This window comes from Coregonus lavaretus (genome assembly GCF_964263955.1).
Source record: "Coregonus lavaretus genome assembly, chromosome: 16".
NCBI lineage: Eukaryota > Metazoa > Chordata > Actinopteri > Salmoniformes > Salmonidae > Coregonus > Coregonus lavaretus.
This window is the reverse complement of record NC_140003.1, coordinates 43,553,494-43,680,869: the sequence shown is the minus strand read 5'-3', so window position 1 is coordinate 43,680,869 and position 127,376 is coordinate 43,553,494. Positions and strand designations below refer to the sequence as shown.

General features: G+C 42.7%; 1 protein-coding gene across 1 annotated transcript; it reads right to left on the bottom strand.

Annotated features, from left to right (window-relative positions):
* Positions 1 to 13,880: 13,880 nt before the first annotated feature.
* On the bottom strand, positions 13,881 to 88,326 carry LOC311143707 (rho GTPase-activating protein 6-like; the record flags this gene model as incomplete). Its single annotated transcript, XM_084179575.1, has 13 exons — positions 13,881 to 14,500; positions 14,618 to 14,692; positions 14,807 to 15,063; positions 15,996 to 16,093; positions 23,075 to 23,254; positions 25,763 to 25,911; positions 28,194 to 28,344; positions 28,470 to 28,525; positions 28,774 to 28,969; positions 29,640 to 29,902; positions 31,924 to 31,995; positions 33,098 to 33,257; positions 87,838 to 88,326. 13 exons carry the CDS (start codon positions 88,324 to 88,326, stop codon positions 13,881 to 13,883), a joined length of 2,766 nt encoding a protein of 921 aa, XP_084035701.1.
* Between the last annotated feature and the right edge of the window lie 39,050 nt (positions 88,327 to 127,376).

The window sequence follows — 127,376 nt, the reverse complement described above, 5'->3', positions numbered from 1 at the left end:
ATGACGGGAAAAAAATACAAACATCACAATTATATGGGAGGTTTTCTACATAGGACCACAATGGAGACCAGATTTTCCTAAATGTGTCAGACTTCTGGTGTAAATAAAAGGTACGTTTCTCTAGGGGTAGAATAGCAGAAGCTTGAGAAAGCCACATTCTCGCAGATGTTACTTTAGGTATGGACCATAATAACAATAGGAATGTTTTGGCTAAGTAAACAAGGGTATTGAACAGACGTTCAGAGTCAGGGTCAAACACAACGTTACAATCAAAGTAGAGCAAATATAAATTCAGTGAAAAAGCAAATTGTCTACCCAAGATCTTCTGGATGTGTAAATGAATATAATTCCAATAAGACTGGATTCTGCTACAGTACCAAAAAACGCGCATGAAGGTGCCAGTATCCTGTTTACATTTGAAACATAAATGTGATGCATTGGAAAACATTATGTGAAGGCGGATAGGTATAAAGTAGGTTCTATGAAAATAATTGAGATGTAGTTATTTTATGCTTATGGAGGTGCATTTTGGGTAGACCCTTTCGCAGATAGAAGTCCATTCTTCCTCACCGAATGCATGTCCAATGTCTCTCTCCCAAACATGCCTCAACGCGTCACAGGATGAGGCACTTCTGTTCAATAAAATAGAATACAAATCGGAGATGAAACCTTTCCGGATTTTTTAAATAGTTTTTCAACTTCAGTCATTTGAAAACGTAGTTTATTGACTTTCTTTCGACCCTCTATGAAGTGTCTAATTTGTAGATACTTCAAAAAACCTTTGTTGGGTCAAACTCATTTTTTATCTGTAGGAACGATTTAAGAGCATCCTGAGTAAATAAAGGCGGAAGGTCAGAAGGTCAGAAGGTCAGATACCCTTCGTCTTCCAGTCCAGAAGTCCAATACTCCTTGTAATCAGGATTAAGGGCAATCGGTGACCAGAGTGGTATATGGTCTATCCAAGCTAAGAGTGTATAATGGACTGTCAAATTGTCAGATAAAGCCTGGATCCTTTCAAAGCTATTAATAAAATGGTAAGGAAGCTAATGCTCTTGGATGACATGCTATTGATTCCATCCCAACCCAAAGTGAGAGGCGTTCTGTCTAGGCACCAACCAATCACGTGCTTGATCTGAGCAGACCGGTAATATAGCTGAAGATTTGGCCCCAGAGACCCCTCCTAAGTCCTTAGGCTTAATTCGTTTGGTACATTTGGTTCTAGGTTTCTTATTATTCCAGATATATGTAGAGATATTGGCATTCATTTTCTGAAAAAAGGACTGAGATAGATGGCAGGGGATATTTTGGAAAATATAATTCAGCCGAGGAAGGATATTTATCCTGACGACATTAATCCTGCCAAAAAGAGAGTTTGGTAGGGCAGACCAGTTAACCAGGTCCTGTTTCATCTTTGAGCACAAAGGCATATCATTTGAAGTGAACAGGTCTTTAAGATTTGGAGTAACATAAACTCAGCAAAAAAAGAAATGTCCCTTTTTCAGGACCCTGTCTTTCAAAGATAATTTGTGAAAATCCAAATAACTTCACAGATCTTCATTGTAAAGGGTTTAGACACTGTTTCCCATGCTTGTTCAATGAACCATAAACAATTAATGAACATGCACCTGTGGAACGGTCGTTAAGTCACTAACAGTTTACAGATGGTAGGCAATTAAGGTCACAGTTATGAAAGCTTAGGACACTAAAGAGGCCTTTCTACTGACTCTGAAAAACACAAAAAGAAAGATGCCCAGGGTCCCTGCTCATCTGCGTGAATGTGCCTTAGGCATGCTGCAAGGAGGCATGAGGACTGCAGATGTGGCCAGGGCAATAAATTGCAATGTCCGTACTGTGAAACGCCTAAGACAGAGCTACAGGGAGACAGGACAGACAGCTGATCGTCCTCGCAGTGGCAGACCATGTGTAACAACACCTGCACAGGATCGGTACATCCGAACATCACACCTGCGGGACAGGTACAGGATGGCAAAAACAACTGCCCGAGTTACACCAGAAACGCACAATCCCTCCATCAGTGCTCAGACTGTCCGCAATAGGCTGAGAGAGGCTGGACTGAGGGCTTGTAGGCCTGTCGTAAGGCAGGTCCTCACCAGACATCACTGGCAACAACGTTGCCTATGGGCACAAACCCACCGTCGCTGGACCAGACAGGACTGCCAAAAAGTGTTCTTCACTGACGAGTCGTGGTTTTGTCTCACCAGGGGTGATGGTCGGATTCGCGTTTATCGTCGAAAGGAACGAGCGTTACACCGAGGCCTGTACTCTGGATCGGGATCGATTTGGAGGTGGAGGGTCCGTATTGGTCTGGGGCGGTGTGTCACAGGATCATCAGACTGAGCTTGTTGTCATTGCAGGCAATCTCAATGCTGTGCATTACAGGGAAGACATCCTCAACCCTCATGTGGTACCCTCCTGCAGGCTCATCCTGACATGACCCTCCAAAATGACAATGCCATCAGCCATACTGCTCGTTCTGTGCGTGATTTCTTGCAAGACAGGAATATCAGTGTTCTGCCATGGCCAGTGAAGAGCCCGGATCTCATTCCCATTGAGCACATCTGGGACCTGTTGGATCAGAGGGTGAGGGCTAGGGCCATTCCCCCCAGAAATATCCGGGAACTTGCAGGTGCCTTGGTGGAAGAGTGGAGGAATATCTCACAGCAAGAACTGGCAAATCTGGTGCAGTCAATGAGGAGGAGATGCACTGCAGTACTTCATGCAGCTGGTGGCCACACCAGATACTGACTGTTACTTTTGATTTTGACCCCCCCCCCCCCTTTGTTCAGGGACACATTATTCAATTTCTGTTAGACAAATATCTGTGGAACCTGTTCAGTTTATGTCTCAGTTGTTGAATCTTGTTATGTTCATACAAATATTTACACATGTTAAGTTTGCTGAAAATAAACGCAGTTGACAGTGAGAGGACGTTTCTTTTTTTGCTGAGTTTATATGCCTATGTATTTTAAGCCTGTTTCAGTCAATTGAAATGGAGATATCGTTTCTAAGTTGATTGTAGAGGGGATATTCAAAGGTAAAGCCATGGATTTATCCACGTTAATTTTATACCCTGACAGGTTACCATATTCAGATATGATGTCCGTTACTGCAGTGACAGAGGTCTCTGGTTTAGACATCTATAAAAGCACCTCATCAGCAAATAATGGAATTCTATGCTCTTCCTCCCCCATGGAGATGCCCCTGATGTTTATAGTAGACATTATTCAATGACTAACGAGAACAGAGCAGGACAGCCTTGATGACAGTCCCTACCGATAGGAAATATTTCTGATAATTTACCATTTGTGTTAACTGTCGCTGATGGGGTCAGAATAAAATAATTTTACTAAATTAATAAAATCGTCACCCAGATTCACTTTTTCTAATACAGCACTGAAGAATTTCCACTCAACTCTATCGAAGGCCTTTTCGGCATCGAGAGAGACAATGAGTGCAGGGTCTTTAATTCTGCCAATGTGGTTTATGATATTCAAAGCACGTCTCACATTGTCCGTTCCAAATCTGGACTTGAGAAAGCCAGTCTGATCAGGTTTAATGAGGTCTGAAAGTAGCACCGCCAACCTGCGAGCAAGTGTCTTAGCGAATATTTTAACATTAACTCCTAGCAAACTGATAGGTCTAAACGAATAGCAGTTTAATGGGTTTTTGTCAGTTTTTAGTATCCGGCTAATGGATGCAGTTTTCCAGGACTCTGGCATGATGTCTCTTTCAAACATATCATTTAGAGCAGGCATGAAGCTATGGCATATCTCAGGTCAGAATTTGCAGAACTCTGCCGGGAAGCTGTCTAGGCCTGGGTGCCTTGCCAGAAGGCATTGCCTTAATAGTTTCCCAAACCTCTTCAGGAGAAAATTAAGCATTTAGTGTATTTTTATGCTCATCTGATATAGTGGGCAAGATGATCTTATTCAGATATTTTGTAATTTCGTCGTTCGATGTTGTACATTGTGCAGTATAAAGAGATTTATAGAAGTCTCAAAATGTATTATTGATGTGCAATGGATCATAAGAAGTGGAGCCATCTGCCATCCTTACAGATTTAATCGATCTTTCATTCTGTTATTTTTTAAGTTGGTGTGCAAGGAGACGGCTCGGACGGTTACCGAACTCATAATATTTTTGCTTGGTAAAAACAATAGTTTTTTGACATAGTTTTTTGACAGTTTTTTGTATGATCTAAATTGAGTTTGGCCTTAGCACAAGCTAGTGAATTCCAGTTCGCTTGGGTTGGTTGTTGTTTATGAAAAAGTTCTAAATGCTTTACTTCAGCCTCCAATTTTTCCCTATTTTCCATTCTAAGCTTCTTGATCAGAGGCTTGGGAAATGATATAACCCCTTATGATTGCTTTAGCAGCATCCCAGATAGTGGCAGCTGAGACAGGAGAGAGTTGATTGTCGAGCCAGTACTGTGATAATATTTATTTTATCAAAGAGCAGAATCATTCAATGTTGAGCTAAGATGTATTAAGTCTCCACTATCTCATTTTGGGGATTGTTTTGGGGCAGCCGGTAGCTTAGTGGTTAAGAGTGTTTTGCCAGTATCCGAAAGGTCGCTGGTTCTAATCCCTGAGCCGACTAGGTGAAAAATCTGTCGATGTGCCCTTGAGCAAGGCACTTATCCCTAATAGCTCCTGTAAGTCGCTCTGATTAAGAGCGTCTGCTAAATAACTAAAATGTAAAAATGTTTTGCCAATTTAAATATCTATTTACACTGGGGCATGGTCAGAAATTACTCTAGAACCAATAGCACATGACTGGACAACATGCCTGTAAGTAGAGGGCATAAAAAAATAGTCCAATCTAGAATATGAATTATGAGGTCTAGAGCAGAAAGTATTGTCTCTGACATTAGGATTTAGCTCTCTCCATACGTCCACTAAACCAGATGAATCACAAACGCTTCTGAGAGTATTTGAGGCTCTATCATTCGAGACTGGATCAGTTGATGATTTATCCAGTTTACCCAAAGTACAGTTAAAATCTCCTGAAATAAACCCAAGTCCCTTGCAGTGTTGATTAAATAATAAAAGCATGCCAGACATACATTTGGGGGAGTCTGTGTTCGGCCCATATACATTTAGTATAGTAATATGTTGACCAAGTATATCACCTGTGATCAAAATAAATTGTCCTTCAGGGTCTGCATCTTGGTGCTCAAATATAAATGGGAATTTTTTATTTACAAGGATGGCAGTGCCTCTTTTGTATGAACTAAAATAAGAAAAGTACCCTTGGCCCACCCAGTCCCTCTTCAGCTTTAGCATGTTCTGTTGAAGATAAACCCTTTCCTTTTTTAAGAATGTTAGAATTTTCTTCCTCTTGACCACATGCCTCGAACATTCCAGGAGGCTGCTTTAAACGGACTGTTTATGTTACACTAGTGTTAAAGAATAAATTAACCCAGACTGAGTAGTGCATAACAAAAACAGAACAATTAATAAGACGTTTGTGTAATCCTTTAAGATTTAAGAGTCCCGAAATGAAACGTCAGACCCAAAAAACAGTACCTACCCTGTTTTCTGTCACTTTACTAACAGGAAGCCCACTAAGGGTTTTTAAGAAAGAAAAAATGTTTTCACTTTGCCCTATGTTGAATAAAGGTAAATCTATGGACGTGTGGATAAAGAATGAATACCCGAATCTTTTAAATTGTGCTAAGCATTATCGCTATTGTACTCATATGCACGTACCCGAATACACACATCATACAGTCACATGTAGCCTAGCCTATATAATAAATAAATTAAATACAAATTGCGGGCCTAAAGTAAATTAATATAGCCTAGTGATTATGCCCCTTTGCTTACCTTGAGGCCCAACTAAAGGAGCAAAATTAACAGGAACGTCATTGGGCTTTGGCTTATTCATTCATGAAAAAAAATTAAAGAACCTCAGTTCTGTAGATTAAAAGCTTAGTTACATTATAACCATAACGCTTATTAACGATTACTTTGTATACCATGGCATGGTAGACGGTTCCATCCCGAGGTAGTCAGCCATCTATATGCGGTGCATGGACTGCCCAAATACGGCAAATAAAAGTTACTCACGATCACGTCCGTAAACTGACCATGTGTGCACCCTAATAACATAACTAGCAGCCTTCACGGATCTGGGTTCTGTGCCGCTGTTGAGTGGATATTGTCCCGGTAGAAGGTGAGCGCAGACTGGAGGTCGTCAAATGTGTGGCTAGCTCCCTGGAAAGTAATCCTCAGTTTAGCCGGGTGTATCAGGCCAAATCTGACTCCTGCCTTGTGAAGGTGGGCTTTCACATCTTTGTAAGCAACTCTGCGTCTTGCCAGGTCTGCCGAGTAATCTGGGAAGATATGGATCTGCTTTTCATTGTAGTTCAGCGGTCCTTTCACAGGAGGTCCGAATAATTTTCTCTTTGGTCTGGAAGTAATGCAGGCGGACCAGCATTGCTCTGGGAGGGCGACCGGGCTGTGGTTTTGCCGCTAGAGTGCGATGCACCCTGTCGATGACTGGGGGCCTGTCAAACGTCTCTCCACCGAGGAGGTCTTGCAAGAAAGAGGCCATGAACTCGGTAGGATTGCGAGTAAAAGAATGGAATTAAGAAATATATACAGTTGAAGTCGGAAGTTCACATACACCTTAGCCAAATACATTTCAACTCAGTTTTTCACAATTCCTGACATTTACTCCTAGTAAAAATTCCCTGTCTTAGGTCAGTTAGGATCACCACTTTATTTTAAGAATGTGAAATGTCAGAATAATAGTAGAGAGAATGATTTATTTCAGCTTTTATTTCTTTCATCACATTCCCAGTGGGTCAGAAGTTCACATACACTCAATTAGTATTTGGTAGCATTGCCTTTAAATTGTTTAACTTGAGTAAAACGTTTCGGGTAGCCTTCCACAAGCTTCCCACAATAAGTTGGGTGAATTTTGGCCCATTCCTCCTGACAGAGCTGGTGTAACTGAGTCAGGTTTGTAGGCCTCCTTGCTCATACACGCTTTTTCAGTTCTGCCCACACATTTTCTATTGGATTGAGGTCAGGGCTTTGTGATGGCCACTCCAATACCTTGACTTTGTTGTCCTTAAGCCATTTTGCCACAACTTTGGAAGTATGCTTGGGTTCATTGTCCATTTGGAAGACCCATTTGCGAACAAGCTTTAACTTCCTGACTGATGTCTTGAGATGTTGCTTCAATATATCCACATAATTTTCCTTCCTAATAATGCCATCTATTTTGTGAAGTGCACCAGTCCCTCCTGCAGCAAAGCACCCCCACAGCATGATGCTGCCACCCCCGTGCTTCACGGTTGGGATGGTGTTCTTCGGCTTGCAAGTACCCCCTTTTTCCTCCAAACATAACGATGATCATTATGGCCAAACAGTTCTATTTTTGTTTCATCAGACCAGAGGACATTTCTCCAAAAAGTACGATCTTTGTCCCCATGTGCAGTTGCAAACCGTAGTCGGGCTTTTTTATGACAGTTTTGGAGCAGTGGCTTCTTCCTTGCTGAGCGGCCTTTCAGGCTATGTCGATATAGGACTCGTTTTACTGTGGATATAGATACTTTTGTACCTGTTTCCTCCAGCATCTTCACAAGATCCTTTGCTGTTGTTCTGAGGTCTTGGCTGATTTCTTTTGATTTTCCCATGATGTCAAGCAAAGAGGCACTGAGTTTGAAGGTAGGCCTTGAAATACATCCACAGGTACACCTCCAATTGACTCAAATTATGTCAACTAGCCTATCAGAAGCTTCTAAAGCCATGACATAATTTTCTGGAATTTTCCAAGCTGTTTAAAGGCACAGTCAACTTAGTGTATGTAAACTTCTGACCCACTGGAATTGTGATAGTGAATTATAAGTGAAATAATCTGTCTGTAAAGAATTGTTGGAAAAAATACTTCTGTCATGCACAAAGTAGATGTCCTAACCGACTTGCCAAAACTATAGTTTGTTAACAAGAAATTTGTGGAGTGGTTGAAAAACGAGTTTTGTTGACTCCAACCTAAGTGTATGTAAACTTCCGACTTCAACTGTAAATATTAGGACGAGCAATGTCGGAGTGGCATAGACTAAAATACAGTAGAATAGAATACAGTATTTACATATGAGATGAGTAAAGCAAAAATACGTTAACACTATTAAAGTGACTAGTGTTCCATTATTCAAGTGGCCAGTGATTTCAGGTCTATGTATTTAGGGAAGCAGCCTCTATGGTGCAGGGTTACGTAACCGGGTGGAAGCCGCATAGTGATGGCTATTTAACAGTCTGATGGCCTTGAGATAGAAGCTGTTTTTCAGTCTCTCGGTCCCAGCTTTGATGCACCTGTACTGACCTCGCCTTCAACATGATAGTGGGGTGAACAGGCCGTGGCTCGGGTGGTTGATGTCCTTGATGACCTTTTTGGCCTTCCTGTGACATCGGGTGCTGTAGGTGTCCTGGAGGGCAGGTAGTTTGCCCCTAGTGATGCGTTTGGTAGACCGCACCACACTCTGGAGAGCCCTGCGGTCACGGGCGGTGCAGTTGAGAAACCAGGCGGTGATACAGCCCGACAGGATGCTCTCAATTGTGCATATGTAAACGTTTGTGAGGGTTTTAGGTGCCAAGCTAAATTTATTCAGCCTCCTGAGGTTGAAGAGGCGCTGTTGCGCCTTCTTCACCACACTGTCTGTGTCGGTGGACCATTTCAGATTGTCAGTGATGTGTACGCCGAGAAACCTGAATCTTTCCACATTCTCCACTATGGTCCCGTCGATGTGGATAAGGGTGTGCTCCCTCTGCTGTTTCCTGAAGTCCACGATCAGCTCCTTTGTTTTGTTGACATTGAGTGAGAGTTTTTTTTCCTGGCACCACACTCCTAGGGCCCTCACCTCCTCCCTGTAGTCTTGTCATTGTTGGTAATCAGGCCTACTATTGTTGTGTCGTCTACAAACTTGATGACTGAGTTGGAGGCATGCATGGCCACACAGTCATGGGTGAACAGGGAGTACAGGAGGGGCCTGAGAATGCACCCTTGTGGGGCCCCTGTGTTGAGGATCAGCGAAGTGGAGGTGTTTTTTCCTACCTTCCCCACCTGGGGCGGCCCGTCAGGAAGTCCAGGACCCAGTTGCACAGGGCAGGGTTCAGACCCAGGGCCCCGAGCACATTGATGAGCTTGGAGGGTTCTATGGTGTTGAATGGAACAAGAACAATGGTGCACATCTTGAAGCAAGTGGGGACAGCAGACTGGGATAGGGAGAGATTGAATATGTCCATAAACACTCCAGCCAGCTGGTCTGCGCATGGTCTGAGGACTGGGCTAGAGATACCGGCAGCATTGTGAGCATCCGGAAGCAAGACGTCGGTGTCCGCGACGTGGCTGGTTTTCCTTTTGTAGTCCGTGATTGTCTGTAGACCCTGTCACATACATCTCGTGTCTGAGCCGTTGAATTGCGATTCCACTTTGTCTCTATAATGACATTTTCCCTGTTTGATTGTCTTACGGAGGGAATAACTACACTGTTTGTATTCTGCCATATTCCCAGTCACCTTGCCATGGTTAAATGCGGTGGTTCGCGCTTTCAGTTTTGCTTGAATGCTGCCATCTATCCACGGTTTCTGGATTGGGTAGGTTTTAATAGTTACAGTGGGTACAACATCTCTTATACAATTCCTGATGAACTCAGTCACCTTATCCACATATTCGTCAATGTTATTCTCAGAGGCTACCTGGAACATATCCCAGTCCGCTTGATCAAAACTATCTTGACGCATGGATTCCGATGGTCAGACCAGCGTTGAATAGTCCTTAGCACGGGTACTTCCTGTTTGAGGCTCTGCCTATAGGAAGGGAGGAGCAAAATGGAGTCGTGATCAGATTTGCCGAAGGGAAGGCCGGGGAGGGCCTGGTAGGCATTTCGAAAAGCTGAGTAGCAGTAGTCTAATGTTTTCTCAGAGCGAGTGCTACAGTCAATGTGTTGATGGAACTTCGGTAGCGTTTTCCTCAAATTTACTTTGTTAAAATCCCCAGCTACAATACATGCGGCCTCAGGATATGTGGTTTCCAGTTTGCACAAAGTCCAGTGTAGTTCCTTGAGGGCCATCGTGGTATCGGCTTGAGGGGGAATATACACGGCTGTGACTATAACCAAAGAGAATTCTGTTGGAAGGTAATACGGTCGGCATTTGATTGTGATGTATTCTAGGTCGGGTGAACAAAAGGACTTGAGTTTCTGTATGTTATCACAATCACACCATGAGTAGTTAATCATGAAACATACACCCCCGCTTTTCTTCTTCCCAGAGAGTTCTTTATTCCTGTCTGCGCGATGTACTGTTAACCCATCTGGCCGTATGGATGGAGACAGTATATCCTGAGAGACCCATGTTTCCATGAAACAGAGTATGTTACAATCCCTGATGTCTCTCTGGAAGGAGATTCTCGCCCTGATCTCGTCTACTTTATTATCCAGAGACTGAACATTAGTGAGTAATATACTCGGAAGCGGTGGATTGTGTGCACGCCTCCTGAGTCGGACTAGAAGTCCACTCCGGATAACTTTTCTCCGCGGGTGGTGTTTTGGATCAGCCTCTGGAATCAGTTCAATTGCCCTGGTGGGTATGAACAAAGGATCCAATTCGGGAAAGTCGTATTCCTGGTCGTAATGCTGGTGAGTTACCACCGCTCTGATATCCAAAAGTTATTTCCAGGTGTATGTAATAACACAAAAAAAAAATCTGGGCTAATAATGTAAGAAATAAGACATGAAAAAAAAAAATACTGCAAAGTTGCTTAGGTGCTAGAAGCAGAGCTGCCCTATTTGTCGGTGCCATCTTGCCAACGTCTGTTCCATTTTGTTTCAACGTAATTACGTTGAAATTACGCGGAAACAACGTTTATTCAGCCAGTGGCCAGTGGGATGTTTTGATACTGATAGGATCGAAAAAAGGGAGCGCTGCTCTCAGGGTCAGCTTTCTCCATTCAAATCTTACCTTAAGATTCTACTGTATATGGAGACATATTACAGACAGTAGCCTACAAGTAGCAAAATAGAACTAAATTGATTGAACATTAAATGTATTTCAATATGATTGAAATAGCTTGGCCTATAGCCTATTGTTTATATTTTAATTCAGTATTTATATTTTAATCTCAGTTTTCATTTGTTCATATTTTAATGCAGTCATCTCGGTTTTAATATGACGCATCATTTTATATGTCGCTTGTTTGGATCAAATTGCAAAGACATTGACAACTTTTGTATTTGTAGTCAACTTTGTTTGGAAGTTATCGGCGGTCACAGAGAGACGGATAAACCATGTGATTCTAGGTTTAGCGGAGATCTTCTGTGTATAAAGTGACACTGGAGGGCAAAAAAGCATCTAACGACGCACTTAGCTGTTCCACGAGTGGTCTGAGGCAGGCGTTAGATTATGAGCTTTTTTCAAGCGTAACGTTATTTAACGATGGTTTTGGGAAACAACTCAGAGATTTAACGATGGTCCTACGAAGGTTCTAACGATTAACTTAGCCTTAAGATACTTTTGGGAAACCAGGCCCGGCCCATTTGCTTGGTCATGGTTCCCTCTTGTGGCCGTTCAATCAAATTACTTGAATATAGGTCACGATAACATCAACAAACATTCCTTATCTCAACTTACAATTATGTAGCATAATCGAATAGAATTACAGACTCCACCCTTAAACAGAGTTCATGTAAAAAGTTACTGTAGGTGTCATGGCATAGGACTGTATAGGATTGGGCATGACAACTTGCTCTACCTAAAGGTGGGAGGGTGACATCACCATGCGGTACATTTCTTAATAGACCAACAAGACAATAACAGCAAACGTTTTGTTTTCCCCTCCCCTCTCAAACCACTCACAGACAGTCCTAGCAAAATTATTGCGAGAAATTCCTCTTTGCTAAGAAGCTATTTTTGTTTCTTTTTTTTAAACCATTTTAATTTAAAACAATCACAGTAAGGTACTTAATTGTTACCCCAAAATATTTTGATATTGAGATAAAAACGGCTACATTGGACCTTTAAAGTTGGCCATATTGGATTAGGCAGTAATCAGGAAGCGAGTTTGCCTGTGGTCCAGTCCGGGAGAGGAGAGGTGAACTCCCTGTGGCTATGTCTGGGACCCTCCGGTCCACTTCCTGGTTAGTGAGAGAGGTCTCTCACAGGCCAGACAGCTCCGGCTCTTGCACTTCATTACCGTGTTGAATTGTGCCAGAATTAAATCGTTACGGAGGAGAAACAGAACAGCCACCTTCCGCTCCAGTTCATTAGAGAATACATTGCATTACATTGTTTCTGACTTCACTTTACACAGAATGGCAACATAAGTATTACGAGTAATAAGAAATCAAGCGTCGTAGTAGTTGGAGCATAACTCAAAAAACGAAAACTAAGAAGTAGAAAAGTTCAAAGGCTTTTTCGAAGAGAGTAACGGGTCGTTGCCACATTCCTTTCCGTTTCTATGCGTAGTTTTACAGATGATGATAAGATGATAAAAATACTAATTTCCCATTTAAAAGGAACATGCACATGCAGTAATACAAAATCAGGCTGAAGGGTTCAAGCTGGAAATATACAGAATGAAAGCAGCTTGATTACAATGAAAACATGTCAATACTGATGTTGCACAAGGTACAAAAGCATTACTATTAGCATTGGCACTGGAATGTTAAATCAATGTGAAAAATGAAAAATTCTTAGTAGCATGACTAGCAACCTCATATCAGAGACATTAACTGCACATTTTACTGAACAGATCATAAGGCCTAATGTTTGCCCAGGACAAACGAACAACCCACTGGGCACAGACGTCAATTCAATGTCTATTCCACGTTGGTTCAACGTAATTTAATTGAAATGACGTGGAAACAACTTTGATTCAACCAGTGTGTGCCCAGTGGGAATATTTGCCAGCAAATATTCAAACAACAACGAAAATCTTAGATATAGGTCATATGACTTTCACTTAGTACAGTACCTTCATTTCCCCTTACAATGTACAAACAAAAATATGGGAGCAGAATAAAACCTTGGTACATTTCATAACTGTGACATTCAAGCACATACTAAGATACTTTGGTTCTATCTTGAATATTGGGGAATTACGTTCATAATGTTCTGTATCTTCAAGTTTCATTTTTCCCCATCATAATAAAAACAGGTGGATGGCAGTTACAGTTGTGTTTGGATGAGTGAATGGATGACTGTTACAATCAGTTACAGGCCATGAACATTAGTTGTAAAAGCTAGTGACCAAAACAAGAAAATTAAGTGTAATATCAGGTAACACAATCGATTTTCATTTGTTTGGCAACAGCTCCACCAAGATAGAAACAGCACAAAGACACTCGCAGCAACAAACACAATGATGTAATGTTTCAATAAGATAATTGTATTTGATTTTGGTTATAATATCGGCATTATGTCTCATAGGATGATATTACAATAGAAAAATAAACATTGTATGTAGGCCACAGCACCGATAGATTCATATTCATTCGTACACCATTATTCTGAGTAAATATTAAAACATAAAATGACATGGCATAAAAAGAAAGTATTTTGTTACTATGGCCCCCAAAAATATTCAGATAGTCACATCTCCGTGATGTTAATTTGTGTCTCTGTTGAGGTATGTCTTATTGACAAAATGTTGGAGTCAAACTTCTGAAATATAAAACAAAACTATAAGTAACACAAGGACAGTGAAACAACAATATTAACAAACATACCGTTACTCACAGACAATTGGCACATCTCAGTAAGTAGCAGTTTAACACAACCATACAGGAACCTCCATCGCTCCTCTCCTCTTGGTAACACAGTAGTTAAAGTGAGTGGGTGTACTCCAGCGCATCACACCAGTGTCTCTGGCAGTGTGTCTGTGTTGTCTGTTGATAGGAGCTGCCATATCTGCCACCTCTCTCTCTGCCACTCGGGGCTGTCTGCCACCTCTCCTTCCAGAGGACCAGAGGGGCTCTTAGGGGCCACAGTCTGGGGCCTGGGGCTGCAGCTGCCCTGGGGAGGCCGTCGGGGGCTCTGGGGGGTCACACACTCAGGCTGGTGCGTGGAGAGGGAGAGGGAAGGTGTGGAGTGAGAACATTCTCTGTGTGTTCCTCTGAGAGGTCCAGGGTAGGGAGGGGGAGGTCTTCCATCCCCGCTGCCGCCAGGCCTGCCTCTGAGGGAGGGGCTGGCAGGCTGTCCCACTCTGCCCCTTAGTGCAAGGTCCTCTGAGCTGCCGGCCCCTGGTTGGCCCTGTGGTCGGTGATGTAATAATGAGTCTGTACCCTGCTGTCTTAGCCCTCTCTCCGTCAGAGGGCTACTGCTGCAGCGAGTCACCGGGGGGTGTGGTCTGCACTCAGGCACACCCAATGAGGTGTAAGTTCGTCTGACAGGCAGTTTGCTGTTACCTTGGTGATGGTCGAGTCCTTCTGATGAGCCGCAGGAGCCGCGTTCCGAAACGTCGCCATGGGAACCTGGGGGAAACCATTTATACACATAATCAATGTCTATCTCCATTTAGTCTATGATGTTTATTCTAGCTTGCAAAGTTTAAAAGAGCAAATAATTATGTTTAAAGACAATCAATGTACCAGTGATGTGATGATCCATAAACCCTTTCCTTAGAGAGGCATGCCAGGCACCCCAGACATGTTCATCAGGTATGTCTAATGGAAAAAGAAGACATGTTTCTCAGCCTAAGTAGCCATATACAATACAGCATATTAGTGCTATTTTCAGAAATGAAATGGCCAACGACTCCACCATATTGGGCAGCTCACCTCTGCCTGTGGACGGTGAGTGACAGGTGATGCTGGGATGACCTTTGACGTGGCCAACCAGTGTGAACCGCTCCGGGAACCTGAACAGCCTATCAGAGAGGGGGTTGCTGTCCTCCTGGGCCTTGGAGAGCAGGCGTTCCGACAGCACTGGAGAGTTGTTGTCATAGGGGGACAACTCCCCACTGGAAGCCTTGTTGGAGTCAATGGAGCAGCTCCTCTCCCTCAGAGAAAAGGGATCCTCAGTCCTCAGCGGGCCACTATAGGGGGAGAGGAGAAGAGAGAGACTTTATGAAGTATGTAAAAATGGGACATATGATGACCAGTAGATGTACCATAGCAGGTATTACCTGACCAGGAAAAAACGAATTGCCCTAGTTACAAAGTCTTCCATGATGTACAGAGAAGGGAGAAAACTGAAATTATATGTTATCACAATGAAACTACAGTATTGGTCGTATACACATATTTAACAGATGTTTATTGCGGGTGTAGCTAAATGCTTGTGTTCCTAGCTCCAACAGTGCAGTAGTATCTCATGTTTAGGTAAGAAAACTGAAACGCTATGTCATCACAATGATGTTTAGGTAAGAAAACTGAAACTATGTCATCACAATGATGTTTGGGTAAGAAAACTGAAACTATGTCATCACAATGATGTTTGGGTAAGAAGTGAATCCACACAGCAATACCACCAGGTGGTGGTCGTGTACCTTCTCAGAGACCCATTCATCACTGTACTGGATTGTCACTGAGCTTTTTACATTTTTTTTGTCACGTAGCAGATGTTATCTTATCCAGAGCAAGTGGGGTTAAGTGCCTTTCTGAAGGGCATATCGGCGGATTGTTTTTCACCTAGTCAGCTCAGGGATTCAAACCAGCGACACTTCAGTTACGCTCTTAACCACCAGGCTACCTGCTGCCCATTTGGCAGAGGCACAACAGCATGTTGGGGCGGCAGGTAGCTTAGTGGGTAAGAGCATTGTGCCAGTAACCGAAAGGTCGCTGGTTCTAATCCCCGAGCCGACTAGGTGAAAAATCTGTCGATGTGCCCTTAAGCAAGGCACTTAACCCTAATTGCTCCTGTAAGTCGCTCTGGATAAGAGCGTCTGCTAAATGACTAAACATTAAAAAAAAAAAAAAAAAGTCCAATCGTCCATATCTAAGCACACAAAAAAGGCCACACACTCACGAGGGCTGAGAAGCCTTCCTCCTCAGGAGGTAATCCACCACGTCGGGATCCGTCTCTAGTAGACTCATTAGAACCTCATTCTGCAGGTCAGGCGGCACCTGGGAGGGCCAGAAACATACAATCCTTAACTAGACGTCTCAGTTGAACTGACAGCTGGTACATCGATCTCATTCTCTGTTGTCTTAAACTGGATATCTAACTCCTTCACTATAAAAATCAGCTGTTCAGATGTAGGCCAACTGTTGAGACAGATATTGACACGATAATGTAAATATGTACTCTGAAACACTAAATTACAAGAGCTGAAGCAAGAATGTCTCCTACAGACGATGTGTCAAGAGAATGATAATATTGCAGCGGTTCATGTACAGTTTAAAGCTACTGCGCCATTGGTTAACACATGCTCATATCTATATATACAGTGCTATGAAAAAGTATTTGCCCCCTTTCTAATTTTCTCTACTTTTGCATTTGTGATACTGAATGTTATCAGATCTTCAACCAAAACCTAATATTAGATTTTTTTCATAAGTGAACAAATAACACAACAATTACATATTTATTTCATAAACAAAGTTATGCAACACCCAATTCCCCTGTGTGAAAAAGTAATTGCCCCCTTACACTCAATAACTGGTTGTGCCACCTTTAGCTGCAATGACTCCAACCAAATGCTTCCTGTAGTTGTTGATCAGTCTCTCACATCGCTGTGGAGGAATTTTGGCCCACTCTTCCATGCAGAACTGCTTTAACTCAGTGACGTGTGGGTTTTCAAGCATGAACTGCTCGTTTCAAGTCCTGCCACAACATCTCAATTGGGATTAGGTCTGGACTTTGACCAGGCCATTCCAAAACTTCCAATTTGTTGCTTTTTAGCAATTTTCATGTAGACTTGATTGTGTGTTTTGGATCATTGTCTTACTGCATGACCCAGCTGCGCTTCAGCTTCAGCTCACAGACGGATGGTCTGACATTCTCCTGTAGAATTCTCTGATACAGAGCAGAATTCATGGTTCCTTCTATTAAGGCAAGTTGTCCAGGTTCTGAGGCAGCAAAGCATCCCCAAACCATCACACCACCACCACCATGCTTGACCTTTAGTATGATGTTCTTACTGTGGAATTCAGTGTTTGGTTTTCGCCAGGCATAATGGAACCCATCTCGCCCTCCATCTGTGAGCTGAAGCTGAAGCTCAGCTGGGTCATGCAGCAAGACAATGATCCAAAACACACAATCAAGTCTACATGAAAATTGCTAGAAAGCAACAAATTGGAAGTTTTGGAATGGCCTAGTCAAAGTCCAGACCTAATCCCAATTTAGATGTTGTGGCAGGACTTGAAACGAGCAGTTCATGCTTGAAAACCCACACTTCACTGAGTTAAAGCAGTTCTGCATGGAAGGTGTGGGCAAAAATTCCTTCACAGCGACGTGAGAACTTTGTTCATGAAATAAATACAGTGGGGAGAACAAGTATTTGATTTACTGCCGATTTTGCAGGTTTTCCTACTTACAAAGCATGTAGAGGGCTGTCATTTTTATCATAGGTACACTTCAACTGTGAGAGATGGAATCTAAAACAAAAATCCAGAAAATCATATTGTATGATTTTTAAGTAATTAATTTGCATTTTATTGCATGACATAAGTATTTGATCACCTACCAACCAGTAAGAATTCCGGCTCTCACAGACCTATTAGTTTTTCTTTAAGAAGCCCTCCTGTTCTCCACTCATTACCTGTATTAACTGCACCGGTTTGAACTCGTTACCTGTATAAAAGACACCTGTCCACACACTCAATCAAACAGACTCCAACCTCTCCACAATGGCCAAGACCAGAGAGCTGTGTAAGGACATCAGGGATAAAATGGTAGACCTGCACAAGGCTGGGATGGGCTACAGGACAATAGGCAAGCAGCTTGGTGAGAAGGCAACAACTGTTGGCGCAATTATTTGAAAATGGAAGAAGTTCAAGATGACGGTCAATCACCCTCGGTCTGGGGCTCCATGCAAGATCTCACCTCGTTGGGCATCAATGATCATGAGGAGGGTGAGGGATCAGCCCAGAACTACATGGCAGGACCTGTTCAATGACCTGAAGAGAGCTGGGAACACAGTCTCAAAGAAAACCATTAGTAATACACTACGCCGTCATGGATTAAAATCCTGCAGCGCACGCAAGGTCCCTCTGCTCAAGCCAGCGCAAGTCCAGGCCCGTCTGAAGTTTGCCAATGACCATCTGGATGATACAGAGGAGGAATGGGAGAAGGTCATGTGGTCTGATGAGACAAAAATAGAGCTTTTTGGTCTAAACTCCACTCGCCGTGTTTGGAGGAAGAAGAAGGATGAGTACAACCCCAAGAACACCATCCCAACCGTGAAGCATGGAGGTGGAAACATCATTCTTTGGGGATGCTTTTCTGCAAAGGGGACAGGACGACTGCACCGTATTGAGGGGTGGATGGATGGGGCCATGTATCGCGAGACCTTGGCCAACAACCTCCTTCCCTCAGTAAGAGCATTGAAGATGGGTCGTGGCTGGGTCTTCCAGCATGACAACGACCCGAAACACACAGCCAGTGCAACTAAGGAGTGGCTCCGTAAGAAGCATCTCAAGGTCCTGTAGTGGCCTAGCCAGTCTCCAGACCTGAACCCAATAGAAAATCTTTGGAGGGAGCTAAATACAAATTACAGATCTCTACATGCTTTGTAAGTAGGAAAACCTGCAAAATCGGCAGTGTATAAAATACTTGTTCTCCCCACTGTATGTAATTGTTGTGTTATTTGTTCACTTATGTTCCCTTTATCTAATATTAGATTTTGGTTGAAGATCTGATAACATTCAGTATCACAAATATGCAAAAGTAGAGAAAATTAGAAAGGGGGCAAATACTTTTTCATAGCACTGTGTATATATATATATATATATATATATCTTAGATTAAGCAATGCAATGGAATGGGTAAGGGTCGTTGTGAGACAGGCAACAATTGTTTAGTGTTGAAAGATCCCACAGACTAAGGTTAAGAAAAATAGAGCTAGATTATACTATACCTATTCCATCTATTTTTGGACTTATCAAATTAATGACATTGATTCTTGAAGAATATAACTTATAAATGCCTCATGAGCTAAGTTCAACGGTCGTACCCCATCAGAAACAAAAATATACTGAACAAAAATATAAACGCAACAATTTCCAAGATTTTACTGAGTTACAGTTCATAAGGAAATCAGTCAATTGAAACACATTCATTAGGCCCTAATCTATGGATTTCACATGACTTGGAATACAAATATGCATCTGTTGATCACAGATACCTTAAAGAAATTGTATAGTCTCCTGTAGCTCAGTTGGTAGAGCATGGCACTTGCAACGCCAGGGTTGTGGGTTTGTTTCCCACGGGGGGCCAGTATGAAAATGTATGCACTCACTAACTGTAAGTCGCTCTGGACAAGAGCGTCTGCTAAATAACTAAAATGTAAAATGTAGGGGCATGGATCACAAAACCAGTCAGTTTCTAGTGTGACCACCATGTGCCTCATGCAGCGCACCACATCTCCTTCGCATAGAGTTGATCAGGCTGTTGATTGTGGCCTGTGGAATGTTGTCCGATTTCTCTTCAATGGCTGTGAGAAGTTGCTGGATATTGGCAGGAACAGGAACATGCTGTCGATCCAGAGCATCCCAAACATGCTCAATGGGTGACATGTATGGTGAGTATGCAGAACTGGGACATTCTCAGTTTCCAGGAGTTGTGTACAGATCCTTGATATGTGCCGTGCATTATCATGCTGAAACATGAGGTGATGGCAGAGGATGAATGGCACCACAATGGGTCTCAGTATCTCGTTATGGAATCTCTGTGCATTCAAATTGCTATCGATAAAATGCAATTGTGTTTGCTGTCTGTAGTTTATGCCTGCCCATACCATAACCCTACCGCCACCCATCTGGGGCACTCTGTTCACAATATTGACATCAGCAAACCGCTCACCCACACGACGCCATACACATCATCTGTGGTTGTGAGGCCAGTTGGATGTGCTGCCAAATTCTCTAAAACAACGTTGGCGCAGCTTATGGTAGAGAAATGAACACTCAATTCTCTAGCAACAGCTCTGGTGGACATTCCTGCAGTCAGCATGCCAATTGCACGCTTCCTCAAAACATGAGACATCTGTGGCATTGTGTTGTATGACAAAACTGCACATTTTAGAGTGGCCTTTTATTGTCCCCAGCACAAGGTGCACCTGTGTAATGATCATGCTGTTTAATCAACTTCTTGATATGCCACACCTGTCAGGTGGATGGATTATCTTGGCAAAGGAGAAAAGCTCACTAACAGAGATGTAAACAAATTTGTGCACAAAATTGGAGAGAAATACAATTTCTGGGATCTTTTATTTCAGCTCATGAAACATGGGACCAACACTTTACATGTTGCATTTATATTTGTTATCAGTATACAAATCTTAGCAGTCTGTCAAATTAAATCTTATCACATCTAACTCAATTTCACATGGGGTGAGTCATCATGGCATAGTCTGAGGCAATCCATCTAGGGTGACCACATGTCCCAGATTGTGCGGGATAGTCCTGCATTTTATTTGTGATATACAGTGCATTCTGAAATTATTCAGACCCCTTCCCTTTTTCCTCATGTAGTTACGTTAAAGCCTTATTTTAAAATGCATTAAATTAGATTTTTTTCCTCATCAATCTACACACAAAACCCCATAATGACAAAGCGAAAACAGGTTTAGAAAATGTTGCTAATTTATTTATTTTTATTTACATATGTATTCAGACACTTTGCAATGAGACTCGAAATTGAGCTCAGCTGCATCCTGTTTCCATTGGTCATCCTTGAGATGTTTCTACAACTTGATTGGAGTCCACCTGTGGTAAATTCAATTGATTGGACATGATTTGGAAAGGCACACACCTGTCTATATAAAGGTCCCACAGTTGACAGTGCATGTCAGAGCAAAAACCAAGCCATGAGGTCAAAGGAATTGTCCGTAAAGCTCAGAGGCAGGATTTTGTCGAGGCACAAATCTGGGGAAGGTTACCAAAACAATTTCTGCAGCATTGAAGGTCCATCACTAAGAACACAGTGGCCTCCAACATTCCTAAATGGAAGAAGTTTGGAACCACCAAGACTCTATCCAGAGCTGGCCGCCCGGCCAAACTGAGCAATCGGGGGAGAAGGGCCTTGGTCAGGGAGTTGACCAAGACTGAGATGGTCCCTCTGACAGAGCTCCAGAGTTCCTCTGTGGAGATGGGAGAACATTCCAGAAGGACAACCATCTCTGCAGCACTCACCCAATCAGGCCTTTGTGGAAGAGTGGCCAGACGGAATCCACTCCTCAGTAAAAGGCACATGACAGCCCACTTGGAGTTTTCCAAAAGGCACCTAAAGGACTCTCAGACCATCAGAAACAAGATTCTCTGGTCTGATGAAACCAAGATTGAACACTTTGGCCTGAATGCCAAGAGTCACGTCTGGAGGAAACCTGGCACCATCCCTACGGTGAATAATGGTGTTGGCAGCATCATGCTGTGGGGATATATTTCAGGGGCAGGGACTGGGAGACTAGTCAGGTTCTAGGGAAATATGAACAGAGCAGAGTACAGAGAGAACCTGCTCTAGAGCACTCAGGACCTCAGACTGGGGCGAATGTTCACCTTCCAACAGGACAATGACCCTAAGCACACAGCCAAGACAATGCAGGAGTGGCTTCGGGACAAGTCTCTGAATGTCATTGAGTGGCCCAGCCAGAGCCCAGACTTGAACCCATCTATCATCTCTGGAGAGACCTGAAAATAGCAGTGCAGCAATGCTCCCCATCTAACCTGACAGAGTTTGAGAGGATCTGCAGAGAAGAATGGGAGAATCTCCCCAAATAAAGCTGTGCCAAGCTTGAAGCGTCATAACCAAGAAGACTTGAGGCTGTAATCGCTGCCAAAGGTGCTTCAACAAAGTACTGAGTAAAGGGTCTGAATACTTATGTAAATGTAATTTCAGTGTTTTATTTTTAATACATTTGCAAAAATGTATAGAAACATTTCTTTGCTTTGTCATTATGCGATATTGTGTGTATATTGAGGGGGAAAAAACAATTTAATCAATTTTAGAATAAGGCTGTAACGTAACAAAATATGGAAAAAGTCAAGGGGTCTGAATACTTTGATTGCACTGTAAGCAAACATGGTGTATACCCTCAAAATATGCTTAAAACTATACTTTTGATATCTTGAGTGGTCAGTCCATGCGTCAATAGCTCTGTCTATGAATTTAAGAGTGATTACATTTCTCCAGGCCCATCCCTCAACTTTTCACCAAAACAGAGGCGGGGGTGTATGCTTTGTTATTGTTTCAACTGAGGATTTTCCCTTTAAGAAAAATAGAGCTTGGTCCAGAAAGAAACTGTAAAGACACTGTAAATCAGTCTGTCCCAATCCATGGTCCTTCTTTTCCTGGACCTAACAAGGACCCGTACAGGAGTGGAAAACAATGGCTTGAGTTTATTATCTTCTCTGTGGAGCTTGGTTTTATGAGGCTTAGGCCTTCTCGAAAAACGTATAAAGCTCATGTTTACATTTCATTAGATGGAGCCACTATTACAGGAATACTTCAGGATTTTGGCAATGAGACCCTTTATCTACTTCCCCAGAGTCAGATGAAGCCATGGTTACCATTGTTTTGTCTCTGCGTGCAGTTTGAAGGAAGTTCCTAACTAGAGCTAGTGCAATGGCTAACTACAGTAGCGTTACCGCGATGACCGGAAGTCTATGGTATCTGCTAGCAAGCGTCGAGTCATTGCGCTAACGCTAGTTAGCACTGACGTGCGAAACTACCCCTTTCCTTCTTAAAAATTGAATCCATGGGGAAATAGATAACAGGCCTCATTGCCAAAATCCAGAAGTATCCCTTTAACCATGAGAATTCCCCTAAACACAATTCTTCAAATTGTTTGTCAGCTCTGCCAATGTTTTACTCTGTCCTCTATCTAGTGTGATAAACGCTATATGTGTGTGCCATGTTCTAGTGTTTTCCGTAAGGCGAGAGCTTACCATGAAGAGGGTCTCATACGTGGTGATCATGCACTGTACCACGCCAATGATGGCTGTGCTCTCCTCGGCGCGGGCAAAACTCTGGACGGCAAACTCCTTGTCTGAGCTCTTCTGCTTGTGTAGAAGGTTGGGCCCAAAGACGGTGGCCAAGTTGAGTGATGTCATCTTGTTCCCTGTAATCTAAAAGACAGCAGTTTTGACAATGAGGACACACACACACACACACACACACACACACACACACACACACACACACACACACACACCTTTCTGAGATGCTCTCCTGCCAGTACAGGCAAACATGCGCTCCTTCTGCTCGGTAGGATACGAGCAGTTTGTTATGCATCGTCACGAAACCCCCAGTAATAACAGGATAATGAAGCCTGAATTGATCTCATTCTGGCTGTCTGGCCAGCAGCCCCACAGCCTCACAGGCCAAGTACGTGATTGTTAGCAATACATTTTCCTCTGACCTTTTGTGGTTACATGAAACATTTCAGGATTATGCTGAAAGTTAGGTTTAACCTGAAGGATTAGTCAAGGTAACGCTGAATACAAACCTCAGACGACTTTCTGGTCTTTCTTTAAGTTGAATGAAGAATTAACATGGATAAGCAGTCATTATACAGATGTTTTATTTTTTATTTTTTATAAATGATGATTATGGTAGCAATGGAATATAATTAATTCACATGGCTGACTTGAAGGCTTCTGATGTCTTACACAGAGAGGTGTATACATATTCAAACAGAGGAGTGTGGGAATGAATATGCACTTATGCCGCCCTTGTCAACATGAATAAAGATGTGTCTGTCAATTTGTTACATCAGAATGTAAAAGGGATCCTTCACATGTACTCCACTTACTAGCATGTTAATAGTAGCTCAGCTGGTAGAGCACGGCGCTTGTAACGCCAGGGAGTGGGTTCAATCCCCGGGACCACCCATACACAAACAATTTATGCACGCATGACTGTAAGTCGCTTTGGATAAAAGCGTCTGCTAAATGGCATATTATTATTTATTATTATTATTATTATTAATAACAATGTAGTCCGTGCTGTAATGTAAAATGATAGCAGTATTTCGATAGATGAATATGATTCATGACCTACTACAACATTCATCCTTGAAAGTTGATCCCAGACAAAATGAGAAAAGGACTTGAGCGAATTAATTACACTACTGACCTCCGATCCTGTCCTGCTCTGCCCCGTCCTCCAGTCGTCCTGTCCTGCCCTGTCCATTCCTCACCTCATGTCCGTCCCTGTCCTGGCTGTCCTCATGTCCTGTCTTCCTGTCCTCCTGCCCGGTCCATTCCTCATGTCTATCCCTGTCCTGGCTGTCCTGTCCTGTCCTCACCTCATGTCCATCCCGGTCCTGGCTGTCCTGTCCTGGCTGTCCTGTCCTCATCTCATGTCCGTCCCTGTCCTGGCTGTCCTGTCCTCTCCTGTCCTCCTGTCCTCACATCATGTCCGTCCCTGTCCTGGCTGTTCTGTTGTCCTGTCCTGTTGTCCTGTCCTGTCCTCCTGCCTCACCTCATGTCCATCTCTGTCCTGTCCTGTTGTCCTGTCCTCACCTCATGTCCGTCCCTGTCCTGGCTGTCCAGTCCTCCTGTCCTCACATAATGTCCGTCCCTGTCCTGGCTGTCCAGTCCTCCTGCCTCACCTCATGTCCGTCCCTGTCCTGGCTGTCCTGGCCTCCTGTCCTGTCCTCACCTCATGTCAGTCCCTGTCTTGGCTGTCCTGTCCTGTCCTCCTGCCTCACCTCATGTCCATCTCTGTCCTGTCCTCTTGTCCTGTCATCACCTTATGTCCGTCCCTGTCCTGGCTGTCCAGTCCTCCTGTCCTCACATAATGTCCGTCCCTGTCCTGGCTGTCCAGTCCTCCTGTCCTGTCCTCACCTCATGTCAGTCCCTGTCTTGGCTGTCCTGTCCTGTCCTCCTGCCTCACCTCATGTCCGTCCTTGTCCTGGCTGTGCTATCCTGTCCTGTCCTGTCCTCCTGCCTCACCTCATGTCCATCTCTGTCCTGTCCTCTTGTCCTGTCATCATCTCATGTCCGTCCCTGTCCTGGCTGTCCAGTCCTCCTGTCCTGTCCTCCTGCCTCACCTCATGTCCATCTCTGTCCTGTCCTTTCCATTCCTCACCTCATGTCCGTCCCTGTCCTCCTTCCCTGTCCTCACCTCATGTCCATCCCCGTCCTGGCTGTCCTGTCCTGGCTGTCCTGTCCTGGCTGTCCTGACCTAATGTCCTGACCTAATGTCCTGACCTAATGTCCCGTCCTGGCTGTCCTGTCCTCCTGTACTCCTGTACTGCCTCACCTCATGTCCGTCCTGGCTGTCTTGTCCTGTCGTCCTGTCCTCACCTCATGTCCATCCCTGTCCTGGCTGTTCTGCCTGTCCTGTCCTCCTGTCCTGTCATCCTGTCCTCCTGCCTCACCTTATGTCCGTCCCTGTCCTGGCTGTCCTGTCCTTCTGTCCTGTCCTCACCTCATGTCCATCCCTGTCCTGCTGTCCTGTCCTGGCTGTCCGGCCCACCTGTCCTGTCCTCCTGTCCTGTCCTCCATTCCTCACTTCATATCCGTCTCTGTCCTGGCTGTCCTGGCTGTCCTCTCCTCCTGTCTTCACCTCATGTCTTTCCCTGTCCTGTCCTCCTGTCCTGTGCTCCTGTCCTGTCCTCCATTCCTCACCTCATGTCCGTCCCTGTCCTGTCTGTCCTCTGCGTGTGTGGTCACCGTGGCCAGGAACTCCAGGAGGCGTTGCAGGGTGTCACTGTTGCAGGGTGGCAGCAGATACACCAGCAGCTGGATGGTGCTCTCCTGGTCTGGATGGTCCAGTACTGGAGAGGAGGACAAACAACTCACTCTCATCCTCACAGACACATTTCAACTCACTACAGACGGTATAGGAATCAGTTGTGTGAAGTATATACAGTGAGGGAAAAAAGTATTAGATCCCCTGCTGATTTTGTACGTTTGCCCACTGACAAAGACATGGTCAGTCTATAATTTTAAAAGGTAGGTTTATTTGAACAGTGAGAGACAGAATAACAACAAAACATTCCAGAAAAACGCATTTCAAAAATGTTATGAATTGATTTGCATTTTAATGAGGGAAATAAGTATTTGACCCCCTCTCAATCAGAAAGATTTCTGGCTCCCAGGTGTCTTTTATACAGGTAACGAGCTGAGATTAGGAGCACACTCGTAAAGGGAGTGCTCCTAATCTCAGCTTGTTACCTGTATAAAAGACATCTGTCCACAGAAGCAATCAATCAGATTCCAAACTCTCCACCATGGCCAAGACCAAAGAGCTCTCCAAGGATGTCAGGGACAAGATTGTAGACCTACACAAGGCTGGAATGGGCTACACGACCACCACCAAGCAGCTTGGTGAGAAGGTGACAACAGTTGGTGCAATTATTCGCAAATGGAAGAAACACAAAATAACTGTCAATCTCCCTCGGCCTGGGGCTCCATGCAAGATCTCATCTCATTGCAATGATCATGAGAACGGTGAGGAATCAGCCCAGAACTACACGGGAGGATCTTGTCAATGATCTCAAGGCAGCTGGGACCATAGTCAACAAGAAAACAATTGGTAACACACTACGCCGTGAAGGACTGAAATCCTGCAGCGCCCGCAAGGTCGCCCTGCTCAAGAAAGCACATATACAGGCCCGTCTGAAGTTTGCCAATGAACATCTGAATGATTCAGAGGAGAACTGGGTGAAAGTGTTGTGGTCAGATGAGACCAAAATGGAGCTCTTTGGCATCAACTCAACTCGCCGTGTTTGGAGGAGGAGGAATGCTGCCTATGACGAACACCATCCCCACCGTCAAACATGGAGTTGGAAACATTATGCTTTGGGGGTGTTTTTCTGCTAAGGGGACAGGACAACTTCATCGCATCAAAGGGACGATGGACGGGGCCATGTACCGTCAAATGTTGGGTGAGAACCTCCTTCCCTCAGCCAGGGGATTGAAAATGAGTCGTGGGTGGGTATTCCAGCATGATAATGACCCAAAACACACGGCCAAGGCAACAAAGGAGTGGCTCAAGAAGAAGCACATTAAGGTCCTGGAGTGGCCTAGCCAGTCTCCAGACCTTAATCCCATAGAAAATCTGTGGAGGGAGCTGAAGGTTCGAGTTGCCAAACGTCAGCCTCGAAACCATAATGACTTGGAGTAGATCTGCAAAGAGGAGTGGGACAAAATCACTCCTGAGATGTGTGCAAACCTGGTGGCCAACTACAAGAAACGTCTGACCTCTGTGATTGCCAACAAGGGTTTTGCCACCAAGTCATGTTTTGCAGAGGGGTCAAATACTTATTTCCCTTATTAAAATGCAAATCAATTTATAAAAATGTTTACATGTGTTTTTCTGGATATTTTTGTTGTTATTCTGTCTCTCACTGTTCAAATAAACCTACCATTAAAATTATAGACTGATAATTTCTTTGTCAGTGGGCAAATGTACAAAATCAGCAGGGGATAAAATACTTTTTCCCCTCACTGTAAATATAAAAATATATATAATTTTCCTTGTTTTCTTAATAACAAACGACTTTATGTGTAACTAAACCCTTCACACATTGGGTTGATGAAGGCTATGTGAAGTGTGGTGGTGAGATTGTGTGTCATATTGTGGTATGAGGTTTAGATGTGAGCATAAAGTATGGGTTTAATAATGTGTGTGTGTGGCCAGGCCAGGCCAGGGTGTGTGTGTGTGGCCAGGCCAGGGTGTGTGTGTGTGTGTGTGTGTGTGGCCAGGCCAGGCCAGGGTGTGTGTGTGGCCAGGCCAGGGTGTGTGGGGCCAGGGTGTGTGTGGCCAGGTCAGGGTGTGTGTGTGTGGCCAGGCCAGGGTGTGTGTGTGTGTGTGGCCAGGCCAGGGTGTGTGTGTGTGTGTGTGTGTGTGTGTGTTTGTGTGGGGCCAGGCCAGGCCAGGCCAGGGTGTGTGTGTGTGTGGCCAGGCCAGGCCAGGGTGTGTGTGTGTGGCCAGGCCAGGGTGTGTGTGTGTGTGTGTGTGTGTGTGTGGCCAGGCCAGGCCAGGGTGTGTGTGTGTGTGGCCAGGCCAGGGTGTGTGTGTGTGTGTGTGTGTGTGTGTGTGTGTGTTCCTTACACATGGTGTTGATGAAGGCGGTGTAGAGCTCTCTGCTCAGCAGGGGTTCAGGCATGTCCCTGAGGAACTCCTTGAGCAGCGCGGCCACATCATGGACACTGTGCGCCTCGTCCACCTGGACTTCCACTCCCTGGTCACACTCCTCTCTCAGCTGGACACAACATCACAACACCCCACCCTCCACAGGTTAACACTAGAAACACACTAGGAATTTCACAGTGTGTTTGATGAGCACCTCATCTATGTGTTCGTCGGCATTTTCCAGAGAAACCTTACCTGCCGTACTCTCTTCTTTGAGCTTCCTACACGGAAGATGCCAACCGTCTGTAGACCTAAATTACATGGAGAAATAGAAGAGCAAATCTGCTGTGACACCAACAGGGAAAACGTGTCCATAAACTCAAGTCACGATAAAAAAAAATCCTCTGAAAATCATATCCTCCATTGACTTCAGTGACTGACTTATGTGAAAGTCTGTGTTGTCGGTGCTTATCTCAACTGTGAATCGGACCCAAATATGCGTAAGACTGTAAAAAATGTACGACTTTTTTGAAGAATGACGGCAGTACTGTATCCGTACCATATTTCTCCAGGTGCAGGCAGCAGTTCTCCACTACCCTGGGAACCTGTCTGTAGATGGGGTTGAGGCTGAGCTTCTTGTCCCTCTGCTTCTGCTTGTTGCTGGGCGTCTCGGCTGGTAGGGACAGCTGCAGGGCCTCCAGCAGGCGAGACTGATTGTCATCCAGGTCAGTGATGCAATCCACAGACACTCCTCCCTGCCAGATACACAGACACAGGGTTGAGTGAGTACAGTACAGCAATATGGAGAAGTGATGGATAGCATATGGCAACTAGCATAGCATCGAGTGCATGGCATGGAATGATGGATTATATACACAATGCATTCGGAAGGTATTCAGACCCCTTTCATTTTTTCCACATTTTGTTACGTTACAGCCTTATTTTAAAATTGATTAAATTGTTTTTTCCTCCCCTCAGGAATTTACCCACAATACCAAAGCAAAAAACAGGCTTTTGGAAATGTATTACAAATAAAATAAAAAAATGAAATATTACATTTACATAAGTATTCAGACCCTATAATCAGTCCTTTGATGAAGTGCCTTCGGCAAAATATGCAAACATTTCTAAAAACCTGTTTTCGCTTTTGTCATTATGGGGTATTGTGTGTAGATTGATGAGGAAAATGTTTATGTAACACATTTTTTGAAATAAGGCTGCAACGTAACAAAAGGTGGAAAAAAAGGGAAGGGGTCTGAATACTTTCCCGAACTTTCCCTAAGTGGATGGCATACATTGAAATGAAGTGGGAGCCTGGCCAGCAGTATTTCTACCTCTGCCCATCAAGTGATATGAACAGGTTGGTGTGGATATAACAGAATATATTCAGACTCATCCTATAGGCTTGTTAGAACAGCCACCTACCCTCCTGCGGGTGTGTGGCGCTGCCTCGGGCATGTTGGGCGAGGGCAACTCGCTGGCCGTCTCAGACGTGGAGCTGAGAGACGAGTTGCTGCTGGACAGCTCCTTGTCTTTGGTGCCCTTCCGGGAGGGGAGGTGTAGCAGGGAGGACACAAGGTCACTGGGGTCACGGTGCTCCTCGCGCTGGGGCTCCTGACGCTGCTTGTGGGCGCGATCATTAGAGATCACCTGCGACAGCAGTATGCCGAAGGCCTGGGGCGTTGACTCTATGGTGGATTGGGACGGACAAGGAGGCAAAAGGGGAGGAGCCAGAGTTAATATTCATATATTCAGCATTAAATTAAATGGTCAATCCATAGCCTTGCTTCAAAGTACGAAGTACTGTGCAGTGAAGCATGGATGGCTATAAACCATGCTTCCTTTTTTTGTTGTTGCTGCCTTTCAATTTCCCGTAGGCCCTCTAATTGAAAACTCTTATCTATATAAAAACTTCTCTAAAAAGGTCCTTGGGGAAATGCAATGTTTAACCTAAACAGTATCTGCACCACGTATACACTATCCCCAGTCAGGGGATTTGTCTCTTTAAACAAGGATAGAAAATGAAAAGAGAGCAGGGGTGGGATAGGCTGGGATGACTGAGGTTAGGCTGGGATGACTGAGGTTAGTCTGGGATGACTGAGGTTAGTCTGGGATGACTGAGGTCAGTCTGGGATGACTGAGGTTAGTCTGGGATGACTGAGGTTAAGCTGGGATGACAGAGGTCAGTCTGGGATGACAGAGGTTAGTCTGGGATGACTGAGGATAGGCTGGGATGACTGAGGTTAGTCTGGGATGACTGAGGTCAGTCTGGGATGACAGACACCTCTCAAGATTGTTTATGTTCTTTCCTTCACCGCCCAGGCGACAGAGAGAACTCACATTCCTGTGAACATTGTTGCAGAGGGCTGGGCAGCAGTTGGCAGTGCAGTTCAGTTCAGTGGAGGCTGCTGAGGGGAGAACGGCTCATAATAATGGCCGGGACGGAGCAAATGGAATGGAATCAATCACCTGGAAACCATGTGTTTGGTGTATTTGATACCATTCCACTGATTCCGTTCCAGTCATTACCACAAGCCTGTCCTCCCTAATTAAGGTGCCACCAACCTCCTGTGGTGGAGTTGTTGAAGCAGCCCCGGCCCTTTCAGGAGGAGGCTTCTACTGTATATTTCCCCCGTCAGAGCTCGGCGGGTAGAAACAGCTGAGAACGCCTGCTCCAGGGAGCTCCACATAGCTCCAGTGAAACGGATCAAAGAGTCAACGGATGGCCAGGCCAGTGTGTGAGAAAACAGAACCCAGCTGGACATGAACAAAGGTCTACAGGACTCAGTGTCTATCCCACAGCCTCCAACTAAAAAGATACATGTTTATCTACACTGAAAAAATTAACATCAATATTATCACTGACTGCATGTAAGACACTTTTCTCAATATGGTGTAGTGATGGAGAGAATTTGAGAATCCCCCAATATTGTCATTGTATGGTATGGCAAAGTGTAACCGTCTCACCTTTTATATATACTTTCCGAGGCAGTGGAGGCTGCTGAGGGGAGAACGGCTCATGATAATGGCTGGAACGGCGCAAATGGAATGGAATCAAACACATGGAAACCATGTGTTTGATACCATTCCACCCCATTCCGCTCCAGCCATTACCATGAGCCCGTCCGCCCCATTTAAGGTGCCGTCGACCTCCTGTGTTCCGAGGGTATCTTGAGACTAGAGCTGGACAATTAAAATCGAATTCACATCCAAATCGCACTTTTGACATGTGCAATATCCATGTCGCAAGAGAGCCATGTCACATGCAATATTTTGAAACGCCACTCAGTGTAATGTCCGTTTCTATAGTTTACTCGTTTGTTGTCCCTCTACCTCTCTTCTCTAGCGGCTGCTTCCCACACACACCAAGCCCCGTCACTCAAGCAGTACAGTTCCTCCCCGCTGTTAGATCCACTACACATTTGCAGGCTATTCTGTTCGGTCAAACGCAGTCAACACATTGTTTCAAAAACAACGATGCTGCTTTCCACTTTGCTTCTTAATATAAAATCATTCTATTTCTATGATTCCAACAGTTCGGCCAAGTGTTTTCATCTATATCGCAAGTCAAATTGCAAAAGCAATATTTGGTTAAAAAATAAAATAAAGATTGCAATGAAATGTTTTGCCCATTTCGTGCAGCCCTACTTGGGTCATATTACTACATAAAATGAACATAGATAATTCATGTAACTACGTTCCACAGTACCTTTGTCTTTACTCTTCTCTTTGGCCAGTGAATCCAACTTCCTCCTGAGGGACTTCTTACGCTTTTGACCATCTAAGAAAATAACACAGATTTTACACTTCATAACATTCTACCACATTCTACTACATTCTACCACATTCTACTACATTCTACCACATCCTACTACATTCTACCACATTCTACTACATTCTACTACATTCTACCACATTCTACTACATTCTACCACATTCTACTACATTCTACCACATTCTACTACATTCTACCACATTGTACTACATTCTACCACATTGTACTACATTCTACCACATTCTACTACATTCTACCACATTGTACTACATTCTACCATACTTGTAACATGTAACTTCATGACTCAATATTGCATTTCCATACACCAATGTTCTCATCAAAATCTGAAAGAGAGGCCTCAAAATATCCTTATAACAAACCCAAGCATAAATCCTGTAATATTTAAAAATTGTGGAATGTGAATCCTAATCGTAGTTTTCAATAGCACCATTAAAGTCATATGTGACTTTCCACACAAAAACATGACTGGCTATACTGTGTCCTGTCTTTCCTAACTCAATCCATATGTAGACAGGGTGGTTTTAAAGTCTGCTACTATTTCAGACGACATTCAATGTGTTTTTCCTACAGTTGACTGTTTACTTTTCACGCTAGTATTTTCTAAAGGTTTCATGCTGGAGTTATTGCGAGGGATTGTTGACGGCAGTGCACGTCTATAGGGTGTCTGTCCCATGTTAGCCTGAGATAGTTAAGCCAGGAGCACATGAGGAAATGTGATCCAAGACAGAGCCTGGCTGACCAGAAACAGACCATGAGGTGAAGACAGACAACCTCACACCACGGCCAAGACAGTTGAAAAAAATACCTCCTCTAGCTACATACCTTTAAGTTACTATCTTCTATACACAGTTAAAACATGGTGTTACAAATTGCCATCCATGCAAACGCTAAATACACAGAATAACCTAGAAATGATATATTACATTCTGTTTTGGTGTCAATATCTGTTGTGTAACATTCAGACTTGTTGTGACAAGAATGTTTTCCAAGTAGCTTTGCTCGTTGAATGGGAGGTTGAATGGAGAGAGAGAGAGAGATCAGGAGATAGTGGATGTTAGATGGCCTCCAAGCCTGAATGGTAGAGTACCTTTGGGGATGGTGATCTGGCAGCCCAGGTTGTAGTCCTGCAGCAGCCTGCTGAAGGCCACTTCCTGCAGGCGGACTCTCTCCAGCTCTGAGAGGCTCTGGAGGGGCACCGGCTTCAGGCGAACGCTCCGTCCTGACATGCTGTTCCACGTGAAGTCACCCTGTGGTGAGGAGACAGGACACACATGTCAGAGAGGGACGCACACGCGTGTGCACACACACACCAGAGACATCTATCAGTACTGTTACCGTGGAGGTAACTGACACGTCATGCATTTGTAAAGCAACAGATATTTCTGCCTGACCTGACAGCTGAAAGACTCAAGCATCTGACATTTCCCATAACTAAAAAGAGGAGATCCTCCAGAGAGTCAAGAAGACAGTTGGTTTGTGTGTTCAGCTCTTGCTCAGTTTCTATTGTACATCAAATCATTTAAGTAACGTTCAAATTCTGCTTTCTTTCTTTCAACTCTGGAAGCGTAAGTATGAACCAGAGTTCATGTGAATGATCTACTCTCCCTGACGACGGATGGCTCTTTTTCCCCCAACAAGGGGAATTTCTGGAAGAGAATGTAAAAACGGAGTCATGCCAACCACTTTAAAAGCAGATGAGTTAGATGATGTGATGTTCTCAATCCAAGGAAACAGACTCATGTACTTTCCACAAACCGAACAAACCTTTACAAGTGAGACACAAGAGGCAAAACTAGAATTGTAAACACATTATCTCCAGACCTCCTAAATGAGAAGCTTGTAGGTAGCAACATAGGCATAACAGTGTAAAGAGACTATATTTCATTAGCCCGTTCTGTTAAGTGGAACCCATTTACTCAGCCATTACCAAATACGTCGCTCTCCCGTCATCTCCCCTGGTCTATAATGAGGTCACAGTCCATGGTTTCAACAGGCCATCAATAAAAAGCCCAGTTGTTGTAATTTCCTCTCTGACTGGAGAACTTGGTGAATAACACAGCTGGATGGGTTGAAACTCCCGCTGTGAGAGAGCTTGTCAGAGCACCATCCATGCTTAGGAATGTCAAGACATTGAGCCCTGTGTTTTCAAGCCTCATTACTGCTTCTCCCAGAGCTCTGGTTGGAGAGGTATGTGCTGCTGACCTACTGTAGGACAACTCTCTCTGTCTAATGTTGAGGCGGTGTTCAGTGTAAATACATTCATTTTCATCCGTACAGTATCCAAGAGCTATGACATGGTGAGAGTTCAATACTCATCCGGTCACCATCATGCATCGAAGTCATTCCACACAATACAATCTGACTAACATTTCAGGCTTGAGGAAACAAACAGGCTTAGTTTTATACTGCAAATCCAAGACTAACAAAATGAACAGTTAATGATCTTTTATGAAAAAGGACTCTGCTGAGTTAGTTAATAGGGATGAACCCCTGTTGTGATCTACCAGTCTAACTCAAGAGCTGAAAACCCTGACCTCGGAGCATCTCTTTAATAAATCCAGCCATCAGATTTAGACTTCCTTTGATCTCATCTCAGCCATGCGCCAAATAGGCTTACAGGCTCATTATCAGGCTTTCGTCTTCACTACTGTACGGTAGTTTACTCTCTCCTGTTGGGGAAAGAAATATCTTTACTTCACCAAGTCTAACTACTTAACTGAGTTAATGTCAAGCATCTGACACTGAACCACGGACCTACATGTAAATCGAACAGCTCTGCTCGGGCGTGCTCCACCTCTATGGCATTGGCTAACACCTCGACTGCAATCGGAGGTTCTGGGGAGAGTACAAATATAACAGAACAGAATAACAAACTAATTAATTCTGGCGAGGAAATCAACAAACATAGGCATAGTTGGGAGATCTAACAGGAGATCTAAGGGAGATCTATCTATTCTACCAGTATCAACCAGTTTCTCAGGCTTGATGGCCTCCTGACATTACAGTGTTTACCTCAGTGAGCTCATTGTGAGGGTTCCTCCCTTTGTAGGGTGTTGAATCATCGAGTCATTTTCCCCAGTCCTACCCTCCGTCGGCTACACAGGTGACTGATCCTGTGTAGCCCTTCCTTCCCTCATCAACAAACAAAAGATTGGCTCTGTTGCGATTCTCTCCATGTTCTGTCCACTGGAGCCAAGATCTCTGCTGTAGCCAGAGAATGTGTTTAATCTCCCTTCTCTGTATGCCAACCAATAAAGGCCAAACACACACACACACACACACACACACACACACACGTTTGGTGTTAATTATCCACAGCTGGGAGGCATCAACACCCAGTAATACATCACAGCACGTTATCACACTTTTACACAACGTGGGATTGATCACAGAGTAAGTGGGACTATAAGTCTGACCAAACAATCCGGTTCATCAGCATTACATCTCATCGTGTGAATACACGTGATATATTGTGAAGATTGTCGAACAGTTTTGCTGATATGAGAAAGTGGTGGAGAAAGGAAAAATATATATATTCTATTCTGTTCAGTTCTATTATTTTAACAAACGAAACTCAGATGTAAAGCTCAAAGTTAATAAAGCTACTGCCTCATACTGCTTATAGGTCCTTACTAGTTCATGTGATAATGGTTGAGGCTTGAGCAGGTGTCAGTCCAGGGTTGGGATACAGTGAGAAAGTGAAATAAAGCAGTCTGTAAAACCCTTTCCAAGATTCCAGCGGTTCTTTTTTAATATGTCTGGTAGGTAACTTGGCAACCACTTAATGGTTTACTTTCCCCCTTGCAGTTTTACATATATTTACATAACAGGCTGTAGCATCTGTCCACAACATGGCAGTGTATTTGTTTACAACGCACTGATTAAGATGAAAAGAGAAGTGAGCTGTGGAGGCTGCTGAGGGGAGGACGGCTCATAATAATGGCTGGAACGGAGCAAATGGAATGGAATCAAACACCTGGGAACCATGTGATTGATGTATTTGATACCATTCCACTGATTCCGCCGCAGGCGTTACCACGAGCCCGTCCTCCCCGATAAAGGTGCCACCCACCTCCTGTGATGGCAAGACATCACCCCTAACTGAAACCACCACGTTTGACCCCATTCCATTTATTCCATTCCAGCCATTACAATGAGCCCCGTCCTCCTATAGCTCCTCCCACCAGCCTCTTCTGCAGTACATGCCATGGTCCCACCGTCTATAAGGGCACGGTCCTCACATTGAAAACTACAGACATGTGGACTAGACTCTCACTTTATCCCACCACTCATAAAGCATCTCTCGTTGAAATGTTTAGCGTCTTGGATAAGGTTGCAAAGGCAGGGTGTATTACTGGAAACTTTCTAAGATTACCAGTAAACTACCAAAATGTTAGTATCTTTCAAGTATTTTATGTAATCTATCACAAGACATCTAGTGGCCCTTTTGGGTACTTCAGATTACGACAGGTGTCTCTAATTATCTCTGGCCCTCTCTCTGGCCTTATCACATGTAACATATATGAAATCATTAAAAAAGATGATAAATTAAATAATATGACAAAGGTGTAAAATATTCTCCTAAATATAAACCATCCACTAAGTGAATACCATTGGTATTTAACATGAGGGTTTCAGCAATACATATCCTATATATATATATACATATATATATATATATATATATATATATATATATATATATATATATATATATATACACTACCGGTCAAAGGTTTTAGAACACCCTACTCATTCAAGGGTTTTTCTTTATTTTTACTATTTTCTACATTGTAGAATAATAGTGAAGACATCAAAACTATGAAATACCACATATGGAATCATGTAGTAACCAAAAAAGTGTTAAACAAATCAAAATATATGTTTTATTCAAATAGCCACCCTTTGCCTTGATGACAGCTTTGCACACTCTTGGCATTCTCTCAACCAGCTTCACCTGGAATGCTTTTCCAACAGTCTTGAAGGAGTTCCCACATTTGCTGAGCACTTGTTGGCTGCTTTTCCTTCACTCTGCCGTCCGACTCAACCCAAACCATCTCAACTTGGTTGAGGTTGGGGGATTGTGGAGGCCAGGTCATCTGATACAGCACTCCATCACTCTCCTTCTTGGTAAAATAGCCCTTACACAGCCTAGAGGTGTGTTGGGTCAATGTCCGGTTGAAAAACAAATGATAGTCCCACTAAGCCCAAACCAGATGGGATGGCGTATTGCTGCAGAATGCTGTGGTAGCCATGCTGGTTAAGTGTGAATTGTATTCTAAATAAATCACAGACAGTGTCACCAGTAAAGCACCCCCACACCGTAACACCTCCTCCTCCATGCTTTACGGTGGGAAATATACATGCGGAGATCATCCGTTCAGTCACACAGCGTCTCACAAAGACACGGCGGTTGGAACCAAAAATCTCCAATTTGGACTCCAGACAAAAGAACAAATTTCCACCGGTCTAATGTCCATTGCTTGTGTTTATTGGCCCAAGCAAGTCTCTTCTTATTATTGGTGTCCTTTAGTAGTGGTTTCTTTGCAGCAATTCGACCATGAAGGCCTGATTCACACAGTCTCCTCTGAACAGCTGATGTTGAGATGTGTCTGTTACTTGAACTCTGTGAAGCATTTATTTGGGCTGCAATTTCTGAGGCTGGTAACTCTAATGAACTTATCCCCTGCAGCAGAGGTAACTCTGGGTCTTCCATTCCTGTGGCGGTCCTCATGAGAGCCAGTTTCATCATAGCGCTTGATGGTTTTTGCAACTGTACTTGAAGAAACTTTCAAAGTTCTTCACATTTTCCGTATTGCCTGACCTTCATGTCTTAAAGTAATGATGGACTGTCATTTCTCTTTGCTTATTTGAGCTGTTTTTGCCATAATATGGACTTGGTCTTTTACCAAATAGGGCTATCTTCTGTATACCCCCCCTACCTTTTCACAACACAACTGATTGGATCAAACTAATTAAGAAGGAAAGAAATTCCACAAATTAACATTTAAGAAGGCACACCTGTTAATTGAAATACCTTCCAGGTGACTATCTCATGAAGCTGGTTGAGAGAATGCCAAGAGTGTGCAAAGCTTTCATCAAGGAAAAGAGGGTGGTTACTTAAAGAATCTCAAATATAAAATATGCCTTTGGAAAGTATTCAGACCCATTGACTTTTTCCACATTTTGTTTACGTTAGAGACCTTTTTTTTTATCCTCATCAATCTACACACAATACCCCATAATGACAAAGCGAAAACAGGTTTTTAGACATTTTTGCTAATGTATTTAAAAATAAAAAACTGAAATACCTTATTTACATAAGTATTCAAACCCTTTCCTATGAGATTTGAAATTGAGCTCAGGTGCATCCTGTTTCCATTTATCATCCTTGAGATGTTTCTACAACTTGATTGGAGTCCACCTGTGGTAAATTCAATTGATTGGACATGATTTGGAAAGGCACACATCTGTCTATAGAAGGTCCCACAGTTGACAGTGCATGTCAGAGCAAAAACCAAGCCATGAGGTCGAAGGAATTGTCTGTAGAGCTCCGAGGCAGGATTGTGTCGAGGCACAGATCTGTGGAAGGGTACCAAAAATATTCTGCAGCATTGAAGGTCCCCAAGAACACAGTAGCCTCCATCATTCTTAAATGGAAGAAGTTTGGAACCACCAAGACTCTTCCTAGAGCTGGCCGCCCGGCCAAACTGAGCAATCAGGGGAAAAGGGCCTTGGTCAGGGAGGTGACCAAGAACCCGATAGTCACTCTGACAGAGTTCTAGAGTTCCTCTGTAAAGATGGGAGAACCTTCCAGAAGGACAACCATATCTGCAGCACTCCACCAATCAGGCCATTATGGTAGAGTGGCCAGACGGAAGCCACTCCTCAGTAAAAGGTACATGACAGCCCACTTAAAGACTCTCAGACCATGAGAAACAAGATTCTCTTGTCTGATAAAAACCAAGATTAAACTCTTTGGCCTGAATGCCAAGCGTCACGTCTGGAGGAAACCTGGCACCATCCCTACGGTGAAGCATGGTGGTGTTAGCATCATGCTGTGGGGGTGTTTTTCAACGGCAGGGACTGGGAGACTAGAAAGGATAGAGGCAAAGATGAATGGAGCAAAGTACAGAGAGATCCTTGATGAAAAACTGCTCCGGAGTGCTCAGGACCTCAGACTGGGGCGAAGGTTCACCTTCCAACAGGACAACGACCCTAAGCACACAGCCAAGACAACACTGGAGTGGCTTCAGGTTAAGTCTCTGAATGTCCTTGAGTGGCCCAGCCAGAGCCCGGACTTGAATCCGATAGAACATCTCTGGAGACACCTGAAAATAGCTGTGCAGCAACGCTCCCCATCCATCCTGACAGAGCTTGTGAGAATCTGCAGAGAAGAATGGGAGAAACTCCCCAAATACAGGTGTGCCAAGCTTGTAGCGTCATAACCAAGAAGACTTGAGGCTTGTGTGTAGATTGATGAGCAAAAAAATCAATTTAATCGATTTTAGAATAAGCCAAAATGTGGAAAAAGTCAAGGGGTCTGAATACTTTTCTGAAGGCACTGTGTATGTATATATATATATGACAAATTACAACAAGATTTGAGTTCCATGATTATCTGAAGGATTATGATTGTATGTATATAAACAAATGAAGAGCATTCTATGAAATGGATCAGTCACTTTCCCCTGAACAGCTTGAAAGACATCCTGTCAACGTGTCACTCTTACTGTGCATTCTTGCTCACTAAAGGGAGCGCCTGGTTTTGAACAGATTGAATATGTCATTAAATGGGGATGTTGTTAGTCATACTAACCCTGAGTTCAATCTCTTCTTAAACATGGTATGTGAAAACATTACGCAATTAAGTTTTCTGTCCAATTACAGGTGAGATGTGCTGCCCTGCCACTAAACCACACCCCAGATGATGGAAGAACATTACTGTATATAGCCATATGTTATGAGACACATAGCCATAAACCTCTACATGTGTGAGTATGGATGCTAACTCCTGTTACTAACAAGTTCTAATAGTTAATAACATAAAATAGAATGGATTTCCATTCAGTTCGATTAAATAATACTTAAATTCATCATATACTGTAAAACTGTAACAGCTATATATGAAAGAGTTGCCACAATGTGCATTTCCTTCAGTGGTCCATTCCCGATAAAAAAAGAGAAAGCGTTAGCCATCATTCAGTGAAGTACAATGAGCGGAAATGAGCAAGGTAAACACAAAGTGAGACTGACAGCCCAGAATAAAGCCATTAACCACACTTGAGCTAGGTATGTTGGGTGTTGAATATTCCTCCCTATTCAGGAAGCCGTTGAATGGAACATTTCATGACTCCTGTTCTCCACAAAGGCTTCAAACTGCGGCTTGACTAATTTTAGAAACAAATACCGAAAACAAAGAAAAGCTGATGCTCATTTTCCAAAACCTCTACACAGCATTAATATTATTAACTAACAAAGTGGAAGAGAGACAGCCATCTTCCCAATCTGAACTAAACAGGATTCTGCATGCTGATCAATATTTATGACTGCACCTATTTTCGGGTTGGTTGACTATTCATTGACTTTCTGATATCTGGGAAGTTCACAACCTGCACACACAGCAACCATTTATCTAGAATGAGGGGAAACACATGATTGGTTATTTCCAATCTGATGAGGAGGTAATAAACTCCGCAAAAAAAGAAACGTCCCTTTTTCAGGACCCTGTCTTTCAAAGATCATTTGTAAAAATCAAAATAACTTCACAGATCTTCATTGTAAAGGGTTTAAACACTGTTTCCCATGCTTGTTCAATGAACCATAAACAATTAATGAACATGCACCTGTGGAACAGTCGTTAAGACACTAACAGACGGTAGGCAATTAACTCCCGAGTGGCGCAGTGGTCTAAGGCACTGCATCGCAGTGCTAGCTGTGCCACTAGAGATCCTGGTTTGAATCCAGGCTCTGTCGTAGCAGGCCACGACCGGGAGACCCGGCACAATTGGCCCAGGGTAGGGGAGGCAGTTGGTAGAGCATGGCGTTTGCAACGCCAGGGTTGTGGGTTCGATTACCACAGGGGGCCAGTATGAAAAAAAATATATATATGTAAGCACTCACTAACTGTAAGTCGCTTTGGATAAGAGCGTCTGCTAAATGGCGTAAATGTAATTAAGGTCACAGTTATGAAAACTTAGAACACTAAAGAGGCCTTTCTACTGACTCTGAAAAACACCAAAAGAAAGATGCCCAGGGTCACTGCTCATCTATGTGAACGTGCCTTAAGCATGCTGCAAGGAGGCATGAGGACTGCAGATGTGGCCAGGGCAATAAATTGCAATGTCCGTACTGTGAGACGCCTAAGACAGTGCTACAGGGAGACAGGACGGACAGCTGATCGTCCTCGCAGTGGCAGACCACGTTTAACAACACCTGCACAGGATCGGTACATCTGAACACCACACCTGCAGGACAGGTACAGGATGGCAACAACAACTGCCGAGTTACACCAGGAACGCACAATCCCTCCATCAGTGCTCAGACTGTCCGCAATAGGCTGAGAGAGGCTGGACTGAGGGCTTGTAGGCCTGTTTTAAGGCAGGTCCTCACCAGACATCACTGGCAACAACGTCTCCTATGGGCACAAACCCACCGTCGCTGGACCAGACAGGACTGCCAAAAAGTGTTCTTCACTGACGAGTCGTGGTTTTGTCTCACCAGGGGTGATGGTCGGATTCGCGTTTCTCGTCGAAGGAATGAGCGTTACGCCGAGGCCTGTACTCTGGAGCGGGATCGATTTGGAGGTGGAGGGTCCGTCATGGTCTGGGGCAGTGTGTCACAGCATCATCGGACTGAGCTTCTTGTCATTTCAGGCAATCTCAACGCTGTACGTTACAGGGAAGACATCCTCCCTCATGTGGTACCCTTCCTGCAGGCTCATCCTGACATGACCCTCCAGCATGACAATGCCACAAGCCATACTGCTCGTTCTGTGCGTGATTTCCTGCAAGACAGGAATGTCAGTGTTCTGCCATGGCCAGTGAAGAGCCTGGATCTCAATCCCATTGAGCATGTCTGGGACTTGTTGGATCGGAGGGTGAGGGCTAGGGCCATTCCCCCCAGAAATATCCAGGAACTTGCAGGTGCCTTGGTGGAAGAGTGGGGTAACATCTCACAGCAAGAACTGGCAAATCTGGTGCAGTCAATGAGGAGGAGATGCACTGCAGTACTTAATGCAGCTGGTGGCCACACCAGATACTGACTGTTACTTTTGATTTTGACCCCCCCTTTGTTCAGGGACACATTATTCAATTTCTGTTAGTCACATGTCTGTGGAACTTGTTCAGTTTATGTCTCAGTTGTTGAATCTTGTTATGTTCATACAAATATTTACACATGTTAGGTTTGCTGAAAATAAACGCAGTTGACAGTGAGAGGACGTTTTTTTGTTGTTGCTGAGATTAGATAGGGGATTGTAATGACAGCTTCAGTGGCACCAAAGAAACTAAAGGAACCTAGATTCTTGGCATATTCAAAACAATACCTTAAGATTTTCTATAGACATTGTGAACAAAAACAGCCTTCAATGACTACTATTATTGAGCTTTTAGTTTAATAGTGTTTTTGGAATAATGGTGTAAAACAGTTTATCATATTTTATACAGTACTTCCTGCTTTTAAGCAAAAGGTCACATATTATTCAGCTACAATAAGGTGTCATACTTCATACTACATGAAGCACAAGGTCACATACACATATTTTCAAGGATAATTAATTAAAACCTTTACTTAAAAGTGACCATGGAAGTTGCAGTATGATTTCCATCCTACATTTTCTACATGAATCACTGAGGTCCAATAAGATCAATAAAAAATATGGCTTTAGCTCAATGGGCTAACAGGGTCTTCTTACATTTATTTGTTTAGTTTTTACATTTCAGTCATTTAGCAGACACTCTTATCCAGATAAGGGTTAAGTTCCTTGCTCAAGGGCAAATTGACAGATTTTCACCTAGTTGGCTCAGGGATTCGACCCAGCAACCTTTCGGTTAACTGCTAGGCTACCTACTGCCAAAATCATATTGATAACCCCGGTTCGAAACATCTGCAAACAGAAAAAATCATAAGCCTGGCACAGCTCCAGCCTTCACTGAAAGCACTATAACAGGGATCATCAACTACACTGAAAAAATATATAAACAAAACATTTGTTGGTCCCATGTTTCATGAGCTGAAATAAAAGATCCCAGAAATGTTAAATACGCACAAAAAGCTTATTTCTCTCAAATTTGGCGCACACATTTGTTTACATCTCTGTTAGTGAGCTTTTCTCCTTTGCCATGATAATACATCCACCTGACAGGTCTGGCATATCAAGAAGCTGATTAAACAGCATGATCCTTACACAGGTGCACTTTGTGCTGGGGACAGTAAAAGGCCACTCTTAAATGTGCAGTTTTGTTACTCAACACAATGGCACAGATGTCTCAAGTTTTGAGGGAGCGTGCAATTGGCATGCTGACTGCAGGAATGTCCACCAGAGCTGTTGCCAGAGAATGTATTGTTCATTTCTCTACCATAAGCCGCCTCCAACATCGTTTTAGAGAATTTGGCAGTACGTCCAACCGGCCTTACAACCGCAGACCACGTTTAGCCACGCCAGCCCAGGACCGCCACATCAGGCTTCGTCACCTGCGGGATCGTCTGAGACTAGCCACCCGGACAGCTGATTAAACTGAGGAGTATTTATGTTCATTCTGATTTGCTGGGTCTGGCTCCCCAGTGGGTGGGCCTGGCTCCCAAGTGGGTGGGCCTGGCTCTCAAGTGGGCCCACCCATGGCTGGACCCCTGCCCAGTCCCACCCATGGCTGGACCCCTGCCCAGTCATGTGAAATCCATAGATTAGTCCCTAATGAATTTATTTCAATTGACTGATATCCTTATGAGCTGTAACTCAGTAAAATCGCTGAAATTGTTGCATGTTGCGTTTATATTTTTGCTCAATATAGATTCAGCCGCGGGCCGATTCTTTTCTTGAGCAGGTGGTCAGGGGGCCGGAACATAATTACAAATAATTTGTAGATAGAAAATTGACTGCAAGAAGCCCAAACAGATATAATATTTCACTACAACATAATAATTTCAAACCTTGCTTACATTTGTATACGATCACATATACACTATATACACAAAAGTATGTGGACACCCCTTCAAATTAGTGGATTCGGCTATTTCAGACAGTTGTATAAAATCAAGCACACCGCCATGCAATCTCCATAGACAAACATTGGCAGTACAATGGCCTTACCGAAGAGCTCAGTGACTTTCAATGTGGCACCGTCACAGGATGTCACCTTTCCAACAAATCATTTTGAGAAATGTCTGCCCTGCAAGAGCTGCCCCGGTCAACTGTAATTGATGTTATTGTGAAGTGGAAAGGTCTAGCAGCAACAACGGTTCAGATGTGAAGTGGTAGGCTACACAAGCTCAGAGAACGGGACCGCCGAGTGCTGAAGCGTGTAAAAATTGTTTGTCCTCGGTTGCAATACTCACTACCAAGTTCCAAACTGCCTCTGGGAGCAACGTCAGCAAAATAACTGTTCATCGGGAGCGTCATGAAATGGGTTTCCATGGCCACAAGCCTATGATCACCATGTGCAATGCCAAGTGTCGGCTGGAGTGATGAGAAGCTCACCGCCATTGAACTCTGGAGCAGTGGAAATGCGTTCTTTGGAGTGATGAATCACGCTTCATCATCTGGCAGTCCGACAGACAAATCTGGGTTTGGCGGATGACAGGAGAACGCTACCTGCCCCAATGCATAGTGCCAACTGTAAAGTTTGGTGGTGGAGGAATAATGGTCTGGGACTGTTTTTCATGGTTAGGGCTAGGCCCCTTAGTTCCAGTGAAGGGAGATCTTAACACTACAGCATACAGTGAATCACATTCTAGACGATTCTGTGCTTCCAACAGTTTGGGGAAGGCCCTTTCCTGTTTCAGCATGACAATGCCCCCGTGCACAAAGCGAGGTCCATACAGAAATGGTTTGTCGAGATTGGTGTGGAAGAACTTCAACCCCTCAACCCCATCGAACACCTTTGGGATGAATTGGAACACCGACTGCGAGCCAGGCCTCATCGCCCAACATCAGTGCCCGACCTCACTAATGCTCTTGTGGCTGAATGGAAGCAAGTCCCCGCAGCTATGTTCCAACATTTAGTGGACATCCTTCCCAGAAGAGTGGAGGCTGTTATAGCAGCAAAGGGGGGACCAACTCCATATTAATGCCCATGATTTTGGAATGAGATGTTCGACGAGCATGAATTCACATACTTTTGGTCATGTAGTATATCTCTCTGTTATGCGTGGGATTACTTTGGAACAGATTTTTTAAAAAGCTGATTGGAGCTGATTTGCTGGTCTTTTTACAGACTTTTAAGCCCAACAATTTAAAAAATGTAAATAAAAAAACTATTTTTTTTTTGCTCAAACTTTAGGGGCCAAATAAAATCACCCAGATGGGGAACCCTATAGTATGCACTATAGTATAGTTACACTGTTTTAGGGGGTGGCGACACAATCTCAGATATGTTATGTTTTCTAAAACCAAAACAAACCATGTCACTTTACTAGAGTTTCAACTCAGTTTAGCCTTCAGACATACAGACGGCTGATTGTGTCTGAACTGATCAGAAATGCTTTCAGTAGAAAAGCAAGTTCTTTTGTCAGGATGTTGTCAGTCAGTCAGTCCCATAATATTTACTAAGAATTCATGCTGGTTCTGACGTCATCATAACCTACAAAGTCTGCTGCAGTCCTTGCACCACTCAGATTCCTAAGTAACACATGATGTAACATGAGACTCACTGGTAGAACTCTCTCTCATTTCTATGTCAGTGCATTACGTCCTAACATCATGTTGAAAAGCGAGAAATTGGCTGTGTTTAAGCAATTACGCTCTTAATAGAGTTGCTTAACAAGTTTCGCAATGAATAATTGATGCAAGGTGGGTTAAGCATTAATACCAACAGTGGAGATGTAGAACATGTTTTTTAGCAGCAATATAGACGGTGAGGAGGACTCACTCTCCCATTGTGGAATTAAGTTTCCTAGTTATAGCCTCAGGTAGGTTCCTTATAGGCCAGGTATGGGGTCAAAGTACCTAGACCACTGCCTCTAGACTATCACACCCTGACGCCCAGCCCAATTACAGTTTGTGAAGCTATCCACTGGGCACACACTGGTTGAATCAATGTTGTTTCAACGTCATTTCAATGAAATTAAAGTTGAACCAACGTGGAATAGACGTTGAATTGACGTCTGTGCCCAGTGGGTATACTTATTGGTTCTTAGCCAAATACACAGCTGATATCACATGATAAGAGGTCATGCATGATTTCTTACTAAAATTCCCACATGACCTGACTCAGAGATCCACCTAATGAATCTGGGGAACTCCTCATGGACAAGACAAAGGGAAGCCAACTGCTCTTAAGTGTTCCTATTGGCTACCTTGTTACTGTAAATGACTGGGCAGCAATGTACTGCGTATGAGATGTCACTTTAAAGCCACGTGGTAAAATGTGCATGTAGCCTTCCAATAAAGAGTGGAACCCCAACAAAAACAAACAAACGATGGAGCAATGGCGTCCCATTATATTTTAATTGTGATGATTTGTAGGACATAACACTCAGGGAATGATATTCCATGTGAGCAGCATAACTTTTTAACACGATTTGAAGTTATAGGTAATATATAAAAGTCTCAAGAGAAGCAGACATGAGGCATTTCCATTTGCAACTAATATCTCCAAAATTATGTTATAATTAACACCTTTTCAAATCACAACTTTCAATACAAAATTTAGGAAATTCTCAATATCTTGGTTAAACATATCGTACACAAATGTTGGTTAGTTCAAAAAGGCTACAAAGCTGACGCAGTACATGAGAAGACTGGCCAATACTTACAAGGTAAGAGATGCGCCTGTCGAAGGGTAGGAGGTCCCCCATGATCCGAATACATAGACAGCCCGCTACACAGAGCGTTTGTGGAGTTACATTTCAGCAAACTTGATGTAAATGAAAATGTAAGTCGCTACGTCAATGACTACATTGTCGTTTAACTCTCATTTGCGCGTCCCCTTGTCTAGTGAAGCGGAGGTCCTTGAAGAACGAAGCGCAAGGAAGCCTGGCGATAAACGGGGCGAGGCAGTTAGAGGCGCCTTCTCTCCATCAGAAAGTTCAACAACTCAGTTATTAATGACGTGATAACAAACACTGTCAAAATCCTCAGAAAGATTCAGCCATTTGTGTTTTAACGCATATTAAACATGCCATCCTTCACACAATACGTATCTTCCAATCCAAAATGTATCGACTTGTCCTACTGTGATCAAATATATTATAGCCTAGAGGCCATACCTCAACATCATTCAATACCGTATTTACATTCCACTATCAATGTGTTGTCCGTGAAATCTATTTGCGTGAATAATTTGCAATGCAGAACATTTGGCAGAGGAGGTTTTGATGGGAGGAATGTGACTGTGTTGTAATAGAACGTTGTTTATACAGTATGACTTGTCCAGACCAGATGTGAGGCATCAGGACATGCAGATAAATGTAAAGACCTTTGTGATTTAGTAAGTATATGGGTAGCCTACTTAAATGATATGCAATGCCAAAGAAAATGCTATGACCCTACTAAACATATATTACTCTGTGCAATATGTTGTAGTTGTATTAACCTGCTTCCCACACTTGAAAATGTAGTCAATCTAAACGAGATCCAGTCTACATGATTACAACATGGTCCTATTAGCCTGCTATCCACAAAGTGTAAACAAAGGTCTCTATTGCCCGAGAATGTGGATTGACTCTCCCTTATGGAGAAGAGAAATGGACATGTTTGTTATTACTGTGACATGCTGACATCTTCAGCAGCTTTTATCATCTAAACAGGAACAACTCATGTTGGAACAAAACAAACAAACTGCAGGTAGAGGCTTAAAAAAACTTTGACCATTCTGTTTTTGCACAACAAATCTAAATTATAACCCTAAACTTTCGACCGCATTCTTGGGATTAGCCTGAAGATCGAGTTTCAAGACACGAGGACACAGTACTTCTACAAGGATAATCAAAACTTGAAGTGTTTTTCATTGAATATCAGCTTGTTTGACTCTGGTTGTATTTTACATTGTTTTTATATAACATATATTATCATATTTATAAATTGGGACATTATTATGATGCAAAGACACAATGTTTTATCTCATTAGAATTAACCGTTTTTCAAGCCAATACTTTTTTTGGGGGCTCAGGGGTTCAAAATAATTTGAAATAAATGTATAATCTGACAAGGAACATAGTTGTTTAAAGCCTATACATTTGGAAAATTTGACTTTTAATTAGACTTTTAATCAGACTCATGGGATAGCTTTCCTCTGCAAGATAATGGCTCAGTAAAGTTTGATCCAAAATATATCTGATGAAATGGGGTTACAGTTTTAATAAGCTCTTGAGATTGGCATTGCGATCCTCTATTTTGTCAGTGTAGTGTGGAATAAAGGAGGCTGCGGAGGAGAGGACGGCTCATAATAATGGCTGGAACGGAGTGAATGGAATGGCATCAAACACCTGGAAACCATGTGATTGATGTTGTTGATACCTTTACACCAATTCCGCTCCAGCCATTAACAGGAGCCTGTCCTCGCCATTTAAGGTGCCACCAATCTCCTGTGGTTTGGAAGAATACCAAGATGCTTAGCCCATCAGAAACAGCCCTGAAATACGTAACACCGATCCAAATTGCAAAGCCTAACTAATTTGATCGTTTGAAACCATCCAAACAGCGGGATCTTCGTCTTGACTAATTTCTTATGTCATTCTCGTTGGCAACAAAAGTTTAAAAAGTGTACAGAATGCGGTCGGACCGTCAAATAATTGGCATATATATTACTCTTACAGAATTTCCACGTGGGCGAGGATATTGGACATTTAATCAAAGCCTTTTGGATGACATCTTGTTGTTAACCAGGAGAGAATAATTTATAACTGACTTTTTCTGACATAATACACACTATCGGTCAAAAGTTTGGACACACCTACTCATTCAAGGGTTTTTCTTTATTTTTTACTATTTTCTACATTGTTGAATAATAGTGAAGACATCAAAACTATGAAATAACACATATGGAATCATGTAGTAACCAAAAAAGTGTTAAACAAATCAAAATATATTTTAGATTCTTCAAAGTAGCCACCCTTTGCCTTGATGACAGCTTTGCACACTCTTGGCAGTGTCATAGTTTTGATGTCTTCACTATTATTCTACAATGTAGAAAATAGTAAAAAATAAAGAACAACCCTGGAATGAGTAGGTGTGTCCAAACTTTTGACTGGGACTGTATATATTTACAATATATATATATATGGGGGATTGGAAATTATGCTGACAATTACATTGATGGAAGCCACAGTCTATTTGCAATATTAAAGCTGATCTAACCCCTAAATAAATAAAAATACAAAATGTAAACACCTGGATCTTGCCAAAAGCTGCGACAACTCAAATACAGTTTGCTCCTTCTTCCAGTTGACTAAACACATTTTGATTAATTAATGACATAGTATTCATTCTTACGGTTTTAGCAGGAACTGGTTACGTCTGTTTTTCTACATCAAACCTCAAACTACCTTATTACCTTATTATCTCCAGTTTTGGTTTTAGCTATTGGTATAATGATATGAGTATAATGATATGAGTATAATGATATGAGTATAATGATATTAGTATACTGAATACAACAGGTTGTATTCGGCGCATGTGACAAATAACATTTCATTTGATTTGATATGAATATAATGATATGAGTATACTGATATGAGTATCATGATATGAGTATACTGATATGAGTATCATGATATTAGCACAATGTTGTACGACACAATAAGAAATTATTTACGAAACACCCTCATATTTCAAACAATTAGCAGTACTTATTCAAGCCTAGATTTGATCTTGACTATTTGTATTTTGCATAGTCGTGGACTGTGAGAGCTAAGCAGGATTTTCGTTTATGAAAGATAGTCTCCAGCCCCCTGCTCCTTCACCAAGCCCTCTAGTCTCCTCTCCTCTCTCTAGAGCTCTTAGGAATGCAGACGGCATTCCGGCCAAACACTGGGAGATAGCTACCCACACTGCAGTCCTCCAGACCCAGACCCACACCTCTCTCTCTCCCAGTCAGCATCATATCACCCTATCCTGACTGCTCTCTCTGGAGGAGTAGGAGACAATAAGGAGTCTGCCATTCAAAGTATTTTTAATGTTACTTTAGTACTTTTGTGTGTAAAGCATGGAGAGTCAGTCTCAACAGCATAGGGATATCAGTGTAAAGGTAGATATGTGAAATGTACAGATTTCCACTCCAGCTGGTAGTCTAAAATCAGTAGACCTGCATTTCTTTAATAATGATGGACATGCAAAGTAGGCCATCTTACAGTAGTGATGTATGGCTGATACTGTCTGTGGGTTAAGTATGCCCCTGACTCCCAGCACACCAGATAAAGTGCTTTGGACCAAAGGTCAGAAAGAAGAGTCAGTCTGCTATTATTCCTTCCAGCTGCCAGCAAGCAGGAGATGTAGCGCCATCCAAACAGGAAACTGGAGATGTAGCACCATTCAAACAGGAAGCTGGAGATGTAGCACCATTCAAACAGGAAGCAGGAGATGTAGCACCAGTCAAACAGGAAGCTGGAGATGTAGCACCATCCAAACAGGAAGCTGGAGATGTAGCACCAGCCAAACAGGAAGCTGGAGATGTAGCACCAGCCAAACAGGAAGTTGGAGATGTAGCACCATCCAAACAGGAAGCTGGAGATGTAGCACCATTCAAACAGGAAGCAGGAGATGTAGCACCAGTCAAACACGAAGCTGGAGATGTAGCACCAGTCAAACAGGAAGCTGGAGATGTAGCACCATTCAAACAGGAAGCAGGAGATGTAGCACCAGTCAAACAGGAAGCTGGAGATGTAGCACCATCCAAACAGGAAGCTGGAGATGTAGCACTATCCAAACAGGAAGTTGGAGATGTAGCACCATCCAAACAGGAAGCTGGAGATGTAGCACCATCCAAACAGGAAGCTGGAGATGTAGCACTATCCAAACAGGAAGTTGGAGATGTAGCACCAGTCAAACAGGAAGCTGGAGATGTAGCACCATTCAAACAGGAAGCAGGAGATGTAGCACCATTCAAATAGGAAGCTGGAGATGTAGCACCATCCAAACAGGAAGCTGGAGATGTAGCACCAGTCAAACAGGATGGTGGAGATATAGCACCATTCAAACAGGAAGCAGGAGATGTAGCACCAGTCAAACAGGAAGCTGGAGATGTAGCACCATCCAAACAGGAAGCTGGAGATGTAGCACCATTCAAACAGGAAGCTGGAGATGTAGCACCATCCAAACAGGAAGCTGGAGATGTAGCACCATTCAAACAGGAAGCAGGAGATGTAGCACCAGTCAAACAGGAAGCTGGAGATGTAGCACCATCCAAACAGGAAGTTGGAGATGTAGCACTATCCAAACAGGAAGTTGGAGATGTAGCACCATCCAAACAGGAAGCTGGAGATGTAGCACCATCCAAACAGGAAGCAAGAGATCAGAAGAAAGGCCAAACATTCCCCTCATGCTGTTGAATGATGCCATTATAAAAGCAAAGGTGACATTTGGAGTGTGAAAGGGCTGGTTTCACATGTTGAGCTAAATTTCACGTGAAAAAATCTAACTCATATGTGGCATTGATTTTTCACATATGACAAATGTAACATTTACATTTTAGTCATTCAACAGACGCTCTTATCCAGGGCACGGTTTCCCATAGCGATGGAACTTAGCCTTATGAGTGTTTTAACAAGACATAACATTTCTCAAAACACCACCAAAGAGACAGGTCGCTAAGTGCGTCGTTGGAGCATGTGTCCATGCAGATAGAATCGAAAGAAATGGAGTGCTGCTCTCGGATCAGCTTTCTTCATTCAAATCTTTCCTTAATATTATAATTATTTAACAATACTGACGACGGACCAACTTCGAGAGGGATATTACCACCTATGGCTGCAAATATTGAGGCGGCTTATTCTAGTGCTTACCCAATACAAATACACTAAATCACCGATTTGGCACATCAGTGAGCACGTATTAGGCTACACGTCATGAGACATGTTACAGACAGTAGATTACAAGTAGAAAAATAGAACTCAATTGATTGAATATGAAATGTATTTCAATATGATTGAAATAGGCCTAGGCTATAGCCTACTGTATATATTTTAATGCAGTCATCTCGGTTTTCATTTGAAGAATATTTTTAATACGTTGCTTGTTTGTATCTTTTGCAAAGACTTTGGCAACTTTGTATTTGTAGTCAACTTTGGAAGTTATCGGCGGTCACAGAGAGACGGATAAACCATGTGATTCTATGTTTAGCGGAGATCTTCTGTGTATAAAGTGACTCTGGAGGGCAAAGAAAGCATCTAACGGCGCAATTAGCTGTTCTAAGAGTGGTCTGACGCAGGCGTTAGATTACGAGCGTTTTCAAGTGCAACGTTAATAACAATGGCTTTGGGAAACAGTTCGTAGTGTGATGAACGCCGAAGTCTGCCCGAACAAGGAGGGGAGGCAGCCTCCGCGGAAGTCGTGACACGTAGATTTGCTCCTACAAAGGTTTGAATGATGAATTTAGCCTTACATTTTACATTTACATTTTAGTCATTTAGCAGACGCTCTTATCCAGAGCGACTTACAGTTAGTGAATACATTTTTTTTATTTTTTTATACTGGCCCCCCATGGGAATCGAACCCACAACCCTGGCGTTGCAAACGCCATGCTCTATCAACTGAGCTACATCCCTGCCGGCCATTCCCTCCCCTGCCCTGGACGACGCTGGGCCAATTGTGCGCCGCCCATGAGTCTCCCGGTCGCGGCCGGCGGCGACAGAGCCTTAAGATGCTTTTGGTAAACCAGGGTCTAGAGTAATTTACAGGATCAATTAGGGTTAAGTGCGTTACTTAAGGGCACATCAACAGATTTTTCACCTAGTGGGCTCAGGGATTGGAACCAGCGACCTTTCGGTTATTGGCATAACGCTCTTAACTGCTAGGCTACTTGCCTCTAGGCTACCTTTCACATGTGAAAATCTAACTTTCAGTTTTACATGGAAGAAATATGTGGAATTGCTAGTTCACATGTGGGGGTGAAATAGTGTTATTCCCCTCACATGTTAAAAGGTGGCGCTAACATGTTGCAATAGCAATGTTTCCACATGTGGAATTACAAAATCTGTAATGGCATTCTGTAAAAACGTTACTTAGCCTAACTGAGTTTAATAGTTATTTCTTATTTCTGAGCCATCCACTCCATTATTACTGTAGTCCTCCATGGTGTTGGTTGATATACTGTACGTGTATACTTAGTGCTAACACTAGAGGGAGACATTCGGAGTGTTACTGCAGCAGGCGCAGGCCTCTTCTTCATACTGAGAGGGAAAGGGGGATACCTCATCAGTTGTACAACTGAATGCATTCAACTGAAATGTGTCTTCCGCATTTAAAAAGATGCCCAGTGAAAAGAACAGAGAAGCTATCTCTCCTTATCTTGTTTATTCTGTTTTCCGGTTTGTATGCATGGTTACATTTTCAAAATCTAGAGATAACATGTTTAACTAAACTGTGTTGAGTTTTCTGTTCATTTGGATGTATAAATTAATTGTTTTGAGATTTTTCAATTTTCTTAAGTGTAGCCAAGCTAAGTAGCTAGCTAGCTAGCTCATTTTGTATGCAAGTCAATGAGAACATGGCATTACGGATTATTTTTTATTTCCGTTATAAATGGCTCTTAAATAGTTAAACATTTGACAAACAAGGGCATATATTGAGTGTACTTACATGTGTTCATATGAACCACGCTAATGATATGTATTTTAGGTTACTTTTTATGACATTTGTATCTAATGGTTTCATGCCAATTGCTAACCACTAACTAGCTTAGTGATTTTTAGCTTCTGTTATTGTTCACTGTCCATTAGTTTTTGTTACATTTGATACACAGGCCTAATAAGGATTTTAATGAATTTGAAAATGTGTGAATGTGTGAATGTGTTTGCTATTGGATTGAATGTAAACAGGTAATTTTCTACAAAGAGCTGTCAAAGTTAATCAATTAATTCAAGTTAACTTTTTGTAATTTTAGTGGACTCATTTTTTTTTACTGTGATTATTTGCATTGTCTGAAAATGTTCAAAATACACTGAAAACATCCCCTATACAGCTAAAAAACAACAATGTGATCTCAAACCAAGTTGACGCTGAGGTACAAGAAAGTGTGCTTCATCAATTTACCAGATTTTCCTCGCCGTTACTTTGGACAAAATCAAGACGTCAACAATTTTCTAATGCTTTTTATATAAAGATCTTAAATTACAGCTCAATTTTTGCAAATTCTAAATTTGCGATTTATTGTGATTCATCACAGCAAATCCTGTGATTAACTTGATTACATATTTAAATGTTTGTCAGCCCTATTTTGAATTGAACTGTCAATATTCTGAGTTTGAGAGAAATTTATAATAAAAGCTACATTGGAAGAGAAACACAGTGTTTCATCCTCTTGGTCTAATGGTCAAGAAATTGGCTTCTCCTGGACTCTAATCCTGCTGGTTACAAGAGCACACATTTGAAACTTAGAACATCACAAGTGAAATGTTGGGAAACCACATGTCTGAGTCATGTGAAAAAAATGTACACGTAAAAACAAATCGATGTGAAATCCATTTGAAAACCTACATCTGAAAACCACGTCTGACTCCATGTGATTTGGTCATACAAGTGTGTTTATGCATGTGTTCAAAATCAACATGTATCTTTTTCTACTGTGTTTTTTTCGTGTGATTTCTTAATGTGTTTTTTTTTTGTGAGGGTGGAGATTGATTTAACACATGGGCTGTAATTTTGTCAGTTGTTTCCAGACAGACCTTCAGCATGATACTTCTAGGTTATTCTGACCTGAGTATGTAAGACAGACAACCGTAGTAGACAGTCAACTGTCCACTATATACTAGTTGTTATGTGTCTGTGACTAAACTAAACTAAACTAAATTGAAAATATTTAGCCATTTTAAAAGTAAGAATGATTTTGTTTTCAAGGATGTGTGTTCTGGCAACCAATATTCATTGGACAACTCTTCTTCCAATGACACTTCATTTAATGTAACATTTAATCAATTGTAATTTAGTTGAGACAAATGTTATACTATTAAAAACACAACATGTACAGTCGTGGTCAAAAGTTTTGAGAATGACACAAGTATTGGTCTTCACAAAGTTTGCTGCTTCAGTGTTTTTAGATATTTTTGTCAGATGTTACTATGGTATACTGAAGTATAATTACATGCATTCCATAAGTGTCAAAGGCTTTTATTGACAATTACATTAAGTTTATGCAAAGAGTCAATATTTGCAGTGTTGACCCTTCTTTTTCAAGACCTCTGCAATCCGCCCTGGCATGCTGTCAATTAACTTCTGGGCCACATCCTGACTTTGGCAGCCCATTCTTGCATAATCAATGCTTGGAGTTCGTCAGAATTTGTGGGTTTTTGTTTGTCCACCCGCCTCTTGAGGATTGACCACAAGTGTGTGAGTGTGTGAATGAGTGACCTGTTGTACTCACTAACTGTAAGTCGCTCTGGATAAGATCGTCTGCTAAATGACTAAAATGTAAAATGTAAATGTAAGTTCTCAATGGGATTAAGGTCTGGGGAGTTTCCTGGACATGGACCCAAAATTCCGATGCTTTGTTCCCCGAGCCACTTAGTTATCACTTTTGCCTTATGGCAAGGTGCTCCATCATGCTGGAAAAGGCATTGTTCGTCACCAAACTGTTCTTGGATGGTTGGGAGAAGTTGCTCTCGGAGGATGTGTTGGTACCATTCTTTATTCATGGCTGTGTTCTTAGGCAAAATTGTGAGTGAGCCCACTCCCTTGGCTGAGAAGCAACCCCACACATGAATGGTCTCAGGATGCTTTACTGTTGGCATGACACAGGACTGATGGTAGCGCTCACCTTGTCTTCTCCGGACAAGCTTTTTTCCGGATGCCCCAAACAATCGGAAAGGGGATTCATCAGAGAAAATGACTTTACCCCAGTCCTCAGCAGTCCAATCCCTGTACGTTTTGCAGAATATCAGTCTGTCCCTGATGTTTTTCCTGGAGAGAAGTGGCTTCCTCGCTGCCCTTCTTGACACCAGGCCATCCTCCAAAAGTCTTGGCCTCACTGTGCGTGCAGATGCATTCACACCTGCCTGCAGCCATTCCTGAGCAAGCTCTGCACTGGTGGTGCCCCGATCCCGCAGCTGAATCAACTTTAGGAGACAGTCCTGGCGCTTGCTGGACTTTCTTGGGCGCCCTGACGCCTTCTTCACAACAATTGAACTTCTCTCCTTGAAGTTCTTGATGATCCGATAAATGGTTGACTTAGGTGCAATCTTACTAGCAGCAATATCCTTGCCTGTGAAGCCCTTTTTGTGCAAAGCAATGATGACGGCACGTGTAACCATGTTTAACAGAGGAAGAACAATGATTTCAAGCACCACCCTCCTTTTAAAGCTTCCAGTCTGTTAGTCTAACTCAATCAGCATGACAGAGTGATCTCCAGCCTTGTCCTCGTCAACACTCTCATCTGTGTTAACGAGAGAATCCCTGACATGATGTCAGCTGGTCCTTTTGTGGCAGGGCTGAAATGCAGTGGACATGTTTTTGGGGGGGATTAAGTTCATTTTCATGGCAAAGAGGGACTTTGCAATGAATTGCAATTCATCTGCTCACTCTTCATAACATTCTGGAGTATATGCAAACTGCCATCATAAAAACTGAGGCAGCAGACTTTGTGAAAATTAATATTTGTGTAATTCTCAAAACTTTTGACCACGACTGTAGTGTATAGATTTTGTTGAGCCGGTGTTCTGCAGTGTTAGAGTAACGTGGTAAATGTCTCCCTCTAAAGGACTTTAGAGGACTTAAATACTATCTATCTGCTGGGAAATACAGAGGATTCTATGCAATAGATTAAAATATAAATGTCTTCCAAGCTATTGATTAATGAAAGCAAGTCAATACAAAGCCAATCATTGAATATTACTTTTCCAGACATGTTTTGACGTGGCTAATTAATTGAATACAAAGGGTTGTTTAATCTCTTTATTTATAAGAGATGAAAACAACTCATACACATTATTTAAGAATTTTATATTGCAAAGGGTCAGGTTAGTTCAGAACATGAGATTGTGAATAAAAATAAGTAACCACTAGATATCAGCATTGAGCTACACCCTGAGATTCAACTGAGCTTTGCCTTCATAGGAGGAAAAGAAAGAGCGTCCTCCATAACAGCCATCATCTGAGAAAACAGCAACAGACACAGACACAGAGTTGTATCATATACAGTCATCCCTGTGGGGTCCACAATAATCTGGGTTTAAAAAAAAAATGGCATTGATTAAATCTACATTTCACATTTTTCTCAAAGGGTGCACCAAGTTTCATACTGTAGCCTGGGGGAAATTGAATAACAAAGCAACGTGATATCCTAAAATCAACCTAAATGAAACCCAAAGCCTTCATAACTAATGCTGTGGAGGTTACAGATAGACAATGAATGTCCACAGCCACATGAAACATGAATTCACTTACTGTAAAGGCTTTGATGCCTAAAGCCATCATATCAAAAAAATATCTGTAAACATTAACAACAAAGCTCTCCTGCTCAGGAGGGGTAGCCCCTTACACGCAACGAAAGGTCATGACCTTCCTCTCTAGATCTCTATGTATATTCATATTAGGTTCACTGCCTCATGTGTCTCTAATCTAATCTCCTTCTCCAGTGAGAGATCTTATTTTTTTGTCTTATGATCGGGTTGATAAGAGTGAGGTGATTATTAGTATTTAATGAGACACAGCCAGCCCAAGATATTACATTGTGATGAGCCACAGAGAGCAGCACACTAATATGAAGCAATATGATCCCCCAATGAAGATCCCCTCCCTGAGTGTGACTGATGAATGTTCCTTCTCCTCCATTACATTTTCATATCCTCAAGAAGCAGCCACTGTGCCATCTATATTTAGAAAGGCTTTCTCACCAAATAACAACAACAATGTTCTGTGGCGAGCTCTCCGTCAGCCCATTTACACTGAACTAGGTGGAAACCCATTCCAGAGTCAATTCTCTCTCTGAGAGTGAGTAATACGGTCAGTAATTATGTGAGTAATTATCTTAGAAAATGATTCAGGAGACTGTCTTTGAAAATTAATTCAGGAGACTCTCTTAGAAAATAATTCAGGAGACCGTCTTAGAAAATAATTCCAACTAGTACTATAAATACTGACAAAGCAGGCAAACAGACAGACACCTTTGTCAGCCTGGCAAGTGAAACAGGCACTTTCATCACCCCGGCAAGTAAAACATTAGGAGGAAATTCATCGTCTTCATACTGGTCTATTTTTAACATAGAAAACATGGACTATTTCTAACTGACTTATCTGGCTCGACATATTCTGTGGCAGTCATCCAGGCTGTGGGTTGGAGAGGCTTTCTGGTCTCAAACTGAGCTTCTGGTAGTTGTTACAGTTGTGTAGCTATTCAGGCAGAACACATTGAGCTGACTGGCCCTCTGGGTCAGGGACAGGGTGACCGTCTGAAAACATAGCCAAACGGACCACGAAATGAAAATAACCATTTGATTTATTTGTTGAAATGTTCCTTTCGGTTCACAGTTTCACTATCTAACTCATATATTGTATATTTTCGTCCCTTTCGGACAACGGAGGCGTATGTATATGAATACTACACTACTTTGAGTGGTGGGTTGTACAGGCAGGTCTAGTTCCATGCCATACATGCTGACCGTCTATATTTGCCTGAGGGAATGTTGCCAAGGATCAGGTTCTGCTGTTCTGCTGTGAGAAATAAGAGTTGAGGCTTACTTCATGTAAACCAGATGTCTCTTTGCTTTACATTTCAACCCAGCCATCACAGTCCTCAGGTAGATCCTATTCAGGACACATTCTATATGATATACACAAGAATACAAGTGAAAACTAGACAAGGCCTTCAATGTTATCTAACAAATTATATGTAAATCATGTGTCAAATCACTGTGCTAGGATAGGATTGACAATGATATGCTTTTTTTTGGTGAGATTGTAATGCCATAGCAACCTCGGTCCCTGCGCTAATTGCTACCACGTAGAGCCGACTGGGGGACAACACTAATGCCATAGTGATCCTACAGTGTATTTGTTAGGGTAATAGAATAATGAGCATAATCATCAGTTTTACTTGTCAAGTGTATTGGAACATGTTTAAATGCATGAGTCTTGCTTGTCAAGTGTATTGGAACATGTTTAAATGCATGAGTCTTGCTTGTAAAGTGTATTGGAACATGTTAAATGCATGAGTCTTGCTTGTAAAGTGTATTGGAACATGTTAAATGCATGAGTCTTACTTGTAAAGTGTATTGTAACATGTTAAATGCATGAGTCTTGCTTGTAAAGTGTATTGTAACATGTTACATGCATGAGTCTTACTTGTAAAGTGTATTGTAACATGTTAAATGCATGACTTGCATGTAAAGTGTATTATAACATGTTAAATGCATGAGTTTTACTTGTAAAGTGTATTGTAACATGTTAAATGCTTGAGTTGTATTTGTAAAATGTATTGGAACATGTTGAATGCATTCGTTTTATTTGTAAAGCGTATTGTAACATGTTAAATGCATGAAGTTATTTGTAAAGTGTATTGTAACATGTTAAATGCATGATTTCTATTTGTAAAGTGTATTGGAACATGTTAAATGCATTCGTTTTATTTGTAAAGCGTATTGTAACATGTTAAATGCATGAGTTGTATTTGTAAAGTGTATTGTAACATGTTAAATGCATGACCTTTATTTGTAAAGTGTATTGTAACATGTTAAATGCATGAGTTATATTTGTAAAGTGTATTGTAACATGCTAAATGCTTACGTTTATTTGTAAAGTGTATTGGAACATGTTAAATGCATGAGTTTTATTTCTAAAGTGTATTGTAACATGTTAAATGCATGAGTTTTATTTGTAAAGTGTATTGTAACATGTTAAATGCATGAGTTTTATTTGTAAAGTGTATTGTAACATGTTAAATGCACTTTAAATACATTGAGATTTGATTTAGTTTGATGTGAGTGTATCACCATCCAAACTTACATTGACATCTCCCCCTTTGGATTCCATGGGGTTCATCCAATGATTGAACCAGCTTGTTGATCATTTGCATACGACACTCTATATGAACACTATATGCCAATAGGGAATTAAACATCCACTCATGAGGCAAATTGTATTGCGCATGCATGTTACATCTACAGATGTATTATCTTAATTTGACCAGTTTCTCACAGAAGAAAAATTATCCTGCAGCAACAGGAAATGTGAATTATTATGTGGATTTTTTTTTTTAAATGTCTAGTTAGGGTAAATCAAGTCTGACCTTTTGAAGTGGAAATTACAAACTTTAGAAGCCTTTTTAAACCTTGAATACACTACAATTTGCATTTCCTGCTACACAGGAACATTATACAACAGAGTGATCAAATTAAGATAGTATATCTGCAAGTGAAAGTGGACATTGTGTAAGGCAGAGAATGCTCCTTACAGAAACAGAATATCTGTGGACATTTTAACACGACTCTTGGATCTGGGTCTGAACCTTTACCAACCCAATAGAAAACTTAACCTTTAACAACCCCATGGAAAACTTCACCTTTAAAAACCCCATGGAAAACTTCACCTTTAACAACCCCATGGAAAACTTCACCTTTAACAACCCCATGGAAAACTTCACCTTTAACAACCCCATGGAAAACTTCACCTTTAAAAACCCCATGGAAAACTTCACCTTTAACAACCCCATGGAAAACTTCACCTTTAACAACCCCATGGAAAACTTCACCTTTAACAACCCCATGGAAAACTTCACCTTTAACAACCCCATGGAAAGCTTCACATACTGCAGTTACTTTGTCCTAACCAGAGACCAGAGGCTAGTGCAGCATGAATTACAGAACATACTGTACATCTTATTAGAGGAGCGTAAGAGAGAACTGGCTCTTAGTGGGGGAGAGGTGCCATGTTTCATACAGTGGGGAAAACAATTTCAAACTGACTTCACTGTTGTTATTCAGTCGGTCCACAGTCTCTTAGATACAGCAGGAACACAGGGGCACAGTCTCTAAGATACAGCAGGAACACAGGGCCACAGTCTCTTAGATACAGCAGGAACACAGGGCCACAGTCTCTTAGATACAGCAGGAACACAGGGCCACAGTCTCTAAGATACAGCAGGAACACAGGGCCACAGTCTCTAAGATACAGCAGGAACACAGGGCCACAGTCTCTTAGATACAGCAGGAACACAGGGCCACAGTCTCTAAGATACAGCAGGAACACAGGGCCACAGTCTCTTAGATACAGCAGGAACACAGGGCCACAGTCTCTAAGATACAGCAGGAACACAGGGCCACAGTCTCTAAGATACAGCAGGAACACAGGGCCACAGTCTCTAAGATACAGCAGGAACACAGGGCCACAGTCTCTAAGATACAGCAGGAACACAGGGCCACAGTCTCTTAGATACAGCAGGAACACAGGGCCACAGTCTCTTAGATACAGCCGGAACACAGGGCCACAGTCTCTAAGATACAGCAGGAACACAGGGCCACAGTCTCTAAGATACAGCAGGAACACAGGGCCACAGTCTCTAAGATACAGCAGGAACACAGGGCCACAGTCTCTAAAATACAGCAGGAACACAGGGCCACAGTCTCTAAAATACAGCAGGAACACAGGGCCACAGTCACATATTATGGCACCTTGGGCCTAATACTTGTGACTGTGGTTACTGACCTGAACTGAGATATGCTTAAGCAATAAGGCCTGAGGGGGTGTTAGACGTGGTATATTTGGCCATATACCACAAACCCCCGATGTGCCTTATTGCTATAATAAACTGTTTACCAATTAGAGCAGTCTGAGCGGTCTGATATACCACGGCTGTCAGCCAATCAGCATTCAGGGCTCGAACAACCCAGTTTATAATGAAAGCTAGTCTTGTCAGTTTACATATGTACCTCCACACTGATCATGGTCATGTGAGTCTGTAGGATCTCACACCCTCATCTGAACTGAACTGGCTGAAATGGAGTCTGGACAGGCCTCTGCTGTTCTACCACATTCTTGGGCAATAAAGCAAATGGTAGCACTGGCACCCGACACACCCTCCCAAGAGCATTTATTAGACATAAGAAGAAGAAGAAGAAGAAGAAGAAGAAGAAGAAGAAGAAGAAGAAGAAGAAGAAGAAGAAGAAGAAGAAGAAGAAGAAGAAGAAGAAGAAGAAGAAGAAGAAGAAGAAATCTGATTGAGCATTAGTAATGAACATCTGTGCTTCGTAACACCATCACACAAACGATATGAGCCAAGAAGAACATCTCATCATCATTATTACCATTGATGAGTCAGTCTTCAACAGGTTTTAATCCAGAAGACTAACATAATTGGTTTATCATGTAGATTTAGTTTTGAATCAACATTATAAACCATTTGCAGGAGGTAACACAACATTTCATTCATGTTACTATAGCATAAGTAAATATGCATAGCGCCCACTAATCAACTCACTCGTGGTGTTGTAAACACAGGCAGCTGATTTCCAGAGCACGATCACCACGTAAGATCTGCAGTCCCAATTACATAATAAATCATATTAAGTATCCTGCTGTCATAGAACTACTCCCCCTTGCTATTAATCAGCCTCAATAGAATTTATAGTGATTACATTTCTGAGGGGTCTGGCTTTGGGTTCGGAACCCTTGCTGATGACTGTGGTATGGAGAAACCAGAAGCCTGGTCTTCATTAAAACCCTATCATAATGTCACCCTTTCAATACGTCTCGGTAGTACTAAATAAACAGTACACCCGTGGATACCTTCTTAAGGAAATGCTGCTGGGACTTGATGTGCACAGCCTCAGAGTTCCCTGCATTTATCCTTCACCTTGAAGGATGGCCACTGATTTAGTAAGCTGCCTCTGGCTTTTCATGTCGTCTGTTGGGCACTCTAAATAAGAAATCATGTAAAAGGCATCTTTGGCATAACAAAAGAACTTACATGAACTGAATGGCCTTGTGGTTCTGATAAGTCTGAACTTCCCTTAGTGTCCTGAGGGTTTGTGTCCGTCAAGAGCTGTAGGGAAGTGTGTCATTATGGCATGACATCAGAAGAGCCTCTATCCCTGGCTAAGACCATCGTCAAATTAACTCTGCTTCCTGCATTCCATATTACACACAGCAGACCCATTCACCTGGTAAATGTAGCTTAGCTGCAACCAAAACCAACAACAACAAGTTTGTCAGGCACTCCCATCATCCCAAAGCACTGCTGTGGGGAGTGCTTTAGGAACAGGTGAGTAGAAGCCACTCACTACTAAAGGCTTAAACACCACCTTCTTCTTGGCTCATATCGTTTGGTGATGGTGTTACGAAGCACAGATGTTCATTACTAATGCTCAATCAGAGGATAGGACACCACCACTCAACATGCCCTGTAACTCTTCTGAAGTAAAATCTCGTACCCCCCAAATACTTCTCTGCTGCTGTCACCACAGCATCTATTTCCTGTGACTTACGTTCAATCTCTGCTGTACAGTTGATAAGCATAGCTATGAACGCTAAGAATCCAACATTACTGAAGCATATACCACTCATTGACCTATCTTTCTGTGCTGGCACAGATCTACTACTCACTGGGATCCTCTCAGGATCCCTCACACTTGACCCATCTTCCTCTACTTTCTTCAATGCCTCAGCACACAACACCCTGCGCACTACTCTAACCCTGGAAACCTCAAGCTGCCTCTCTCACACCGGACACTTCAGATCCCCAGCCCCATAGGCACCCCTACAATTAACACATACCGCTTCTTTCCCAAATACTACATATTCCATTTGTCTCATGCCCTTCTGCACACTTCTCACATCTAGGAACCTCCCTCCTACACACTGCTGCCACTTGCCCATAAGCTTGACACCTGTAACAACATAATGGGTTTGGCACAAAAGCTCGTACTGGATAACTGAAATATCCTAACATCCTAACCTCGCGGGCAGCTGGGACCATAGTCACCAAGAAAACAATTGGTAACATACTACGCCGTGAAGGACTGAAATCCTGCAGCGCCCTCAAGGTTCCCCTGCTCAAGAAACCACATATACATGCCCATCTGAAGTTTGCCAATGAACATCTGAATGATTCAGAGGAGAACTGGGTGAAAGTGTTGTGGTCAGATGAGACCAAAATGGAGCTCTTTGGCATCAACTCAACTCGCCGTGTTTGGAAGAGGAGGAATGCTGCCTATGACCCCAAGAACACCATCCCCACCTTCAAACATGGAGGTGGAAACATTATGCTTTGGGGGTGTTTTTCTGCTAAGGGGACAGGACAACTTCACAGCATCAAAGGAACGATGGACGGGGCCATGTACCGTCAAATCTTGGGTGAGAACCTCCTTCCCTCAGCCAGGGCATTGAAAATGGGTCGTGGATGGGTATTCCAGCATGACAATGACCCAAAACACACGGCCAAGGCAACAAAGGAGTGGCTCAAGAAGAAGCACATTAAGGTCCTGGAGTGGCCTAGCCAGTCTCCAGACCTTAATCCCATAGAAAATCTGTGGAGGGAGCTGAAGGTTCGAGTTGCCAAACGTCAGCCTCGAAACCTTAATGACTTGGAGAATATCTGAAAAGAGGAGTGGGACAAAATCCCTCCTGAGATGTGTGCAAACCTGGTGGCCAACTACAAGAAACGTCTGACCTCTGTGATTGCCGACAAGGGTTTTGCCACCAAGTACTAAGTCATGTTTTGCAGAGGGGTCAAATACTTATTTCCCTCATTAAAATGCAAATCAATTTATAACATTTTTTACATTTGTTTTTCTGGATTTATTTGTTGTTATTCTGTCCCTCACTGTTCAAATAAACCTAGCATTAAAATTATAGACTGATCATTTCTTTGTCAGTGGGCAAACGTACAAATTCAGCAGGGGATCAAATACTTTTTTCCCTCACTGTAGTAACCAAAAAAGTGTTAAACAAATCAAAATATATTTTATATTTGAGATTCTTCAAATAGCCGCCCATTGCCTTGATGAAAGCTTTTGGCATTCTCTCAACCAGCTTCACCTGGAATGCTTTTCCAACAGTCTTGAAGGAGTTCCCACATATGCTGAGCACTTGTTGGCTGCTTTTTCTTCACTCTGCCATCCAACTCATCCCCAACCATCTCAATTGGGTTGAGGTCGGGGGATTGTGGAGGCCAGGTCATCTGATGCAGCACTCCATCACTCTCCTTCTTGGTCAAATAACCCTTACACAGCCTGGAGGTCTGTTTGGTCATTGTCCTGTTGAAAAACAAATGATAGTCCCACTAAGGCCAAACCAGATGGGATGGCGTATCGCTGCAGAATGCTGTGTTAGCCATTCTGGTTAAGGGTGCCTTGAATTCTAAATAAATCACAGACACTGTCACCAGCAAAGCACCCCCACACCATAACACCTCCTCCTCCATGCTTTACGGTGGGAACTACACATTTACATTTACATTTACGTCATTTAGCAGACGCTCTTATCCAGAGCGACTTAGAAATAGGTGCATTCACCTTATAGCCAGTGGGATCACCACTTTACAATGTTTTTTTTTTTTTTTTTTTTTTTTGGTTGGGGTTTGGGTTGGGGTAAGGGGGGGTAGAAGGATTACTTTATCCTATCCCAGGTATTCCTTAAAGAGGTGGGGTTTCAAATGTCTCCGGAAGGTGGTGAGTGACTCCGCTGTCCTGGCGTCGTGAGGGAGCTTGTTCCACCATTGGGGTGCCAGAGCAGCGAACAGTTTTGACTGGGCTGAGCGGGAACTATGCTTCCGCAGAGGTAGGGGAGCCAGCAGGCCAGAGGTGGATGAACGCAATGCCCTCGTTTGGGTGTAGGGACTGATCAGAGCCTGAAGGTACGGAGGTGCCGTTCCCCTCACAGCTCCGTAGGCAAGCACCATGGTCTTGTAGCAGATGCGAGCTTCAACTGGAAGCCAGTGGAGTGTGCGGAGGAGCGGGGTGACGTGAGAGAACTTGGGAAGGTTGAACACCAGACGGGCTGCGGCATTCTGGATGAGTTGTAGGGGTTTAATGGCACAGGCAGGGAGCCCAGCCAACAGCGAGTTGCAGTAATCCAGACGGGAGATGACAAGTGCCTGGATTAGGACCTGTGCCGCTTCCTGTGTAAGGCAGGGTCGTACTCTCCGAATGTTGTAGAGCATGAACCTACAGGATCGGGTCACCGCCTTGATGTTAGCGGAGAACGACAGGGTGTTGTCCAGGGTCACGCCAAGGCTCTTCGCACTCTGGGAGGAGATCACCCGTTCACCCACCATGTGTCTCACAAAGACACGGCGGTTGGAACCAAAAATCTCAAATTTGGACTCCAGACCAAAGGACACATTTTCACCGGTCCAATGTCCATTGCTCGTGTTTCTTGGCCCAAGCAGGTCTCTTCTTGTTATTGGTGTCCTTTAGTAGTGGTTTCTTTGCAGCAATTCGACCATGAAGGTCTGATTCACACAGTCCCCTCTGAACAGTTGATGTTGAGATGTGTTTGTGACTTGAACTCTGTGAAGCATTTATTTGGGCTGCAATTTCTGAGGCCGGTAACTCTAATGAACTTATCCTCTGCAGCAGAGGTAACTCTGGGTCTTCCATTTCTGTAGTGGTCCTCGTGAGAGCCAGTTTCATCATAGAGCTTGATGGTTTTTGCGACTGCTCTTGAAGAAACTTTTAAAGTTTTTGAAATGTTCCGTATTGACTGACCTTCATGTTTTAAAGTAATGATGGAATGTCATTTTTCTTTGCTTATTTGAGCTGTTCTTGCCATAATATGGACTTGGTCAAATAGGGCTATCTTCTGTATACCCCCCCTACCTTGTCACAACACAACTGATTGGCTCAAACGCATTAAGAAGGAAAGAAATTCCACAAATTTACTTTTAAGAAGGCACACCTGTTAATTGAAATGCATTCCAGATGACTACCTCATGAAGCTGGTTGAGAGAATGCCAAGAGTGTGCAAAGCTATCATAAAAGCAAAGGGGGGCTGTTTGAAGAATCTCAAATATAACATATATTTTGATTTGTTAAACAATTTTTTGGTTACTACATGATTCCATATGTGTTATTTCATAGTTTTGATGTCTTCACTATTATTCACTATTATTCTACAATGTAAAAAATAGTAAAAATAAAGAAAAACAATTGAATGAGTAGGTGTGTCCAAACTTTTGACTTGTAGTTTATGAACAGTTGAAGTCGGAAGTTTACATACACTTAGGTTGGAGACATTAAAACTCGTTTTAACAAACTATAGTTTTGCCAAGTCGGTTAGGACATCTACTTTGTGCATGACACAAGTAATTTTTCCAACAATTGCTTACAGACAGATTATTTCACTTATAATTCACTGTATCACAATTCCAGTGGGTCAGAAGTTTATATACACTAAGTTGAATGTGCCTTTAAACAGCTTGGAAAATTCCAGAAAATGATGTCATGGCTTTAGAAGCTTCTGATAGGCCAATTGACATAATTTGAGTCAATTGGAGGTGTCCCTGTGGATGTATGTCAAGGCCTACCTTCAAACTCAGTGCCTCTTTGCTTGACTTCATGGGAAAATCAAAAGAAATCAGCTAAGAAAAAGAATTGTAGACCTCCACAAGTCTGGTTCGTCCTTGGGAGCAATTTTCAAACGCCTGAAGGTACCACGTTCATCTGTACAAACAATAGTACGCAAGTATAAACACCATGGGACCACGCAGCCGTCATACAGCTCAGGAAGGAGACGCGTTCTGTTTCCTAGAGATGAACGTACTTTGGTGCGAAAAGTGCAAATCAATCCCAGAACAACAGCAAAGGACCTTGTGAAGATGCTGGAAAAACAGGTACAAAAGTATCTGTATCCACAGTAAAACAAGTCCTATATCGATATAACCTAAAAGGCCGCTCAGCAAGGAAGAAGCCACTGCTCCAAAACCGCCATAAAAAAGCCAGACTACGGTTTGCAACTGCACATGGGGACAAAGATCGTACTTTTTGGAGAAATGTCCTCTGGTCTGATGAAACAAAAATATAACTGTTTGGCCATAATGACCATCGTTACGTTTGGAGGAAAAAGGGTAAGGTTTGCAAGCCAAAGAACACCATCCCAACCGTGAAGCACGGGGGTGGCAGCATCATGCTGTGGGGGTGCGTTGCTGCTAGGAGGGACTGGTGCACTTCACAAAATAGATGGCATCATGAGGAAGGAAAATTATGTGGATCTATTGAAGCAACATCTCAAGACATCAGTCAGGAAGTTAAAGCTTGGTCACAAATGGGTCTTCCGAATGGACAATGACCCCAAGCATACTTCCAAAGTTGTGGCAAAATGGCTTAAAGACAACAAAGTCAAGGTATTGGAGTGGCCATCACAAAGACCTGACCTCAATCCTATAGAACATTTGTGGGCAGAACTGAAAAAGCATGTGCGAGCAAGGAGGCCTACAAACCTGACTCAGTTACACCAGCTCTGTCAGGAGAAATGGGCCAAAATTCACCCAATTTATTGTGGGAAGCTTGTGGAAGGCTACCCGAAACGTTTGACCCAATTTAAACAATTTAAAGGAAATGCTATCAAATACTAATTGAGTGTATGTAAACTTCTGACCCACTGGGAATGTGATGAAATAAATAAAAGCTGAAATAAATAATTCACTCTACTATTATTCAGACATTTCACATTCTTTAAATGAAGTGGTGATCCTAACTGTATTTTTACTAAGATTAAATGTCAGGGATTGTGAAAAACTGAGTTTAAATATATTTGGCTAAGGTGTATGTAAACTTCCGACTTCAACTGTAGGTGTAACCTAGAGCCAAGCGTATTGATTTTTTATCTGAGGGTATCCTGCTATTGACACGCTTGTTGAATTATGCAACAGAAAGTGACAACAACACTAATTAATGAGGCAGTCTAGACAGCACAGGTGAGTTCAGGTAGGCCTAGACATAGAAGGTTTTTGGTGGTTACAGGAAATGAGGCACATTTAAATTTCTTTATTTTAACACAAAATAGTGAGTGTACAAAACATTAAGAACACCTGCTCTTTCCATGACATAGACTGACCAGGTGAATCCAGGTGAAAGCTATGATCCCTTACTAATGTCACCTGTTAATTCCACTTCAATCAGTGTAGATGAAGGGAAGGAAACTGGTGTATGTGCCATTCAGAGGGCGAATATTTAAGTGCCTTTGAACAGGGTATGGTAGTAGGTGCCAGGCGCACCAGTTTGTGTCAAGAACTGCAACGCTGCTGGGTTTTTCACGCTCAACAGTTTCCCGTGTGTATCAAGAATGGTCCACCACCCAAAGGACATCCAGCCAACTTGACACAACTGTGGGAAGCATTGGAGTCAACATGGGCCAGCATCCCTGTGTAACGCCTTCGACACCTTGTAGAGTCTATGCCCCACCGAATGGAGGCTGTTTGTTCTGAGGGCAAAATAGGAATGCATTAGGAAATATTAGGAAGATGTTTCTAATGTTTGGTATACTCAGTGTATAAAAACATTAGCTGATACCATTAGAAAAATATATATGAGTGCATTCTAAGAAAAATTAAGTGAAATTTAACAATACATTGAATACCTGAATTCCCACCAAAATCCCTGAACTCTATTATTTGTGCTATACTTTTCATGTGCTATAATTCAGTCAATATCTGATGGATTTTTAAAAAAGTATAAAAGTTTCCAACTGTTGCAGTTATTATAATTGTTTTTAAATCCTTTTAACAATTTTGATGACCATCGCTATATAACTGTAGACTGGTATTGCCTCTGGTTCTTTTGTTTGGAGGTAAAGAAGTGTGTATATGATATTGTTAACTTACATGGCTTGGTCTTATATGAGAAGATTTAATCGCTTTGTGACTTCCAAGTTAATAAAGTTAAATCATGATAGGATCTTACGGCTTCCAAAAGCTACCAAGACTTGAGGGGAATGAGCTCGCTATCCTATCGCTTACCAATCTTTGTGACAAACCGAAGTTAACCAATTAAAATAGTTTCCTTTGCAGAAATGACAGGAAATGAAATGCCTGAGCTGCAGTAAGAATGTCCATCAAGAAGAAACAACACATTACTCCAGGCAGAGTAGTCACGGGGATTTGGGTTTTCTGACTCATCAGCAATAAGCTATTTATAACTCTAACTTTGTATCTGCTAACAGTTACTAAGCCCAGTTTTAAGAACTGCCAGATTGAACAAGACAATGCAAACTGACACACAGATGTGCAAAAATGGGTGAGAGAGGGTGGGCTATCTACAGTACCATATCATTTGAGTGCATTGCCTCCAAGACACTTTTGAGCAAAGGTCCCCCCCCCCCACTCCCCAACAAAAAAAATAAACACATGTCAAATGTGCAGTTTCACATGTGAAATAGCAGTTTTCACATGTTGAAACCATATATTCACATGCATTACATTTAGAGTTCACATGTTAACACCACCTTTCACATGTGAGCAGAATAACGTTTTCAGTTTCACATGTAAAAAACGTTCACATGTGAAAATCTCACTTGATGTCACGTGATTTGTGTGTTCACACGTGTCCGAAAACCAGGTGTTTTTTCACCCCACATTATTTCTTTCATTTGTTTTGTTTTTGTAAGGCGTCTCCTTTATTGAAACACCTAGAAACAATATAATGCTGTAACACTTTACATTAAATTGCTCTTAAACTTGTGTAGTAACACTGTAATTACTACAGTAACAACATAATACTTTAGATGTTGCTACTGAGGTATGTTGAGATGGATATAAAAAAGCTGTATGCATAGCTGGACTTTGAACAGTCTATCAAATGCAATAGAGTAAAAAGCAATAGAAACTGCTCAACAAGTTGACTTATTAGGAAGGAGTGAACCGGCATGGGGAGGGGTGAATGATCCCACACTGCCCTGGCCCCAGGAATGCAGCTTGTCCTGATTATGCCAACAAGTACTACATCTGCTTGAAACTTTAGAATTTAGGGAGAGCAATGGGAGAGCAATGGGAGAGAAAATGGATTGGGGGATTCAGACCCACCTCTACTGCAACATTAGACCTCCTAGACGTCTCCCTATTAGCATTTTTTTATAGAGATGAGACACAACATGGGGTGTGTGTGTGTGTGTGTGTGTCTGTGTGTGTTTGTGTGTGTGTGTGTGTGTGTGTGTGTGTGTGTGTGTGTGTGTGTGTGTGTGTGTGTGTGTGTGTGTGTGTGTGTGTGTGTGTGTGTGTGTGAATCTATAGAGTCAGGTGTTTGCTGAGTGTCCATATCCTTGTAGTAGATTTGGTTTGTTTTAATTACTCTTAATGTGATTGGACTCAGAGCGGATGCAGTGCACTTGGCAGCAGTCTCCAGACTGAGCTAAACACACCAAAAGCTCACAAGCATTCCCCCTTTCATTCCTAAAAGGAATACAAATATGCAACAACTCCACAATTTATATAATGATAACTGAGACACCCCGATTACATTAAGTATTTGAAGTGCAGCAACATGCAAACACAGTAACCATACTGAAATGGTTACATCATGCAGTAATCGACACCAATCCTGCTCTGTGTTTCGAGACACATTCCTGGCTATAAAAGTTTACATAAAACATAGTACAACATTCACTTAAGAACGATTACAACCATGTTACAACACACTATATTCTAAAAATGGGTCCTGAAAAAAACAACAACAAAATGGCAGCAGTAACCCTTACAAAAATATATATAAAAAAAAAAAAAACGTGAAATAGCTGTTTTCACATGTTGAGCTTAAATTTCACATGTGAAACCATTTTATCACATGTATTAAATTTAGAGTTCACATGTTAACACCACCTTTTCACATGTGAGAAGAAAAACATGAATTTAATTTGCACATGTGAACATTTCTGTTTCACATGTTTAAAAAAAACTTGCAATTTAACATGTACTGGTGAAATAGTGTTATTCTCCTCACATGTCAAAAGGTGGTGTTAACATGTTACAGTAGCAATGTTTCCACATATGGACTTGAAAATTCTGTAATGCCATTCTGTAAAAAGGTAACTTAGCCTACATGAGTGTAATAATTCAAGTGTGTTAAAAAATTATGATTTCTTACTTCTGAGCCATCCATTGGGAGTATTACTGCTGCAGGCGCTGGTCAGTGACCGTAGGAAGAACAGAGATGCTCTCTAGCGCTCCCTGTTTCCTTTTCCTTTTTAACATGGTACAAATTCACTTTTCGTAACTCTTGTCCACAAAAACAATGTTCCCGCATCGTCTGAAAGCGTTCAAAATACACAGAAAACATCCCGGCTAACAACAACAATGTGATGTCAAAACAAGTTGACTTTGAGGTTAAAGAAAGTGTGTTTATCAATTTAACAGATTTTGCTAATATTCTTGTAATGCTTTTTGTATGAACATTTTCAAATTACAGCTCAAATTGAGCAAATCCTGCGATAAACTCGATTACATTTTTGAATCATTCGACAGCTCTAGCTGACATTTAAAATGGGAAAATGCACATGTGAAAGTGTAGTGGATATAGAGTTGGGTCATGGGTCACTGTAGTGGATACGAGTTGGCCCTCTTGGTCGAATGGTCAAGATGATGGTTCTAATCCCACCAGTTACAAATGCACACATGTGAAACGTATAATATCAAATGTGAAATGTTGCGAAACCACGTGTCTGAGTCGTGAAAAATGTATGTGAAACGTCACACGTGTCCGAAAACCATGTTCTTTTCACAAGATCTTTTCATGTGCTTTTTTTTTTGTAAGGGAAATTACATCAGCCTTTTAGGAATTCAGGCCAGGTACAGTATTTCAGTTACTTCTGGGTACAGACTTATTGAATAAAGAGGTTGGAGAGAAAGTTCAGTTCCCATGACACCAATTAATTGTCTCCATTGAACAAGTCCAATGTCATAGACAGCCGACCTACTGTATAGTTCAGGGATCATCAGCTAGATTCAGCCGCGGGATGATTTTTTCTTGAGCGGATGGTCAGGGGGCCGAAACATAGTTACAAATAATTTGTAGACTGAAAATTGACTGCAAGAAGCCCAAACATATATAATATTTGACTAAAACATAATCATTTCAAACCTTGCTTACATTTGTATACGATCAAATACACTGAGTGTACAAAACATTAAGAACACCTTCCTAATAATGAGTTGCACCCCCCCCCCTCTTTTGCCCTCAGAACAGCCTCAATTCGTCAGGGCATGGACTCTACAAGGTGTCGAAAGCGTTCCACAGTGATGCTGGCCCATGTTGCCTCCAATGCTTCCCACAGTTGTGTCAGATTGGCTGGATGTCCTTAGGGTGGTGGACCATTCTTGATACACACGGAAAACTGTTGAGCCTGAGAAACCCTGCAGCGTTGCAGTTCTTGACACAAACTGGTGCACCTGTCACCTTCTACCATACCCCGTTCAAAGGAACTTATATATTTTGTCTTGCCCATTCACCCTCTGAATGGCACACATACACAATCCATGTCTCAATTGTCTCAAGGCTTAAAAATCCTTCTTTAACCTGTCTCCTTCCCTTCATCTACACTGATTGAAGTGGATTTAACAAGTGACATCAATAAGGGATCATAGCTTTCACCTGGATTCACCTGGTCAGTATATGTCATGGAAAGAGCAGGTGTACTTAATGTTTTGTATACTCAGCGTCTATCACTCTGTTATGCATGGGAATACTTTTTTATTTCCTAATTAAAATCACTTGGAGTTGATGTGCTAGTGTTTTTATAGTCTTTAGGTCAAACAATGTAAAAAATAAATAATTTGGGGCGCCAAATAAATTCACCCGTCAGTTGGGGAGCCATAGTATAGACTAACACCTACCATACTAGTAGACTCAGTCACTTTGAGCTCCCAAAAATAATAGGCCTTTACATTTAACACAGGTGTTCCTATATGTTGATTTCCATGTGTAATCCACCACTCAAAAAAGTTCTGTTGATTCTGACCGGTCATTCTAACTGACCACATTGTTTGAATGCATTGAAGAGGAAATGGCCCTGCTGCCTTTGATGAAAGGTTTTCTATAAACACAAGGTTCTGTTTATCTAAAAGCAGGACATACAGTCCACAGGGACAAGAGTCCCTCTCTAAGTCTCTTCTGCAAAACTACTCAGACAGAGCTGTAATCACACTGTCAAATCCTGGAGAAAGATTGTTTTGATCTCTGATATACACTACCAGTCAAAAGTTTGGACACACCTACTCATTCAAGGGTTTTTCTTTATTTTTGCATTGTAGAATAATAGTGAAGACATCAAAACTATGAAATAACACATATGGAATCATATAGTAACCAAAAAAGTGTTAAACAAATCAAAATATATTTTATATTTGAGATTCTTCAATTTACCACCCTCTGCCTTGATGACACCTTTGCACACTATTGGCATTCTCTCAACCAGCTTCATGAGGTAGTCACCTGGAATGCATTTCAATTAACAGGTGTGCCTTCTTAAAAGTTAATTTGTGGAATTTATTTCCTTCTTAATGCGTTTGAGCCAATTCATTGTGTTGTGACAAGGTATACAGAGGATAGCCCTATTTGGTAAAAGACCAAGTCCATATTATGGCAAGAACAGCTCAAATAAGCAATGAGAAACGACAGTCCTTCATTACTTTAAGACATGAAGGTCAGTCGATACGGAACATTTCAAGAACTTTGAAAGTTTCTTTAAGTGCAGTCACAAAAACCATCAAGCGTTGTGATGAAACTGGCTCTCATGAGGACCACCACGGGAATGGAAGACCCAGAGTTACCTCTGCTGCAGAGGATAAGTTCATTAGAAATTGCAGCCCAAACAAATGATTCACAGAGTTCAAGTAACAGACACATCTCAACATCAACTGTTTAGAAGAGACTATGTGAATCAAATCAAATCAAATCAAATCAAATTTTATTGGTCACATGCGCCGAATACAACAGGTGCAGACATTACAGTGAAATGCTTACTTACAGCCCTTAACCAACAGTGCATTTATTTTAAACAAAAAAGTAAGAATAAAACAACAACAAAAAAGTGTTGAGAAAAAAAAGAGCAGAAGTAAAAAATAAAGTGACAGTAGGGAGGCTATATATACAATAGAATAAAGTGACAGTAGGGAGGCTATATATACAGGGGGGTACCGTTGCATAGTCAATGTGCGGGGGCACCGGCTAGTTGAGGTAATATGTACATGTGGGTAGAGTTAAAGTGACTATGCATAAATACTTAACAGAGTAGCAGCAGCGTAAAAAGGATGGGGTGGGGGGGCAGTGCAAATAGTCCGGGTAGCCATGATTAGCTGTTCAGGAGTCTTATGGCTTGGGGGTAGAAGCTGTTGAGAAGTCTTTTGGACCTAGACTTGGCACTCCGGTACTGCTTGCCGTGCGGTAGCAGAGAGAACAGTCTATGACTAGGGTGACTGGAGTCTTTGACAATTTTGAGGGCCTTCCTCTGACACCGCCTGGTATAGAGGTCCTGGATGGCAGGGAGCTTTGCCCCAGTGATGTACTGGGCCGTACGCACTACCCTCTGTAGTGCCTTGCGGTCAGAGGCCAAGCAGTTGCCATACCAGGCGGTGATGCAACCAGTCAGGATGCTCTCGATGGTGCAGCTGTAGAATTTTTTGAGGATCTGAGGACCCATGCCAAATCTTTTTAGTCTCCTGAGGGGGAATAGGCTTTGTCGTGCCCTCTTCACGACTGTCTTGGTGTGTTTGGACCATGATAGTTCGTTGGTGATGTGGACACCAAGGAACTTGAAGCTCTCAACCTGTTCCACTACAGCCCCGTCGATGAGAATGGGGGCGTGCTCAGTCCTCTTTTTTTTCCTGTAGTCCACAATCATCTCCTTTGTCTTGGTCACGTTGAGGGAGAGGTTGTTGTCCTGGCACCACACGGCCAGATCTCTGACCTCCTCCCTATAGGCTGTCTCATCGTTGTCGGTGATCAGGCCTACCACTGTTGTGTCGTCGGCAAACTTAATGATGGTGTTGGAGTCGTGCCTGGCCATGCAGTCATGGGTGAACAGAGAGTACAGGAGGGGACTGAGCACGCACCCCTGAGGGGCCCCCGTGTTGAGGATCAGTGTGGCAGATGTGTTGTTACCTACCCTTACCACCTGGGGGCGGCCCGTCAGGAAGTCCAGGATCCAGTTGCAGAGGGAGGTGTTTAGTCCCAGGATCCTTAGCTTAGTGATGAGCTTTGAGGGCACTATGGTGTTGAATGCTGAGCTGTAGTCAATGAATAGCATTCTCACGTAGGTGTTCCTCTTGTCCAGGTGGGAAAGGGCAGTGTGGAGTGCGATAGAGATTGCATCATCTGTGGATCTGTTGGGGCGGTATGCAAATTGGAGTGGGTCTAGGGTTTCTGGGATTATGCTGTTGATGTGAGCCATGACCAGTCTTTCAAAGCACTTCATGGCTACAGACGTCAGTGCCACGGGTCGGTAGTCATTTAGGCAGGTTATCTTAGAGTTCTTGGGCACGGGGACTATGGTGGTCTGCTTGAAACATGTTGGTATTACAGACTCAGTCAGGGACATGTTGAAAATGTCAGTGAAGACACTTGCCAGTTGGTCAGCACATGCTCGGAGTACACGTCCTGGTAATCCGTCTGGCCCTGCGGCCTTGTGAATGTTGACCTGCTTAAAAGTCTTACTCACATCGGCTACGGAGAGCGTGATCACATAGTCGTCCGGAACAGCTGGTGCTCTCATGCATGCTTCAGTGTTGCTTGCCTCGAAGCGAGCATAGAAGTGGTTTAGCTCGTCTGGTAGGCTTGTGTCACTGGGCAGCTCGCGGCTGTGCTTCCCTTTGTAGTCTGTAATAGTTTTCAAGCCCTGCCACATCCGACGAGCGTCAGAGCCAGTGTAGTATGATTCAATCTTAGACCTGTATTGACTCTTTGCCTGTTTGATGGTTCGTCGGAGGTCATAGCGGGATTTCTTATAAGCGTCCGGGTTAGAGTCCCGTTCCTTGAAAGCGGCAGCTCTACCCTTTAGCTCAGTGCGGATGTTTCCTGTAATCCATGGCTTCTGGTTGGGGTATGTACGTACGGTCACTGTGGGGACGACATCATCGATGCACTTATTGATGAAGCCAGTGACTGATGTGGTGTACTCCTCAATGCTGTCTGAAGAATCCCTGAACATGTTCCAGTCTGTGCTAGCAAAACAGTCCTGTAGCTTAGCATCTGCGTCATCTGACCACTTTTTTATTAGCCGAGTCACTGGTGCTTCCTGCTTCAGTTTTTGCTTATAAGCAGGAATCAGGAGGATAGAGTTATGGTCAGATTTGCCAAATGGAGGGCGAGGGAGAGCTTTGTATGCGTCTCTGTGTGTGGAGTAAAGGTGGTCTAGAGTTTTTTCCCCTCTGGTTGCACATTTAACATGCTGGTAGAAATGAGGTAGAACGGATTTAAGTTTCCCTGCATTAAAGTCCCCTGCTACTAGGAGCGCTGCATCTGGATGAGCGTTTTCCTGTTGATTAATGGCCTTGTACAACTCATTCAGTGCAATCTTAATGCCAGCATTGGTTTGTGGTGGTAAATAGACAGCTATGAAAAGTATAGATGAAAACTCTCTTGGTAAATAGTGTGGTCTACAGCTTATCATAAGATACTCTACCTCAGGCGAGCAAAACCTTGAGACTTCCTTAGTATTTGATTTTGTGCACCAGCTGTTGTTTACAAAAATACAGAGACCGCCACCCCTCGTCTTACCCGAGTCTGCCGTTCTGTCCTGCCGATGTAGCGTATAGCCTGCTAGCTGAATGTTGTCATTGTTGTCATTCAGCCACGACTCCGTGAAACATAAGATATTACAGTTTTTAATGTCCCGTTGGTAGGATAACCGTAATCTTAAATCGTCCATTTTATTATCCAAAGCTTGAACGTTGGCTAATAGGATTGATGGGAGAGGCAGTTTACTCGTTCGCCGTCGGATCTTTACAAGGCACCCCGACCTACGTCCACGGTATCTCCGTCTCTTCCTCACGCGAATGACGGGGATCTGGGCCTTGTCTGGAGTCTGTAGAATATCCTTCGCGAACGCCTCGTTGAAAAAAAAAGTGTTCGTCCAACGCGAGGTGAGTAATCGCTGTCCTGATATCCAGAAGCTCTCTTTGGTTATAAGAGACGATGGCATAAACATTATGTACAAAATAAATTACAAATAACGCGGAAAAACACACATAATAGTACAATTGGTTAGAGGGCTGTAAAACGGCAGCCATCTTCTTCCGGCGCTGTTCTTCATGGTCGAATTGCTGCAAAGAAACCACTACTAAAGGACACCAATAAGAAGAAGAGACTTGCTTGGGCCAAGAAACATGAGCAACGGACATCAGACCGGTGGAAATGTGTCCTTTGGTCTGATGAGTCCAAATTTGAGATTTTTGGTTCCAACCGCCGTGTCTTTGTGAGAAGCAGTGTGGGTGAACGGATGATCTCTGCATGTTTATTTCCCACCATAAAGCATGGAGGAGGAGGGGTGATGGTGTGGGGGTGCTTTACTGGTGACACTGTGTGTGATTTATTTAGAATTCAAGGCACAGAACCAGGATGGCTACCACAGCATTCTGCAGCGATACGCCATCCCATCTTGTTTGGGGTTAGTGGGACTATCATTTGTTTTTCAACAGGACAATGACCCAACACATGACCCAACACACCTCCAGGCTCTGTAAGGGCTATTTGACCAAGAAGGAGAGTGATGGAGTGCTGCATCAGATGACCTAGCCTCCACAATCCCCCGACCTCAACCCAATTGAGATGGTTTGGGATGAGTCAGACCGCAGAGTGAAGGAAAAGCAGCCAACAAGTGCTCAACATATGTGGGAACTCCTTCAAGACTGTTGGAAAAGCATTTCAGGTGACGCTGGTTGAGAGACTGCCAAGAGTGTGCAAAGCTGTTGTCAAGGCAAATGGTGGCTACTTTGAAGAATCTCAAATATAAAATATATTTGGATTTGTTTAACACTTTTTTGGTTCCTACATGATTCCGTATGTGTTCTTTCATAGTTTTTATGTCTTCACTATTATTCTACAATGTAGAAAATAGTACAAAATAAAGAAAAACCCATGAGTTGGTGTGTCCAAACTTTTGACTGGTACTGTACGTACAAGTAGATTAATAGCTTGGCTTGTTTGTTTGTTTTATAAAGCAAGATTCCCTCCAGATTTATCCAAAGGGTAGCCAGCTAGCCTGGTCCCATGTCTGTTTGTGCTTTTGCCTAGGCCTACTCCATTGTTTTGCCTAGGCCTACTCCATTGTTTTGCCTAGGCCTACTCCATTGTTTTGCCTAGGCCTACTCCATTGTTATGCCTAGGCCTACTCCATTGTTATTGTCAAGACAATTCATTAAGGAGTTGACAAGAGGGCAAAAACAGACTGGCACCCAGGCTAATCTACAGCTACTATAGGCTTCGATAGGTTTATATAGGCTACAGCTACAGCTGCTATATGCTTCTATAGGCTACAGCTACAGCTGCTAAATGCTTCTATAGGCTATAGCTACAGCTGCTATATGCTTCTATAGGCTACAGCTACAGCTGCTAAATGCTTCTATAGGCTATAGCTACAGCTGCTATATGCTTCTATAGGCTATAGCTACAGCTGCTATATGCTTCTATAGGCTACAGCTACAGCTGCTATATGTTTCTATAGGCTATACCTACAGCTGCTATATGCTTCTATAGGCTACAGCTACAGCTGCTATATGCTTCTATAGGCTACAGCTACAGCTGCTATATGCTTCTATAGGCTACAGCTACAGCTGCTATATGCTTCTATAGGCTATACCTACAGCTGCTATATGCTTCTATAGGCTACAGCTACAGCTGCTATATGCTTCTATAGGCTACAGCTACAGCTGCTATATGCTTCTATAGGCTATAGCTACAGCTGCTATATGCTTCTACAGGCTATAGCTACAGCTGCTATATGCTTCTATAGGCTACAGCTACAGCTGCTATATGCTTCTATAGGCTACAGCTACAGCTGCTATATGCTTCTATAGGCTATAGCTACAGCTGCTATATGCTTCTATAGGCTACAGCTACAGCTGCTATATGCTTCTATAGGCTATAGCTACAGCTGCTATATGCTTCTATAGGCTACAGCTACAGCTGCTATATGCTTCTATAGGCTATATCTACAGCTGCTATATGCTTCTATAGGCTATAGCTACAGCTGCTATATGCTTCTATAGGCTATAGCTACAGCTGCTATATGCTTCTATAGGCTATAGCGACAGCTGCTATATGCTTCTATAGGCTACAGCTACAGCTGCTATATGCTTCTATAGGCTACAGCTACAGCTGCTATATGCTTCTATAGGCTATACCTACAGCTGCTATATGCTTCTATAGGCTACAGCTACAGCTGCTATATGCTTCTATAGGCTACAGCTACAGCTGCTATATGCTTCTATAGGCTACAGCTACAGCTGCTATATGCTTCTATAGGCTACAGCTACAGCTGCTATATGCTTCTATAGGCTATAGCGACAGCTGCTATATGCTTCTATAGGCTATAGCGACAGCTGCAATATGTTTATATAGGCTATAGCTACAGCTGCTATATGCTTCTATAGGCTACAACTACAGCTGCAATATGCTTCTATAGGCTACAACTACAGCTGCAATATGCTTCTATAGGCTATAGCTACTATATGCTTCTATAGGCTATAGCTATAGCTACTATATGCTTCTATAGGCTATAGCTACAGCTGCAATATGCTTCTATAGGCTATAGCTACTATATGCTTCTATAGGCTATATCTACAGCTGCTATATGCTTCTATAGGCTATACCTACAGCTGCTATATGCTTATATAGGCTATAGCTACAGCTGCTATATGCTTCTATAGGCTATAGCTACAGCTGCTATATGCTTCTATAGGCTATAGCTACAGCTGCTATATGCTTCTATAGGCTACAGCTACAGCTGCTATATGCTTCTATAGGCTATAGCTACAGCTGCTATATGCTTCTATAGGCTATAGCTACAGCTGCAATATGCTTCTATAGGCTATAGCTACAGCTGCTATATGCTTCTATAGGCTATAGCTACAGCTGCTATATGCTTCTATAGGCTATAGCTACAGCTGCAATATGCTTCTATAGGCTATAGCTACTATACACTTCAATAGGCTACAGCTGCTATATGCTTCTATAGGCTATAGCTACAGCTGCAATATGCTTCTATAGGCTATAGCTACAGCTGCTATATGCTTCTATAGGCTATAGCTACAGCTGCTATATGGTTCTATAGGCTATAGCAACAGCTGCTATATGCTTCTATATGCTATAGCTACAGCTGCTATATGCTTCTATAGGCTATAGCTACAGCTGCTATATGCTTCTATAGGCTATAGCTACAGCTGCTATATGCTTCTATAGGCTATAGCTACAGCTGCAATATGCTTCTATAGGCTATAGCTACTATACACTTCAATAGGCTACAGCTGCTATATGCTTCTATAGGCTATAGCTACAGCTGCAATATGCTTCTATAGGCTATAGCTACAGCTGCAATATGCTTCTATAGGCTATAGCTACAGCTGCTATATGCTTCTATAGGCTATAGCTACAGCTGCAATATGCTTCTATAGACTATAGCTACAGCTGCTATATGCTTCTACAGGCTATAGCTACAGCTGCTATATGCTTCTATAGGCTACAACTACAGCTGCAATATGCTTCTATAGGCTACAGCTACAGCTGCTATATGCTTCTATAGGCTATAGCTACAGCTGCTATATGCTTCTATAGGCTATAGCTACAGCTGCTATATGGTTCTATAGGCTATAGCTACAGCTGCTATATGCTTCTATAGGCTATAGCTACAGCTGCAATATGCTTCTATAGACTATAGCTACAGCTGCTATATGCTTCTACAGGCTATAGCTACAGCTGCTATATGCTTCTATAGGCTATAGCTACAGCTGCTATATGCTTCTATAGGCTATAGCTACAGCTGCAATATGCTTCTATAGGCTATAGCTACTATACACTTCAATAGGCTACAGCTGCTATATGCTTCTATAGGCTATAGCTACAGCTGCAATATGCTTCTATAGGCTATAGCTACAGCTGCAATATGCTTCTATAGGCTATAGCTACAGCTGCTATATGCTTCTATAGGCTATAGCTACAGCTGCAATATGCTTCTATAGACTATAGCTACAGCTGCTATATGCTTCTACAGGCTATAGCTACAGCTGCTATATGCTTCTATAGGCTACAACTACAGCTGCAATATGCTTCTATAGGCTACAGCTACAGCTGCTATATGCTTCTATAGGCTATAGCTACAGCTGCTATATGCTTCTATAGGCTATAGCTACAGCTGCTATATGGTTCTATAGGCTATAGCTACAGCTGCTATATGCTTCTATAGGCTATAGCTACAGCTGCTATATGCTTCTATAGGCTATATCTACAGCTGCTATATGCTTCTATAGGCTATAGCTACAGCTACTATATGCTTCTATAGGCTATAGCTACAGCTGCTATATGCTTCTATAGGCTATAGCGACAGCTGCTATATGCTTCTATAGGCTACAGCTACAGCTGCTATATGCTTCTATAGGCTACAGCTACAGCTGCTATATGCTTCTATAGGCTATACCTACAGCTGCTATATGCTTCTATAGGCTACAGCTACAGCTGCTATATGCTTCTATAGGCTACAGCTACAGCTGCTATATGCTTCTATAGGCTACAGCTACAGCTGCTATATGCTTCTATAGGCTACAGCTACAGCTGCTATATGCTTCTATAGGCTATAGCGACAGCTGCTATATGCTTCTATAGGCTATAGCGACAGCTGCAATATGTTTATATAGGCTATAGCTACAGCTGCTATATGCTTCTATAGGCTACAACTACAGCTGCAATATGCTTCTATAGGCTACAACTACAGCTGCAATATGCTTCTATAGGCTATAGCTACTATATGCTTCTATAGGCTATAGCTATAGCTACTATATGCTTCTATAGGCTATAGCTACAGCTGCAATATGCTTCTATAGGCTATAGCTACTATATGCTTCTATAGGCTATATCTACAGCTGCTATATGCTTCTATAGGCTATACCTACAGCTGCTATATGCTTATATAGGCTATAGCTACAGCTGCTATATGCTTCTATAGGCTATAGCTACAGCTGCTATATGCTTCTATAGGCTATAGCTACAGCTGCTATATGCTTCTATAGGCTACAGCTACAGCTGCTATATGCTTCTATAGGCTATAGCTACAGCTGCTATATGCTTCTATAGGCTATAGCTACAGCTGCAATATGCTTCTATAGGCTATAGCTACAGCTGCTATATGCTTCTATAGGCTATAGCTACAGCTGCTGTATGCTTCTATAGGCTATAGCTACAGCTGCAATATGCTTCTATAGGCTATAGCTACTATACACTTCAATAGGCTACAGCTGCTATATGCTTCTATAGGCTATAGCTACAGCTGCAATATGCTTCTATAGGCTATAGCTACAGCTGCTATATGCTTCTATAGGCTATAGCAACAGCTGCTATATGGTTCTATAGGCTATAGCAACAGCTGCTATATGCTTCTATATGCTATAGCTACAGCTGCTATATGCTTCTATAGGCTATAGCTACAGCTGCTATATGCTTCTATAGGCTATATCTACAGCTGCTATATGCTTCTATAGGCTATAGCTACAGCTGCTATATGCTTCTATAGGCTATAGCTACAGCTGCTATATGCTTCTATAGGCTATAGCTACAGCTGCAATATGCTTCTATAGGCTATAGCTACTATACACTTCAATAGGCTACAGCTGCTATATGCTTCTATAGGCTATAGCTACAGCTGCAATATGCTTCTATAGGCTATAGCTACAGCTGCAATATGCTTCTATAGGCTATAGCTACAGCTGCTATATGCTTCTATAGGCTATAGCTACAGCTGCAATATGCTTCTATAGACTATAGCTACAGCTGCTATATGCTTCTACAGGCTATAGCTACAGCTGCTATATGCTTCTATAGGCTACAACTACAGCTGCAATATGCTTCTATAGGCTACAGCTACAGCTGCTATATGCTTCTATAGGCTATAGCTACAGCTGCTATATGCTTCTATAGGCTATAGCTACAGCTGCTATATGGTTCTATAGGCTATAGCTGCAGCTGCTATATGCTTCTATAGGCTATAGCTACAGCTGCTATATGCTTCTATAGGCTATAGCTACAGCTGCTATATGCTTCTATAGGCTATAGCTACAGCTGCTATATGGTTCTATAGGCTATAGCTGCAGCTGCTATATGCTTCTATAGGCTATAGCGACAGCTGCAATATGTTTCTATAGGCTATAGCTACAGCTGCTATATGCTTCTATAGGCTATAGCTACAGCTGCTATATGCTTCTATAGGCTATAGCTACAGCTGCTATATGCTTCTATAGGCTACAACTACAGCTGCTATATGCTTCTATAGGCTATACCTACAGCTGCCATATGCTTCTATAGGCTACAACTACAGCTGCAATATGCTTCTATAGGCTATAGCTACTATATGCTTCTATAGGCTATAGCTATAGCTACTATATGCTTCTATAGGCTATAGCTACAGCTGCTATATGCTTCTATAGGCTATAGCTACAGCTGCTATATGCTTATATAGGCTATAGCGACAGCTGCAATATGTTTCTATAGGCTATAGCTACAGCTGCTATATGCTTCTATAGGCTATAGCTACAGCTGCCATATGCTTCTATAGGCTATAGCTACAGCTGCTATATGCTTATATAGGCTATAGCTACAGCTGCAATATGCTTCTATAGGCTATAGCTACTATATGCTTCTATAGGCTATATCTACAGCTGCTATATGCTTCTATAGGCTATACCTACAGCTGCTATATGCTTCTATAGGCTATAGCTACAGCTGCTATATGCTTCTATAGGCTATAGCTACAGCTGCTATATGCTTCTATAGGCTATAGCTACAGCTGCTATATGCTTCTATAGGCTATAGCTACAGCTGCAATATGCTTCTATAGGCTATAGCTACAGCTGCAATATGCTTCTATAGGCTATAGCTACTATACACTTCAATAGGCTACAGCTGCTATATGCTTCTATAGGCTATAGCTACAGCTGCAATATGCTTCTATAGGCTATAGCTACAGCTGCTATATGCTTCTATAGGCTATAGCTACAGCTGCTATATGGTTCTATAGGCTATAGCGACAGCTGCTATATGCTTCTATAGGCTATAGCTACAGCTGCAATATGCTTCTATAGGCTATAGCTACTATACACTTCAATAGGCTACAGCTGCTATATGCTTCTATAGGCTATACCTACAGCTGCTATATGCTTCTATAGGCTACAGCTACAGCTGCTATATGCTTCTATAGGCTACAGCTACAGCTGCTATATGCTTCTATAGGCTATAGCTACAGCTGCTATATGCTTCTATAGGCTATAGCTACAGCTGCAATTTGCTTCTATAGGCTATAGCTACAGCTGCAATTTGCTTCTATAGGCTACAGCTACTATATGCTTCTATAGGCTATAGCTACAGCTGCAATTTGCTTCTATAGGCTATAGCTACAGCTGCAATTTGCTTCTATAGGCTACAGCTACAGCTGCTATATGCTTCTATAGGCTATAGCTACAGCTGCTATATGCTTCTATAGGCTATAGCTGCAGCTGCAATATGCTTCTATAGGCTATAGCTGCAGCTGCAATATGCTTCTATAGGCTATAGCTGCAGCTGCAATATGCTTATATAGGCTATAGCTACAGCTGCAATATGCTTATATAGGCTATAGCTACAGCTGCAATATGCTTCTATAGGCTATAGCTACAGCTGCTATATGCTTCTATAGGCTATAGCTACAGCTGCTATATGCTTCTATAGGCTATAGCTACAGCTGCTATATGCTTCCATAGGCTATAGCTACATCTGCTATATGCTTCTATAGGCTATAGCTGCAGCTGCAATATGCTTCTATAGGCTACAGCTACAGCTGCTATATGGTTCTATAGGCTATAGCTACTATATGCTTCTATAGGCTATAGCTGCAGCTGCAATATGCTTCTATAGGCTATAGCTACAGCTGCTATATGCTTCTATAGGCTATAGCTACAGCTGCTATATGCTTCCATAGGCTATAGCTACCATATGCTTCTTTAGGCTACAGATACTATATGTTTCAATAGGCTGAAGGTTTTTGATATGGCCTATCCTTCTGAGGAAGAAGGAATTTGCCAGTGACATCATGCTGTATGCCTAATTGACATCCTATTGCTCAATTGTGACAGTGTTCCATATTTCAGACATGAGACTAACACATATGCATTTGAAAGTTCGATGTTAAAGTTCCCAGGACAACAGGTGTAAATATTAGTCATGAGTCATTACTCTAAATACATGTTTTTGCATGTTGACAACTGACACTGTCACATTGTAAAACTATGTGGTGCTGTCACCATACTACTACAAATGCTACTACTTTCACCACCACCTTCAATCATCATCATCATCTTTACTAAATAACTAAGCTTCTTTAATTTGCATATTATTGTGTAATACAGCCCAACCTGGTCTCAGAGCATTTAATGTAATTCTGTATGTAAATCTGAGATGCACCATTTAGTATGATGTGTTACATTTCGTATGGTTTATAATAATTTGTGGATGTCCATCATCCATTTCGTATTATATGTTATGAATTACAATTCGTATGATATGTTACAATTTTCAAAAAAATGTATAATACGTAATGAATTTGCAAAACGTACAATATGTTATGAATTTGCAAAAACATATGATATTTTACGAATTCTAATTTGTTGTGGCTAACATTAGCTAGGTGGCTAGGTGGCTAACGTTAGCTAGCTGGCTAACGTTAGCTATGCTAGGGGTTAGAGTTAGGGGTTGAGGTTAGGAGTTAGGTTAATGGGTTTAGGTTAGCGTTAGGGGAAGGGTTAGCTAACATGCTAAGTATTTGCAAAGTAGCTCAAAATTAGTAAGTAGTTGAAAAGTTGACAATTAGCTAAAATGCTAAAGTTGTCCGTGATGAAATTCGAACACGCAGACGTTCATGTTATACGGTGACCCATCCACCCCGATAACCACCCTCCATTCGTGTCTTATGTAACCATAACAAAAGTAACATATCATACGAATTTGAGTGTTTTCGATTTACCTTTACTATGTTATGTCTAGTATATGAGACCAGGCTGTACAACCTGAAGTCTACATAGGGGTTGCAAAAATCCGTACATTTTCCCAAAATCCCCAGGTTTTCCATAAATTCAGGTTGGAGGATTCATTAATTCCTGCTTATTTCTGCAATATTCCAGGAATATTCCAACCGGGATTTCTGGAAAAACTGGGAATTTTGGGAAAGTTACTGGAATTTAGCAAACCTAAATCTTTATAATGGACAGTTTGAACAACAATAATATGATCATGATCACCACCATCATCATCATCACTACCAGCATCATCATAGTCATTATCAACAACAACAACAGTGGAATTTTAACACTTACTTACCTCGGATTTCCATACAGTGTATGATTGAGGGATGGATGGTGGAGATGGCTTCTTTTGAAGCCACTTTCTAGGTGAAAATAAAGTGCTTGAGCTTCCGGTTGGAGTAACGGGGCTTCTGACAAGAAAAGGTAAATCCCATGCCGTGCTTCTTTTAGTGGCCTTGGAATCGTAGTCGAATTGGCCAGAAGAAGTATCCAAATATATTGACAGGCTTGAGGATGCTGACTGACATTGTTTTGCCCCAGCTGTAAGTGGCGCATCCAGTTTGGAGAGGTTTTCGTTTGAGGCTCGGAGGTAACGACCATGATTTACACTTAGGTAAAACGACTTTTGATCTGTTTGACCCGATGTCCCATCTGTTTCGGTCCCATAGTGTCTTATCAAAGTTGAGTCCAAACTTCTAGTCTGTCTCAGTCTCCGTTTGGACATTGTTTTGGATCTTGGCGAGGAGCATGAGAAAACGCTGCTCAGCAACCCTTGCGCAGACATATCATATATCAGTAGGCTATTCTCAACGTTCCACAGAAGATCCTACTTGTAAATATCGAGTTCATTAAAGCGATCAGAGATTAGATGGTTACCTTGAATAAACATAATGCAACGCATTCCGTTCTCACAGTGATACTGGCTACCTGTTGCGCGCCATACGAACCTGATGTTCAACCAAGAAACCACACAGACTGAAGTAATTCGCTCTGTTAGTTCTTCGTTAGTTCTTCTCCGAATTTACAGGAACAAGGATGGGGATACACAGCCTCTCCCGGGTACAGTTTCACAATTCTGGCCCCTTGCGCGTCACCAAGCTTCGCCCCTCTGAGTAATATTAAATGAATGCGTCTGTCTCCTCCCATGAGAGCCACCACCATCATACATCAAGGCACCTCAGGATGCTCCTAATCAGATGTGATTTCACATCTAAATAATGGAATATAATATAATAAACTACAATAGAATCCCGTTAAACAAAATTATATTTGTAAGTCTTCTTCACACTGCAGGCCTTAATGATCAAATCAGTTTTGTTTTTCAAATCCGTTTTGGAACACTGTCTATCCAAACAGCAAGTTACAAGTGATCAAATCCGATTTGCGTGCTCAGACAGCAGTCATTTGCTGACATGGCTACAGTAGTTGTCATAGTACTAACGGGTGTGTGTGTGCAGTGGTGTAGGCTGATTGGTGATGGAGCTCCTGCTTCCTGTCACTCAGAAGTTATGTAGCAAGGTAAGGTGACAACAATAATAATAATATGCCATTTAGCAGACGCTTTTATCCAAAGCGACTTACAGTCATGTGCGCATACATTCTTACGTATGGGTGGTCCATGGGATCGAACCCACTACCCTGGCGTTACAAGCGCCATGCTCTACCAATTGAGCTACAGAGGACCACAGTGTTGCTGACTCAGCAATTGCCTGTCTGGTGTCTAGTTCAGCTCTGGTCACTGTTTCCCCACCAACTAAGGAGGTTCCTCGATGAACCCCACCTCCTATGGGGTTCTTGGAATAACCTTTTGGGGGCAGTTTTCAGTGCCAAGAACCCTAAGGTTCTTCGAAGAACTTTGAGGATCTTAGAAGAAGACTTGTTGAACCCCTAATTTTTTAGAGTGTAGCTCCTAAGGTAGCTGTTTAGCTTTCTAGAACATTCTCTAATTTGTTTGTAAGCATTTAACAAGTTAGTTAGCTACCACATGTTCTTGTCAAACTTTCAACAGAGTAGATAGCAAGCAACAAGATATCCCAAATAACCGTCTACAAACAAATCAGATTTGACCATTCAGACACAAGTCGCATGGCCTGGAATCCTATTTGTATCTGACCGTGGCCTGAAATATCAGATTCCGTGTGCTTTTTGGCTGTTCAGACTGCAGGAAAAAGAACAGATTCTAATCAGATATGCCAACATTTTTGTTTTGAATAGCTTCAAACTGTCGATGTGAACAAGGCTTTGGACGTCTTTGCCAGACATTGACATCATGTGCATTTCAGGTACTGAATGAAAAGTTATACGATGTCTTTTCCAGAAGTCAAAATACATCTTATACGGATGTAAAAAAATATGTATTTTCCAGATGTTGGACATACAGTACCAGTCAAAAGTTTGGACACACCTACTCATTCAAGGGTTTTTCTTTATTTGTGCTATTTTCTACATTTTACAATAATAGTGAAGACATCAAAACTATGAAATTGCACATATGGAATCATGTAGTAACCAAAAAAGTGTTAAACAAATGAAAATATATTTTATATTTGAGATTCTTCAAAGTAGCCCCCCTTTGTACTGTACATATTTTCCCGATGTTGAAATCAGGTGCAATTTAGGTGCTGAATGAAAGGTAAAAATGCGTATTTTCCAGACACTGAAAATAGGTCATTAACAGACATAGAAAATACATTTTTCATCACTTATTCTATGGCCAAATTGTAATTGCTATACATTCTCAATTAAGTACATTCTCATTATATACTAAATGGTACCTTTTCATACCTTTTAATATGAAAGAGGAGCAAACTGAAGAGTGCAGCAAAGTATTTTATGATTGCTCATCAGTGTTGCCAACTCCTCAGTAAGGAAAGTAGCTATTGGCTGTCCTAAAAGTCGCTAGACGTCGCTAAATGACGTCATCACATAATTTGCATAATTGGTAATGTGCATGTAATTGTGATGGACGCTGTAGGAGAGAGGAATAACGTTGTGGGAGAGACAAAAAGTGAGTAAAAAAAACACCCTAAATATGTTTAGAACTACAAATGAACTTTCTTCTGTCGATTCTTGTTGTTTTTTTTATGTCACAATTCCAACCCTCCTCCTTTATCCGGGCTTGGGACCGGCAAAAGTGACCCAAAAGAGACACTCTGGCGGAGTTACTTAGTAAAAAAAAAAAAACTTTTTTTTGTTTTTTTTTGTTTTTTAGTTTAGTTTTCTTAATTTTTGGTTTGGTTTTTAACCATATGGTCCACTTAGGAGCCTACAACAAGTCACAGTAAAACATGAACATTTTTAACCATAACATTGTTTTTAAAAAAATGGTATACAATCTACATTAACAATCGAAATGGACCAATAAGAGACAATAGAAAAAACTGTCAATGGCAATGTGAGAAAATGATGGTAACTAGTCTGGCCCTCATTCAGGTTAATCTATTTTTTTTTCAGACCCCCCTCTATGTTTGGCCCAAATATAGGTCGGTCGGGACCGGACGTCTGTGGACGTTGAAATGAAAGCCGGCCTGGGCCAAATCTGAACCAAACATAGACGTCTATGTTTGGCCCATATCAAGGCCTGTATGGACCGGACCAAATCTGAACCAATTATAGACGTCTATGATTGGCCCAAATACAGGCTGGTCCGGAACCGGATGTCTGTGGAGGTTGAAATCAGGGCAGGTCCGGACCGGACCAAATAAATACCTAAAAAAAGACTGCCGGTCTGGACAGTACCAGAAAAAGAGGTTGCCTGAAATGTTTAGTGGGATGTGTTTACGTAGGCTGGGCTGAGTGATCTTAATTTTCCACATAAATAATCATAAAATGAATAGTGTACAATGTTCCTCAAAGCTAATTCTTTTAACACATTTCCAAAAGCAGCCCAATACTCCCTTTCAAATGATATCGTTTGTCTCTGTCTGGATTAGAACTCGCCACTTAGCTCACCAGCATATACACTTTGCCAGAGCCCTTTTCCCTTCGAGTAAAGCTGCTGATGCTGCTGAGACATGTGGCATACGGTGGCATGGGAACAGTCTCTTCCTGTGGAAACCCCAGGGAAAGGACATGTCTGATAATATAGCTCGTTAACCAGGATTGTATAGCCCTGATAAACATTCATCAGATACTGGAAACCACTAAGCAGACACAGGAAGGGCTGTTAAGATTGGCTTCACGTTTGATCCACTTATTTGCTCACAAAGTTGAGTAAGACCCCCGAATGTTCAAATCAGACTTCCCATTATATAATTCCCTCTACAGGATAACAACTCCCTGGGGAGCTTACATCCATTGACCTTCTTAAACCTACCGACCTAAAGGCTATGAGTGGAGGTGGACACTGTGTGGGGCAAATGTATACTCTACTGTAAATGGAACCATACACTTCCCTGTCCAAAGTAGTAAAGGCAGTTCTAAATGTTCAATTACAATGTCCTGCATTTGCTATATTTGAAGCAGTTTGGTAGCCACGGGTTCAACTTAAACAACCAGCATATGTAAGGACGAACTGTTTGAAATATGGAAATATCTATCACTTATCTCTTCTACACTTTGTTTCTCTGCTTTTTTGCCTCAGGGGTTGGACACCGTTTATTAAGTAATGTTGGGGGGGATTTTACGTTGCACTCATCCTGTTGGAATTCTGGGCCTGGTTGGTCATTCCGTTTGGTATGACGTTAGTGTTCATCACTGTCATTCATTCTCTACAGAACAGAGCCACCTTGTGGCTTTACAATGACATTAAATGCTGCACCCACACCTTGAAAACAAACCTTGTAATAGCCTACTTGATTTGCCTTTGTAAAACAGGGACCGTGGAGCAGTTGTAAGGGCAGAAATGTTGCAGGAGGCAGGCAGGTGCAGACGTTGTGCTTTTATTTAGACTACAGTTGAAGATGGTGGTCCAGGGATACAATGGAAAGTATTTACAAAATAATTCTCAGTATGACTACATGGAACTCTCTGCCACTCCAGGTAACTCAAGCTAGAAATAAAACCAGATTCAAAAACCAGATAAAAGAACACCTTACGGCACAACGGGGACTGTGAAGAGACACAGACATTTCTATATATTATGTATTGTATTATGTATTTCATTATGTATTGTATTATGTATTGTATTATATCCCCTGTAGCTCAGTTGGTAGAGCATGGCGCTTACAACACCAGGGTTGTGGGTTCGTTTCCCACGGGGGGCCAGTATGAAAATGTATGCACTCACTAACTGTAAGTCGCTCTGGATAAGAGCGTCTGCTAAATGACTAAAATGTAAATATCTTCTGATGGTTACACTACTATTCAAATCAAATGTATTTATAAAGCCCTTTTTACATCAGCAGATGTACAGAAAACCAGCCTAAAACCCCAAACAGCAAGCAATGCAGATGTAGAAGCACGGTGGCTAGGAAAAAACTCCCTAGAAAGGTAGGAACCCTAGGAAGAAACCTAGAGAGGAACCAGGCGCTGAGAGGTGGCCAGTCTTCTTCTGGCTGTGCCGGGTGGAGATTATAAGAGTAGATGGCCACTTCAGGCCAGATTGTTCTTTAAGATGTTCAAACGTTCATAGATGACCAGCAGGGTCAAATAATAATCACCGTGGTTGTAGAGGGTGCAACAGGTCAGCACCTCAGGAGTAAATGTCAGTTGGCTTTTCATAGCCGAGCATTCAGAGGTTGAGACAGCAGGTGCGGTAGAGAGAGAGAGAGAGTTGAAAACAGCAGGTCCGGGACAAGGTAGCACGTCCGGTGAATAGGTCAGCCGCAGGCAGAACAGTTGAAACTGGAGCAGCAGCACGACCAGGTGGACTGGATACAGCCAGGAGTCATCAGGCCAGGTAGTCCTGAGGCATGATCCTAGGGCTCAGGTACTCTTGGAGGGGAGGGAGAGAGGGTTGTTATGGACAGATTCTCTAAATCCTGCTGTTTTATCCCTCTCTCTGGTCTCCCTACTGCTCTCCAGGTCACTGAGGCACTGTTTCAGCAGGTCTTCCGGTGCTATGGCCTTTTGGAGGACATCGTCTCCGACTGTGGCCCCCAATTCACATCATGGGTATGGAGAGCCTTCATGGAGAAGCTGGGGGTCACGGTTAGCCTCACTTCCAGGTACCGGCCTCAGTCCAACGGGCGGGTGGAGAGGATGAACCAGGAGCTGGGGATGTTCCTTAGGAGTCACTGTCAGGACCGGCAGGGGGATTGGGTCTACTAACCACCGATCCTGGCTACCTATCATTACTCACACCTGGCAACCATCATTACGCACACCTGGTAACCATCATTACACACACCTGGCAACCATCATTACGCACACCTGCGCCTCATCATCAGGCACACCTGGACTTCATCACTTCCCTGATCACTTCCCCCTGTTGTATCACCCATCAGGCAGTATTGTTTCTGTGTTCATGTTCAGACGCTCCTCTTGTATTCGTTCATATTAAACTCACGAACTGCACCTGCTTCCTGACTCTTTTCATTACAGTAAGATGTTTTGGATGATTTATTGTATGATGTATTGTATTATGTAGTGTACTATGTGGTGTATTATTATTGTATTATGAATAGTAGGTATTTTATGTATTTTAGTTGCAGTTTTGTTCCCTGTTTGGACCCCAGGAAGACTAGCCGATGTCTTGGCAGCAGCTATTTGGGGATCCTAATAAAATACTAAATACTAATGAAAAAGAAAAAATGTATGCTCTGGATAAGAGCGTCTGCTAAATAACTAAAATGTAAAAATGTGATCCTAATAAAATACTAAATAATAATGTAAAGAGAATGCCTTGAAGCAAGCAAACCTGTCTATTCCTTAAAGACTGAGATTGTACTGAACCAGGCTCATATCAGCCTCCCCTCGCATTTACCAAAACAAATCTGTCAGTAAGCCCCTTACTCGGACATACCACTGTCAAAATTATAATTAACTACACTTAATGTAAAAGGCATATTCCAAAATCCTTCATTACATTGTATAATAATAGTCAGATAAAAATGATCAGAACTCGTTCATAAAAGGAACACATTCACACTTTCAAAATTCACAGCAACATTCAGAATAATAAAATGCCATTTAGCAGATGCTTTTATCCAAAGCGACTTACAGTCATGCGTGTATAAATGTTTTTGTGTGTATGGGTGGTCCCGGGGATCGAACCCACTACCTTGGCTTTACAAGCGCCGTGCTCTACCAGCTGAGCTACAGAGGACCACATGTTGTCATCCTCCTTGGAAGGCCTGTAGGCCTATACCAATCGAAACGCGCTTGCACGCACGCTGATTACTTTGACCAGATATTTGACAAAGAGGCACTCCCAGGACTAACAGTGCTGTAGAGAACAGTGATGGTGACGAGTAGTGAGGATGTGGCGATGAAGGATATGGTTGATAAGGTTGGTGAAGCAACAGCTGGACGCAATCATGGTGGAAGCAGAAGAGCTGGTTGATTCTGATGGCACGTTGAGCAAGTTCGGCGAGAGTGAGTGGAAGACTGTGGCAATGGAAAAATAGAGCCAAAAGCACAAAAAGTTGTAAATGATCATCAGTTTCTTGTTGGACTGTGATTTGCTAATAATTATGTATACTTGAGAGATCCATTTGAGGTCACAAAGATGATAAAGGATGTATTAGGAAAGGTAGAATCAGTCAGAGTTACCAGGAGGGGATTTGTTCTGATTTCATGTGTCTCAGAAGAGCAGAAGGAGAAAGCTTTGTGGCTCCATAAGTTGGCAACATCTGAAGCGGAGAGCTTTGATTTTTGGAGCACCGATTAAATTAAAGGTGTGATATCAGGAGTACCGCTGGACATTGAGGCTTCACGTCTTAAGAAGAAGATTTCAGGGGCGGTGGGAGCACGGCGCCTGAACGTGCAGTGGATGGAAAGAAGGAAGAAAGCCAGCCTGTTTTACTGATGTTTGATGAAGAGTATCTGCCTACACTTGTAAAGATGGGATACACGAGATACGCTGTAAAAGCCTTCGTAAAATAAACCGTTACAGTGCCGAAATTGCAAAAAGTATGGCCATGTCTCAAGTGTGTGTCGACGTAATCAACATGTAGTTGAAGAATCTGATGATGTACGGTGTAGCAATTGTGGTGGAAATGAAATTGCAGAATTTCAGGAGTTCACTGCTAGAGTAAAGGAGTTAGAAGTTGCAAGGATCCGAGCTGTACAACAGGTCTCCTACAGATAGGTGCAGGAAATAGTTTAAGGAGCAAGTGGAACTGAGGAAGCTATGGCAGTGGATCAAAATGTCGCTCAACAGTTGAGGGATACTGATACACTGATTGTAAGGAAGGTGGATGTATTGGCATTTATTGTGCAGTTGATTAATTGTACTGCCTAAACAAACCAGAAGTCTAATAAACTGGACAGAATTGTAGGTGCGGCTGAAAGGTTTTTGGGTCTGCAGGAATGAACAGCCGAATACTGAATGAAGATGTTCCCCCTTCCCAGACCCCTGAGCCTGTGTAGGGATTAGATTCTATACTGAACTAAAATGTAAACACAATATGTAAATTGTTGGTCCCATGTTTCATGACCTGAAATAAAAGATCACAGAAATGTTCCATACTCACAAAAAGCTTATTTCTCTCAAATGTTGTGCCCAAATTTGTTTACATCCCTGTTAGTGAGCATTTCTCCTTTGCCAAGACAATTAATCCACCTGACAGGTGTGGCATATCAAGAAGCTGATTAAACAGCATGATCATTACACAGGTGCACCTTGTGCTGGGGACAATGAAATGCCACTCTAAAATGTGCAGTTTTGTCACACAACACAATGCCACAGATATCTGAAGTTTTGAGGGAGCGTGCAATTGGCATGCTGACTGCAGGAATGTCCAACAGAGTTGTTCATTTCTCTACCATAAGCCGCTGCCAATGTTGTTTTAGAGAATTTGGCAGTACGTCCAACTGGCCCCACAGACCACGCCAGCTCAGGACCTCCACATCCGGCTTCTTCACCTGCGGGATCATCTGAGGGGGGACTGAGGAGTATTTATTTCTGTAATAAAGCCTTTTTGTTGGGAAAAATTCATTCTGATTGGCTGGGCCTGGCTCCCCAGTTGGTGGGCTTGGCTCTCAAGTGGGTGGGCCTATGCCCTCTCAGGCCCACCCATGGCTGAGCCCCTGCCCAGTCGTGAAATCCATAGATTAGGACCTCATTTATTTATTTCAATTGACTGATTTCCTTCTATGAACAGTAACTTAGTAAAATCTTTGAAATTGTTGCATGTTGCTTTACATTTTTTTGTTCAGTATACATCTACTGATGTCAACAATGTTGAGGCAAGGGAAAGGAATGGTGTAATGCTATCAATTATTTTTAACGGGAAAACTAAAATGGCGGGAGTTTGGAGAGCATGAACCGCCACACCCTTGCTGTAACAGTTGTTGCTTAGTCTCATGGTAAAACTATTGAGGATAATATTTGAACCAACCATGGGCGTTGCAGCTGGTGTCCTGCTAGCCCAATATTGGACTAAAGCAGCCTAACGTTACTCCTTATATTCCAAGGACTTTACATGTTCTGTTTAAATGTGAATTGGCTCTGGAAGCCAAAACAGCCAAACACTCTCATCTAAACTTGAATCGATTCTCAATTGCGCTACGGTTCTAGAAACATAAAGCTCTGTACTTTCATATCATATCAAAATAATTTCACAAATGCAAAATGCACACTTACTGTACACTGTTTTAACCGGTTTTAACACAGATGCAGTCGATAGTATTTTTCGGTGACAACACATTTCTAGTGTTAGTCTTCCGTTTACACACAGGGGTTCAGAGACGCAGATAGCTATTTAGCACAGGTAGTCCACTCTGTCTTACATCTGTTTTCCGTAAACATGGAAATGTGGCCGTGTGGGAACACTAACACTATAAAAGGTGTGCATCAATTTAACCTTTTGTTTTTGGAAAATTATTTATTGCTTAAATGAAGGATAATGACCCTAAGCATACTACTAAAGCAACACTTGAGTGGTTTAAGGGGAAACATTTATATGTCTTGGAATGGCCTAGTCAAAGCCCAGGCCTCAATCCAACTGAGAATCTGTGGTATGACTTAAAGATTGCTGTACACCAGCGGAACCCATCCAACTTGAAGGAGCTGGAGCAGTTTTGCCTTGAAGAATGGGCAAAAATCCCAGTGGCTAGATGTGCCAAGCTTATAGAGACTTGCAGCTGTAATTTCTGCAAAAGGTGGCTCAACAAAGTATTGATTTGTTTTGTCTTATTTCTTATTTGTTTCACCCCAAAAATATTTTGCATCTTCAAAGTGGTTGGCATGTTGTGTAAATCAAATGATACAAACCCCGCAAAAATTAATTTTAATTCCAGGTTGTAAGGCAACAAAATAGGAAAAATGCCAAGGGATGTGAATACTTTTACAAGCCACTGTATGTGTAATGTAATGGAACTAAGAGTCATGATCCAATTTGCTGAGTAGAGGGGGCACGCGTAGACAAGATGGCGTATTGAATAGATATCGGTACAAAACACCTCAAGATAAAAACATAATATTCAAAATCAGTAAGTTAGACTAAATATTAGCATTTCATATATTCGCAGTTAATATAATTCAATCTGGATAATAACATAAATAAGATCATAAGGCTAGAGAAATATATCGACAAATATTACTACAACAAGCAATACCCAAACATGACTGAAGACAAGCGTGGAGAGCCAATCCCCAAAAGGAAACGCGACTCATCGACAGATACAGATGATATATGCTTTTCACCACTGGGTATGGTAAGTGTGGAAAGCGACCTGTTGAAGTCGATAAATGACAAATTGGGCATATTAGAATTGGTCAGTAAAGACGTAAAAGAGTTGAAAGCGAGTCTTCAAATGAGTGACGAAAAAGCTTTGGTAATGGAGAAAGAAACCAAAGAAATAAAAGTGACAGTCTCTAAAATGGAAACGGACGTTAGGGAATTAAAAAAGGAGAACAATCTTCTGAGAGAAGCCTTACTAGACATCCAAACTAGATCGATGAGGGAAAATCTAGTACTTACGGGTATTCAGGAAAAGGAGGGAGAAATAACAGAGAATATTATGAAGGACTTCCTGCATACAGCGCTACAAATCCCACTCGAGGCTGTCGATAAAATCCAACTCGAACGTGTACATCGTTTCGGAAAAAGAGGACAGAAATATGAGCGCCCAATCGTTGCCAAATTTGCTTTTTTTAAGGACAAAGCTATGGTGAAAAGCCTGGGAAAAAGACTTGCTGGCACGAAAATAGGCATGAATGATCAGTTCCCGAAGGAGATTGTAGAAAGGCGCAAAGTTCTGTATCCAATCTTCAAGGAAAACAGATTAAAAGGGAAACGTGTTGCACTAGTGGTGGATAAATTATATATTGACAACCAAATGTTCAGAGACACAAAGACTACTCCATGGCTATTCTAAAAGTTGTAATAGAGGAGTCAAATATTGGAGCACCTGATACTAGCAATGATAGGGATTGTAATATTAAATAACATTTATAGTAAGTATAGTATTTTATAAATGGATAAAACGATATAACAAGCAGAATAATACATCTTTATATACAAATAATTAGAACATGGATTTTTTGGCGGGAGGTTGTTGTTTTGGCGGATGGTTGTTGTGGTTGGTCCTGTGTGCTCTCTGGCGTCCTTTCCCCCTTGCAGCAGATGTGGATGCGGGTGCGTTTGCACGCTCGGCCCATTTCTTCCGCAGTCAACCATGTGGTGTGCATTTTTGTGTTTGAAAAGGTGCGGCGTTAAGTGAGTGAGAGGGGAAATGGTTGCATATCCCAGAGCCGACCGGGGGTCTATGAACAGGGGTAGTGAGAGAGAGAGCTTTCAATTTTGTGTAGATGAGGGATATACATTTTTAAATATAGTATACATCTAATCTAATTACTCATTGTCCTATCATGATGGAAAGATCCCTAACCCTATAACCTGGACACCCACCTGAGCGACCCATACACCAAAGAGAAGTTCCCATCTATTTTATGGACCTGCTGTGAATATGCAGCCTAAACAGAGAAATAAATGCGGTCAGAGACCTACTTGAGCAGCACCGCCCCCTCAAGATTCTGAGCCTGCCTGGCAGGGTTGGTCCTACAAAGCCAGAGCCCCCTGATGGGAGAGCATAATATACAAGGAAATTCTCAAAGCTGCTAATGAGAACCTTGACGACCTTTTACCTAGCCGGTGGGGATTCCGGTGGGGTACGCCCACCCAGGTAGTGGCAGTGCTGGCAACACTGGCTGCAGTAACCCATGGGGAGGGGGTCACACTCGGACAATCAGAGAGGGGGTTTATCATTGTGGCCCAGGTGGCACAAAATAATCAAAGGTCTGACCGCATGGAGATGCTTGGGAAAATGGTTACAACAGGGGATCAGAGTGTTTGTGTCTCAGGTGAAGAGGGTGGATCTGATCTCCATCACCTAGGACTTGACATAGATTAAGTAGATTAATCAAATCTCACATTGTTATCAATTTCTGCTCAATCTGCATGCTTTCTCAATCAGCTTTAACTGTATGTGCACTCGTAGATCAAGTTATTTCTCGAGTTGGGCTCTGGGATATAACAGCCGTTGAGTATCGGATTTTATGGTGGATTGTGGAGGAGGGGGGTTGAGTGTGTTGGAGTATGTGGGTATGTGCGTGTGTGCTTGTCTGGCATCTGTTGTGGGGGGGGTGGGGATGTTGGGGGGGGGGGGGGGGGTATGGGATGGACCGCGGGAATTATTTGCTAGGATAATAATTGCTTGTCAATGAATTAAATGTAATACAATGGCAATCCTGGTTATATGTTAGAATCCTATGCGTGAACTGCCGACATTATTACGCATATTAATTGATAATGATGGAAAATAGGATATGCATAATAAAAATAAAAAAAATAGTTATATAGATATATATATATAGAGGTGAAAGCATTGGAAATGCTTTTGGCGGCTAACCTGCTTCTGTTTTGTGAGTGGCACTGTGTGCTGTTTTCGATGGATGGGTCCTGGCCTCTCGGGGCCTTAGGGATACGGAGGGACGTGGGTGGGATGCTGATCACTGGGATGACGGCTCAACTTGGGATGGGGAGGGGCTTTAGCGGGGGAATTAGTGGAGAACAATTGAAGGGTTACTCCGTAGCAATGCAAATATCACGGTACAGCTATATGGACACTCAATCATTACGCTATTTTTTATTGGTAAATTTACAAACATATATAATGATAAATAGACTTGAAACTTGTATCTCATTATGGTGTATGGTGAAATAAGTATAGCCAGTTATAATTGTAATGGCTTAGCTGATAATAACAAAAGAAGAACAATATTTACATGGCAAAAAGAGAAGGAATATAATATCTATTGTATACAGGAAACTCATTCAACAATTCGAGATGAAGTAGCGTGGAAAAAAGAATGGGGGGGGGAAATATACTTCTCCCATGGGCAAAGAAATTCAAAAGGGGTGATGATATTAATTAATAGTAATTTCGATCCGAATGTGCAAATTGTCCAAATAGATACGCAAGGTAGATGGATTATTTTAAATATGGTATTGGACCATAAACAGATATGGCTCATTAACCTTTACGGACCAAATAATGATGATCCACAATTCTTTGACAATATATATAATAAATTATCAAGCCTGCAAGCAACTCAAGACAATATTATTATGGTGGGGGATTATAATAAAGTTTTAAATAGCTCAATGGACCGAAAAGGAAATCACACCATAAACAATCACCCACATGCTCTTAAGGAAATTGTGAATGTCATGGATACATTAAATATAGTATACATCTAATCTAATTACTCATTGTCCTATCATGATGGAAAGATCCCTAACCCTATAACCTGGACACCCACCTGAGCGACCCATACACCAAAGAGAAGTTCCCATCTATTTTATGGACCTGCGGTGAATATGCAGCCTAAACAGAGAAATAAATGCGGTCAGAGACCTACTTGAGCAGCACCGCCCCCTCAAGATTCTGAGCCTGCCTGGCAGGGTAAATTTATTGGTAAATTTACAAACATATATAATGATAAATAGACTTGAAACTTGTATCTCATTATGGTGTATGGTGAAATAAGTATAGCCAGTTATAATTGTAATGGCTTAGCTGATAATAACAAAAGAAGAACAATATTTACATGGCAAAAAGAGAAGGAATATAATATCTATTGTATACAGGAAACTCATTCAACAATTCGAGATGAAGTAGCGTGGAAAAAAGAATGGGGGGGGGAAATATACTTCTCCCATGGGCAAAGAAATTCAAAAGGGGTGATGATATTAATTAATAGTAATTTCGATCCGAATGTGCAAATTGTCCAAATAGATACGCAAGGTAGATGGATTATTTTAAATATGGTATTGGACCATAAACAGATATGGCTCATTAACCTTTACGGACCAAATAATGATGATCCACAATTCTTTGACAATATATATAATAAATTATCAAGCCTGCAAGCAACTCAAGACAATATTATTATGGTGGGGGATTATAATAAAGTTTTAAATAGCTCAATGGACCGAAAAGGAAATCACACCATAAACAATCACCCACATGCTCTTAAGGAAATTGTGAATGTCATGGATACATTAGAACTAGTAGATATATGGAGGCTTAAATATGCTGATCTAGTGAGATATACATGGCGGAGACTGAATCAAGCTAGTCGTCTTGACTTCTTTCTTATCTCATTCTCGTTGGCACCAAAAGTAAAAAAAGTGTTGATAGGGGACAGAATGCGGTCGGACCATCATATAATAGGCATATACATTACTCTGACTGAATTTCCACGTGGGCGAGGATATTGGAAATTTAATCAAAGCCTATTAGATGATAATTTATTTATAATTAGAACAAAAGAATTTATAACTGACTTTTTCCAACATAACATAGGTACAGCGAATCCCCTTATTGTATGGGACACCTTTAAATGTGCCTTTAGAGGCCATGCAATTCAGTACTCATCTCGAAAACAAAAGCAATTTAGGTCAAAAGAGTTTATACTAAGAAAGGAAATAGAAAGTCTAACAGAACAGATAGATGGCAATAAAAACTGTAACATAGAGGCTCAGAATAAATTAGAGGAAAAACAAAAAGAAATGGAAAAACTTATTCAAGAAAGATCAAGTGTAATATATTATAAAAATAAAGCAAACTGGATGGAATATGGGGAAAAATGCACAAAATTCTTTTTTAATCTTCAACATAGGAATGCTACCAAAAAGAACTTAATGAAACTGGTTACAATTGACGGAGTCACCCATAATTCACCTAATGATATTTTGAAGGAAGAAACAAAGTATTTTAAGCATATGTTTTCTTTTCAGTCGCCTCCATCTCCTCTAACTGAAGCTAATTGTAGAGATTTTTTTTCTATTGATAATGTCAAATTAACAGCCACACAGAAAGACTCATGTGAAGGTGAAATTACAGAGGAGGAACTTCTGGATGCAATTAAAGACTTTAAGTCCGGGAAAACTCCAGGGTTGGATGGCATACCAATCGAGGTATACCAAACCTTTTTTGATATACTAAGAGGACCGTTATTAGCATGTTTTAACCACTCCTATGTAAATGGTAGATTATCTGACACTCAAGAAGAAGGTCTGATCTCATTATTACTGAAACAGGATACAAGTGGAAAATATAAAGATCCAGTCCATTTACAAAATTGGAGGCCCCTTACACTTCAGTGTTGTGATGCAAAAATCCTAGCAAAATGTATAGCGCATAGAATTAAAAAGGTATTGTCGGATATTATTCATTCTAATCAGACAGGTTTTTTACATGGAAGATACATTGGAGATAATATAAGGCAAGTATTGGAAACAATAGAACACTATGGAAAATATGGGAAACCAGGCCTGCTATTCGTAGCAGACTTCGAAAAGGCATTTGATAAAGTTCGACTGGAATTTATATATAAATGCCTGGAGCATTTCAATTTTGGAGAATCTCTTATAAAATGGGTCAAAATCATGTATAGTAACCCTAGGTGTAAAATAGTAAATAATGGCTATTTCTCAGAAAGTTTTAAACTGTCAAGAGGAGTGAAACAAGGTTGTCCACTATCGGCATATCTATTTATTGTGGCCATCGAGATGTTAGCTATTAAAATCAGATCCAATAATAATATCAGAGGATTAGAAATACAGGGCTTAAAAACAAAGGTGTCATTGTACGCAGATGATTCATGTTTTCTTTTAGATCCACAACTAGAATCCCTCCACAGCCTCATAGAGGATCTAGATACATTTTCTAACCTCTCTGGATTAAAACCAAATTATGACAAATGTACTATATTACGTATTGGATCACTAAAAAATACAATTTTTACATTACCATGTAGTTTACCAATAAAATGGTCTGATGGTGATGTGGATATACTCGGAATACATATCCCAAAGGAAATAAATGATCTCACTTCAATACATTTTAATAGAAAGTTAGCAAAAATAGATAAGATCTTACTACCATGGAAAGGAAAATACCTGTCAATTTGTGGAAAAATCACCCTGATTAACTCTTTAGTATTATCCCAGTTTACCTATTTGCTTATGGTCTTGCCTACGCCTAGCAAACAGTTTTTTAAATTATATGAGAAAAAAATATTCAATTTTATTTGGAACGGCAAGCCAGACAAAATTAAAAGAGCATATTTATATAATGAATATGAATTTGGAGGACATAAATTATTAAATATTAAAGCATTAGACCTATCACTAAAATCTTCAGTCATCCAAAAGTTATACTTAAATCCGAACTGGTTCTCAAGCAATTTAGTAAGATTGTCTCACCCACTGTTCAAGAAAGGCCTTTTTCCCTTTATTCAGATTACAACCTCTCACTTTCAGTTATTTGAAAAGGAAATAATCTCCCAAATGTCACTATTTCTAAAACAAGCCATAGAAAGTTGGTTGCAATTTCAATTTAATCCTCCAGAAACGACAGAACAAATAATGCAACAAATATTGTGGTTAAATTCAAATATACTAATTGACAAAAAACCTTTATTTTTTGACAGAATGTTTAAAAAAGGTATAATCTTCGTAAATGATATCATCGGTAGGACTGGTGGAGTTATGTCGCACATGCAGCTAACAAAAACATATGGAAATGTCTGCTCTACCCAAAATTACAACCAAATAATTGCAGCCTTACCGCAAAAGTAGAAGAGGAAAGTTGAAGGGGGAGAAAGTAAGGAACTTGTCTGTAGGCCTTGCATTAAAGAACATAATTGGTTAAGGAAAACTGTGATAAATAAAAAAGTATATCAGTTTCACTTAAGGACCAAAGGATTGACAGCCGTCCCATATAGATTGCAAAATAGTTGGGAAGAGATCTTTGACGTACCGATCCCATGGCATAGTGTTTATGAACTGACACGCAAAACGACACCGGATTCAAAAATTAGAATCTTTCAATTTAAATTATTATATAAAATTCTTGCTACCAATAGAATGTTATTTATATGGGGGATACAATCTTCCCAGCTCTGCAGATTTTGCTGTGAAGAGATAGAATCATTAGATCATTTGTTTTGGTTCTGTCCATTTGTAGCTTGTTTTTGGACACAGGTCCAGGAATGGCTAAAGGATTGCAATATTTACCTGGAACTAACCTTGCAGATAGCATTACTGGGTGATCTGAAAAGTCATAGTCAATCAATCAATAATATAATAATACTTTTAGCAAAAATGTTTATTTTTAATTCACAATCTGTAGAAGCAATGAGAATAGAAAGGTTCAGAACTTTTGTAAAACATCACAGTACAGTTGAAATATATATGGCAAATAGAAATCCTATATGGATGGTGTTAAGAGATAGATGGGAGGTATTGAATAGAGTTGAAGGATGGGACTAATAACAAATAACAACAAATAATAACAAAGATAGCTAATAATGTAAGCATACTGTGTCCATAATAAGTATATGGGTTATATGTTGGGAGCTTTTGGGAAAGAGCACAGTTAGAAAGATATGGCATTTAGAAGCAAACCGGATGGACATCATGAAAATGATCGGAGAGGTTGAGAGTAGAAGAGGTTCAGGAGCAAAAAAAAATAAAAAAATAAAAAAATATATATATATATATATATAGAATTATTGTAAAATTAACTCTGTCCATAAGGTGTAGATAGTAAGTATAGACCGGAAGTAGAGGCCTGGGCGTTGTTGTTCACTAATTTACTCCAAGTAGGGAAAGGATGGTGGGGTTGAAAAGTAATAAAGGGGAATATATATATAAAAAAAAAAAAAAACATGGGGGATTGGAAGTGATGCAGACAATTACATTGATAGAAGATACAATCTATCTGCAATATTAAGCTGATCCATCCCCCCCCCAAAAAAATAAAAAAATAATAATAATAATTAAAAAAAATAAAAAAAATATTAAAAAAAAACAAAAAAAGAGTCATGATCAAGGGCTGGTGTCCTGCTATCTATTGATTACCCTGTTGGTTCATCACCTTATTACAAACCCTGAATAGGCCTACTATTTCACCAATTGCTTTAGCAGTTGTTTTTCCTCAAAGTAAAATGATTGAGGACTATGACCCATGAGTTTTGCAGCTGTTGCACTTCTAGTCATTAACACAGCCTACCCTGTTGCTTATTGTTTGATGTGAAATCCCCAAGGTCTAACTGTTGAAGTTTTTCCTCCAGAAATAAATAAAAAAGGACCTGTTTACTAGAAAATCCTAGCAGGGAGCAGGAACTGGAACACACAAGGCAGTATTTGTATTTGTATTTATTATGGATCCCCATTAGTTTTTACAGTCATTTTCTTAATGGGTGCATGCTTATTAGTAACTGGTATAAGCAATTTCATAAATGTGTCAAGTGCAGTGTCTGTTTGCTCATCATTACACACCACAGACCAACATATATTCTTCACATCAACAACATAGGAATCACTACAAAACGTATTGTATGAACTCTTATACACAATATTAGGCCCAGCCTTTGGAACTTTGGTTTTCCTAGATATGGCTACTATATTGTGATCACTACACCCGATGGATTTGGATACTGCTTTCAAACAAATTTCTGCAGCATTAGTAAAGATATGATTCGGTTGTGGGTTTGATTCCCACGGGGGGCCAGTATGAAAAAATAAAAAAATTATGTATGTACTCACTAACTGTAAGTCGCTCTGGATAAGAGCGTCTGCTAAATGACTAAAATGTAAATGTGAATGATCAATACATTTACAATTCCTGTTCTGTTTGTAACTACCCTGGTAGGTTGACTGATAACCTGAACCAGGTTGCAGGCACTGGTTACAGTTTGAAGCTTTCTCTTCAGTGGGCAGCCTGATGAAAACCAGTCAATATTTAAATCACCCAGAAAGTATACCTCTCTATTGATATCACATATATTATCAAGCATTTCACACATGTTATCCAGATACTGACTGTTAGCACTTGGTGGTCTATAGCAGCTTCCCACCAGAATGGGCTTTAGGTGAGGCAGATGAACCTGTAGCCATATTACTTTAACAGTATTTAACATGAGATCTTCTCTAATCTTCACAGGAATGTGGTTCTGAATATAAACAGCAACACCTCCATCATTGGCATTTCTATCTCTTCTGGAAATGTTATAACCTTGTATTGCTACCACTGTATTATCAAAGGTAGCCATAAGTGAGTTTCAGAGATAGTCAGAATATGAATGTCATCTGTTACTAGCAAATTATTGATTTCATGAACCTTGTTTCTTAAGCTACATATGTTAACGTGGGCTATTTTAAGCAAATTTCTTCTGGGATGCTTACTTGTTTTTATTGCTTTACTGGGAAGGCTAGCAGCAGTAGATGTGCTCATGTTCTTTATGTTAGTGCACGGTGAGCTGCACACAGTGGACTTCCTCCTCGGGCACACCGGCTCATTGCTAACAGTATAAATCTGGTTCTTAGGTACATGATTACTGCATACAATAGCTGTAGGATCAGCAGAGGCATTCAGTGTTGTGCCTAGCAGAGGGTTCATAATGCAGGGTTGTTGTTGTCTCACTGGAGCCTGGAGCCTGGAGCCTGGAGCCTGGAGCCTGGAGCCTGGAGCCTGGAGCCTGGAGCCTGGAGCCTGGAGCCTGGAGCCTGGAGCCTGGAGCCTGCTGCCTGCTGCCTGGAGCCTGATGCCTGCTGCCTGCTGCCTGGAGCCTGGAGCCTGCTGCCTGGAGCCTGGATCCTGAAGCCTGGAGCCTGAAGCCTGGAGCCTGAAGCCTGGAGCTTGGAGCCTGCTGTCTGGAGCCTGGAGCCTGGAGCCTGAAGCCTGGAGCCTGGATCATGGAGCCTGGAGCCTGCTGCCTGGAGCCTGGAGCCTGGAGCCTGGAGCCTGGAGCCTGCTGTCTGGAGCCTGGAGCCTGAAGCCTGGAGCCTGGAGCCTGCAGCCTGGAGCCTGGAGCCTGCTGCCTGTAGCCTGGAGCCTGAAGCCTGGAGCCTGGAGCTTGCTGCCTGGAGCCTGGAGCCTGAAGCCTGCTGCCTGCTGCTTGGAGCCTTCTGCCTGGAGCCTTCTGCCTTCTGCCTGGAGCCTGCTGCCTGGAGCCTTCTGCCTGAAGCCTGGAGCCTGGAGCCTGGAGCCTGCTGCCTGGAGCCTGGAGCCTGGAGCCTGCAGCCTGGAGCCTGGAGCCTGCTGCCTGGAGCCTGGAGCCTGCTGCCTGCTGCCTGGAGCCTGGATCTTGAAACCTGGAGCCTGAAGCCTGGAGCCTGGAGCCTGAAGCCTGCTGCCTGCTGCCTGGAGCCTGAAGCCTGCTGCCTGGAGCCTGCTGCCTGGAGCCTGGAGCCTGGAGCCTCCTGCCTGGAGCCTGGAGCCTGGAGCCTGGAGCCTGGAGCCTGGAGACTGCTGTCTGGAGCCTGGAGCCTGAAGCCTGGAGCCTGGAGCCTGGAGCCTGCTGCCTGGAGCCTGGAGCCTAGAGCCTGCAGCCTGGAGCCTGGAGCCTGGAGCCTGAAGCCTGGAATCTGGAGCCTGCTGCCTGGAGCCTGGAGCTTGAAGCTTGAAGCCTGGAGCCTGGAGCCTGCTGCCTGGAGCCTGGAGCCTGAAGCCTGCTGCCTGCTGCCTGCTGCCTGGAGCCTTGTTCCTAGAGCCTGAAGCCTGGAGCCTGCTGCCTGGAGCCTGGAGCCTGAAGCCTGGAGCCTGGAGCCTGCTGCCTGGAGCCTGGAGCCTGGAGCCTGCTGCCTGGAGCCTGGAGCCTGAAGCCTGCTGCCTGCTGCCTGGAGCCTGCTGCCTGGAGCCTGCTGCCTGGAGCCTGCTGCCTGGAGCCTGGAGCCTGGTGCCTGCAAGGCTTCAGGGGCTGCTGAATGTGGAGGTATTTCCTTCCATGATTTATTAGGTTGCCTTTTACACCATTGCCCTGGGATTTCAAGTGGGCTGCAGAGTGAAAAGATGAGAGGAGGTCTGAGCTTTATTATCCCAACTCTCCTGCTCTGACCCCTCTCTTTAATAGAATGCATATTCACATCAGGAAGGCTGCGTTTACACAGGCACCCCAATCCTGATCTTTTTTCACCCCCAATTTGTCTTTTGACCAATCAGATCATTTCTGAAAAAGATCTGATATGAAAAGATCTGATATGATTGGTCAAAAGCCCAATTAGTAGAAGAAATATCAGAATTGGGCTTCCTGTGTAGACACCGCATAGTAGACCTACACATCATTAGGTTCTTTGTATGACTGCAAGAGTGTCATTGATGTGACATTTACATTTTGAGGTATAGGTTATTCATTTAATGAATGATTGCCTTCAAATGGTATTTCCAAGTTAACATTGTTAAACTGTAGCGAACAAAATGATTTCCTTAGGCGTTACCTTGCCTGTCTTCAAAGTGCAGTTCTCACGTTGGACACTTGTCAGTGCTGTTGTTTGGTCATTCTGAACTTTCACAATGTCAGCATCAACATTTCTCTTGAATTGTGAGATTCGTAGGCCTATAATATCTAACATTTTGCTCAACGTCTTTTTTTTTTTATGAACATAGGTTAGCTTTCTCCATGTAAGCCTACCTTTCCAGACTCCCTATGGTTCTCAATGGACAATAAACCTTCACAGATTGAACTACAGCATTTCCTTAATTAGCCTAAATCCCTGGGGAAGAAAGCAGGGTCATTTTCCACGTGAGTTCAGTTTATGCTGTTTTATTGTGTAATACACTTTAATTGCTTTTTACATTTTAGTAGAAACTCTTCTCCTGAGCAACTTACAGTAGTGGGTGAGTACATATTTTATTTTTTAACTTATTTTCTTAGTGGTCCCCCGTGGGAATCGAACCCACAACCCTGGCGTTGCAAGCACCATGCTCTACCAACTGAGCCACACAGGACATTCCATTGTGACTGTAGAAAATTGTAATCTTCTCCTTTGTATGGGTCAACTCCTTTAGTTCTTTTGAAATTGATTAGTAAATTGGATATTTTAGCTTTTTATTGTTTTCTTGACATTATTGAATGGCTCCCTCTTTTATTACCCGGTTTTCTATGTAGCCTACTTAGCTTCTGAACATCTTGCATCAGTATCCAGTCATCTGTGTTCTGGTATAGGCTGCAAATGTCTCATGTCAATGTCAAATCTTGGGAGACTACTATACCACAATAATGCGGTCCTCTGTAGCTCAGCTGGTAGAGCACGGCGCTTGTAATGCTAAGGTAGTGGGTTCAATCCCCGGGACCACTCATACACAAAAAAATATATGCACGCATGACTGTAAGTCGCTTTGGATAAATGCGTCTGCTAAATGGCATATTATTATTATTATAATGATGTGTTTTGGTATTTGATTGCATCATTGCTTCTCTTGATAATATTTGTGTCTGTCTCCCCATGAATGATTGCATTGACTGGGTGTGGGCAATTGTTTATTTACAACTGCCAAAATTCTAAATGTGTCACCGCTTGCCGCTACAGGAAGTTATGCATTTCCCTTGTCAACTCACCCGTGTTCTTAAATTGAGTCAACTGCAGTTATACGAAAGTACTGAATAATATTTCTAAGCAGGAGGCTTTGGAACACTGACCTGCAATAATAGGTTGATATCGTTCACTCATGAAATACACCATCTTTTACGGTCATTCAGATGGTTTCAGACACATTTGTGCATTGGAAATCAATGCCAACAGTATCATTGTATAAGATTCTAAGCGTGTTCAAAGTCCATTGATAGTCTGCACACTATTCTGGATGACTCTGGAGCTTTTTGAGTTTAAAGTAACAGTGTTCAGGTACCCGACTCGGAGCTGAACAGTATATTACTATTGAAATACCTTTACATTTTAGTCATTTAGCAGACGCTCTTATCCAGAGCGACTTACAGTTAGTGAATACATATTTTTTTATTATTTTTTTTATACTGGCCCCCCGTGGGAATCGAACCCACAACCCTGGCGTTGCAAACGCCATGCTCTATCAACTGAGCTACATCCCTGCCGGCCATTCCCTCCCCTACCCTGGGCCAATTGTGCGCCGCCCATGAGTCTCCCGGTCGCGGCCGGCTGCGACAGAGCCTGGATTCGAACCAGGATCTCTAGTGGCACAGTTAGCACTGCGATGCAGTGCCTTAGACCACTGCGCCACTCAGGAGCAAATACAATTGCTATCAGTAGTATGACCTTTACTGTAATCATAGTTACATAGTAGCCTAAAGCCTCATGTATCTGTTCCATGGTTTTCCAAGTATGAGATATTTGCTAAACCTAATGGAGGCATTTTGATATCTTTATATGGCTGTGAATGCGTGGGAGCTATCAGGTCTAATTACCAGTCACTTGTCACGATCGTCTAAAACAGGAGCAGACCAATACGCAGCGCGTTGAGTGAACATGATGACTTTAATTGATAAAGCACGTAAATACAAAACAAAAGACGATAGTGAAGTCCAACAGTGACTATGACTGAAACGGAACAAAAACCCACAACACCCAAAGGAAAACATACAGATTAAATATGGCTCCCAATCAGAGATAACGAGCCGACAGCTGACACTCGTTACCTCCGATTGGGAGTCACATGACTACACAAGAACTAACCAAAACCACACACACCCAAATGAACACACCCTATTCCCAACCTAACCAAAACAAACCCCCACAAAACGAATACACCCTGGCTCAAATACAAGTCCCGGAGCCAGAGTGTGACAGTACCCCCCCCTAAAGGCGCGGACTGCGACCGCGCCTCAACTAGGGCTAACCAAGGGAGGGCTGGGTGGGCATACCTCTTCGGCGGTGGTTCTGGCTCTGGTCGTGGTCCCCACCCCACCATAGTCACTACCCGCTTCCGTAGCCTCCTCCAACTGACCACCCTCCAACTTACCCCCACCGGATTAAGGGGCAGCACCGGACTAAGAGGCAGCACCGGACTAAGGGTCAGCACCAGACTAAGGGGCAGCACCAGGATAAGGGGCAGCACCAGACTGAATGGCGGATCCTGGCTGGCTGGCGGATCCTGGCTGGCTGGCGGATCCCGGCTGGACGGCTCTGGCGGATCCCGGCTGGACGGCTCTGGCGGATCCCGGCTGGACGGCTCTGGCGGATCCCGGCTGGACGGCTCTGGCGGATCCCGGCTGGACGGCTCTGGCGGATCCCGGCTGGACGGCTCTGGCGGATCCCGACTGGACGGCTCTGGCGGATCCCGGCTGGACGGCTCTGGCGGATCCCGGCTGGACGGCTCTGGCGGATCCCGGCTGGACGGCTCATGGCTGGCTGACGGACCTGGCTGCTCATGGCTGGCTGACGGATCTGGCTGCTCATGGCTGGCTGACGGATCTGGCTGCTCATGGCTGGCTGACTGATCTGGCTGCTCATGGCTGGCTGACGGATCTGGCTGCTCATGGCTGGCTGACGGATCTGGCTGCTCATGGCTGGCTGACGGATCTGGCTGCTCATGGCTGGCTGACGGATCTGGCTGCTCATGGCTGGCTGAAGGCTCTGGCTGGTCCTGTCTGGCGGAAGGCTCTGGCTGATCCTGTCTGGCGGAAGGCTCTGGCTGCTCCTGTCTGGCGGAAGGCTTCGGCTGCTCCTGTCTGGCGGAAGGCTCTAGCGGCTCCGGTCTGGCGGACGGCTCTGAAGGCTCATGGCAGACGGGCGGCTTAGACGGCGTTGGGCAGACGGGCAGTTCAGGCGCCGTTGGGCAGACGGGCAGTTCAGGCGCCGTTGGGCAGACGGCAGACTCTGGCCGGCCGAGACGCACTATAGGCCTGGTGCGTGGTGCCGGAACTGGTGGTCCCGGGTTGAGGACACGCATCTCAGGGCTAGTGCGGGGAGAAGGAACAGGGCATGCTGGACCCTGGGGACGCACATAAGGCCTAGTGCGTGGTGCCGGAACTGGTGGTCCCGGGCTGAGGACACGCATCTCAGGGCTAGTGCGGGGAGCAGCAACAGGACGCACAGGACTCTGGGGACACACAGGAGGCTTGGTGCGTGGTGTAGGCACTGGTGGTACTGGGCTGGAGCGGGGAGGTGGCGCCGGAAATACCAGACCGTGCAGGCGTACTGGCTCCCTTGAGCACTGAGCCTGCCCAACCTTACCTGGTTGTATACTCCCCGTCGCCCGACCAGTACGGGAAGGAGGAATAACCCGCACCGGGCTATGTAGGCGAACCGGGGACACCATGCGTAAGGCTGGTGCCATGTAAGCCGGCCCGAGGAGACGCACTGGTGGCCTGATGCGTTGGGCCGGCTTCATGACATCCGGCTCAACGCTCAATCTAGCCCGGCCGATACGTGGAGCTGGAATGTACCGAACCGGGCTATGCACGCGTACAGGAGACACCATGCGCTCTACTGCGTAACACGGTGTCTGCCCGTACTCTCGCTCTCCACGGTAAGTACAGGGAGTAGGCGCAGGTCTCCTACCTGACCTCGCCACACTCCCTTTAAGGCCCCCCCCAAGAAATTTTTGGCTAGTGCTCACGGGCTTCCAGCCTTGCCTCCGTGCTGCCTCCTCATATTGCCTCCTCTCGGCTTTAGCTGCCTCCAGCTCTTCACGAGGACGGCGATATTCTCCCGGTTGTGCCCAAGGACCCTTTCCATCCAGTATCTCCTCCCATGTCCATGAATCCTTTGTAGGTGGATCCTGTTGCCACTTGACACGCCGCTTGGTCCTAGATTGGTGGGTTTTTCTGTCACGATCGTCTAAAACAGGAGCAGACCAATACGCAGCGCGTTGAGTGAACATGATGACTTTAATTGATAAAGCACGTAAATACAAAACAAAAGACGATAGTGAAGTCCAACAGTGACTATGACTGAAACGGAACAAAAACCCACAACACCCAAAGGAAAACATACAGATTAAATATGGCTCCCAATCAGAGATAACGAGCCGACAGCTGACACTCGTTACCTCCGATTGGGAGTCACATGACTACACAAGAACTAACCAAAACCACACACACCCAAATGAACACACCCTATTCCCAACCTAACCAAAACAAACCCCCACAAAACGAATACACCCTGGCTCAAATACAAGTCCCGGAGCCAGAGTGTGACATCACTTGATAGTCCAAGAAGAGGAAAATGGAAGTAATGGTGTGAACAAAATGCTATTTAGATTAACCACTTACAACAGCTACCCTGGAATCAGGGGCAAGGCCTTGAACCATAACTGGCCCCCATCTCATTCTTCTCAGAATCCTCTGGCTGCTGATAGGATTTTCATCAGATTCGCAATCTCCAGGAAGGAAGACGGTCAGGGGAGGCTGGACGAGAAGCCCTCCCCCCTCTTCCCCCCTCCCCTTAGTTCCAGGATAGAGGTGGCATATGGTAGATATCAGATTTTCTCTATATTTGTCCCGTTATTTAGAGCCTAGCTTGGAGGGAGAACATGGAGAAAGACCATAGCGGTGGTGGTAAACCTGCTGTAGAACCAGTTTGTGATGTCAGTACTGCCAGTATCCGACGAGCACCAATAATATCAACAGAGGTGAGTGACCTGCTCACACTATAGTTTATTTTATATTGATCTATTCTACTCCAACATGCTGATATGACTGAAAATACTGTTCAGTACAATGATTTGATACTGCAGTACTGTGTATAAAGTACTACACATGTGGTAATGTTATTGCTGTGCTATTGCTCTGGGTCTATACTGTAGGTTATTTAAAAAGCACATTTCTAGTGTTAGTATTTTCACAAACTTTGTAACTTACCAAGTTTTCACAGTTATCAGATGTTTTTTTGTTTTTTGTCATGTCAAAAAGTCTTCACAGCTGTAGCAATATTCAAACAGGATAACGCAACACCTTTGTGTGTAAAGAACACATGACTGTTTATGTCTGCATTACATTATATTTGTCATGTAGACAAAACAAGGACCTACCATTGTGATTTCTAGCTTTGACAATTGAGACAGTCATGCTTTGAGAAAGGTTCCCCCCGTGCCAGTCTGTGCTGCAACCTTAGTGACACCCTGTGCTTTGTGACCTCACTGGCTTTCCATAGGCCACATTGATTTTGCGCCCACGTTAAAGATAATTGCCAGGTGCTGTGAATCCTATCCTCCCAAAGCTGTAGCGGCGAGGCGCTGAAGTGTGTAGAGAGAGGCTATATGATATTGGGAAGATGGAAGCCCCTTCATCTTATTGACTGTGACAGACTTATGGGTTTCACTGCTGGGAGTAGAGAGTAGCAGCATGGAGTAACTGCATGGAGTAACTGTTTCTCCATGCAGTAGTGGTACATTATAGAGTGGAGTTGTTCTAGTTATCATAGAGTTTGTTATGCAAGCGAAGTCCAACTTATAAATGCTTTATATAGCATACATAAAGGCTTCATAAGCGCTACACAAATGCTTAACAAATAATCTATGAGCATATGTCATACTCTATGAATGGTGCATTAACATACATACAAACTCTTTTGTCAGAGCCAATGAGTGTTTTGGTGGGTTGCACACACACACTTCACATGCACCCGTTGAAGTCTGGTTGTTCTGTTAAACAAGTGCACTAGATTGACCTGTGACAACACAAGTCTGATCAATCAATGATATAGCCCTGGAATCTATGGCCACTAGTTGACATCTTGAAGAGGGGACTTCCTCTGTCCCTAAGTAGGTGCACACCACATCTAATAACCAGCCAGGGCTTATTCAGTGGGATAGAAAGACAGAAATGTAATGTGATGAAGCTGACATGATGAAGTTGATTATACACAACAGATCATTATTATGTCTGTTTTACACAATCATTTCTGTCTGGCTGTTCTGTATCATTGTGCCCAACCTGAAATGCCCTGATGTGCACCGTTAGGGGGAGGTTTGCACTCAGTGTGGTGACAGCAGTTTCACAGTTAAAATGGGAGCAACGAGTCTGTCATTAAGAATAACTGCTACTCTTGATGGTAACTGCTTGAAACCTCAGATGACTTTCCTATGTCAGTTGAATATTTATAGTGCTACTAAACACTCACATATTTGTATTAGCACATACTTGTATTAGCACAATCAATAAAGAGCTCTATATTTACAATATTAACAACAAAGAATGGCCTTACTGTTTGTTTTGTCCGCTATGATTTATAATTGATTTATTACATGGGTGGTGTCAGTGATCTGATCAAGACTGGCATGAAATGTTTAATTACCATGCTATACAAATGGAGAAGACAAAGGTTGGAAGACAATTACATTAGGCCTCCTGTAGCTCAGTTGGTAGAGCATGGCGCTTGCAACGCCAGGGTTGTGGGTTTGATTCCCACGGGGAGCCAGTATGAATAATGTATGCACTCACTAACTGTAAGTCGCTCTGGATAAGAGTGTCTGCTAAATGACTAAAATGAAAAAGTTATGTCACTTTTGGCAATTAACCCTACTTGCAATGGTTATGTCCCCCTACAGGGGCAATGGTTATGTCACCCTACAGGGGTAATGGTTATGTCACCCTACAGGGGCAATGGTTATGTCACCCTACAGGGGCAATGGTTATGTCCCCCTACAGGGGCAATGGTTATGTCACCCTACAGGGGCAATGGTTATGTCCCCCTACAGGGGCAATGGTTATGTCACCCTACAGGGGCAATGGTTATGTCACCCTACAGGGGCAATGGTTATGTCACCCTACAGGGGCAATGGTTATGTCACCCTACAGGGGCAATGGTTATGTCCCCCTACAGTGGCAATGGTTATGTCACCCTTTATATACCATTTATAGAGTATGACGTACGCTCATAGATTATTTGTTAAGCATTTGTTGTAGTGCTTATTGAAGCCTTATGTATGCTATATAAAGCATTTAGAAGTTGGACTTCGTTTAAAGTGGGACCGAAAATTACTGTATCATGAAAACGAGATACCAAGAAATGGTAATAGGCTACATGAAATGTTTATTTAGATTTAGAACCGAGAGGAGTAGTTTACACACCAATAACCATATAACCTTTCTCTGGCTTCGTTTTATAACAGTATATCAAAATAGCTAATACATTTTTTACATTTATTTAACCTTTATGTAACAAGGCAAGTCAGTTAAGAACAAATTCTTATTTACAATGACTTCCTACCCCGGCCAAACCCGGACGACGCTCGGCCAATTGTGCGCCGCCCTATGGGACTCCCAATCACGGCCGGATTGTGATACAGCCTGGAATCGAACCAGGGTAATATTAATGAGTAATACATATTACATATATTATGTTATATTATATATTCCAACATATAAATATATTAATGAGTATTAATGTCCCATTTATTAAGATTTCACTCTAATTGGGAAATGTATAATCTTTCACTTTTTGTATCGTTTAATAAATCCCACTATTGACTTGACAGATTTTGCTAATACATTAATATCCTTTAATACAGTGTGCTTGGTTTCTTCCAGAGCTGCAGTTAAATATATTAAATTAATACCAGTTCTGCTGTTCTACATGGTGCTATTCTCATCATTTTATGCAAATCACTGCACCCACTGCTTGTTCTGCTTCATAAACTCTGACAGCTACTGATGAGATAGCCCCTCCCATTTCTCTTGCTATGTCGCAACTACTATATGATGGTGTACTGTCTCACTGGGAAAGACTCCTTATCTGTTGATTGGTAGACGTTCTCAAGACTGCCTTACGTAGCTACGTAGAAGTCATGTCAGTGTGCTTGGTGACGATCATACGGGTATTAGTGTGTCATCATGTATTCTTTGGACGTTATATTTGCCTTAGAGATTGATCATATGCTGACATTTGGAACCTAGTGTGACAACCATGCTAGCTGGTACAGACTGTAAGGAGGGTGGCAGCTCACATCTAGAATGAGATGATTTAGGCTAATTCACACACACTGGCCTTTTTTTATTTTATTTTTTATCTCAAAACATGCATGATCATTACCGTGGCGACCTGACCTGACCTTTACATGTAGGCTAGTGGTGAATTAGGCCTACAGAAAGATCAGCAGGGTTGCCTCACTTGGAGCAGCCCCCATCCATCCTGGGGCTAAATGGTGTGTGTTGTGGCCTCTGTGTCATTAAAAAAACAACCCAGTTGATGCAGTGCACTGTGGCCAGTGGCTGGATGGCTTCATGTCAAGTATTTATGTCACGGGGGGGGGGGAAATCGTTTTTTGACCTCAGCCTAGGCCATGTGCTTAACCTTAACTATACACTAATGGAAAAAGGAGAGGGGCGTGTGTAGGATGTTATACGATGTGTATCTGACGTATATGATGTAATGTGTCCCCCCCGCTCCTCCACACACGCCACTGGCTTCCAGTTGAAGCTCGCATCTGCTACAAGACCATGGTGCTTGCCTACGGAGCTGTGAGGGGAACGGCACCTCCTTACCTTCAGGCTCTGATCAGTCCCTACACCCAAACGAGGGCATTAGCGTTCTTCCACCTCTGGCCTGCTGGTCCCCCTACCTCTGCGGAAGCACAGTTCCCGCTCAGCCCAGTCAAAACTGTTCGCTGCTCTGGCACCCCAATGGTGGAAAAAGCTCCCTCACGACGCCAGGACAGCGGAGTCACTGACCACCTTCCGGAGACACTTGAAACCCTACCTCTTTAAGGAATACCTGGGATAGTATAAAAGTAATCTTTCTACCCCCCCAGTGGTGTACTCTACTCTACTCTACTCTACTCTACTCTACTCTACTCTGCTGTGCTGTGCTCTAATGTGCTGTACTGTGATGCTCAAACTGGTGAAACATAGACGTCTATGATTGGTTCAGATTTGGTCTGCTACGGACCAACCAAATGTGGTCTTGTTTGGGGGCAGAGCTCATTGCAATAATAGCTAGTGTGTAGAATAATACCCACATTTGCAATAAAAGGATATTGCGTATTTCTACCTTTGTGTACCTATTCAGGATATATCACCATGAAGAGAATGATATTCAAGTCCATAATTATCCATTTCTGTATAGTACAGATCAGGGACCCATGATGTAATTCCGTTACCGGATGTAAATCCACTTTACCTACTGTAGTTCAATAACCAAAATAAATGTTTTCAAACTCAATGTGTCATGTCTTAGCTGACACCTCGTTCTTTCACCCCATTACTTTGAATCTTTAATTCGGAGCAGATATTTAACAGAGTTTTTGGAAAACGTGGTCGAATAAATTTGTAAAAGATTTAACCGTAATCCTGTTACCAAACATTGCATCTGCAGTCCTTGTTCATAGAGTTGTATGTTGTTAAACTTTCAAATTAATGGTTTCTGTTTGGCATACATGCTAAATGAAAAATCGGAGTCAAAGCGTGATTCCCTTAACGTGGAATTGGCCAGAGGCAAAACACACACGCTTCACTTCATAACACAGGCTTCTTCTATTGGAGGACTGCTTCACTTCATAACTAATGGAGGACTGCTTCACTTCATAACACAGGCTTCTTCTATTGGAGGACTGCTTCACTTCATAACTAATGGGGGACTGCTTCATTTCATAACACAGGCTTCTTCTATTGGAGGACTGCTTCACTTCATAACTAATGGAGGACTGCTTCACTTCATAACTAATGGGGGACTGCTTCACTTCATAACACAGGCTTCTTCTAATGGTGGACTGCGTATGCCGTTCACTCATGAGAGCAACTGCTCAGCATAATCCAACATGAACTATCATAAAGACGTCATAATGCTGTCATAATGCTGTAATGCTGCAGCTTTAAGGGAGAATTCTGCCCTAACAATCCCATAATCTGAACACATGATAATACAGCAGACTTAAATTAATTAATGGAATACCAAATAGACACCCACTCTATAGATTGACAGACGTGCTCTTTGTCTATAAAATAATTATAAAAATAACTGTATTAGTGCCATTTCCTTAGTGAAGCGTCAGAGGTGCACCAGCACAGCCACCCATTGGTTTCCAGCTGTTCGCCATTGATTGCTCTTTGCTTTTCTGACGCACTGGCCCGGAATGTGATGTTATTTTAATTACTGAGGCAGAAGAGATGAGCCGGGTCCCTGCCCTGGGGGCAACTCTCTCTCTCCCCTGACTGGGACAGGACCACAGTACGTGATAACGGCTGGTTCAGTCAGGCAGGTTAGCTCAGTCAGCCGCCTATGGTAACTACCGCTGGAGCGTGGAACAGACTCTGGACTCTGGAGAAAAAAAAAAGAGAAGGAGCACAGCAGGTGAAAAGGGTCGGTATGGAGAGAGGGAAGGAGAGAGGGAAGGAGAGGAGAGGAAAACGAGGTTTGTCATTAGATATGGACCCAGATATGGACCCAGACATGGACCCAGATATGGACCCAGATGACAATGAACTTGGAGTCTTCACGGTCATTCAGTGAGTAGAGAATTCCAGTTTTAATAAATGCGGAGTTCTGTATTGTACTTTGATGCATCCTCAATGACCAACTCCATGTTGATTTCACTGTGTCATCTCCATATTCTCTGACTAGCTTAATATATTTTTAGTACATAAAAAAAAAAAACGGCAAAATGTTGAACTTTTAACATCTGTGTTAGTGATGAATTAATGCGCAATTGTTTAGGATTAGCATCAGGATTGTGGATTCAGGATTAACCATGAATCCATGTTGAAGTTATTTGCCTAAAACATGTCATATCAAAGTTAGATGTTATTATATTTTAAGTATACAAATGGTAACACTTATCAAACCAACTGAGGATAAGATTTATAATGTGTACCATGTGATTCCCCTCTTTATTTGATTGGATTAGTCTCTAGAGCAGGGTTTCCCAAACTCGGTCCTGTGGGGCCCCCCCTGGGTGCACGTTTTGGTTTTTGCCCCAAGCACTACACAGCTGATTAAAATCCTCAAAGCTTGATGATGAGTTGGTTATTTGAATCAACTGTGCACCCAGGGTGGGCCCCAGGACCGAGTTTGGGAAACCCTGATCTAGAGGATGTTGAGTATTGATGCTGGGTTCGGTGACGTCACAGTAATTGGCCATGTGATAATTGTTCTTTCCATTGATGTTATGTAAATGGCTTGTATTGACAGATGGAACCTCTTAAGTCCGAACATGCGTTACATAGCATGCAATAATATTGGTCTGTGCCTCTCTTAATGTGCTTAGGGAATTTTGGTTTATCCTACTTTATACAATGGGTGATTCTAATCCTGAATTCTGATTGGTTTAAACCGCATTCTAGCCGGTGTCTATTCCACAAGTTACCACCGGCAAATCTGTTCCATCTGAATGCGCAATCCAATGTCTCATCAGCCCAGCCAGGCAATTTATAAACTTGATCTCCACTATAAAAAGCATCTAGACATTATCTTACATTTCTTTTAGTCTAACATTTACAGTGGGGAAAAAAAGTATTTAGTCAGCCACCAATTGTGCAAGTTCTCCCACTTAAAAAGATGAGAGAGGCCTGTAATCTTCATCATAGGTACACGTCAACTATGACAGACAAAATTAGAAAAAATATTCCAGAAAATCACATTGTAGCATTTTTTATGAATTTATTTGCAAATTATGGTGGAAAATAAGTATTTGGTCAATAACAAAAGTTTCTCAATACTTTGTTATATACCCTTTGTTGGCAATGACACAGGTCAAACGTTTTCTGTAAGTCTTCACAAGGTTTTCACACACTGTTGCTGCTATTTTGGCCCATTCCTCCATGCAGATCTCCTCTAGAGCAGTGATGTTTTGGGGCTGTCGCTGGGCAACACGGACTTTCAACTCCCTCCAAAGATTTTTTATGGGGTTGAGATCTGGAGACTGGCTAGGCCATTCCAGGACCTTGAAATGCTTCTTACGAAGCCACTCCTTCGTTGCCCGGGTGGTGGGTTTGGGATCATTGTCATGCTGAAAGACCCAGCCACGTTTCATCTTCAATGCCCTTGCTGATGGAAGGAGGTTTTCACTCAAAATCTCACGATACATGGCCCCATTCATTCTTTCCTTTACACAGATCAGTCGTCCTGGTCCCTTTGCAGAAAAACAGCCCCAAAGCATGATGTTTCCACCCCCATGCTTCACAGTAGGTATGGTGTTCTTTGGATGCAACTCAGCATTCTTTGTCCTCCAAACACGACGAGTTGAGTTTTTACCAAAAAGTTATATTTTGGTTTCATCTGACCATATGACATTCTCCCAATCCTCTTCTGGATCATCCAAATGCACTCTAGCAAACTTCAGACGGGCCTGGACATGTACTGGCTTAAGCAGGGGGACACGTCTGGCACTGCAGGATTTGAGTCCCTGGCGGCGTAGTGATTTACTGATGGTAGGCTTTGTTACTTTGGTCCCAGCTCTCTGCAGGTCATTCACTAGGTCCCCCGTGTGGTTCTGGGATTTTTGCTCACCGTTCTTGTGATTATTTTGACCCCACGGGGTGAGATCTTGCGTGGAGCCCCAGATCAAGGGAGATTATCAGTAGTCTTGTATGTCTTCCATTTCCTAATAATTGCTCCCACAGTTGATTTCTTCAAACCAAGCTGCTTACCTTTTGCAGATTCAGTCTTTCCAGCCTGGTGCAGGTCTACAATTTTGTTTCTGGTGTCCTTTGACAGCTCTTTGGTCTTGGCCATAGTGGAGTTTGGAGTGTGACTGTTTGAGATTGTGGACAGGTGTCTTTTATACTGATAACAAGTTAAAACAGGTGCCATTAATACAGGTAACGAGTGGAGGACAGAGGAGCCTCTTAAAGAAGAAGTTACAGGTCTGTGAGAGCCAGAAATCTTGCTTGTTTGTAGGTGACCAAATACTTATTTTCCACCATAATTTGCAAATAAATTCATTAAAAATCTTACAATGTGATTATCAGGAAAAAAAATTCTCAATTCGTCTGTCATAGTTGACATGTACCTATGATGAAAATTACAAGCCTCTCTCATCTTTTTAAGTGGGAGAACTTGCACAATTGGTGGCTGACTAAATACTTTTTTCCCCACTGTAGTTTTCAACAGCAGAGATTTATATAAACCTTGCTGTCTGTCTCAACAACATTTGCAACGTTGTTTCAATATCCAGCTGTCCCATACAGTGGCTTGCGAAAGTATTCACCCCAATTGGGATTTTTCCTATTTTGTTGCCTTACAACCTGGAATTAAAATTGATATTTTGGGGGTTTGTGTCATTTGATTTACACAACATGCCTACCACTTTGAAGATGCAAAATATTTTTTCTTGCATAGCTACTCACCCCCCCAAGTCAATAATTTGTAGAGCCAACTTTTGCAGCAATTACAGCTGAAAGTCTCTTGGGGTATGTCTCTATAAGCTTGGCTCATCTAGCCACTGGGATTTTTGCCCATTCTTCAAGGCAAAACTGCTCCAGCTCCTTCAAGTTGGATGGGTTCTGCTGGTGTACAGCAATCTTTAAGTCATACCACATATTCTCAATTGGATTGAGATCTGGGCTTTGACTAGGCCATTCCAAGACATTTAAATGTTTCCCCTTAAACCACTTGAGTGTTGCTTTAGCAGTATGCTTAGGGTCATTGTTCTGCTAGAAGGTGAACCTCCGTCCCAGTCTCAAATCTCTGGACGACTGAAACAGGTTTCCCTCAAGAATTTCCCTGTATTTAGCGGCATCCATCATTCCTTCAATTCTGACCAGTTCCCCAGTCCCTGCCGATGAAAAACATCCCCACAGCATGATGCTGCCGCCACCATGCTTCACTGTGGGGATGGTGTTCTCGGGGTGATGAGAGGTGTTGGGTTTGCGCCAGACATAGCGTTTTCCTTGATGGCCAAAAAGCTCAATTTTAGTCTCATCTGACCAGAGTACCTTCTTCCATATGTTTGGGGAGTCTCTCACATGCCTTTTGGCGAACACCAAACGTGTTTGCTTTTTTTCTGGCCACTCTTCCGTAAAGCCCAGCTCTGTGGAGTGTACGGCTTAAAGTGGTCCTATGGACAGATACTCCAATCTCCACTGTGGAGCTTTGCAGCTCCTTCAGGGTTATCTTCGGTCTCTTTGTTGCCTCTCTGATTAATGCCCTCCTTGCCTGGTCCGTGAGTTTTGGTGGGTGGCCCTCTCTTGGCAGGTTTGTTGTGGTGCCATATTCTTTCAATTTTTTAATAATGGATTTAATGGTGCTCCGTGCAACGTTCAAAGTTTCAGATATTTTTTTATAACCCAACCCTGATCTGTACTTCTCCACAACTTTTTCCCTGACCTGTTTGGAGAGCTCCTTGGTCTTCATGTTGCCGCTTGCTTGGTGGTGCCCCTTGCTTAGTGGTGTTGCAGACTCTGGGGCCTTTCAGAACAGGTGTATACATACTGAGACCATGTGACAGACCATGGGCTCCCGAGTGGCGTAGCGGTCTAAGGCACTGCATCTCAGTGCTTGAGGCGTCACTACAGACCCCCTGGTTCGATTCCAGGCTGTATCACAACTGGCCGTGATTGGGAGTCCCATAGGGTGGCGGACAATTGGCCCAGCGTCGTCCGGGTTTGGCCGGTGTAGGCCGTCATTGTAAATAAGAATTTGTTCTTAACTGACTTGCCTAGTTAAATAAATGTGACAGATTGCACACAGGAGGACTTAATTTAACTAATTATGACTTCTGAAGGTAATTGGTTGCACCAGATCTTATTTAGGGGCTTCATAGCAAAGGGGGTGAATACATATGCTGTCACGGTTTCGCCCGAGGCTGCTCCTTCTCCTTGTTCGGGCAGGCTTCGGCGGTCGTCGTCCCCGGAGTACTAGCTGCCACCGTTCGTTGTTTCTGTGTGTGTTTGGTTTGGTCTGATTTGTTACACCTGTTGCTCATTTCGTCTTGATTATGTGTCCTTTAAGTTCTCGTTGTTTCTGTCTTGTGGTTGTGTGTAGTTGTTCGATGTCAGCAGGTGTTGCCAGTCATTTGTGTTCTATGTTTAGAGAGTCCGCACGTTGTGCGTTGGTTGTACTTTTACGCGTAGTGCGTTTATTTTTCCCTTGTTTACCGGCTCTGTTTGTAGCCGTTATTTCTGTGGACTTTATTTAAGTGTTTTTGGACTTGCATCTGCATCCTGCAATTGATTCCACACCACACCTACGCCCGTCCTTGACAGAACTACACACCTCTTCATAGAATCAGCAGGAGCAGCAGCAGCGACCGAGTCATGGGAGGAGCGCGTCCGCGCACAGGATTTTGCACTGGAGTTCCGGACTCTAGCGGCAGACGCAGGGTGGAATGAGCGGGCACTCATAGACCACTTCCGCTGCAGACTACGGGAGGACGTCCGTCGTGAGTTGGCCTGCAGGGACACCACCCTCACGTTTGACCAGTTAGTTGACATGGCCATTCGCCTCGACACCCTGCTGGCCACACGCGGACGTCCTGAGTGGGGGTCGTCCATTCCACCCTCCAGCACCTCCGAGCCTAGTCCGATGGAGCTCGGGGGTGCTGGCGCTAGAGAGGAGAGGAGAAGGAGCCCCAGGGGAACCAACCCCTGTACCTACTGTGGGCGGTGGAGGACACACTGCGGCCAGGTGCTGGGGGGGTCTCCTAGGGGACGAGACGGCAGGCCATGCTCTGGGGAGTCCTTCCAGGTGAGTAGGCGCCCCACTTACCCAGAGCTCTCTGTTGTGCACCTAACCATACCTGTTTGCTTTCCACAGGTTGCACCTCATTCCCAGCATAAGGCGCTAGTAGATTCAGGCGCAGCTGGGAATTTTATAGATCGGCGATTTTGTGCTGAGTTAGGGATTCCCCTCCTTCCGGTCAGTAGTCCCTTCCCTGTACATTCTTTAGATAGCCGTCCGTTGGGATCGGGGTTGATTAGGGAGGTCACAGCTCCACTTAGGATGGGGACGCAGGAGGGTCATGAGGAGACTATTCAGCTATATCTTATAGACTCTCCTGCGTATCCGGTGGTGCTGGGGCTTCCCTGGTTGATTACTCATAATCCCTCTATTTCGTGGCAACAGAGGGCTCTCAAGGAGTGGTCTGTCCAGTGTGTAGGGCGATGTCTGGGCGTTTCCGTAGGGGCGACCTCGGTGGAAAGTCCAAACCAACTGCCGGCATTGCACATTCCCCCCGAGTATGATGATTTAGCAATTGTGTTTAGTAAAGCGAAGGCGACGCAATTGCCACCACATAGACAGGGGGATTGTGCGATAGACCTCCAGGTAGGAGCTGCGCTTCCGCGGAGCCATGTGTATCCTCTGTCTCAAGAGGAGAAGAGAGCTATGGAGACTTACATAGCCGAGTCTCTGAGACAGGGATACATACGGCCCTCCACTTCCCCTGCGTCCTCGAGTTTCTTGTTTGTGAAGAAAAAGGATGGAGGTTTGCGCCCGTGTATTGATTACCGCAGTCTCAATCAGATTACTGTGAAATACAGTTATCCACTCCCTCTGATTGCGACTATGACGGAGTCTTTACACGGGACGCGGTTCTTCACAAAATTGGATCTCAGGAGCGCATACAACTTGGTGCGTATTAGGGAGGGAGACGAATGGAAGACAGCATTTAGTACCACCTCGGGTCATTACGAGTATCTCGTCATGCCTTACGGGTTAATGGATGCTCCTTCAGTCTTCCAATCCTTCGTAGATGAGATCTTCCGGGATATGCAGGGGCAGGGAGTGGTCGTGTACATTGACGACATTCTAGTGTATTCTTCTACCCGAGCCGAGCATGTAGCCCTGGTGCGCCGAGTATTGAGGAGATTGTTGGAGCATGATCTGTATGTCAAGGCAGAGAAATATCTGTTTTTCCAGGAGTCTGTCTCCTTTTTGGGTTATCAGTTGTCTGCGTCAGGGGTTAAGATGGAGGTTGACCGTGTGTCGGCCGTGCGTAATTGGCAAACTCCAACTACTGTTAAAGAGGTGCAGCGGTTCTTGGGTTTTGCGAATTACTACAGGAGGTTTATCCGGGGTTTTGGACAGGTGGCAGCTCCCATAACGTCTCTACTAAAGGGAGGTCCGGTGCGCTTGCAGTGGTCTGCTGAGGCGGATAGGGCTTTTGGGAGACTGAAGGACCTGTTTACCTCGGCGCCGGTGTTGGCGCATCCGGATCCCGCACTACCATTCCAGGTCGAGGTAGACGCGTCTGAAGCCGGTATAGGGGCCGTGCTCTCGCAACGATCTGGCACGCCCCTGAAACTCCGCCCCTGTGCCTTTTACTCTAAAAAGCTCAGTTCGGCGGAGCGAAATTATGACGTGGGGGACAGGGAGCTGCTAGCCGTGGTCCAGGCCCTAAAGGTGTGGAGGCATTGGCTAGAGGGGGCTCAACACCCTTTCCTCATTTTGACAGACCACCGAAACCTGGAGTACATCCGGGCAGCTAGGAGACTGAACCCTCGCCAGGCTAGGTGGAATATGTTTCAGGCCCGGTTCGTTTTTAAGATCACGTACATCCCTGGGTCCCAGAATGGTAAGGCAGATGCTCTGTCCCGGCGGTATGACACGGAGGAGAGGTCCGTTGAGCCCACGCCCATACTCCCGC